The 121,896-nt window shown below is 34.2% G+C and overlaps 8 protein-coding genes, 1 long non-coding RNA gene and 1 other non-coding gene across 14 annotated transcripts; 4 read left to right on the top strand and 6 right to left on the bottom strand.

The window, feature by feature from the left end:
- Window positions 1-309: 309 nt before the first annotated feature.
- Window positions 310-5,396, bottom strand: LOC106674232 (SUMO-conjugating enzyme UBC9-B). Its single transcript, XM_014406847.2, has 6 exons — window positions 5,055-5,396; window positions 4,635-4,707; window positions 4,492-4,575; window positions 910-1,027; window positions 684-828; window positions 310-612 (listed from the first exon to the last, which is right to left on the bottom strand). Exons 2-6 carry the CDS (start codon window positions 4,698-4,700, stop codon window positions 546-548), a joined length of 480 nt encoding a protein of 159 aa, XP_014262333.1. The 5' UTR covers window positions 4,701-4,707; window positions 5,055-5,396; the 3' UTR covers window positions 310-545.
- A 1,529-nt stretch (window positions 5,397-6,925) lies between these two features.
- Window positions 6,926-16,180, top strand: LOC106674253 (HEAT repeat-containing protein 6). Its single transcript, XM_014406871.2, has 17 exons — window positions 6,926-7,362; window positions 7,426-7,674; window positions 7,728-7,934; window positions 9,193-9,411; window positions 9,468-9,707; window positions 9,764-9,927; window positions 13,033-13,256; window positions 13,317-13,465; window positions 13,764-13,968; window positions 14,032-14,177; window positions 14,234-14,356; window positions 14,418-14,536; window positions 14,593-14,671; window positions 14,724-14,867; window positions 15,150-15,227; window positions 15,284-15,499; window positions 15,560-16,180. The coding sequence occupies exons 1-17, from the start codon at window positions 7,222-7,224 to the stop codon at window positions 15,821-15,823; spliced, it is 2,967 nt and encodes a 988-aa protein (XP_014262357.1). The 5' UTR covers window positions 6,926-7,221; the 3' UTR covers window positions 15,824-16,180.
- Window positions 16,181-18,463: 2,283 nt separating this feature from the next.
- On the top strand, window positions 18,464-20,721 carry LOC106674036 (tektin-1). The gene is made up of 8 exons (XM_014406472.2): window positions 18,464-18,594; window positions 18,691-18,985; window positions 19,044-19,141; window positions 19,199-19,471; window positions 19,530-19,752; window positions 19,845-19,981; window positions 20,045-20,126; window positions 20,481-20,721. Exons 1-8 carry the CDS (start codon window positions 18,587-18,589, stop codon window positions 20,616-20,618), a joined length of 1,254 nt encoding a protein of 417 aa, XP_014261958.1. The 5' UTR covers window positions 18,464-18,586; the 3' UTR covers window positions 20,619-20,721.
- Window positions 20,722-21,150: 429 nt separating this feature from the next.
- LOC106674041 (malectin) lies at window positions 21,151-26,316 on the bottom strand. 2 transcript variants are annotated; one of them, XM_014406482.2, is made up of 5 exons: window positions 26,233-26,316; window positions 25,721-26,159; window positions 22,172-22,354; window positions 22,047-22,104; window positions 21,151-21,915 (listed from the first exon to the last, which is right to left on the bottom strand). In XM_014406482.2, exons 2-5 carry the CDS (start codon window positions 26,078-26,080, stop codon window positions 21,710-21,712), a joined length of 807 nt encoding a protein of 268 aa, XP_014261968.1. In that variant the 5' UTR covers window positions 26,081-26,159; window positions 26,233-26,316; the 3' UTR covers window positions 21,151-21,709. The 2 variants fall into 2 exon arrangements, with proteins under 2 accessions (XP_014261968.1, XP_014261967.1); XM_014406481.2 differs by lacking the exon at window positions 26,233-26,316 and having other exon boundaries at window positions 25,721-26,223.
- LOC112127671 lies at window positions 24,075-25,713 on the bottom strand. The gene is made up of 2 exons (XR_002910679.1): window positions 25,514-25,713; window positions 24,075-25,400 (listed from the first exon to the last, which is right to left on the bottom strand). It is a non-coding gene; the product is annotated as an uncharacterized LOC112127671 (long non-coding RNA).
- Window positions 26,317-28,739: 2,423 nt separating the features above from the next.
- LOC106674035 lies at window positions 28,740-35,215 on the bottom strand. Of its 3 annotated transcripts, none has more exons than XM_014406470.2 (12): window positions 35,197-35,215; window positions 33,218-33,452; window positions 32,906-33,136; window positions 32,729-32,823; window positions 32,539-32,608; window positions 32,213-32,380; window positions 31,711-31,961; window positions 31,425-31,642; window positions 31,199-31,309; window positions 29,577-29,905; window positions 29,296-29,519; window positions 28,740-29,240 (listed from the first exon to the last, which is right to left on the bottom strand). In XM_014406470.2, coding segments are annotated over exons 1-12 (2,103 nt in total). In that variant the 5' UTR covers window positions 35,199-35,215; the 3' UTR covers window positions 28,740-29,071. The 3 variants fall into 3 exon arrangements, with proteins under 3 accessions (XP_014261956.1, XP_014261955.1, XP_014261957.1); XM_014406469.2 differs by lacking the exon at window positions 35,197-35,215 and adding an exon at window positions 33,510-33,656; XM_014406471.2 differs by lacking the exons at window positions 31,199-31,309; window positions 35,197-35,215 and adding an exon at window positions 33,510-33,657.
- Window positions 35,216-35,914: 699 nt separating this feature from the next.
- LOC106674043 lies at window positions 35,915-60,701 on the bottom strand. Its single transcript, XM_014406483.2, has 7 exons — window positions 60,613-60,701; window positions 60,431-60,545; window positions 55,124-55,171; window positions 36,917-36,990; window positions 36,569-36,775; window positions 36,233-36,432; window positions 35,915-36,158 (listed from the first exon to the last, which is right to left on the bottom strand). The coding sequence occupies exons 2-7, from the start codon at window positions 60,448-60,450 to the stop codon at window positions 35,991-35,993; spliced, it is 717 nt and encodes a 238-aa protein (XP_014261969.1). The 5' UTR covers window positions 60,451-60,545; window positions 60,613-60,701; the 3' UTR covers window positions 35,915-35,990.
- Trnam-cau lies at window positions 45,490-45,561 on the top strand. The gene has a single exon. It is a non-coding gene; the product is annotated as a tRNA-Met (tRNA).
- On the top strand, window positions 53,753-54,845 carry LOC106674040. 2 transcript variants are annotated; one of them, XM_014406480.2, is made up of 3 exons: window positions 53,758-54,081; window positions 54,150-54,267; window positions 54,337-54,845. In XM_014406480.2, exons 1-3 carry the CDS (start codon window positions 53,833-53,835, stop codon window positions 54,783-54,785), a joined length of 816 nt encoding a protein of 271 aa, XP_014261966.1. In that variant the 5' UTR covers window positions 53,758-53,832; the 3' UTR covers window positions 54,786-54,845. The 2 variants fall into 2 exon arrangements, with proteins under 2 accessions (XP_014261965.1, XP_014261966.1); XM_014406479.2 differs by having other exon boundaries at window positions 53,753-54,081; window positions 54,150-54,845.
- Window positions 60,702-61,007: 306 nt separating the features above from the next.
- Window positions 61,008-68,671, bottom strand: LOC106674034 (protein sax-3-like). The gene is made up of 15 exons (XM_024228973.1): window positions 68,588-68,671; window positions 67,989-68,119; window positions 67,644-67,916; window positions 67,363-67,568; window positions 67,173-67,302; window positions 66,782-66,940; window positions 66,477-66,727; window positions 66,087-66,413; window positions 65,799-66,024; window positions 65,615-65,730; window positions 65,321-65,541; window positions 65,092-65,264; window positions 64,686-64,990; window positions 64,496-64,628; window positions 61,008-63,833 (listed from the first exon to the last, which is right to left on the bottom strand). The coding sequence occupies exons 2-15, from the start codon at window positions 68,116-68,118 to the stop codon at window positions 63,496-63,498; spliced, it is 2,988 nt and encodes a 995-aa protein (XP_024084741.1). The 5' UTR covers window position 68,119; window positions 68,588-68,671; the 3' UTR covers window positions 61,008-63,495.
- Between the last annotated feature and the right edge of the window lie 53,225 nt (window positions 68,672-121,896).

Below are 121,896 nucleotides of genomic sequence, written 5' to 3'. Positions count from 1 at the left end.
AGAGAATTACTAATAGAAAGTTAGTGTTTTGTTATGAAAGAAATTTATTAAATAGCCAAATTTACATGAGCTGTTTTTGTTTTGACTACTCTTCCATTTTTTATTTTCCAGCATCACAAAGAAAACTAAAAACTAGGAAGAAAATACCATAAATCTGTTCCGTGTTAAAAATGCAATGACACTAACATAAAATTAAAACACATTGTAAAAAAAAAAATTATGTACATGTAACATTTCATTTTCTTAACCTTAGCAATACTAATCATAACATCAGCTAAAATAATTATAAAAATGAAAAAGCAATGTAAATAATATTCAAGACAAGCAAAACTGCATGTTTCATTTAATGTATATACAATAAATAACATTATGAATAAGAAAAATCTTGTTGTTTTTTTAATATATTTTTTAATATCTTGCATGGAATCACATGTTTTTTTCCTTTAACGGAACAAAGATCAGAGTTACTTATCAAAATGTTTAATTGTTTCTTTTTTGTTTGTTGTGTGTGTAATACATAAAAAAAATGTTTTTTGTCATTGCTTTTATTCTGTCGAAGCCATCGCTCTCGCTTGAGCTCTCACACGTTTCTCATACTCCATTCTGTTCTGGCTAAAAATACAAAAGAAAAAAAATATTAAACCGATCTATTAAGTTTTAAGTTAAGTCTTTAATAAACCCACCAATAAATTGTGTAGGCTTCTGCTTGTGCTGGATCTTTAATATTTGGTTCGTTAAGTAGATCTTGAATGCCAAGTAGGATCTGTTTGATTGTGATTGCAGGCCGCCAATCCTTTTCTTCATCTAGAAGAGATAAACAGACTGTGCCTGTACAAAAAACAAAAACAAAAAAATCAATTAAAAACAGTCAATTTCCCCTTAAATAATATAAAAACAGACAAAACTGACCTGAAGGGTATACATTTGGATGGAACAGGGGTGGCTCAAATTTACATTTTGGAGGACTCGAAGGGTAATCGTCTTTAAAGATCATCCTCAGTTTGTAACTCCCACCTTCCCACGGTGTCTGTAAGTTATGAGCGAGTGTCAATAATTTTTTAAAAACCCGTAGGTCATTCGATTTAGTAAATTGGGTACTTTTGAACCAATAATAAATCTTGAATTTTGATTTAACACCCCATTTAAACATGTATTTAAATAATTATTCAACATAAAATTTAATCCTTTATTTAAAATTTTTTTTAGATAATATGTATAGGATAATCTTTAGTTGATACAAATAAAATGAATATTTATAAAAAATGAATGTTTAGTCGTGTTGTTATCATGTTTTTCACATGTTCAAAACTGAATGGCATGAAAAACCAGCTTCTCATTGGAAGGCTTGCTGCTTGGCATTGGTGGTGGATTTACAAATCACTCCCACAATTCACGTTGAAAGCCAAGATGATGAGCATTTAATGCTCAAAGTCAGGATAGACACTAGCAACAATTTTGTACAATTAACAACAATCTGTTACAAAAAGTGAAACAGCACCGTTCTTTGTAGCAACTTTTGCTGGAAGGTCCACTATTTCATTTTCACAGATGTCACAATCTCCCAGACTCCAGCAAAAAACAACTTTATAATAAGACTAATTTATCATTTCTGTTAGCAAATATTAGCACTTGGTCTGGTTAAATTGTTCTATTTGATTGATTGAGTGGGGTTATTTTTTATAGTATAAGTCACCTTTTTTTATTAATTTTTATCTCTTTTTCCCCTTGTATCTTAGCATTCAGTAATACCATTGTACACCACTAAATTTTCTCTATTTTCTTAATGGCCTTATGAACTCACATATTTGCCCGAGTACATAGTTTTGTTTCATCATATATGCAGTTGGAGGAAAGAGTAGCATTCCCAAAGCAAAAGAGATTAAAAAAAAAGGACCAGGGGGCAGTGGGAATGACCGCAGGGTCTACGAGCTGAGAGCCCATCATGCTAACCACTCGGCTACTGCAGTCCCCTATTTTCTCCAGTTTAAATGGAAAATAGATAGAGATTACTGAAGGCCTATGACGGCAGTTTTGACTCAAACGTTTACTGAAGAGAAAACCAAATCGGTGGGTCGTTTATTCTAGAGAGAGGGACATGACAGATGGTGCGGTGGGTCGACAAGACCCCCACCAGCGAGTGAGTTTTGAAAACGCATTTCCTGGAATGGTTCCATAGTATTCCATAAGCCGTGCCACACATATCTGTTTTGTACCTAACTACAACGTAAACCATCTGTTTTTAATTTTGTTTTTATCTTGCATTTATTTATTCATTTATTTTCTACATGAACCACAATTGTATTACATGTAATATAGATACATTATTAACTTTTACATTAATTATGTATAATTTTATTATATATATAATAAAATTACATTTAAAATTAATTATTTATTGTTCATTTACCACAAGTTATAATTTTTAGGAATTGTTTAAACGCTGTTATATTATTTTCACAGAGGTTTATTTGAAATCTGTCCAATCCATTGGAACAAGAGATGATCCACATCTTGAACCTTATTGCACGCCAGTGATGTCACTCCAATTCCTTGCAGATATTTCATGTTGGACCCATGTACAGTGAGAGTCTCTGATAGCCTTGTCATTATATTGAGAGTCAATCCAATCCTGTCTTATATCTTTCGAAATTTTCTACTTTTTTTATCTTGATGATTCCACAATTCCAAGCACAAATTATTATAATGCTGTTTCTGTCTTTTTCCTAGTCAGGTGAATGAACCCACATTCAACTGTTTATCTTTCTTCTTTCAATTAGTAATATAGCAGGGACAGTAGAAGTACTTGTTTTTCATCCATTGAGATGAACTCCTTCGAAGTAACTGACATGATACCGCTTGGGAAACTGCAGCGTCTGTCAGTTATGAAAAACCTGTCGTGTTAAACGCTAATTATACAGCTAAAGGATTATTACCCAGAATCACATCTCTAAGTCATGAATTCTTTCACCTAAAAATATCCAAACATACAAACAAATCTTAACTAACAACCACTACCATAAAACATAATCAACAGAATCATAAACAATTATGACCCAGTACTACACAAAACAATATCCTCTCCAGTACTCAGAACATCATCAATTCAATCACACAAAGACAAACAAATATAAATGTCAATTCAATTCGTCCACACATTATCACACAAACTAAGTCAATTTCTCTCCTCAGAACACATTAAAATAGCTTTTAAAAACCACAAATCAGTACATACTTTTTTCCAAAGTCAAAGTCACAACACCAACAGCCTTTAAATCCGAAGTAATTTATAAAATTAATTGTATTAACTGTCCATACATTAGAATTACATCGCAATATCCGGAAAAACAGAAAAAACACATCTATGACTGTAAGACACCAAAAACTAATCCTACAGCATTGGCAACACACCATTTCAAAAAACAACACAACTCTGATTTCAACAAAATACAAACACTAAACACTGAAAAATTCACATGCAACTTTCCAGAAATGGTTCACATTAACAGAAACATACACAGCATTAATTGTAGTTTATTTGTTAATTCCACAGAACAGATAAATGCAAACTTACCGTAGCTACACCTATATCATAAAGCAAGTAAACTATTAAACTTTATTTTATATTTCCCTTTCCTTTGTTATCGTCCTTAATAATTAACCCCGAATCACAAATCCAATCCAGACAATCCACATTCTCGGCTTCCTTCAATTAAATAAAACTGCTTACGATCAAACAAAATTTTCCAAAATGACTGCATCCCCCACTCTGTCACAATCATATAAAAACAGCAGAATATAAATTCGCATTTCACAATACTTTCACACAAAACCAATATGACACCACAAGAATAGCACTACACTTTATGTAAGTATGATATACTTGGTTTAAATCCATATTTACATCTGTACTGTATTTTTTCCATACAAAATATGTTTTGTAATTCACCCAGGCCCTGAAGATGACCCGAACAATACCCGTTATTTCTCCAGTGATGAGGTTATATCTTGCAGTCTTTTTAGCAGTTGGGGTGTCAGTATGTTTGGGTCAAATTGGTGTCATAGGCCTTTAGTACTTAGTAGTTTAAGTAGTAGGCTTCGGCAACGTTACTGTAAAGAGCTTGATTTGACCTTTTGAAATTATTATTAATGTACCATCGGAGAGTCTTTCCAAATTAGAGCGATAACGAATGTGTTAAAGATGTCTACAAATTGACATTATTAAGTTTTTCTTAGACTTTTTAATTTCTTTGAAGACTAACCTAGATTGAATATTGCCAATGACTGTTTCATCAAGACTGTGCCGAGAGCCAGATTATTCATGACTTAACATGTGGTCAATACAACTAATTTTATACAGAAAATTAAAATGATTATCAAATCAAAAGTTGAACAAAACTGAATCAAGTCGCTTTCAACAGTTGAATTGTGAGAATATTTAAGTTTTTGTCTCCCCAGGAAATAGGAAAAGGGTTAAAATAATTGAAAACATACTCCTTTTTTGCCAGGTATGGCGCACTCCCAGTTCATGAGGTTGAGGCTGCCGTCCGGGCTTTTTGAAGGTCTCGCTACAAAACCCTGAAAGCGGATAACAAATTACGATTTACTCATTTCCAACTAAAGCCCTTCGTACTCACAAATGGGTGGTCCTTCCTCCAGCCTTTCCTCTCCTCTGACAGTCTCGAGATGGCAATTCCAGTCATGGCTCACCTGAACGTCATAAATAAAAATGCGAAAAGAGAAAATTGACGAATATTAAAAAATATATTAAGAGTTAAAATCGAATGTGGCTATTTCGACATCGAGCCTATTCAGTTTGAAATAAACACAAATATTTACATTGTTTAAAACAAGCATTGTGGCGAACACTTTTTTGAAGTTTTTGTTTTGTTTTTAATAGTAAAACAGTAAATCATTGTTGGGAATCAGTTAAAAACAGGGTTTGTTTGGAGATAAACATAAATTTTAGGTTAACTGGAGTCGAAACGGGGCCGAAAGAGATTTCGAACACTAGTTGAAAATTCTGGCTTTTCTCATAGAAAACACAATCAACGCACCTTTTCGAAAACACGAACGGCAGATAAAGTTTGTGAAAAGATCTCTTTCCAACTGGGTCTGGAATGGGTCTCCAATAAAACCAACCGCTCTAAACTCCTCGGGCTTAGGGAACTCGGATGGGTCGGTGTCACAAAATGGAGGCAAAGCCGCAAAAGCAAAAGGGCGACTGGCAGGGGAAACGGGTTGCCGACCGGAAATGCTGCGAACCAGTCGCCGCGAGCGGAAGGAAAAGTTTAAAAATTTATTGAACACACAAAAAATTGTAAAAAATACCAAATAAAATATCAAAGTTTGAAAACGTTTGACATGGACAAATCTGACAATTTGAAACAAAATATGTTTACCTGTTGGGAAGGGGGGGAATTGCAAGTTTTGCAATTTAAAAAAAATTAAATTGCAAACCCGAAATTCTCCTCCTGCTAAATAGGTAAACACATTTTGTCATTTATTCCTTATTCCTCTGAGAATAGGAAATTTCCGAAAAATTATAATTTTTTTTTATATAATATTTATCCAAACCAAAATATCTATTCAGAAAAAAATTAAATTGCAAAACCTGCAAATCCCCCCCCAACAGGTAAACATATTTTGTCATGTATTCCTCTGAGGATAGAAAATTTCTAAAAAAATTATAATTTTTTTTCTTATGTAGTACATATCCAAACTAAAATATCTATTTAGAAAAAAAATTAAATTGCAAAACTTGCAATCCTCCCTCTCAAACAGATAAACACATTTTGTCATGTATTCCTTCGAGAATAAGAAATTTCCAAAAAATCATAATTTTCTTATATAATATATATCCAAACTAAAATATCTATTTAGAAAACAATTAAATTGTAAAAACTTCAATCCCTCCCCCAAACAGGTAAATATTTTGTCATGTATTAGAGGGAGAATAGAAAATTTCCAAAAAATTATTTTTTTTCCTTATATAATATTTATCCAAACCAAAACATCTATTCAGAAAAAAATTAAATTGCAAAACCTGCAATTCTTCTCCCCAAACAGGTAAACATATTTTGCCCTGAATTCTTCTGAGAATAGGAAATTCTCCAAAAATTATCATTTTTCCTTACATAATATATATCCAAATCAAAATATCTATTAAAAAAAATCAAATTGAAAAAACCTGCAAATCCTCCCCTCCCAAACAGATAAACACATTTTGCCATTTATTCCACTGAGAATAGGAAATTTCTAAAAAATTACAATTTTTTTCTTATATAATATATATCCAAACCAAAATATCTATGGACAAAAATTTTACCTTCACTATCAAGCAAAAATAGCAAAAAATTAAAAAAACCTTTCAAATTTTCAGTTTGATTACTGACTCATCGATTTTCAGAACCAGGAGTTTTCCTCTTACATAACAAAATGCACTCAGCAAAGAGCCGGTAAAATCTCCAAAATACCCCCTTAAAACAAATAATAATAATTTCGGTGAAAATATTTATACTATTTTCATAATTTCAGCCTACAGCTTTTAAGACAGGTTGTTCTTTTTAACTTGTAAGTTTAAATTCTGGAAGGGGGGAAGAAAAAAATTTCTTTATTGAAATTAAATATTTGACTATAACTAGAAAATAAATGAAAAACAAAATAAAGAAAACCCCTTTTCACTTTTTTTTTCTTAGACAAATAACAAAAAAACTATTTATCCTGTCCTATTATGCGATTGATATATATATATATAATCCCATATCAACTCTTAAGCATAAAAAAGAGACATATTAATTACTACTAAAAACAAGTAGTACAACGAATAAAAGAAAAAAAAAAAAAAAAACAGCAAGAAGAAACCATTTGGTTTTATGATTGAAACACAAATCGATGATAAGCGTTATCAATTTGTCATGGTTTCTGATAAGTTTTTTTAGGAGATGCTGAGTGAGTTGTTTTGGAGAGAATAGTTCTACAAAGGTTTTACTCATGATTCATCATTTTAATTCTATTTATTGAAATTGTTTACAAATGAAATCATTGATGTTTAAACGTTGAATGAATTAATATTTATGTTTCATTCTCATATAGAGTATTTAAAATATGTAATTTTCTGTTTAAGTGGTTTAGAAAGGCAGTACAATACTGTTTATTAATAGGCCAGTTGTTTATTATTATTATTGTTATTATGACATGTACTTAAAATAAGGCTGTTTAATAATGGAAGTGCCGTGTGACTGGGTTTCCAAATTGAACAACATCGTAATCCAGGATGACTATAATTCAAACGAGTTAAACATAGTTCTTGACAAGTTGATTGTAAATCTTCATTACAAGTCGACAACTCTAAATGAGAAAAAGGTACCGAGGGTGATTGAAGGAAAAAACAAAAAGTCCAAGTTTTTTTATTTGTGTATATTTTAGAATATTATTAATACAATTGAAAATTGCTGCAAGCGTATATCATCAGATAACGCCCTGCTTGTCGCTAAGATTTGCAATCTGATTTACAACGTGACGTTTAAGCAGAAGGTGCATTTTGAGAATGAGCAGCTCGCCGTTATCGTACCCTGGCTGTCGAAAGCGATACAGAATTTCGCTGATATCGCCTTCTTGGACATACTTCAGGTGACGGAGGTCTTGATTAAAAACCATCCTGACTACTTCTCCAAGGTAAAAAAACTATCTATAAAATTTAAAAAAACACTAAAATATTTTGTTAACAGGAACCTAGTGACTTGCTTAATGCTTTGTTGCTGAATCTTGAAAATAAAACGACAATTACAGACCCGTTTGATGTTAAACTGGCAAGGTTGTCTAATTTGAAAGCTATGATTCAGCATGCGCCTAAAAACAAGCATAATGAAATCGCAAAGGTGCTTTTGGAAGATTTATATACGTTAAATACTCATAAAGCTGATATTCAAGCCAAGGTAAATCAAAATTGATCTATTAAATTTCATATACACGGTCGTGCAGTTTTCGACGCACTTTAGGTGAAAATTTTTGCTCTCTGCTAAGTTCATTATGTACTCGTTAGGCACAGCATAGGTCAGACACTTCTGATTATTAATGTACTAGTTAAATGTAAGTTACTGATTTACCTGTAGATGACAATAAATAGTTAAATTTTATTATGTTTTGGATAACAACAGAGCAACACAAACTACCAGGTAACCAAAAAAGTTTGTGCGGTTTTTCGTTTGCTATTGTTTTAATACCGTTAATCAACATTAATAGGAGGATTAAGTGTTTACATCACTTAATACAAAGAGGATAATGGGTCAGTTCATGAAGAAAAAGTGTTTCTTTCGTGTGACTTCAAAATGAACAAAAAAATGAATACAAATGATTCATGCATGCTTATTCTATGAATTTTAGCTCAGTATTATAAATATATAAACAATAAGTGAGCACACTGCCCAAAAGCGGTTAAAAAAATTTGCTTCTGGGAATGAGGTTATTAAAGGATGAAGCGTAGTTCGGCAGATTGTCTTTAATGACAACAAATTGATGGAAGTTAATGAACATGACAAACATGTCAGCAGCCAAAGTGTTCGCTCGGGCTTATGTCAACTTGGGAACACTTGGAAGCTGAGCAAATGGTTTCCTAATAAATTGATTATAGTAACAAGCTTTAGTTTCTAAACATTTATCTTTCATTTTTTGACGACAAAGCAGAGACATTTTTTGATTGGACTTTAACTCTAGGCGGTCACCAAATGATCATGCCCCTTTGAGGCGAAAATCAACGAAAAGTAGTGCTTTGAGCTTGGTGAAGTACTTTTTAAAATTTTTAAACCACTTTTGGATGGTGTGCTTATTTATTGTTTCATCACTGAGTGCAGTGCAAGTTTTATAAGCTGCCTCGGCCACCCTAGTTCCAAAATAAAATTCACAAAATAAGAACATATGAATTATGGTTTAAGGAAGAAAATGTTTCATAATTTATGATTTTTATTATAGTTTATAATTGTACAAGACACTTTTTCATTATGAACTTACGTGCTATCCTCTGGTATTATGTGACACAACACCTAATCCTCTTATGTAAATAGAAAGGTTGATTAATGGTATTAAAGTATTGATAAGTATTTTTATATATTCTTTTATATTTTATATTTTTTATTTTATAAGTATTTTATTTTCCCCTCTTAAAAGTTTTTTTGAAAATTATATTGGATTTTTCAGGTTTGGACCTCTATAATTGAATCACTTGATACTTTATGTTCAAAAAGCCAAGACTTTTTGGCAACTTGTATAGATGAAGTGATAGGCTTGATCATTGCAGCAAGTGAATTTGGGTTTGATACGGTTGTATCAGCTCCGCCCAAACCTTCGACGCCTACTGCAGTAATCATCCCTCCTCAGGTTATACTCACATCCGGGGAGGTCAAGGCGAAAGCCAAGGTTGTTAATATGCTTTTTGTATATTTAAAATGACAATTATAAAAATTTATTTTTAGACCACCGTCCAGATAAAGAAATTGTCCAAAGTGAAACAGGTCAATTGGCCCGAACAGCAAAATGAAAATGAGATGGAAGACAGTATCATATCAAGAGCAAGCGTTGACGCTTATCGCACTCTCTGGAATCACAGCGAGTCAGACCAGAGTGATTCTGAAACAGGGCAGGCCTTTCGTATTGCAAAATTACAAGCGAGGACAAGACACGCAGCTTTTAACTTGCTCATTCAAATTATCAAAGTAATATTTATCACTTTTACTCTCAACTGTTTTGCATAAATGAAAAATATTAAAAGGTTGTAGGGTGCCGCCCGCTTTATGGACATTACGCTCTTTTAATTGGAAAACTAACTGGCAATTTAAGAAGAGATGTGCATTACAAACCCAAAATCACAGCTTTGGCAGCTATAACGGCTTTACTTTCAAGTTCCAAAACTTTTCTAGCCCAAGCTCAACACAGGTTAGTTATCGTTATACACTAAAGATAATTAATATAATAAAGTACATATAATTTTTTGTGTGTCTTTTTAGGCCAAAATTTCATAAAGTTCTTCAGTTCTTTTTAAGTACAATTTGTATTTGAGTGTTTTGGTGCACTAGATGCTTCTGAAATTTTGACCTAAAAAAACACGATTATCCAATATAAGGAGAATAACAAATAAATAATAATTTACAATTATTAAATAATTAAATAAAAATATAACTCTTTGGTACAAAATTGAATATAAGAGAAACCACCAAAAAGCTTTTAAAAATTAAATTAAATGTTCAAAATGTCCACCTTTTTGAAGAAAAAAGCCTGATATCATTCCTGATAGATTCTACAGCTCTCAAGAGTTCAACCTGCTTTTCTCTACTCTTATTAAAGCACAGGATTCCTGTATCCTTTGTGAGCTCACCCTTAGTTTTGATAGGTACAGAATAAATTTCATTTTTAAGAGTCGCCATATTTAGAAGTCCATCAGGGTAAATCTTACAAGGGGACAACCAGGTTGTCACTGATTAGGACCAAACTTTTTTTGGTAATTTTGGTGAACGTATATGTCACTTCTTGTGAATAGGCGCTGGTTTTATCAAAAAATTTGTTTAAAAATTGAAATTTTTCATTTTTTTAAATATTTTTATTTTCCCTTTCTTCTTGCTCAAATCAAGTATGTGAAAAAATAATTTTTCATTTTTTAGGTAAATCGCAATAAAAATATTATAAAAGCTATTAAAGTATCAATAACCAAAAAAATTTATTTAGAAATCATGAGATGCGGTCTGGTGTGATGTAGGTTTCTGAAAAACATTTTCTTTATCATGCCAACGTTTCAATCTTTATTGAGATCGAAACGTTGGCACGATAAAGAAAATGTTTTTCTGAAACCTACATCACACCAGACCCCATCTCACGATTTCTAAATAAATATCGATTAACAGTCACTAATCACCACACAAACCAAAAAAATCTAAAAACCAAATATTTTTCAAATAAATTAGGTCATATTTTTTTTCATGAAATTAATATGAAGTTTCGTTTTAGCACCTCTGGAGACCCATAAATATAAATATTTATTTTTATTTAAATTTATTGATTTTTGTATGTACTATTAGTCACCGAAAAGTCAAATTTTTAGCAATCCAACGTTAATTTTACATGGCAAAAAATGTATGTATTTGAAGCTATTAGCAGGGACAACATTTCTATAAGTGTAAGTGTGTTGTCGGTATTTACAAAGCCTAGAAAATCTTACTTAACTACTACTAAACTAGACAAGAACTTTGGAAAATCACTTGAGATGCTTTATGGGAAAAATTTGTGAAATACTTTGTAAGCCGGTCCCTGTGCTAGAATAACAATATATAATTAGTTTGAACTACTACACAAAAAAGGGTATAACTAGGAAGAGGCGAACAGGAACAACGTGACGTCCCTTATCATTCCTGGAAACAACGCTGCAATAATCAAGCAGTTGGTCGAAATTTGTCACAGCACAGATGGAAGTGATGTGGTGTTGCTCACAAACCAGGCAAACCTAGCCCTGCAATGGAACAACACCTTTGGTTATATAAATTAGAATGTTGAAGGGTGTCACCGACCCAGACGGGAGCCATGGGATGTTTCCCATGAATCTGAAAAGCAAAGTTGCAATAGTTGGACAACTGATCAAATGAATAAGTAACGTCGAGTTATTTAGTACTGAAGGATGGTTGTCTCAAGGACAAAAATGGAGCGGACGTAAATCGGGGGTGCGTCAACCAGGTGCAAGACACACGTCTTTGTCTGTCCACCTGCGATGTGCGAACTCCCCCCCCCTGACTTTTGATTTTCTTTTCCACCTCTACTCCAGTTTGGAAATCAAAGTCAGTCAAAATCAAGGGCTCACATCACTGAGTCAGAAGTCAGTGAACATTCGACTCCTGGAGTTGATCCAGAAACGAAGCAGCTATACTCTGTCTGGGCCTTTACAAGGGGACTAATCTGGTCGACGGTTGAGAAAAGATGTTGAGGACGTTGTGGGCGCCAATTGTGGTAAGCGTCATTTGGGGTGTCCCTTTGTTGATAAGTTTAAAAATACAATAAGCCAGAAGGCTGCAGTGCCTAGGGAGCACAAACCCCGCTTCCTAGTATCATCCTCCTTTTGTTAATAGACTCATCCCAGAGTTGTGGCTGACTTTTTAGATTAATTAAGATTTTGTGGTTATTTTTTTACATTTAAAAGACAGAAATGTGTCAAAATAAATGTTGAAGAATATACTCTCTGGTTTATTGAATTCTAGAACCTCACCTTCACAAGAATAAGTAGCGAATTTCTTACACCTACTACTCTCTTATTGCTTAGAGAATTGCAAGCAATAGAGAGATTCAGCTCTCGCACAGCTGCCTGCATACAACTTACTTCAAAGTAATGCAAAAACTGAAATATATTAAATACAATTTAGAATCAGACCAGGAATTATAGGGACTTTTTAGTCCCATTTGACATGTAGAATATCCCCTTGAAGTATTGACGTTCACAGGACATCCTGTATATTGAAAACCTTATGTTTTGTATATAAGGCATTGTTGAAATGAACCATCCTAATTTACCAGGTGTTGTGCTCATCTAGTACATAATACCATTCTGGAACAAAAAATTGTTAATCTCCAAATTGACACATATAGCACACTTACCTTGGTCTATCCAATGTCACAGGAAACAATTGTTGTGATAAAAAGTTGGATTGTGAAAAAGCCATGCTTGATTGTGAAAAACCTGGTTTGTTTGAAGGATATGAGTGGTTTTTTTTTATAGGACTGCAGACTGGTATCGCTGCTTTAGAATTTTTCAAACACTCCTTACATATTCATTTCATATGAATGACTATATGTGTGTTTGATGTTTTATTTTGTTACACTAATAATATAAAACATGCCTTTTTTAATTCTAAAAATTTTTGTTATGCCTGTTGAATGGTTATTTGTTAAAATCCGAACAGAGTAGTTAGGATTATTTCTTCTGAACAAGTATTAATAAGAATTGCCTTTTGACCATCAAATATGTTTTTTGTACTGTTTAATATTTGTTATTTTTACATTTAGGGAAGGAGGCTCATTTACAACATTTTCAGAATCACTGGCACAGCTCGTGTCAAACCTTCACGCGATTTTGGGCCAGTTGCTCAAATCCTGTACACATTTTAATTTGATTCCTCCCCTGCTTCATACGACTGCTGCGTTAATTTCTGTCAGCCCTTACAAAAGGCTCGCACCTTTGCTTCTTACCAACATATTCAGGGTTATTCAAACATACATAAATAGTAAAGGTGAGTAAAGGACATCTGAAGAGAAGGATTTTTTTTTTCAATATAATTTTTGTCTTATAGATCCTGCAATCGCTTCTGGAGTTTTGTTGTGTATTACAGAAATTGTAATACTCAACCCTATTTCCAACGAGCAGAGAGACATTTTGACTTCAGGAGCCACTGATGATGAACCGTGTTGGGTGTTTACTCACTGCATAAATATTTTGAAAGTAAGAACTTGGTGAAATTTGCTAAATTGTAAATTTATTTATCTAATGTACTATTTATTTTTAACTATGTTTGTAGAAATGTGTCTTTGTAATATTACTTTTATCCATCTTTACTCTTGTTACAAATCAAATATTTTGGTTTGCCTATCCTCATTGTTTTGGTCTTGTTATCTTCAGTGTACATAATATATGTTAATAACAAAATTGTCTAATCTTTGTTTCTTTTTTGTTCATGTATTTATGCATCTCTTTTTGTTTCTTTCTATGTAGTATTCTAAGAGATTCTTTTATTTTGTAGAATCCTGAAAGTGAAGAAGTTAAAAAAATCGGAGCATGGCAGTTATTAAGTGGCCTTTGTCAGTGTCATTATGACATGGTGAAATTGCATCTTCCTATACTCGAGGATAACATTTTGAAAAGTCTTGAAAATATCACCGATAACAAACTTCAATATTATGTCGCGAAAACGCTGGATTACATTCTCGTAAAAGTTCTTTATGATGGTATTATTTTTTATTGCTTATATTTTGTAAGATTTTACGGTTTTATTTTTATATGTATTTTAGAAGGAATGTTCCTGTACAGGAAGGAACTTTGGACGAAGTTGATCAAAGGACCTTTCATTCCGATGGCTCAAAGCCCGACTAAAATAGCATCCCTTGCTTGTGACTGCCTTTCAAGTTTGGGGCCGGATATTTATCACACATTGCCTGTAAGGACTTGATTATTAATGGTTTTATTTTAATATTAATTTTTTTATTTTTAAAGGAAGATTTACAAATATTAGTGATAACACTCGTGATTGGTTGCTGCTACAGCGACTTATTCGGTGTGAGGGCAGCTGCGATAAACACTCTTGGCATGTTTCTTTTATTTCCTCAGATGATCAGCGTGAGTTTTAACTGATTTCTGAAATAATAGACCAATTAAAAATAGAAAATTTCAATTTTAGGAACAGTTTGTTCATGATACTAAAGATATACTTATTAAAGCCCTTAAAGATGGTAATGACCTGGTGAGAAGTAGGGCTTCTTGGTCTTTTGGAAATTTAATTGAATTATTGAAAAATAAGTAAGTTATTTATAAATAAACATAATATTTTTTTTATTAATTTTTATTTTCAACAGTGATCGACAGCTTCTTAGAGAAATGTCGCTAATGAAATTATTTGAAGCTGGTATTTCAGTTTTCAACGATATTCAAAAGGTAAAATATGAAAATTAAAAAAAAAAAAAATTGTAATTGGAATATATTTTAGATTAAGGCAAATATTTTAAGGGCCATGGCTAATTTAATGTTGCTAGTCACAGAAGAAGATTTAGAGAATAATGAAATAAAAAGGGTCGTAATCAAGTCCGCAAGTTTTTTTGTGAATTGTGCAACAACAGGAAAGTTAATGAAGGTATTCAGCATACAAATATATTTTCTAAATATTGATTTAAATAGTGAACCGCTTCAACCAATTTGTGGATGCCAATGCATTTATGGGCCAATCTGTCAAAAAACTCTAACTTGTTATTACTCCAACAAGTCCTGCAGAGGGGAGCTAGATTCGCCCAGAAATGTATTGACATCAATAAATAAATTGGTTGAAGCAGTTTGCTATTTATTTGTCTGAATCTCTCATTGAAGAAAACACAAAAAAGGATGAGTAGTAATTTATTGATTTAAAATTTATTTGTAGATGCGGTGGAATGCCTGCTATGCCATTGGTACTATGCTTACCAATGAACTATTATATTCAATATCAAATGATTGGCTGGTAATAATCATTATAGAAAATAAAAAAATAATAATACTAATTAATAATCTCCATAGGGTTCTATCATTCAAAATCTCTGTTTTGTCCTCCTAAAGTGTGGGAATTTTAAAGTAAGGATAAACGCTTGCAATGCCCTCTGCTCAATAAAGAGTCGTGTACATTTCACACCATATTATCATTTTGTTATGACTTCACTCCTCGACGGGCTCGATAATGCGGCAAACATGACTGATTTTCGGGAATTCAAGCACCAAGACGACTTGAAGCAAAAAGTATTGTAATAAAAATCCTTGTTTGTCATTTATTAATTAAAAAAAAACCCTATTTTTCAGCTTTGCTTCGCCATTTGTCACATGATTAGCATAGCGACGAAAGATGATGTCGAGGAGCTAGCGGATCTGATGAATTACCGGTTCGAGAGTCTCAAATCCAACATGGAATACTTTATTAACTGTGCTCCACCAGAAAAGACAAGCATTGTCTTAATGGCCGCTAATAACATTTCAAACCTCAAATCTAAGTCATCGGTGCATAAACAATTTTTAAACTTACTTCAAAAAAACCTTGAAGTAGTTTCGTCACAGTCGACATATTGACTGTGATAACGTCAAAGTTGTAAAAAGTGATATAGAAAGCCTATTTATTTTTTGCAACCAAAAAAATAACAGATATCCATTTTGCATTTTTATATAATTTATTTACTTCTTTTTTTTTTAAAAAAAAAAGAACATTGTATGTATTATAAAAGTATTTATATTTAATAAGCAGTTTCTTTTCTGTTTGTCAGTCCTAATAGATAGATGTATACTCCGGTCGGCGGTCCGAAGTCGTTAAATGTAATGTACAATATGCTGCAAGTGTCTTTAATCAGTCAGTCCTAATATATTTGAACAAAAACAAAGAAATTATTATAATTTATTTTGGAAATTAAAGCAAATAACTTCTAAAACAGATCTTCAAGTTTTTGCACAATGAATGTGCTTTGGTCATTTGTGATCCTGGTGTGCCTATTTTTACCATTTTGGTCGTTCAGATGTGTTTCAGAAGTTTGCCTTTTTTGTGTATGTACAAATCCATGCTGAAGAAACAAACTGAGTCATTGAGGACAAAGGAGGCAAATCAGAGATTATCAAACTCATCAACTACACCTATTTGACCCTAGAAACTAAGTTTATCAATAGATTACTGCAAAAGAAGGTTTCATGTTGATTTTATAGAGAGTACAATTTTTAGAACATCAGCACATAAAGTGCTCTTAATATACTGATGTATATAAGATGTAAATAATCCACAGAAAATTAGAGTTCTTGTTAAATACCTAATAATTCCATTATTCTCTTACTGTAACAATATTTTTTCACTTTCCTTACACCCTGATTCTTCAGATAGTGATTCAACATCAGAACAGCTAGAAAAACCTTTTATATGCAATAAAATTTACAGGGCAAAAAGGATAAAATTTGCTTGAGGGCATGTAGATAAATCTCTGGACTCATGTAAAAATATTATTGCTGATTAACAATTTATATAAATGCATTACAGTTCGTGGTCCGATTGATCAGTTAACATTTTTCAATTAATTAATATTTATCAAAGGTATTGGTCGAGATAAAAAAGTCAGTCCTCAGTCTTATCTGTCCAGGCACTGAGGTTGGGCTCCAGGGGCTATCAAACAGAATTTCAGCCCCCAACGCAATCAATCTCTAAATCTTATTTACATACCATTTACTCAGGGTGGTGGAGTACTGAAATTTGTCTATTATATAACTAACCTAATTAAGGGTCAATGGTGTACTCAATATTTCGCCATCAACCCTCTCAGACTAACCATCATGCTAATAAATTAACAATAAATAATAAATAACATACACTTTCACCCCCAAAAATATCAATACTATATGCAATAAAAGAACCCAGTTTCATCCGAAAATCGCTGCCTTGCATTCCTACACGTTTCTATTAAGGAATTCTAAGGAATTCTTTTCAATTTTATAATGTGAGACATATCGAGCAACCTTTCTCTACATTTTTTGATCTGATGGGCATGTATTCGTTTAGAGGAAACCAAACTGAATATCAAACGTTAAAAATGTATCATCAACTCTGAAGCATGTGGGAGCAGTTAGGTGGTAGTAGCATGCAAAACAGGAATCAGTGAAATAATAGTTCATCAAAAGTATTCTGAACACTGAAAAATATACATACTGGGCCATAATTAAGGAAAAAATCCAAAATATTTACTTGTTCCAACAAGACAACGACCCAAAACGCACAGATAGAATAACAAAATAATACTCATCTCCACAGCTAAGAAACTCCAAAAATTTAAATGTCCTCAAGGAGTGAGCTTACAAGAAAATGAAAAGAAGGCATGGATGGAAATCATACCTTGTATGCAAAAAGGTTACAAGTCTTAACAATGTAAAAAGATTGCATACAAAATGTTTAAAAAATTGGAAAATGTGTTTTTTTCTAGTTCTCTAAGAGTATGAATAATTTTTGGAGCTCAAAAATGTCATTTTTTTATTTTAATGTAAACACATACATTTTTTTTTAAACAATTACATGAAATGTATTGCTGAATTGTCTTATTGTCCAATGAAGGTTTTAGTTACAAAATAATATTAAAGAAAGAAATACACAAAACCATGTGTATGAATAATTTTTTGACCCATTGTACGTAATTTATTTTATGATGACAACCAGAAAAATAAACAAGATGCTAGGAAGTTACGGTAATATAAAATAGATGTAATAATGAAGAAAACAGAATCAGCGACTATTATGAAATGATCACCTAGCGTCATTTTGCTTGAAAAAATATATAAAATAAACAATAGTTGATATAAGTAAAACAATACGCAGGCAAAGAATATTTGCCAGCACAAAAAAACAAATATTATTTTACAATTAATTAAGGTTTTTAGGTTTTAAATGTCACTGGGGTTGAGATGGGGAGTTGATGTCCGAGTGGATCGAGGTCACGATAGCTCAGGTGGTAGAGCAGCTGCGTATCTAGCCGAAGGCCGTGGGTTCGAATCCCTCTCGTGTCATTAACTTTTTTCATCTCAACAAAAAGTCTTAATTAATTGTAAAGTATTAATTGGTCAAGTGGACCACGAAATTAGTGAATTTAATAAATATTATTATTGTGTCTTAAATTTTATTATGCATGCAGTTTATTTGTAACATTGAAACCAATACAAAGTATTGGAATAATAATTCAATAAAATACATATGTTCATTCAGTAACAATGGTAAAGTAGAAAGTATTGCCATAGAAACGTATAAACTACTTAATTGGTACAAAGTTAGATATTAGAGTAGTTTCAACATTTAAATCACAAAGAGAGATTAAAATGCCTAGGTAAATTTTTAAAACTAATTTAATAATTTTTTAATCACACAAATTAATCAAAACAAGAAGGTAAACTGTTATGATTAAATTATATTTAATTTCCAGGGAAGAGATAGATCCTTCAAGGGCTTTAAAAGCTTTAGCCCCACTGCCTAGACGCCCTCCGAGATTCACACTTGAGGAATGGCATTTAACAAATATATCGAGGTTCAAGGATATCCTCGCCCAACAGAAACTCGCGGACAGGATGCTCACTGAAGCCGAACGGGTAATCGACCTTACGACCGACAGTACTGTTAAAAACAAGCTAGAAGTTGAACACCAGCTTACTGTGAAAATCCGCGATATCGAATTTAAAGCTGAGCAGATCCAGAGCCAGAAGAAGAACATAGATATTGAGGTTTTTTCTAGTTTAAATAAACTGATGTACGAAAAAGTTCCAATGAATTTTTTTACAGATTGAAGCTTTAAAAACCTATTCAATAAGGCTTGAAGATGCCCAGGCGAATTTGGGTCACAAAGCTCTTGAGATCTGCAAAAAATGTATTGTTCTCAGGTAAATAAAAATATCAAAATAATAAAAATTAAACATTAAACCTTACGTATGTTGCAGAGAAGGCAGATTGGGTGTGGATCTGTGTATTGATGAAGTCGATCTTGCTCTTGCCAATGAAATGCATGTTATTAAAAATGTCCAGGGGATGATGATGAGACTCAGAGAACAGGTCAAGGAGCAGGTTCGCAGGCTGAGAGCTATGAACTACTCTCTCAGCCGTGACTTAGAAGATAAAAATAATGTAGTAAATATCGACAAGCATAATCTCACGCTCAATGAAAAAAGCATGTGCCTTTCTATTTATCACGGATCAGCCCGTCTGGACCCAGCGTATGTTTATTAAAGAAAGAACCATTAATTTTTGCTATTTAAAATTTGAAATGTCCAGGTCGATCACACAAGATGAATGGGAAGGGCATACGATAGACACTATTGAAAAAGCTGGCAAAGAACTTAACGCTGGACGACCCCTGAGAGCTTACATTGATGTGATCCTTCAGCAGATCATAGAGGATTTGTGGAAGCAATATGACATAGTAAACGCTGCTTTCGCACGGCGTATAAGCGAATACAGAGAGTTGAAAATAAAGCTTGAAAATTTACATTTTGAGGTAATTATATTTTTCGTTTTTTTAGTCAGATAAATTCAGCATTGAAATAATTTTATCATAAAAATACAATTATATTTTTTGTTTGGAAAAAGACGGTGAGACAAGTTAATGAAATGACGATGAAATTAACATCTTTGAAAAAAGCTCTCGCAGAAAAGGAAGGATTCATGGCCTTGGCACACACTCGGCTCGGGAACAGATGTCAACGCGTTAACTTTGAACTTTGCAGGTAAATCTTGAAAAATGATGAGAATTTTTCCACGATATTGAAAAAACCCCAACCTTTTTGTAGAGACGAAGCAGAAACTTATCTTGTCAACGAAGTACATCAACTTAAGGATAATGTTGGGAAACTTCAAATGATGATTGAAGAGGTTTGTTTGATAAATTTTCATTTCCAGTTTAACTTTCATACCACATTCTACTTAATTAGCCTAAAAAGGTCAACTTTCCTGTGCTCAAACCTTAGAACATAAGAGATAATAAAAGAAAAGTTTATTTGTAATTTGATCCTTACTGATCATCTTGGTCTGCTTTGCTTGGTTGGTCTATCAGCATACTGAAGAGGGTGGGAAGGAAAAATTAAACACCCGACAAACTAACCCAGCGAGTACAGGCAGACCAAGATGCTGCAGTATGGATAAGTGTACAGGTTTACCAACATCTTACAACTGGATTTAATTTTCTCTGATTAATACAAGTATTAATATTTTATTATATTTTAACAGACGCAGGCTTCCCTACGTTATCTTTTGAGGGCTCAAGTCCAGTTGGAAGAGGATATCAACGTGAAGACCAATTCATTAAAAATTGATGAAGTTGACTGCATGTCGCTTCGAGCTGGAATGGACTATCATGCGTACTAGGCCTTTACTGTGGAAATTAGTAAAACAACAGCAACAATTTTTTTTTAAACATATGTATTGTTTATTTCATTGGAAACTTTTAAAATATATTCTTAAATTCGTAGGTGTGTTTTTTGGACATGAATTTTATACATATGGACTAAGAAAAAGAAAAATGTTTACAGTATGACATTTTATAAATTTATTTATTTAATTTTTTTGTGATGGTATCACAAATTTTTATGCTATGTAAAATAAGTGGAAGAACTGAATCTGTCTCTTTTGTGTTTGTGTAAACTTTAAGAGCACCACTTTTAAAGAAAAAATATTTTAAACATTTAATACATGAGATTCTTTGTGCTTATTATTATTATTATTATTTTTTTTTTTTGCTGAAGACTGGAAATAAAAATGCAAAAGACTAACCAAAAATAAATATTACATAAAATCACAACAATAATTTTCCCCATTAATAAACAAAATATTGTTTTGTAAAAATAAACAACATACACAATAAAATATAGACAACAAAAAATAAAATCTATTTGATAGATTCGCTTAGAGAATCTGGAAAAAAAACAAGCCACAAATTTTCAACCCATAAAAAAACCCCACCATTTTTACTAGAATCTAAAATAAAACCATTCTCACACTTATTAAGTACTTTTAATGTTTCATGGTTGTTAAGATAAATAGGCCAAACAGTCTTGTTAATACAGATAATTTTGCACCTGTATTATATGACCTCAGTCTTAATTACAGGACTCTTTTTAATTATAATTACAAGTTACAAGGTGGCTCAAAATGAACTTTGTGCATATTGAAATAATATATGCTTGTGTCATGTAATTTTTTTTTAACAAGATATTTCTAAATCACTTGACATTATAAAAAAAGTTTATATTTAAACTGTAACTGTGATTAATACTTTTATCAAAGTTGTAATTTAATATTTACAATATTAAAAAAAAGGGGGAGCAAACGTTATATATTATATACTCACTTTATGTCGTGCAACATAAACTTTTTTTAAATGTAATTTTCTCTAAATTTCTAAAATTTAGAGAGTCCTGAACATTTGTTTGACCAGCAGCTAGAAAAATGGGGATTTATCACAGTTTGCAGAGGCAGAAGAGTAAAGGTAAGAAGGCCCCAAAAGCCACAAACAGTGGTAACATTATAGAAGAGTCATCAATCTGGTACGGATCCGGTGTCTTGGGACCGCTGGGACGCCGCGACTTGGCACCAATTTGCTTCTCCTCACTCTCCTCCCCCTTCCACTCTTCTGTGTCTGGCAATGGAGGCAGCTTTGGCACATCTGTACAAGCACATTTAAAAATAAATAAATAAAAATAAGTAAATTAAAATAAAAATCAATTCACTAGTTTTTGTGGTCCGCTTGTCCAATTATAAAAATCAATAACAATTTTTTTCAATTTATTAAATTACCTTCAATTTTTCCTCTCATTACATAAATTGCATTTACTTTTGGATTATCTCTATAACCCTAAAATAATAATATTAATTATTATTATATTAACAAACTAGTTTAAGAAAATAAATAAAAAACATACCTTTATAAACTCTACCCGGATTTTTCCACCCCTGATATCTGATTCTTCTTCATTGTAATAAAGCTTTCCATTGTTGACGCTGAAGCTTATGTATTCATCATGGGCGACACCCCTGCCAACCCGATCGAATATGTCTAAGTCAGCAACGATCGTATGATCACCGTTTAAAACTATGTCAAAAACCTAAAAAAGTACTTTTGAATGATTACTTGGACAGTACTAAGACAAAATAGATTTAAATATTCAAAATAAAGCACCAGAAGAATGTGTCTAAAGGGAAAAAAATTCACCAAAAAGTACATATAACTGAAAAATAAGTCCTGTCATTACTTAAGTGAACTCTAACACAATCTAAATTCACTCATCATGATTGACCTATTGACATTGAAGTTTAAAAATTCTAAAATATCAAATTGGATCTTTTTGTTAGTTAAATTTTTCTGAAATTTTACCTGAAAAGCAGGTCAGATAACAAATTGATATACCAACCAACTACATAAACTCTCAAAAATCAATTTTGGAAAAAAATCATTAGGTACATACTTTTTACTGATATAATTAGTATTAGTATTTAATATATGAATTTTATATAAAAATAATTATTACTCTCTCTTTTAATGTAACATTATATATACATTTTTCTGTTGAAGTGTAGTTGTAAAATATAGACATTTTTATTGCCGATGTAGCACCAAATGAAGGTAGTTTGTAAAATGAGCTATCAGCATTTACATCTACAAGTTTCTTATTTCCTTGAACTATCAATTATGAGAATATGATGACAAGTTGGTGCTTAAAACAACTGAATTGAATAATAATAATAGTAGTTAATAACAGCAAAGACATATAAAAAATTGTCCACTATCTATTAATAGCCTGATAATGTAAATCTTTTCTAACAATTTAATTTGACTTTCTAATATTGCTTTTTCCCTCAGACTTACCTTTTTTTTTTTCTAAATATTATAGCATGTGGCTAAAACCACATCCACTTGGTGTAAAAAGTTAAGGTAAAGAATGCTATAAATTATGAAACTACATTGGCTAGTATTTTATTGCTGAGAACATTATTTACCGACAAGAATTAAATCATTATATTTTCAGAAGTGTTAAAACTCCTTACAGAGTCAAATGAAATTGTTGATTTCGCAGTAATCAAAGCATTTTTCTGATTTTTTTTTATAATGTTCTATTTCAGTTTAAATAAACTAACTGCATGTGGCAAAAATCAATTATAATGAAATATTTGTTTAAAAAATTTACTTTTTGTTAAAACATAGAGGCTAGAGGTTCTTGGTTTGAACAAACCAATAATACAATTTAATATCAAATTAAATTCAATAACTAAGTAGAATAAAAAAAGCTAAAAAATTAAAAAGCCAAATAGTTACAAATAAAATATAAAAATACAATTCAGAGGAAATATTGTACACAGTCAAATGCCTGATTTTGAACTGTTTAAAAAGTGCAATGGTCTGCTATTGTATGGTATGTACATCGTTAAAAAGCTGCAATACTATTTTTTTTAAATGGTATGTTTAACGTTAAAATCCTCTTAGCTATTTGAATTATAGCCACTTCAATAAGATATTCTGATAAATGACTGCTTAAGAATAGAAAATATTTTAGTGGTCAAAAATCGATAGATTTAAATTTAAACAAAAATTTATATTTAGGGGTTTCTAGCAGTGCTAAAACTAAATTTCATATTTGTTTCACACAAAAATTATGACCTAGTTTGCTTGAAAAATATTTGGTTTTTGAAATTTTTTGGTTATTGATAAACTTTGATAGCTTTTACTATGTTTTTATTGCCATCTACATAAACAATGCTGTAAAATGATATATTCACATAGTTGAGTTGAGCGAAAAATATTAAAAAAACAGAAAATTTCAACTTAAATTTTTTTTTGACAAAACCAGGGCCACAAAGTAGTGGCAGATACGTGTCCAATAGTATGGAGTGTAGAATCACAGAAAAGTTTGGTCCAAATCCGTGATGTCCAACCTGGTTGTCCCCTTGCTAGTTTAAAAAGGATCTTAGAAAACTTAAGGCTAAGTGTAACACCTCAAAAAAAATCCCTGTTGTTAAGCATAGTGATTCCACTTTTAGGGTTTAGGTAATAATAGGAAATAATAATTGCCAAGATCATTTCTTGGCAGAATAAAGTAAAAAGTTACAATGCATATATTTCACCCAGAACTTAAACCCTTTGTCAGATATAAAAATAAATTTTGAAAGAGAAAAATATTAATTGCAACTGAAAAATTATGAAAGTATGCTAGCATAGTAATAAATTTTTGTTCATGTCGTTGCGCAATGTAAGAATTCTTCAGAGTTGAATTTTAATAAAACAAGAGTCCAACGTGAGACTCCATATGAGTTCTGAGTTTGAAGGTAAGAATGACCTTTTTTATCTTGCAAAGCCATGTGATGATATGGAACATGCTTTACTCGGCTCTCAATGTAAAAATAGGAAATAATAATCGCCAAAAAATCATTTATTGGCAGAATAAATCAAAAAAGTAACAAATTAATTATACTTTTTGTCTAGAGTCTTGGTTGAGATAAAAAAAGCCAGTGGCACTAGTGAGATTCGAACCAGACCTTCAGGTCAAGCTGCTGCTCGAACGTCAGGATAGCTCAAGTGGTTATATGGTTGGTATAATTAATTAATATTGTTAAGTGAACATATGGATAAGTAAGAAAGTAACAAAGCAAAATGAATGTATTGTAATAGAATGTAATGTCACTAATGTACCCAATTTTATTAGGATCCATCTGTTGAATTTCTATGAAACAATGGCTAATTAAATACCCTGTGTACGTTCTTCAAAACATATATTGTAGTATTCTTAAAACAGTAGGAATAAAAATGTATGGAATATTAGTAAAATTTCTCCTGAAAGTATATCAAAGTACAAATAAAAGCTACTGTTTCCAGGTTAATGCTTTGGAATAATAAAGGATGTTGTTTTTGCTTTTCCATGACAGAATCGACATCGTTGAGGTGGTAATTAAATTGACCAGTATAAACGTACAACAAAGGATACATATAAAGATCTTTTTTAATATATACAATATAAATGTATAAATTAACGAGAGTTTCCTAAGTCTCATTATTTTTCTATTGTGTGTGCTACATTGTAGCTTAATGTCAATGAAACTCAGATTGTAGGATTTTCTGGTTAGTATTTAACATGATCGTGCAATGCAATGGGTTCTGAGCTGAAAAAATGAAAGACATCTTGGATGATAGATCACAATTTTTCCAAGTCGCAACCTTTTTCCTTCCTGACCTAATTGCCTATGAATTTGTGAAATTTTTAAGTGTAACATACCTGGGAATGAAAATGTATGGAATATTAGTATTAGTAAATGATTGTATGTACAGTTTGTCCTGAAAGTATAGAAAATGTACAAATAAAAGTTGATTTTGATATGGATTTTTTTTTCCTACTGAGATAAGATAAATTAAGAGGTGTAGAAGGGGCAAGATTCGAGAGATAAGATACCTAAAGACAGACGAGACGATGACCGATACTCACTTTCATGTTTGGAGCATTGAAGTAAACCTCGCAGAACTTGAGTACCATGACATAGTCACCATCGTGATTGATGGGTATATCGTAGCCAAATGTGCTGTGGTGGTACCTTTCTGTCTGGTAGAGTATCTGGTCGTTGGGTGGGACCCTGGCTATGAGCAACTGCTTCCCGTAGTCGGAGGGTATGCCGACTTTTCCGTAGAGCGGATCCCTTTCGAACCGGATGCCGAAGATGTCCGTGTGCGTGTCCCCGCCGGCGTTTATGGCGTAGATGATCTCTCCGAAGCTGACGACGTCGCTCACAGTCGCCAGCAGCGTCGTCAGAAGGAAAAGGAAAGACTTTGCTATCACTTTGAGGAACATCACCGCTCCCGAATCGGGCCGATCCGTCCTTTCCACCGTTTATCCTAAAACTCAGGGACGTCTCAGGTTCAAAACTTCCCTGGAACGACAAATCAGCATGTAAACATAACCAGAGAACCTACAAGTACGGCCTTATCAATAACACGAGTTACCTCCTACTTGATTCTTCTCCAACTTTCTCTTTCCAACCTCGATTAAAAAAAAAAAAAAAAAAATTGCCTTCCAACGCTAAACCGACATTGAAATTTAAAAAATTGTAAAAAAAAAAATCCCTAAGGCTAAAATAGCGGCGACTTTTTACTACCCCGACAGCACCCTTACAACAGGTAATTTCTTGTAATTCCCTATTTAAAAAGAACGTTTAACATAAAAAATACTTTCTTCAATTACTAACAATTCCTATACATTAGAAATACTGCACAATTAACAAAATAACTTAATTATAATCATAACAGTAAAATGAACTTAGTCTAATTAATTATTTTTAAAGCACAAAGCTAATAAAAAACACGTGGATTTCTAGCATACACAAAAAACATTATGTTATGTAATGAAGGTTCCGGTCAAAAATATATCAGTGGTGACGGGTGTGTCACAAGGATGTTTCCTAAGGCCCTTCTTTTTATTCGACAATCAAGCCTGTAGTTCAGATTTACAATATTAATTACCGATCTTGCTTTGAGTATGTAATAAATAAAATCAAACTAGCCTTAATTGAAGGTTAACTAAGTCCCTTTTCAATTAATTATCTCGCTTTGAACATTTAATAAATAATAATAAAATTTGCTTTAATTGAGGGTTTCCTGAGTCGCTTCTCGTTTTTATCCAGCATGCCCAACCTGTATTTCAGATACAATTTTAATTAATGTATGTATTTTCTATTTTAAACCACTGGTCTTTTGGTCAATATTAATAAAGTTGAGAAACCACAATATCTGTGGTAATTATTCGGAAATCGTGAGATGTGGTCTGGTGTGATGTAGATTTCAGAAAAACATTTTCTTTATCGTGCCACTTATAATAATCATCGACTAATGTCACTAATCACCACACATCTGTGGTAGTGTTGAAAAAGGTTTATTTAAATCCTTTAGTATGTTGTATGTTTTGGAGTTATTTCCAAACTTCAGATTTATTAAAATTATTTAATCTTACTAGTAAACAAGTTTATTTTTAGTCATTTAGGCTATGTATAGGCACTACTAAACTTAGTACTACGTACACTAGGTACTACTAAAACTGTTAATAATAGGATTTAAAACCACTGATGTTATTTTCCAACATTACTAACATTAATTTTGAGAATTTACAAACAATAATTCAAACTAGCTTATTGTTAACTAATTAATTTTTCCTGAGTTGTTTCTCATTTTTATTCAGCATGCAAAACTTATATTTCAGATTTACAATTTTAATTAATGCATGTGATTTCTATTGTAAATCACTGGTTTTTTGGTCATTAAGATTAACCATAGCTAATATTAATAAGGTTGAAAAAATCACAATCTTGTTTTTCAGTTTTACTAACATTAATTTTTTATAAATAAAATAAAACTAGCTTTAATTAAGAGTTACCTAAGCCCCTTTTCAGTTTTATTTACCAACATTAATTACTGATCTTGCTTTGAGCAGTTAATTAATAATAATAAAACTACCTTTAATTAATAGTTTCCTGTGTCCCATCTCCTTTTTATTCAACAAATCAAGTCCGTATGCATTTTTCCGAATGATGAATCAGTATTTAAGCTACTTTATTTGGCGTCACATAATATATCTGTAAAATGGACTATGCCTATCAAAAACTGCAATTTATGTTAATGTACAGTAATAGAATTCTAACAGAGGAGCCGTTTACACAAATTTTTTTACAGATTCAGTTAAAGATTAATTATTGATCTTGCTTTGAGTATTGTAATTATAATAAAAAGAGCACTCTTTAATGTTGCCTTTCCAAAGGGCGACGTTTTCTGGGCTAATGCTTCATAAAGGATGTTGTTTTTGTTTTTCCATGACAGAATCAACATCGAGGTAATTAAATAAATTGACCAGTATAAATGTTACATGGTTCGTTGTAGCTTATTATCAATGAAACTCAGATTGTAGGCTTTTCCTGTTAGTATTTAATATGATCGAGCAATGTAATGGGTTCTAAGGTGAAAAAATTACAGACAGGCTGATCACAAGATTTCCCAACTCTCATTCTTTTCCTTCCTGACCAATTGGCCTATGAATATTGTGAAGTTTTTAAGTGTAACATCGGAAACAATGTGGGCAAATAAATTATTGATACTAACTTTCTGACATAATTGAATCTTGATTAAACGTAGGAAATACTTTTAACTTCTAAACACCACAAGAAACAGTCAAGAAAGTTTGCAAGTCTCATACATTTTTGTATACGTTACTTACTAAGGTATACTAGGTAGGTGTTGGTAAATAAGATTAAAAAACACACCTGAAAATATATATTTATTAAATCAATATTTTTTAGAATAAATAAGTTTTTTAAATCACTCTTCAATTCTCTCATTTTTATTGAGATATGTGAAAAAGTACGTTTAAATTTCTTTATGAAAGCACTAGTTTATGAAGCTTTTAATTAATAGGGTTTGCCTTTCAATTGCGACATTGTTTGGATGGAATGTAATAGAGCAAAACATTACGCAAAAGCATAAAAATTGATCATATTTGACATGCATAAAACAATTTGGCAAAAAGCATACAATAAGGAGGAATGGAGTATTTTTTTCTAAATTTCCAAATGGACAGTTAATAGAATTTAAGATGGCCTGCTTCTACAACATTAAATAATCTAAATTCATTACTATAGAAAAAAATAAAAAATAAGAATTAATTACAATAACACTTAGCTTTAAAAAATTATGTAATGGTTTGAAAAACTTAGCACATAAGATATTTTATATAAAAAAACAAATAGACAACGATGAATGACTAGCATTTTGGCACAGAAACAGATTTGGCACATTTAAATTATAAAAGTACAATCCCGTGGTCTCTTTCCAAAGTTCTTTTTGCCTTGGTGGGTAATATTCCCATAGGATCAGCTGGAGTAGGAACGCCAGAAATTGTATTACAATTTTGTTGGTAGAATACTTGAGTTTGCCCACATTGGTAACCATAAGAGACTGTGTCTTCACCTCTAATTTAAAAATATGAGTATACATTTTAATTAATAAATTATTATAATGACTAACCTCACGAGTATATTAGTTATATTGGGATGCTGACTGAGGGTAAAGTGAAGAGTTGTTAACAACTCAAGCTGGTGTGGTTGGTAAGCGCCGCCTCTTTCAATTGGACCCCAGCTTGGATCCACAACTGCATAACTGTACTCACCTGATGAACTGATCGGCAAATGGTCCAAACATTTATGTAGTCTTTCTTCCACTTTTTTCAAGTTGTGGATACTTTTCTCCCACTGTAAGACAGAAAATGTGAATTATAAATATGAGAATTAAATTTAGTCTATAGGTACCAAGGTATGGATGTGCTCTGGATTTGTTGCAACTTCGTTATCTATAAGGAGAAGAACAGATGTGTTGTTGTGTCCGAAAACGTATAGGATCATCTGTACCAACTCATCATCTCCTTCAGATGGTTTGTCTTCATTTTTATCTTGACCCGATGCCAGAGAACTGCTCGCCAGTTCAAAAGCGGGCGTCTTCACCATACTCGGTGTTTTCAACATCTTCGGCTTAGACGAAATGGGCGTTTCTAAATTAATCTCTTCTTGAGCCAGAAGTGACAACTTAGCCATCAATGGTGTTAAAGGAACCCCTTGTGGCGCTATTAGTGGGTTGGAATCTAAAAGTCAGGTACAATTTTAATACACAAGGACGATTTATTCCATTTCATCTAAACAAAGGAATTCATTCAAATTAGTTTTTCTACTTTCATTAATACAAGTTCATACATTCACACCATGCAATCTCAATTAATACACTTATTACATTTATATATGGATTAGATAAGTACATTTATGCGATTTCACATTTTCTTATCTCATCTCACAAATAAATAACAATTTTATTTATATGTGAATGCACAAATAATATGCATACTGGTTTACCAAAATTTCACAAAAATCTAGATCTTGGTATGGTCTGGCTAAAAAACAATTCAATTGTTATCTGCCAAGCTTTTGAACAATTTCACGGTCATCTTCAGGGCAAAACAATCTTAAAGATAAAAAGTGACACAATTAAATGTTTTAAGTTTTGAGATGATGCCAGAGGAATTTTTTTTTAATGAAAAGAATTGTCTCTCCCATAGGAAGCCTAGCAATCTTTCTGATGTAACTTCTGGGACTTGATTTCCACTCGTATTTACCTCCTCCACACATGGTGGAGAGAAGTGCATGCCACATCAAAAGCAGGTGGTTTCACCATACTAAATTTTTTGAACATATTCAGCTTAGATGAAATAGGTGTTTTTAAATTAATCTCTTCTTGGGCTAGAAGTGACAACTTAGCCATCAATGGTGTTAAGGAACTCCTTGTGGTGACCACTAGTGAATTGGAAAAATTACTATTAAAATTACTTAATTATGTCAATTTGTAGACATCTGTAAGATTGTTTTGCCTGATGATGACCTTAAAATAGGTCGAGAGCTTTGCAGATAACAAATGAATTTGTATTTTCATCCAGACCATACTGAGATCCAGATTATTTGTGAGTAAAACAGTTGTCGATTCATCTAATGCTTTAAACAATTACCTGAATTTATGACATTTACCATTTCATTTATAATTAATTAAAAATTAATCTAATAAAAAACAGTGTATATTATTTTGTTATCGTTTTCTAGAAAAAACTCAAGTTTTGATAACTGTCACCTTATTTTGACATACGTAAATATTTTTGTCAAAGTCCAACATAAATTTACCATTTAGGCAAGACAGAACAGAGAGAACATGTTTCACATTACAATTACAAAGGGAATTCTAATGTTTACTAACATGCTGAAGGTTCGAGAAGCTCAGACATTGACATAGTTGTGTCCAGGCTTGAACAAGTCAACCAATAAATAGCAACATGATAATGTAAAAAAAAAATTCCAAAAGATTATCATGCTTTCTGGATTGTCACGATATTCACCTGTATTGGTTTTAAGTGGTAAAGAGAAAAGCCTTTTTGCTTTTTGAGTAGGCTTTGGGGGTTTGTCATTGGGTTCTGCAGTCTTCAACGCTATACTTCGAGGTCTAGCTCCTTCAAACAATCACATATTTTGAAGGAAAAAATGAATATAACAATTAAAAGCCTACTTGTTATTTAAAACAATAAAAAAAATTGTTAAGATAAAAGTAAAATTTTATAAACTCACTATTCTTTTTGACGCTTTCGGACTCTTTGAGGTTTTCATAATGGTGAGTAATTCTCGAGTTACGAAAGGGATATGAGACGGGAAGGCCGTTCGACTTGAACAGCGGGTAGTTTGGGTCGCAAATGGTGTTATAGTAAGGACGCATGTTCGTCATTTTACTTTCAACAGGTGAATCACACCACTTAGGTTTTAACGACGGGAGGCCAAAGCTATAGTACCTGAAATTCACCAATAATTGACAATGCTGCCAAATAGAAGGTAGAAAAAAAAAAGTGTGAATATTTACCTTACTGACAAAGCTATATTTTTTACAATATCATCAGTGGTTTGGGAATGTTTTTCTGGAGGTGGATTTGTTATTATAAAGTTGGAAGGTCTTATTGCTTCCATTCTAGCCAACTGTCTTGCCTTTACAGCATCTTTGACCAACTCCGGAATTTCGCTAGAATCAGATTCGTATGGTTCTTCAGGTACGGATGTGAATATTCTTGACATGTCTCTTTTCATGCCGATCCCATCTTTTGTTACTTTCCCAGACTGAAATATAAAAATTGTTTTAATCTTTTTAAAAAAATAGGGGGGTTCACATTGGCCGAGGACATATCAACCTCTAGGGTTCTAATATCTTTTTGATTGAAAAAGCCCATTTGGAAGTACTTTGGGTTCAAAACAGTTCCCTGTGCTGCTGAAATTTGAACTTCCAGTGATTCGCCACTGTATCAATGCCTTAACCATTGTGGCCACCAGTGCCCCCAAATATTTTTAAGACGTATTTTATTTTACTGTACTTTGCTATTCCCGTTTTCTTTCCTCCAGTTCTTGATCTCTTTAAGGCCAGTATGAAATTCTCTGACTTCCTCTCTGAGCCTCCTGACTTCAGACGCCTCAACGTAAATGACAAGAAGCTGAACACCGAGTGGAAGGTGGAACGGCGTCTCCAGATTTTGAGCTGGAAGCTGAAATATATATATTTTTTTAATTTAAATTATAAAGAATCAAGAGAAGCCTTGTCAAAAAAGGAGAAAACAATGAGCAAGACAAAACGATGAATATCAGAAGCTTTGAGAATAGGATTAAAAAGAAAGAATGAGGGTTTTTTCCATTTAAATGTTACCTTTATCCTGTAAGGGTCAGTAACAACAAGCTGTTTTGTTAAACTGTGGTTCAATTGCGTGGCGACGACTCTACAATAAAATTATAAATTTGTATTGTGCAGTAAAAATGGCATATTTGTGGTTATGTGTGGATGTGACGTATTTGTAACAGAACAAAAATATGTATTAATAAGAATTTCTCTTATTTACTTATTCTGATAAAGCAAAGTGCCACCAAGGACGCCTTCGATACTCTGGAATGACTGCAGTGCTTGGCAAGCCTCAAGGTATAAGGTGGTTGCACTCTAAAACATTATTCAAACGTAAATTAATAAAAAAATAAGATTAAAAAAAAACAACTTTATAATAATTTTTAAACCTGTTTACCTTGGGAATCTTAAGAGTAGGAATGTTGCCAAATGTGTTTGTCGCGAATTGCAATATTGGAAGGTAGACTTGTAGCAATTGAGAAAAACGATCTGTCAGACAATCATCCTCCTCCGAGAGCGTTGCTTGCAAAGCATCTATGTCGTAGTGGAATAGTCTTAACAATTTATACAGTATATCAGATCGTGTCTTAAGAACCATGTCTGGTATGTTTCTGTCAGTGCCAACACACTAATAATAATTACAAAAAAATTAAACTATTTATACTGACCATTCTCATTCAGAAATGACAATTTAATGTTTAAATCTTACTAATGCATAGTGGCCCATTTTCCGCACGGTGAATTTCCCGCTCTGCAATGATATGATGCTCGGGACTGAGAAGACTTCTGAGAAAAATTGTGTGACCCCCATAAGCTGACTGCACAGATAATGCCTTTGCTCGGAGTTAACCCAAGTCGGATAGAAGTACACGATGGCGTCCAATGGGTCATCGCTTTCCGTTTTGCACAGTTCAAAGTCATAGAGAAATATCAGTAACAGTTCCCTGTGAGATAAACAAACAAATAAATAAAATAAAATAAAACAAATATATCTTGCTTACTTGGTCATTATGTTTGTTTCAATTGTTTTCAAGAGAGGAAAGAGTGGGTGATGTTTTTTTTTTTATGGATGATTACATAACATAATTTGTGTCCAAGCCTGTCTGGTGAACCAGGTTCAAACTTCAGAGTTCAGAGATAAAACCCATGAGCAGAGAAACCTCTTTCCAACCCCTCGCCACACCCCCCACAATGCAATCATTCCAACTCAATACTGATTTACCCCCATTTGCCCATTTAAAACATAATATTGCAACATGAACGATTTATGCTAAAAATTCATAAATTTATAATATGTTTTTTAATTTTTACCAACTTTCCAAGAATAAATTTATAAATTTGTAGGTTTAGTAATTTAAAATTGAAAAAAAAATATACTATTATATCAACCCAATAGTGCTTTAAATGGCCCCTAACTATTGTTGAAACTTTGTATGATTTTATTACATATATTTTTTAATTTAAGTATTTCTTCACATTGTTGTATTCAGTTGGTTCCAGGGCATTATTGCTCCTTTTTCATCTAAGTATTAAATATAAGAAGCATTTTATCGTAAAATATACATTAAAAATAAAATAGTTTAGGAGGAAAAAAAACACCAGGCATTACACAAAAAAATGAAGGTGTTATACACAACATTAGTTGCAGATACATGAGTTCAATAAGTAAATAGGACAATAAGAAGTATGTACTACACACAACAAATCAACTGACATACAAATATTTAACATCTATTTATGCATTTTTTATTACAGCAGGTTAAATTGGTACATTGGCAGACAGATTTTTTTAATATAATTTTTCCGCTAAACTATTTCATTTTTAATGCATATTTTAAGATAAAATGCTTCTTATATTTAGTACTGACTAGATGAAAAAGGTGCAATAATGCCCTGGAATGAACCAACTGAAGACAACTATAATATATAATAACTTTAATATAATAATATAAGTAACCAATAATATAAAACTAATATAATAATAATACAAAACTATAATATAAAACTAATAATATATATAAAAAGAGAATAACCTGACTATAAAACTTGAAACATACAAGAATTAATAATATCAATAACTAATAACTATAATATATAATATAAACAAATACTGTAAATTAAAAATTATATGCAATAAAATTCATACAAAGTTTTTTTTTATCACAGCAGGTTAAATTGTTTTTTTTATAAAATTTTTCCCCTAACAATTTAATTTTTAATGTATATTTTAACATAAAATGCTTCTTATATTTAATACTGACTAGATGAAAAAGGTGCAATAATGCCCTGGAACCAACTGAATACAGCTATGTAAACAAATCCTGAAAATTAAAAATTATGTATCATAAAATTCATACAAATTTTTTTTTATCACAGGAGGTTAAATTAGGTACATTAATTTTTTTATACAATTTTTCCCTTAAACTATTTTATTTTTAATAAATATTTTAAGATAAAATGCTTCTTACATTTAATACTGACTAGATGAAAAAGGTGCAATAATGCCCTGGAACCAACTGAATACAGCTATGTAAACAAATCCTGAAAATTAAAAATTATGTATCATAAAATTCATACAAATTTTTTTTTATCACAGGAGGTTAAATTAGGTACATTAATTTTTTTATACAATTTTTCCCTTAAACTATTTTATTTTTAATATATATTTTAAGATAAAATGCTTCTTACATTTAATACTGACTCGATGAAAAAGGTACAATAATGCCCTGGAACCAATTGGATACAACTATGTAAACAAATACTGTAAATTAAAAATGATATGCAATAAAATTCATACAAAGCTTTTTTATTACAGCAGGTTAAATTAGGTACATTGGCAGACACATTTTCTTTTAACACATGTTCATTATTTTTCAAACAATTTGCTTAAGTCTTTTACGCTTGTATTTCTCTGTCTTTAAATAAAATAATAAATAAATAAATAAAAAGATTTTTGATATGTACAAATGGGCTATTTATCCATGAATTATAAAAATTTACAATGGCTCTATAGATGTGGGTTGTCAAGCTAGGCGTGCTTAGGGTTACATGCATGTAGTCTACCAAAATCCAACCATCCAATAATTCTTAGAGCAGTGTTTTCGACTACCTTGAGCTTAGCCAAATTGGATGTAGACATATTTCCCAAAATGGAACAGTGTAACTTTTTAATGGTCGTATGTGTGGTTCATAAATAAGTTTTTTATTTTTACCGCCCATAATACTTATTAAAGTCAGGTTAAAGGCTTCTTAAGATGGTACATTCTTTTGAACATTTTTTTTTCAATGTGGTAACTAAAATTAAGTCTGGAATCCAGATATTATGTTTATTTACACTATCTCTCTGTAATCAAAAGTGGGAACAGAAAAAACACACAGTTAATGCTATTTGAAAATCAAATTAAAATACAGTTCACAAAGCCAATTTAATCATAGAAATACAATGAAAAAAAATCTTGGTAGAAATATTGAAGGTGCCATTATTAATGTGCTACAATTCTTTGTCTTAGAAGGTTGATGTATGAGTGGTAGCCTATGGGAGCATCTGAGTTATAAAGATAGTGTTTCTTCTGCCTGCTCCACTCCGGCGCTTTGATTATCAACTCGTGGAACCTCGTTGCAACTTGGCGCCATTTCTGACCCCAGGGTTGCTAAAAAAATATTTTTAAAAAATTGTTCACATGAATAATGACTCGATGTTTAATTGTGTAGTTGATATACTTACCTTTATATTGAAAAACGTTGGCAAGAGAGTGATTGGCAGGCTGACGCACGTGAACTCGTTCCTGTGGTAGTTACTGCATATCAAGTAAATAAGTTCAAACAAGGAAAGTAGTAATTCCAAGTGAGGCCCAGAAAGGTCTTGTTGAAGAAGCCCTAGAGCATCTGATGCCACTAGGTTTTCAGGGATTCCAGGGTTGTCAGCTGTTCTGAAAAAAAGTCTAGAAAAGCTTTTTGATCTCTTGGCACCTGACTAGTTGGTCAAACCCACAAACGTTCTCACAAATAGTGCACTACAATGAAATAAAAAAGCAAAGGAAGAGAACAAAATTTGTTTTACCTAAAACGAGTTGTTGCACCCGAACTGGTATAATCGGCTGTTTCAAATATCTTATGAATGTTTGAAGAGCTGAGGCACATTCTATGATAGTGCTCCTTTGCAGTAGAGGCTTGATTGACACTTTGTCACCTTTAATCATGCACGTTAATATTTTCTGCCTTGTATCACATCTTCCAGAGTACCTAAATAATCCTTCTTCTCTAAAATCTAAGCAAAGAAAATCCAAATAATGTGTTTATACAAGTCTTGATTTGGATTAATTAATTATATGGGTACATTATTTTTAAGATGAAAATGGGTTCGGTGGCTAAAATATAAATTCATAATATTTAAAATGAATGTACTTACTTTCTTTCAAGAATTCAACAACTTCCAAGGCCACAGCCAATGATTTGTCAGTAGCATTCATTTCGTTTTGCAAACTGAAATAAAAAGAATTAAACAATTGTTATATTGTTAAAGTAATGTTTGATTTAATGTTTAAGAAAATGAAACATTTATTTAGAGTTTTTTTGTAGGTAAATCCTAGTATAAACTATTTTAGATTGTAGATTATAGAGTGTAGTCATTCATGCTGTTTAGAAGCTAGTTTTTCTAATTCATATTACTATTTTGCCAAATAATAGTACTATTTCTTTAGCTATTTTGTTGTAGGCCTTGAAATATGTTATTCTAAATAATAAATAAAGTTGCTGCTGATTTGTTGTGTGGTCTTCTATCTGCAGGTTTGCAGATTTTTATTTTTATTAATGCCATTTTTTTCATATGATCTGGAGTCAGAATTGTTTTGCCAAGCCACAGCTTGACTTTAATGCAACCTGAGACCTCTATTATCCAAAGTCTGCAAGAAGATTCTTGGATTCTTATGCATAGTGCTGATTTCCTTGTTTTCTGATCTACAATTGTCTCTGTTAGTCTTACTATCTTGTAGAAGGATTCAAGTCCTGCCAGGTTTTTTAAATAAAAAAAAGTGTCTTATATAATTTGGTTTATTGTCAAATTAGAAGTTACATGAAGGATATGGAAGAAGTCCTTTGACAGTGATTTGTCTTTTGGTGGCATTTTTCACCAGCTCAAAAACCTTAAGTAGTGGATCTGTATAGAATAATGTGCAAAGTGTTCTGTCTAAAAAAAAAAAAAGATTCTGCCAGCATGGTGTGGTATGTCAGCAGAGGGCACCATTGTCTTGTGCAACTCCCAAAACTGCATTTGACTCAGAAGCAGAATTGTCTATGAGAGAGATTTTAGAGTACTACATATCTAAACTTCTCTGGAAATCACATGAAAGGCGAATGCTTTGTGTTGAGATGACAGTGATGATTGACATTGCAGAACATTCAAGTAGTGAATCTCTACGAAGAAAGACCACATGGAAAGATTTATATGAAGATGGGAGCAGTAGACTTAACACGCGCGAACTGCATTTGGTCCACAAGTATGAATCCAACAGTTTAATTGGGCGTTTTAATTTCCTGCATGTTCTCTTATATACAGTTCAATTCAGTGACATGCTTAAGGGTGAAAATTATATCATAGGTTGATATTGATACAGAGATCGATTTCAATGTCAAATAAATAATTTATTACTTTTCCCAACTTGCTTACTAATTGTTTAATATTGGTTTGAAAGATTAGGACAATGGTGGAGCATTTAGAACTTTTAACTGTTGCTTGATCAAAACTCTTGAGCAATGTTGACTTATAGATGTATAAATATCACTGGTAAATCTTTTGGTAAGTTAGTTTAAACAATTCTCAAGGAGGAAATAAGAAAATAAAATTGAGTTTTTGTTTTAAATTAATTTATTACAACTAAATCATTAGTGCTATATGTGCATATATAAATATTTAGAAGTTAAATAATATAAACAAGTCTTTAACAATATGTGGTATGTGAGAAAGGATCAGACTGTCCCAAATGAACGGTGGGGGATGATTGCTGAAGGGGCAAAAAACTGCTGGTAAGGGAAGGAGAAGATGGAAGAAGTGGGCTGCTGCTGTACTTGACTGTCTTGGGCACTCTCAGTGACGCTGAGTTCTGGAATGGCAAGTAGCTCGAAGAGAAGAGGTCGTGTGCGGCTGTAGATCCAAAAAGCTGAGACGTTTCCAGAGGGAGAGGCAGTCCGGAACAAGGAGGGCTGAGTGGAGAATGAAGAGGCAGATAGGGCGTCCTGAGCCTCCTGAGGCCGGGAAGCCTCCAGTCACCGCAGACGGCGGAAAAACACGCAACGACGCACAGAAGAACTAAACTGGTCGACTTCATTTTCGATTATGATTCAAAGCCAAAGGGGTTGGGCTTTTTATATACTTTATTTTTTGAAGAAATCACGTTCTAGAGGGAAAACAAATAACACGGCTGCAACGACTAAATAACACCTTGAGGGATAATCACATTTTTTTACTACACCGCGTCGGTTCCCACGTAATTATTTATTCATTTTATAAAACTGAGATTTTTCGTTTTATAGGAAATTTATCCAACTTTAGCAGGTTTTAATTTTACCTTGTAAATTTTCATTTATAGGAAGCACCCTTGGAATGTGCTTAACTACTAATGTACTTTCTTGAGTATGGAAATAAAGAAGGGTCAAGCCACAATAGATCACAGTGGAAGAAAGGGGCCAGGGATTTTCAAACTTTTTAGCTCTTTCACAGAACAAAATCCATGGCGGACCTCTCTCATTATTTAAAAATAGATATTTATACTATGTAGTAAATTAAAGTTTTATAAATTAGCCAGTCCATTACTAATGAAATGGCTATTTCTTATACTTTGCAAAAATTGTCTGTTAATTTCATTTATTCTATGTAAATCAATTTTCTTTTTTGCTTATTTGTGTCTTCATCGGTTTTATTTGTAACCTATGTTGACTTTATATCTTCTTTTTTCTGTTTTTTCTTTACTGTTTTATTATTCTTATTAATCCATTATATTTCGTGGTCCGATTGAAGAACTTTCAATTAATTAATCTTTTTATGTAATGTATTGGTTGAAATGGAAAAGTCAGTGTCACGAGCGGGATTCGAACCCACGACCTTCGGCTGTCCGAATCCCGCTCGTATCACTGACTTTTCATTTCAACCAATACCTTACATAAAAAGATTAACTAATTGAAAATCTTATTAATTTTAATTTTATCCTCGAGTATAAGTTAATTTTCATATTCAGTTTATGCTTTCTTAATTTTAGTTCTTTTTTATTGTTATAATTTGTAGAAGTGATAAATGTTAAGACAATTTAGACGTAGTGAGTAATTGTACTACTGTAATTAATAGTACAATTAAGACGCCATTGTACATATATTCTTGTTTCTTTTTGCAACGACCTCCGACAGACGGACTTAGTCCATTTGTATAATTTTTCTATTGTTGTAAATATTATTACTGCAAATAAAAGTCTCTCTCTCTCACTCGCTCTCTCTCACTCGCTTTCTCTCTCTCTCTCACTCGCTCTCTCTCTCTTTCTCTCTCTCTCTCACTCACTCACTCACTCACCCACTCACTCTCTCTCTCTCTCTCTCTCTCTCTCTCTCTCTCTCTCTCTCTCCCTCAGTCCATTACTAATTAGGTGATCACTGTGAAAACAAATGTTAGATTAATATACTCAATTTTGTTTATAAAATCCGGAACGCAAAAATCAAATTGGACAGTGGACAGAACGGAATCAACATGTAGGTCAAAATCGAGCCAAATTCAAAAGTAATAATTTTAAAATTAATGATTAATGAATTAACGGGAAGAGTGAGGTTGTTTTAGCCTGCACAATTTGGATATCTTGGGTTAATTTTTTAAAGTTGGATACGGATGTCGGGTTCAGCATCTAGACAGCTTATTTTGTTTTGGTGGCTGTACAGGTGGAAAATCCGGATTCGTATAACTTGTGGCAAATGAAAGAATACGTTTTGCTTTTTCAATGCGGAGCCAAAGATGGGGGTATCGGATTCGAAAGTAGATTTCAAGGTGGAGTCTGAAGTAATGTACATCAAATATTCGTATACACTTGAAGATAGACTGATTGGCTTTGTCAAAACTGAAAACTGTGACCACCATTCATGGTCTTCTAGCATTCTATATCGAGCTGTTTGGGAAGTAGTGCACAAAAGACGTCTCCAAATTTCGAAGGTGTTCATACATTTCATCAACCAACCTATCGTTTAACGCAGGAAAAACACTCCACCTCTTCCTTCTCAACAAATTCAACCCACACTGGATTTTACTTTTGAAGGCGCGAACTTTGTCATTTGTATCGAAAGTTGATACACTTCCCACGAAAAGAAAAACACATTTAATTCATTTTCATGAAAGTATCTGATAAATACGACAGTACACCTTGCCAATTCTTATATTTGAAATCGTTGGCCAATTTGAAATTGTGGTCCATCAACGGAGATAAGACTTCAGAATGTAATTACTGAACTGTAGCCACCTCAGTTCTATATGGAGAAGCAGGGAATGCTGAAGACTTCCCTTCGTCACACAGTATTGTGAAAAGTCGTGATTTCAATGGCCACGACTTGATGTAGTTAGTAATTTAAACCGTCTCATCCAAAACCTTCTTAAAATAGGATGGCATTATTGCATAACTTCATATCTGAGTACACTATGACTGCTGCTGCAATTTTTCGATTTATCTTTTATTTTAGTAATCACTCATGCAATTAGACCAAGGAATTTCGTTAGTTGTAAAAAAATCGTCCAACAAACTGAATATTCGGCACCTGTCGCATTGGCAGGAATGGTTTGTGTTAAGAAAAGATCCTCCTCGAACATCCCGAGTATTCACAACGGACAAAAGCTAATAAAATAGCCAACGCGACGACGTCAGTTGATCCATCGATTTAGAGAGAAAATAAATTGTGTAGGCTTCGAGAAATCTGCGATTCTTTCACATCATTTGATGATTTAAGTATCCGTCTTTTGACAGTATTGCATGATAATGGCACCAAACATAAATTTTACTGCTTTTTCGTCAAGTATGCAAGATACAATATCGTTAACACACGGTTTTATGAGGGTTTCAGCGGCACTACATTCCTGTGCCACTCGATAACTTATCAAGTAAGACCTTTTTGTGAGTTTCATTAACAGTTATGAGACTTAACGAAGGTTTGAGAAGCAGCCAGTTCAGTACGCTTCTTAATGAAAAAATCAGTCTGTTTCTCCGTGCGTTCTGGGTGTATCTCCTCAAAATGACGAAGAACCATTGAACTGTTTTGGACTTTCGGGCAAATAACACATTGGGCTTTACCCTCATTAGCCTCTACAAATCCCAAATCTAAGTAGATGTCGTGGTATTTACGCTTTTTAGATATTCCACTTTAACTGGTCGTTTGACCTGCACTTATTCGGAGGCTTAGAATTTGAGCGTGCTGGATCCTTCTGAGGTGCTCCATCCAAAGGCTGTTCTTCACTTGGCTTGACGTCAGTAATGTTCACGTCAGTGTAGGTGATGGCACCGAACCAAAACAGCCACTGAAGACGGCGAGAAGCTGAACGTGCCTGATAAACCAAATAAGCGAGGATAGGCAGACCGATCGGAAACGACCAAACTACAAGTCATCACCTCAAAGACCCCCATATCTTTTCTAATTTCTGGTACTCTTGATAATTCAAGCAAATAATAATATTGCAGAACTTGCACAGTTCTTAAGTTCAATTGGTAACGTTGAAAAAAGTTATATATCAGGGGAGACAAACTTAACCAAATCTTTATTGAAAAACATTGTTATTTTTTCCTTTTAAAAATTTTTGCCTTGATTCTTGAACTAAAAAGGCGAAATTCTTTTTATCAGTTGAAGAAAAATACGTCCTTTTTTTTTGCTAAAATGCTTTTGTATAGTCCAATTTTAAGAAAATACAAGGATTTAGATAATTAGATTTGTATTGATTAATTTAATTCCATTTAAATTTATCAATTAATTACTTAACAAAGGAGTAGAAAAAATTATTATTTAAATCTTGTTAATATTCTTTCTTCGAAATTTCTTGTTAAATTTAAATCTTCCTTAAATATCTAGAGGAAGATTTTATTTAATTTCAGTCATAACTGAAATATTCAGTTTACAAGGAACAACTGTCCATTTCGTAATTTAAGGTTGCTCCAGTGTCCTAGTTAAATTGCATATATGACAAAATTATTAAAAATTAAACAACAAGAGATTAAAAAATTAATGTTTCATATATATTATTAAAAAAGTTTTGAAGATGTAATTTACTTGTGAACTTCGACGTTTTCTCATAAACTCTTTTTCTTCTTATTTTAAATTTATTTTTTCATAGCAGACTGAATTTGTTTAATTATTTGAAATAATATTTATCTTTTTGCCTAGGCGAAGAGCTGTAATTGCTCGTCACTTGTAATAAATTATTTATACCATGAATTGTAATTTTTTCATCTAATTTTTTTAAAATCGAATGTTAACTTATTTTATTGATCTAGTAAGTACATATATTTTATTTAAAGCACACATCTACTATTAAAAAAAATATATCTGTTAAAGTATATAGGATTATTCGAAACGTTAAATGGGCACTGTAGCAAATAACGTTCACTTTTGTTTTATTTGACGATGGTCGATACTTATATTTTAATAATAAACGTGTCTTTTTGAAAAATACATATTTATATTTTTTTCCAAGGGTTCGTGGTTCAGCAATGTTTTTGAACGTTGTTTCTCTAACATTTTTCAACGGATCGTCTGAGGCGTACGACAACAAATTTTCCAAATGTGCCAAATATTAGAAATTTTCTTATAATATTATTATAAAATTATTTCAACAATTTTAACTTTCTAAGCATGTTGAAATAATATTTTGATTTTTTTTTCAGAAGCTTTTTTTGTAACAATTTCTTTTAACATTTAGTTTCCGTTCAATTAGTTGCAGAATCTTTGAATAGCCCTACACAGAATTTACGCACTTATAAAACTAAGGCACTAAATATGTACGTGAATACAAAAATAAATGAGTAGCTAAAGGCCAAAAAAATTTGTTGGCTCAAATAAAATAACAAATAAACCAACAAATACACAAAAATATGAATATATATCATCATCATGATCGAAACAAATCAATACATAAGCGCAAAAAAATAAAAATAAATATAAAAATAAAACATAGACAAACAACCAAGTAGGCAAATTATATAAAAAAAGTGCAAATAGCAAAACAGGGAACTATCCAAATAAGAAAACAAGTGATAAATATTTTGCATAAATAAAAGAAACATGCAGAAAAAATAATAATCAGATGAACAAAAGAACAATCAAATAAATTAAGTTTTCAATACATAGACGACAATCACAAGCAAGTCCAAATCTAATTAAAATAAAAAATAAAATAAATAAAATAAACCAAACAGCCAAACAAACAATAAGAAAAACACATTTATAAATAGATGGTACAACAATTAAACAAAACAGAATAATCACTAAATTAGTAGATAATAAAAAACCAACAAACCACTAAATAATTAGAAAAATCAAACAAACAAATAAACAATAAGACGTATACATTTATAAATAGACGGTCATGCAATCAAACAAACAGTAAGAAAAACACTAAATTAATAGATAATGGAAAACCTAAACAAACAACTAAATAAACAGATAATCAAGCAACAAAACAAACGACTAAATAGGCGTCAAACTAATAAATTATTAATAATTTATAAACCACTGAATAAATAGACGGTCAAACAAGAAAAAGGAACTAAAACAAATAAACAAACAAACAACGGTACATGGAATTGAAACAAATAACTAAATAAATATGAAATAAGACAACAACTAAACGGTGACACTACTAAATTAAAAATTAGACAAACAACTAAATAAATAAAAAATTAACAATCCAACAAACAGAAAAAAAAACGCATACAAATGGACGCTCAACTGGTTAAACAAACTACAAAGAACAACTAATATACAGTCAAACAAACAATTAGAAAATAAAGAAATACTGGGAAAATGAAGAAAGTACATGGATGAATGAAACCATCAATAAGACAAACTACTAAATAAGTAGGCAAACAACCAACAAAATAAACAATTGAAACAAGTAATTAAGAAATCAAGCACCCTAACAAACAATTAAACGAACAACTAAACAGTATCAGTACTAAATTAAAAATTCGGCAAAAAATATATAAATAGACAATCAAACAACAAAACACAATTAGAAAATAAAAAAGTACATTTACAGTGAAACCAACAATAAGGTAAACAACTAAATAAATAGGCAATTTAGAAACCAAACGTACATTTAGGCAAACAACTAAATGAATAGGCGGTAAAACAATGAATTAAACAAATAAATAAACAGAAAATCTAACAATCATAAATGTCATTTAGACATGTAAGTAAATAATTAAAAAATGAAACAGTCAAACATAAAATTAGACAAAAAATAAATAAATAGGCGGTCAAGCAATCAAACACTCAAAAAGACAAATAAATTGCAGGTCAAAAAATCAATCAAACAATTAGAAAACGGCTAAAATAGTTTGTTAAAAATAGGCTAATATAGGTTGTACTTAAAACAACCAAACAAACAATAAAAGAAGTAACTAAATAATATAAAATCAAATAAAAAAACAACAAAGAATTGGATAAAAAGGTTGCACAAAAAAAGGAAGATAGATATAAAACAAATATATAAAAATTAACTATCGATGAATACCAATATGACCTTAAATGATTGTATATCAAGGGAAATAGTTTCTCGAAGTATTTTTAAATTTAAAGGTTTCAATACACTTTCACACATATTGTTGCTGATAGTGATTGACTTTTGAGAAGTAAAATAACTATTGTGAACGACGAATAAAGTAAAAACTTTTAAAATTTATTCAAACTTCGCGTGAAGTTGTACTTAAAACTTCGTACAAAGTTTTGGCCCTTAAATGGGGCAAACGAACTCGTAGCAGAGTGGCGCAGTGGAAGCGTGCTGGGCCCATAACCCAGAGGTCCGTGGATCGAAACCACGCTCTGCTATCTTATTTTTATATAAAGTTTTTTTTTATTCTGAAGGTAAACGACTTCGTTTCGTTTTTATATATAAGGGCCTAAATTTCTTTTGACGTAAAATAGAATGTTATAAATTTCAACACGTTAAAAAAATATATTTGGTTGAATAAATGTTATTTTTATATATCGAAACCACGCTCTGCTATTTTATTTTTATATAAAGTTTTTTTTATGCTGAAGGTAAATGACTTCGTTTCGTTTTTTTATATAAGGGCCTAAATTTCTTTTGACGTAAAATATAATGTTATAAATTATAACATGTTAAAAAAAATATATTTGGTTCAAAAAATGATATTTGTTAACAATCTCTCACCACCGTGGCTAGTTGACGTTTATCAAAAAATGAAATTTCATCGCGACAATATTTTGAATTACAACTTTTGTTTGTTGTCCGTCCGAGGGGAGAAAACAGAAACAGCGAATAACCATGTTCTATTACATATTTGTTTTTACATTGACCTTATTAATCCTAGCAAAACAACCGACACTACACGTTTACATCAAATGTGTAAAAAAGGTTGCTAAATTTGGTAATGTTTTTTGGAATGTTAAGAAAGAAAATACCGAAAGAGAACAATAAAAATTAGTTCCACGCTAGAAGTTAGAAACAAAATTATAGTAAATTAATAGCGTACAAAACCTGGAATTTTTAAAATGAAATGATCGACGTAAAATTAAATTTAAAAAAAAGTTATTGTCACGAATGACCTCTATGGGAGATGAATCGAAGAGAAAATCGGAAGAAAAAAAAACCTGTTTACATGTTAATTCCACATCTAAGTTTTAGTTTTCAAGGTGTCATAATTTCAAAAATTGTTATCGCAATTTTGGGATATAAGCAGGGAGAAACGAAAATGTCCTGCATGCACGGTGACTTGCTTCATCATTTCTTTAAACGACTTGTATTTGACCGATATCGCAAATCTTAATTTTAACTTCTGGTTGATGCTCTTAATGTTGAAAGAGATAGAGCTTAGGACAGGAAAAAAATAAATTTCAATTTCATCTATAAAAAGAAAAATCAAATTCTTTAAGTTAGACAAACCGCGAATTTTGGCAAACTTAAGAGTGGTAAAGTCGTCTTTTTACGGTTGACAATTTTTCAAAAATGTTCCCTTCCGAATATTCTTTCATCCGAATTGGCAAAATATTTCGGATGGCACGACGTTAGGGTTATAACCAACGTTAGGCAAGAACGTTCTCCATCCATTTATCCAAACTTCGCCTGTTTCAAATAAAAGTGAGTACAAGTGTACAAGTGGATTGTTTTACATAATCCAGTTGATTAAGGCTTGACAACCGGGAAAAGATCAAATTTCCAAGTTCGAAGAACAGCAAATCTTGCTAGTTGATGGACATAAATCTTGGAGATTAAGTATAAGATTTTTCTAAAAATACTCTTTTCAGACTATTAGAAAATATTAATTTCAAACAATCGAAGTTTTTCTAGTGTGTCATTGGCAGGACGTTAGGGTTATAAACAGGGTAAGGCTGAACGCTGGCTTTCCATTTCTTTAAATTTTTCCTGTTTCAAACGAGAGCGATGTACAAGAGCAGTGTTTGATCATTGATGTTTGATCATGTTTGACCATCACATCCAGTTGATTTAAAGGCTTGCCAAGTGAAAAAAGATTAAATTTCTAAGTTTGACGACCCGCAGTTCCTTGAGGAACTGATTATTGACATCTTTAAATTATGGAAAGTAGGAGGATTGTTCCAAAAATGACTTCTTCAGATTATTCTGTACTCTTCATTTCATACCCTCTAAGTTTTCAGAGTATCATCCTTTTGAAAAGTGTGCCATCATATTGCCAATTGACAAGAAGTCAGGGAATTTTTAAGAAAAATGTGAGGTAGAACGCTGTCTCCTGTTTCAGCGAGAACGATGTGCAAGTAGATTTATTTATTCCAGCGAATTAAAGGTTTGCCATTTGGGAAAAAATTAAATTTCAAAGTTAAACGAACCGCAAATACTTCGCGAACTACTTGTTGATGTAGGTACTTAAAAATCTTGGAGTTTAAGGATAAGATTCACAAATGTCCTTTTAAGTCTGTTCGAAACTGTTTATTTCACACCATCTGAGTTTTCAGGGTATCATCCTTTTGAAAAGGGTGCCGTATGTCCTAACGACGTTAGGATTATAAGTTGGGTGAGGCAAGAACGCGTCTCCTTCCATTTCTTCAAATTTTGCCTTTTTCAAACGAATATGATGGGCAAGTGCTTTGTTTTAATCCAGTTGATTAAAGACTTGCCAATTTGGAAAAGTTCAAATTTCAAAGTACGACAAATCGCAAATCTTAGCTAACTGATGGTTGACGTATTAAAATCTTCGTGGTTAAAGTTAGGAATATGTCCTCTATAGAGGCTTCGAAACTGTTTATTTCACACCATCTGAGTTTTCAGGGTATCAACCCCTTGAAAAGTGTGCATTTGGGAAAGTGGCCACGACGTTAGGGTGCCCTATGATCAGGCCCTAACGACGTTAGGATTATAAGTTGGGTGAGGTAAGGCCGCTTTCTCCTTCCATTTCTTCAAATTTTACCCATTTAAACGAGAACGATGTGCTATGTGCTGATCCAGTTAATTAAAGGCTTGCCATGTGGTAATAGATCAAATTTCCATTTTCGACGAATCACACTTCTTTAGCGAACTGCTTGTTGATGTATTTAAATAAGTTTGGAATAGGATAATTCCAAAAATGTCTTCTTCAGAATATCCAAAACTTCATTTCACACCCTCTTAGTTTTCTGCCACATCATCCTCTTAAACAGCGTGTTAGTTAGGCGGCACGACGTTAGGTTATAAGCAGAGTAAGGTAAGACTTTTTCACTTTCCTGATGCCCACGAGCTTCTTGGTTGCATTGTTGCCTTGTATATATCCAATTAGCCTTGCCAACTGGAAAAGCAAATTTAACTCCCCTTCCCCATTCCCGATGAATTTATGCAAACAACTTAAGAAACCCCTGGGTAACATTTTTTCGGTATTTTCGTTGCATTTTATACAGAGAGATATTGTTACTAGTAATTTATGAGTTAGGAAAGGGCAATATTTAGCATGAACTGATCGCTGGAGCTCATCTGGCCGCTGATTCTGGTGCAACTTAGCGTAAAAAAGCAAAACAAATCTGTTCTCCGGTTCTAACTTCAATGTGATTGATATGACTTCTTCCCAAGACTGACTGTCTATAGGTACTTCGCAATTGTGACACATCCATCTTCAAGATGTGTCAAGAAGTCAACCCTTCGATAACAACAAACCTACGCATTTCCTCTTTCGTACTCTGTTGACACAAGGAAAACGAATCGTTTCTACGTGACAAATCCACGTCGTTAGGGCGTTTCCGGAAAAGTGGTATTCTTGGAATCGTGGAGGTGTATTGTCAATCCTTATCTAATACAAATATTTTTACCAGTGTTTCATGTGATTTTTAACAATTATAATGTTTCAGTATTACTCTGGCAAGGCATGACGAACGGATTGTATTCAGCACAATTTAAATTTCCATATTGATTAAATTTCCATAAGTTTACGATGCCAAGTATTACCAAAATCGAATTTATTAATTTACATTAGACATGTAAGATCTTACATTTTTACTGTAATTGCAAAATTTTGTATAAAAGGACATATTTGGTAATTGAAACGCCAGACAATATGATTGGAAGGTTTTTGCTCCTTTTTATGTCGTTGTTTCGCAGTGGAAAAATCGCGTGTTTCAATCATGTTTCACAAACACTTAGTGCAAACAAATAAAATTGCGCAGTTGTTTTATTACCCGTCGATGTTCACATTCTGTCCGTTCAACGACTTTGACAGCTGAATTATCAATTTTCAATTGACATCACGGGTGAGCCGATAATTATTGCGTGGAAAAAGTTTGTTTGTAATAAATTATGGTTGAATTTCAACTTTTTTGCTTTGTACAAATAAAGTTGGATTGCTTATTTTTGGGATTTTTTTTAAATCTTAACCCACGTTACTGCCAAAAGTTGAAAAGTACCCTCTTGTTCAAAGGCAAGAAATGCCATCGCGAGGTCACACATTGTTAACAATTATTATTTAGTTAAATAAATACATGAAAAAAATCACGTCATAAGTTATATCTTACTGGAGATATCAATTTATCTAACCTTAATTGCGATTCGATATAAAAAAAGGTGATTTTTTTGTCCCAATCAATTAAAGTGTTATGATAACCTAATGAACATGTAGAGCAAGACGATTAAAAATTGAAATCTCATATAATGCTTATAAAATGATTTTTGGTCATTAAAATACAAAATTGTACAAATATATAAGATACATGGATTCATTTGGGAAAGTTAGACAAAATTTTAAAGAGAGAATAAAGTGATTAAACAGTGTGATACAATATCAGCTTAATTTTAATAAAATATTTAAAAAAATATTACCAATCCTTCTACAAATAATTTGCCAGATTGGGTCAAAAACCTTAACAAGTACAAAAAGCAACAAAACTGTTTCTGCAGTTCTATCACAGACTATTTATATGTTTCCATATATAATTCTTGATATTTCTATTTATTATATGCACATAAAGCAAGAGAGAGAATATGATTGATTCTTAAAAGCTCAATTCGCACATATACAGTCAGATCTCGGTCTATCCGTCCTACCACCGAACTGAGGCTCACGTTTGACGTCAACTAGGTAATTTCAGCCCAAACGCATAAAACTTTTAAACTGTATGCCAATTACAGAGTCAAATCATTCTTCAATTAGGGTGGTGGAGTAATAGATACTTCTCCATACTGTATAACTGATTTAATTGAAGATCGCCGAGGTATTCAATATTCCAACGTAGGCCTTCTTGCACTACACATTCACTCTGATAAATATATTCATTCTGAATCGAAACTACTATCAGTACAATACGCAATATACAGTCTGTTTCCTCCAAAAAAATCTATATACTAGCTGCCATGCTCAAGCGATATTCTCATATCGGGTGGCATTCTTTATATGGAATCAAGGAATGCAGCCCATAAAATAAGAGGAACATATCGAGCGAACTTTCCATGCATGCCGGACACATCAGCGGACTTTTCCCCAAAAGTAATGGCTTATTCTTAATCGGGTGAGATGATACACTTTTCTACGATTTGAGACACCTATCGACTGTACGATAGATATAGAGGGAGATGGGGGAGATGGGGGAGAGAGAGCGAGAGAGAGGGAGAGAGAGAGAGAGAGAGAGAGAGAGAGAGAGAGAGAGAGAGAGAGAGATCATTTACTTTTCCGTATACTCGGTCTTCCTTAAAAGGACAATGAAGATCTTTAACATCCGCACCTAGTCTATTCGGCCTTATCGAACGTTTTGATTCTCAAGATGAGAGCTGACGTACCTCCGCATACGACAGAAGTGTGTTACTGTCGCAGCCTTGGAGTAGAGGCAGCCAGCTCCGAGAGGCCAAGACAACCTCGCTCCCCGCTTGATCATTCCGAGTGTCGTGGGCATTAGCATCGAATCGTATGCCGCGCGCAAAGGGCTACCTAAGCCGAAATACATCAGCCTGGTCTCCCGCACACTCCTTAGATAGAGAAGGCCTCTCTATCTCCCAGAGTATTGGGGCTTCCCCAGCGTAGAAAATACCGGATCCGCTCCGGTCGCGATTTGTTTAAAAAGGAATTGCTAACCACCCCCTAGAGGAGACTGTCTTCGGTAAAAGCCGCCAATCGAGCTCAGCCTACACCTGTGTGCAAAGCTACTCGAATAGGCGCAACCGATTCACTACCCATTTCCATCCGCCCCCTTCACTACCCACGCATTCGAGGGACCCTGTCAGCGTAATCATAGCGTCCTCAACGCTTATACGCTTCGGTCCGTATCCCGTGAGGCCGGGTGTATAACGATGGTCATAAGCAAGTCTCGTGCGAAGGTCACTGATAGAAGACAGCCTCTTCTCAAAGTTCCCGCCAGGGGCGTCACCACGAACCACTACGAGTCCATTCCCAGTGTAACAGGGACTGAACCTTGGATTATTTCTGTTACCCCGTAGTACAGATGGTTATGCACCCTCCCCCGTCTGGGCAGACAGAATCTGGTACCCTAACCCATGTGTGCCTCTGATAAGGCATCCGCCGCCTCATGCCGACACGAGTACAGCTTGTGCTTTAGAGAAGTTGCCACGCTCTCAGGGCTGCACCGTTATTTTGCGCCCGGACCAAGGGTTGGGAAGAGTGAAGGATCCTGGATTGAGAGAGGGACGTGGATGAGGGCACGAGGTGCACCTTTTCAGGGCCCCGAGCCTTAACCACATATTTTAAAAATTATCTTTTATCTTAAGGTGACCTGTCATACATTTATCGTAAACTGTACCCTCAGAAAAGTACATATAATATTTTAAAGTTGACCTCGAGCTAATATTTTTATCAACTGATTGAGTGTTAAACAAACAATTAGGTTGATTTCTTAATCCAATATTTATTATTTAAAAAAAAAAAAAAATTGGTCGTATGAGTGTCTTCTCTAATAAACATCTCAAGTTAAAATTAAGATCTCGAAGGGTCAAGTGGTCGCCCGATTTCTTAACTTATATTCTTCTGCTTGTTCTGCAAATGGATCAATATCGTTCCTCCAAAAAAGAAATTTTGACGATTTTGCGTGTCGTTGCAAAATGTAAAGTCAATGTAAAATTCCGAGAAGATTTTCCTGTTGATCAATTGACCAATTTTGGACGTATCAACTCAAGGATTAGGGAGTATAGGCAATCTCGGTCAGGTTGGATTTCCATCAATGATATGTGTAGGCCGGGGATCTGGATGGTTTATGTATTAAAAAAAAGTGTATGTAATGTCTCAAAATGTACCGTTTTACTGTGGTATTTCCAGCCCGAACTAAGATGCGATCATTTGCTATATTTTTGGCTGTGAACAACTCAATTGGAGCCCCAAGTTTGCATTTTCTTACGCATTTCTGCAGCAAAATGGTTCCACATTAAATGTACTATACTAATAAATCCACATTATATAATAAATTATATTGGATTCGGTGAGTGTCATAATTAGCCCATAGATTTAGGGGGATAATCGGTAATTCCTGTTTACCTGATTCCATCGAACTTTCACATCATAAAATTTTTGGAAGGCATAAAATGCTTTATGCCAGTTTTAGGGGATTGAAAAATAATAAATAAATAAATAAAATAGATTCTGCGCAAAGGCATAAGAGACCCCAACACTCGAAAGACTATGGTATAATAAAATCATAAAACTTCTGGGAAATGCCGATAATCCTCTAATTAGATGTGGATTTGGTACGATGGCGTGAAATAAACTTAGATTTCGACCAAATTATTTAAATTCAACAAAAAAATATTATAAGAAAAAAAAAAGCTTGGAAGCTATTAGCTTATCATTGCCGTAGTTGTCATTACCGTATCATCAATAATCTGCTAAGAGTGAAAATTCTGTATTTCTTCGACATCTACAAAGCAATGTAGGTCATAAATGATTTAGGAATAGAAGGGAAACGAAGGCATAACATTTTTATTCAGTTTTAGTGGATTTAACAATAATAAACATTTTTTTATTAGGTAAATTCTGTGATTCTTCAACATCAGGTCATATTTAACAAATCTAACAAGCAGTATCGGAAAAATATAGTATTTACAAGAGAGGGCCAATAAATCAAAAACCTACTTGCGAGGCGTGGAAAGACTCCGAATCCCAACAGGATTGCAGACTAAATGGGCATTTGAGAAAGAATGGTATTAAACAGCACGGTACATGTACATTCTGCGAAAAGGCAGAAGAGACCCCAACACTCGAAAGACTGTGGTATCACTATCAAAACAGGACTTTGGGAAGTACAATACAAACGTGGATATAACTGGGCCTCACAGCTTGCTATAGGTGCAGAACAGGGTAAACAATAGTTTTTAAAGGGTTAAGTAACCATCTTGTATATACATCTGCAATTAAATATTGGGGATGATTGTAAAAATGGCCATGACTTACGAAAGTTTTCATTAATTGTTAAGTTTGAGGGGGCTTTCGATGGAAAACTCTTTTGTAAAAGGATTTATTGAGATGTAGCGGATTTAACAATAGTAAACATTGTTATTCAACAATTGTTTTGTTATTAGGAAATAAAAAGTAAAAGGCATTAGGTCAGCAGTTGTGAAATCAAAACGAACGAATCGGCTTTAAATCAGAGAAGGAAGAAAAGGCGGTTTTCAGTCTGGCGGTCAATTCGAAACGTTAACCATCCAAAATGAAAATTGCAATTGTCCTCTTTTCTCTTATCGGTCTGGCCCTGTCGGGGGAAATCGGCCAAAGGATCTACCGGGAGAGCCAAGGCGGGACGGACACCGTCTGCCTCGAGTTCAAATCAGCGAACAGGCCACCTTCCAGGATATGCGGAACGCCGCAAAGCGTCAACCGCGAGACGCTCTCTTCTGCCCAGGTGGAGGCAGGTCACAACGGAAGATCCGTAGCTGAAAAGTTGACGCACACACCCACGGTACAGGAAAACCAGTTCAAATGAGCACAAAATATAAATTATTTTCATATGATTTTCTTTTTCCCCAGATCAACTTCGAATCGCCGAACGGCATCCCGATGGGTTTAACAGGCTTGGCATCTTTCAACGGTCAGATGGCGTCCATTCCAGCCCAGTTCACAGGAAGAAGCATCTCGAGGGAAGACGGTAGGACGATATTTATTCCTCCGTACGGATTAAGACCGCAAAATCCATCTATCCAAAGGTCTTCTGCAGGCGTTCCGAGGATGAACAGCAACTGTAACGAAAACAGCGAAAACTCTCCTATCGACGCGACGGCCAACAAAGAACAGAGGATGTCAGAACAGATGCCCCTTCAACTCGGCGACCCTTCGGCACAGAATCTCCAGATCGGAAATGCTTACGGATCTTTGTCCAGGGGAATATCGCCTTTCACAGCGGGCCTCACAGCACTTCACTTTCCCAACTTGTTTTACTCCAACTTGAACGAGATGATTATGCGTCTTCACGAAGACACGAAGAAAATGACGCAAGAGAGCAATAGGAAAATTCAACAACTCGAAGAAATCATACAAAACCATTTGAGAACGGAAACCCCGACTGGAAGGGCGCCACTATCCAAAGAAACCGTTTCCGAACAGAATTTAAACAGAACTTTGTCAACAATGCCAAAGAAAATAATTCGGACAGATAACAAGCAGTGAACTGTTTTATTTTGTGAACCGGTGACGCAGTAAACATTTTTTATACTTTTTGTAAAAAAAATAAAACTTTAATAAAAATATGACTTTTTCTCAATATTTAATTTGATTTGAATATTACAGCTGTATTACGGTAGTAATCAAAATAGTTCTCAATCTTGAAACAGCTTGAGAAAAATTGGCCAACGCTTACAAACAAATAAATTATGCAATATCTTATCTAAATAACAGTAATTTTCCATTTATAACACATAAATGATATTTTCTTTAACAATACTAGATATTTAAGTTACGACTTACATAGCCAATTTTATTGCATTATCAAGTTATAAAGTACTCACAATTTCCTCCACTTAGAATATTCGTAGAGTCGACGTGCTTTTTCACTCCTGTTAACATAAATGACCATAAGCTTAATATCTAAATTTTCTTTAATTAAATTATTTTAATAAAATCAACTGAGAAAGAGAGAGAAAGAGAGAGAGAGAGAGAGAGAGAGAGAGAGAGAGAAAGAGAGAGTGTTCCCAAGGTGTTTTACTGAAAATATCTGTCTAGGCAGAGTAAATTTTCCAAAAATCTGCATAGAAAAATTTGTGATTTTATCCATTATTATAATGCTAAAGTAATATTCAGTGGAATTAAGTATGGCTAGAGTATGGATTTGTTTGAATATCTGGAAAAGAAAAGACAAGGCTTTCCAATCGTGGCTCCAGTTTCTAAAGGGAGGAGTGTTTTTCAACCTTTGAGGGAATGTTTTCAAAAATAGTGAAAATATAATAAACATTACGTGATCGCAATTGTTTTTTTCAAGGCGATTGTTTCTCTTTTTCAAGAAAAGGGAGGACACGGCGGAAGCTATTATGTTGTTATTGGTCCTCTTTCTTTAAAAAACCGCTCTATCAGCTCTGAATTTATTTTGAAATATTTCGTAATTGTATTATTTTAAACTGGCCTCCTGTCCGGGTCGGATGAAGGATGGTGGCAAAAATAATTTTACTTTTTGGTTTTTTGTGTTCGGCCCTTGGACGCCCAATGTACGACCCGTCGTTGTCAGTATTGACGCCTACATGTCATAAAGTCCATATGAGCCCATTAGTAACGAAGCCGCAGCTTCAGCACGTACCGGGTTACTTTCCACCGACGGAGAACGTCCATTATTTTGCCAATTTCATCAGAGAAAGAGAGGGCCTGCCGAGGATATCGCCGACTGACATCGTACACCTCCAATTTGACCCTCATCCGATACTCGGCTGGTGAACATTTAACAACGTTAAACAATTTATTTCAACAATTTAAATATAAATATTTTTAACGGCCATATAAACTCGCAAATAAAGACAAAATGTCATGTAGTTATTTTTCTTCCCAAATACTTTGTAATAACAATAAAGTTTCAGAAGAGTACTGCCAAGAAATCAACAATTTTACACCTATTCAAGAAATTTTTAAAATATTATTTTTCACAACTTTTTTGTTAAAATTTGAAACAATACGTTCTACTATATGCTATTTATGTTGCAATTGATCGACTGTTGTATAGCAAGTGTGAAGTTCTTATTTTAAGGACTTTAAAATAAAAACGGTCGCTGTACTTATCTCCAAAAGACTACCTAACCTATTTTTTCCATAACCTAAAAATGCAGGCTGGTCATATTAGAAGATTGTTCGCTACTTTGGTTTGAACATTGATAAGCACCTGAACTGGAAACTTCGTCTAAAAAACAATCCTGTCAATTACAAACTGCTGGGTAGCTGAGAGAAGTAGATTGTTGAGTCTACACAACTCTTATCCAATCTAGAATTGAATACGGATCAATTGCATGTGGATAGCAGAGAAAAACACTATAAATCGTCAATCCTATTCAAAAGTAAAAATATTAAATAATTTCGTACAAGTCTTGTGAATTATATTCAGCTCGACGCAGGTAAACTCCAATAGACAACATAGACGTCGCCTGTCAGATCTGTTATTTTGTCAAAATCTAATCGACCCACATCATTCTATAACTTCTCGCAGTTCGCCGGCAGTTCCAGCTTCTGTGTAATTTACAGTAAATTGCCGGCAGGCCTCGAGCTTGTCCTTTGACCTTTATACATTTAGGTCTGAACTCACCACCAAACCCCCAAAGATTCACTCAACAATAATAATTCGACGTTAATAAACAAAATTTTCAACTTCTTAACTGACATCCACCTTATAGATAAAATGTAATTTCATATCCCCTCAATTTTTGTTTCCTATGCAGCCGCCCCATTTTAGCGGTCTTGAGAGCGGGGCTCGGTCGGTCGTGGGCTTTTTTGAGACTCAAGAATCACTTTTTGAGTTAAAATATCTCCGGTAAGTTAGGCCTCGATGGTGAATGGCCAAGGACCCTTCCTTGTGGGCCTACGCAAATTCCGACCATCAACCCTGGTGTCTGGGAGTAACCAGTATGGAGGCAAATTTCCCCCCTTGCTTTACCATACCCGTCCTTTCCTAATTTTCCTTTCGTTTCCTTACCCCCTCTGCTTTAGGAGAGGCTTCCTGGGTTACTGAAACCACACCCCTCAGGCAACGGGTGCATCAGTAGGGGGTTCGTACAAATCCCGGGTGGGCGATCAGTCCCACCTTAAAAATAATTCACTAATTTCGTGGTCCGCTTGACCAATTAATACATTACAATTAATTAAGGTTTTTAGTTGAGATGAAAAAAAGTCAATGGCACGAGCGGGATTCGAAATATTCTTAAAAATAATACTGAACCACGGGAGTAGAGTATCTAAGCGGCTCTACTAATTGAGGTTGGGCTCGTGGTGGTCTTGGTTTGTAAACAAATTGTACCTTAGCTGGAGGGTACCGGCCAACCGGAGCCGGAGATAGAGTGCCTTCTCTATCTCTCCAGGGGTGAAAGGCCGTACCGGAAACCACAAAACTGCCTTTTTAGGGCACTTCTGAACATGGTTAGCCTTAGCATTGCACTACTTCGCTAGCCAAGGGATGTGACAAATCCATGCATGTAAAATCTTCCTGGTGTTCTATTTGAGAACACTTGGCGCCTATCTCCCCGGGGATAAGTCCGAACGTCCCAACACCCATGAGTAAAGATGGGAAGTATGACCACGGATCCTGTCTGGAAAGCTGTGCTCGCATTGTAATGTTTACAAGCTTTAGTCGCAAGAGATCTCTGAGGTCCTTCTGGGCCTGGGATATAATTCCCAGGTACTGATGGGGACAACACCTCGCTCTTAGCAGGCTGGAATTAAGGATAATAATAGACTTTATACTGTCCATTGCACATTTACTTATCACCTTAAATAATGACAAAAAGCGAGACAGAAACTTGCTGTGCCGCCATGAAACAGCAGAAACATCAGAACATGACCTATGTGTCTGCAAAGTCGTAGTGAAAAGTTGGACTGGCTATTAGAAAGGTAGACTGACTATACTCACTGGTGGCCCCAAGAAAAAAAAGCCTGTTTATTTTCTGTTTAGAAGGGAAAGACATTTATTATATTTTAGGTCTGCAGTTAGAATAATTTTCTTATGTAGAAATGTGTGGTGTTTAGTGACCGTTACTTAATTATTTGGAGGTGGTGATATGCGGTCTGGTGTGACGTAGTTTTAGAAAAACATTTTCTTTATTGTGCCAACGTTTCGATCTTTATTGAGATCATTTTCAGGGCTCAAAGTGTTTGTTTTCCGTGTAGATGTGTCATTGTCTGTCGTGTTGAGAGAGTCCAAAATTTTTATTTGTCATGTAGTTAAAGAAAAACCAGGCTGTGGTCAGAGGGGGTTGTGGACAGACTTTAAGGGCTTACTATGTTTCTCTGAATGGCTGTCGGTCTGATTTACGTTGGTCAACATTTTTGTTTGAATTTTGAATAATTTTCCCCATTTTCTGTACTTTCTTATAGAAGCCTTTTATATATTTTTATGGTACATACGTCGTTCAAAAGCTACGTTTCTTTACTTTCAAATGGTACGTTTGACATTAAAATCCTTTTAGCCGTTTTTTGAATTACAACCGTTTAAATCAGATATTCCGATAACGACAAAAATTTATATTTAGGGGTCTCTCGAGGTGCTAAAACAAAATATCATATTAGTTTCAGGAAAAAATTTTGACCTTGTTTACTTGGTTTTTAGAAATTTTTTAGTTATTGATAAACTTTGATAGCTTTCACTATATTTTTATTGCCTTCTACATAAAAAATTATGTGAAATGATATATTCATATAGTTGATTTGGCCAAGTAGAACAGCGAAATAATAATATTAAAAAACGTAAAATTTCAACTTTCAATACATTTGTTTGGCGAAACCAGGGCCTATTCATAAGAATTGGCGGATACGTGTCCAATATTTTGGAGTGTAGAATCACCAAAAAAAAGTTTGATCCTAATCCGTGTCACAACCAACCTGGTCGTCCCTTTGTAAAAATAAGAAAATAAAACGCCAAATCGTACGAAATAAGGTTAGATATATGAAACCAAAAGACGTTACTAATAAAGTAGGTAAACAAATTTATCTTTTGTTAAAAACAATTCAGATTAGTTTTAAGCACCCTTAATTTTCATAACAATAAAAAATACTCATTATTCTTATTATGGTCATTAGATTCGCCGGACGCAATTTTTTTGCCAATTCCACTTTTTGTGGAAGTCTTCTCCATTTTATCCAAATTGAACGTTACAACTGTTGAAAAGCGTAATTCTTCTTTCAGGCTTTGTCATTTGTATATTATGTCATTATAAGTAAGAGAAAGAAGGATGAAATAACAAAGAGCTGTTCAAACTTTTTATTTCATTTTTCTGGGTCTAATTTGTGTCCAGTTTGTGCCATTACGTGCAGCCTATAAGGTTCTAAACCTCTGAGAAGTTTCCGATAGTCGATGGTGTTTCAAAGTTATGACCATTTTTGATGATTTTCTATCGGTGGGCGAAAATTTCGTGGCAAATTTTTTATTCTTTTTAAAAAGATAATTCCTACTCATTCCTACTCACAGTAAGTACTTCATACACAGTAAGTACGCTTACTGTGATTAGGAACTATCTTTTTAAAAAGGATTGAACACCGCACTCACTCCACCATTCATCTTTTCTATAAATTGTTTATTTTTCCAATAATTTGTATTTGGGGTTTTTAGAATGCAAAAAAGAATACCAACTTTGATTCTTGCTAAAAAAAATATGTCTAATATCTTTCGTCCTATAACTTCATGTAAAGTTTAATTAAAATTGGTGATCCCACGTCCATAGCCTCTGCTTTTTAGTTTAAATCGTGTGTATGTCTGTCTGCCGTCTATGAATGGATTTTTGACTGTTTATCTAGGTAGGTTGTTTTAGGGATAGTTTACAATAAACATGTACATTTGACTTCTGGGTCTGCATATATATTCCATTATTTTTAAGGTTTCTCTGGCTAATTTTGATCGACTGGCCGTTTGTTTTTCAGCCGTTTTGTTTGTATTACTGCCTGTCTGACTGACTTTCTATTGCTTTTAAGTCTACCTATGTATTATTTTATTATTGCGTTTCAAACTGCCAAAACTTATTTTCTTAACACATGTTTTGCTGACGGACGAAAAGTTTTCAGTGTCGAAAACGGGAACCGGTTGAAAATTGTACAACACCTCGGGATAATAGGACGTCAAATAAAATGACGCTTACCTTGTAATTATTTGACCCATTTTTTCGACAGAATTATCCTTGAACCTGAACTCGTTTGTTTAACTTCCGTGTTTTCTAATCTTCTCCGCATATTTCGGTAACAACGAATATTCGCCTTTAGCAAATGAATTGCATGTCAAATGGGTGTAGATTGTTAATTAATAAGCGTTTTGAAGGATTACATTTTTGTTTAAGATAATTTCTCCTTGAAAACTCAAAGGTGGAAACAGTTGTTTAATTTAATATTGAACAAAATTGGTTTTGCCATATGGTTAATAAAGAAAAATCTCATTAATATTAAAATGTTTCTAATTCAGTGTAATATTTTAAGAGAGTTAATAAATAAAATGTCTGTTTAATTTTGTGGTCAATTTTTTTCAATTAAGAGGCAGAAAAACTTGTCAGCTGCTTTGATTAAACAAATAAAAAAAAAAGATAAGATAAATTCGTTAAGGCTTGAACACATACACATAAAAGAAACCCCTTCTCCTCATATGTATACATATAATAAAAATCTTGTGAAATTTTATCAGTGTTATTGATTATTACCTTGGTGCAAAGATGAAGCGTTTTCTCATTTTTATTTTTTTAACTGGACATTTATTTATAATACAGTGCAATCCCATAAACAGGATGGAAATGGATGAATCCTTAGAGACCACAGGCAGCGAAAAGATTTTGGTCAGACACCCAAGACATCTCATCAGTTTGACATATCCGACTAAGATGAATACAAAGCCGAAAACCATTCACCACAATCACCACAGCAACACTGCTCACCACCACAACCAGGAACCGCACAACCCCATTAGACACTTCAACCAATTTTTAGCTGTACCTGCAGTAAAACCGTCTGTCTTTGTACACCAAATGAAAGGCATGGGGGTCAATCATCATCACAAATTGCGTCACTATATGAAAAAGTACGGTGCGTCTAAGTGTCAGCCGGGACAGCGGAAAGATTGGAAAGGCAGATGCAGGACACCGTGGACGGTGAGCCAACAAAAATAATAAAAATTAAAAATTGTAAATTTTTTTAACTGTAAATTTGTACAAAATTGTATATAGATGTTTGTTCAGTTAATGAATTTTTTTATTTTTATTGTTCCTATTAAAGGTTATAAACATATGCTAAACCATTATTTTTATTTCAAATTGAAACAAATATTTGTTTCATTTAATGATCTCATTTTAATTAATATGTACAATATAACAAAATATTTTTAAAAACTTCTTTGTCGTTTATATACATAATCCCATAATCAAACTGTTTAAGCAGATTTTATCAAGAACATTTAGCAAATCATTAGGTAAATGACAACATTTGAAATGTGTTAGATTATCGCGTGCACCGCCAGTCAATATGACAAATCACCATTTAAAAAATATGTTGTTGACTTGTATTTATTTTGCACGAGGAGTTGGTTTAAAAAGTTGCCTTAGGATTTATTCACAACTTTTATTTTATACTACCACAAACATACAAATACATACACAGTTCGAGAGTAATACGACTTGGTAACTTATCAACATTATTTACATTGATACAGAAGTAAACATATGCTTATGTATATATACCTTTTTTAAATAGAAAAATAGAAAAAGTGTATGATGCACTGTCTTCACGCTTACAAGTTGGTAAAGACGTTTAGGAACATCATCACTCTTTTTTTCATGGATGATTTTTTTTTAGCAAGCAATAATGTATGAACAACATGTATGAAGTTGAGGGGAAAAACATTATTAATTGATTTTTTGTTTTTAAACAAAGCTTTTTTAAAGTTGTATAAGTTTTTCAACTAAACAAATTGAATAATTATTTAATACTATATCGTCAAGATTAACTTTATGTTTAGTCATCGATTTTATTTTGTAAATAACACAGCAAGTAAAATGTTGAATCAGTCTTAGTACAACATTAGTCAATTCGATGTACTAGTCTTCAAAATTTACTTGATTTAATTGATAATTACACAGATATTCTATCAAACTTTACAAAATCCAAAGTCAATTGAAAAAAAAAGAAAGAAAAAAAAGACAATCTAAAGAAGAAATTAATTTCAACAGTGGACGCGAATTATGTACAATCGTGTAAATAAAATATATCCACTTTTGTATAAAATATTATAAATATTCAAAGAATTACAAACATTCTTTTATTTAAAATTTCGTTTTTCTTATATTTTACACAATTATTGCGTGTATTAACCATAGTCTTGATATGTACATTATTTCACAATATTTATACTTATATAAACAAATTTCTTTAACATCTAAGTGCTTGAGTTTCATCAGAAATGCTAAGGAGCTTGAGATTTTATTGTTTTCCCATATTAATAATTAAAAATATCTTTATACAAAATTATACATTTTGTTATTAAAATGAAGTAATTAACATTAAATTGGAGAACACAGTGGAAGATACCTGCCGCATACCTAAAAAATCTGAAACATTACACTTTTACAAAGTAGGGTTACTATGTAAAATATTCATGTGTTAAAATTTTAGATGAATGAGAAAAGAAAACCAATTTTGCTCAATTAACAACTTTTCAGTATTAAAATACAAACTTAAAAAAAGAAAAGGCAATGTCAGTAAATTAAATTGATGATTGCCAAATTTGAATTTATATCTTTCCAATCATCTAAAATTTTTGGAACAATAATATTAATGCTTGTTATGGCACAATAAACATTAAGGTATGCTATAAATATAATAACATGTATATTATGTACTTAATTTCTATTTTTAGCTTTCACTTACTTAAACTACGATAGTGTAGGCCAACTAACTACTTTATTTACAAAGTATAAATAAACAGAATCATAAAATAAGTTAAAACTTTGGCGAAAACGGCAATTTGTCCTTATCATTTTGCTCTAGGACCTGTACAAACTGCTTGCTTTTATTAATGTGATATGATTTACATATTATTGATATGAGTCACTAGCAGGCGAAAAAGCAAAAGTCCCCGCTTTTACTTTCATCGACAAGAAAATCACGGTTTTTAATTTTAAATAACTATTAGATAATCAGTCTTTGAGACGGTGGCGTTACTGCTAGATCACGAGGAAGGTTCGCTCCTTGATGAATTGTGGTAAAGCGGTTGGTATTGAGTGTAGGCCGGAGGCGGAGGCGTGAAGGTGGACAGAGTGTGGACAGGGTTTGTCGTCATTCTCCAACCTCTTGGGTCTGGCCTTTGTTGCTGCTGCTGTTGCTGCTGTGGATGTTGCTGGCCTGCATGGCCATTAGACAATCCATGGCTGCTCTTGTGGAACCCCGACGGTCTTCGTAATGTAGATGTAAATTGATTTTGATCACCCCTGGATCCTAGCTCTGATACTGCTTTTCGCCCACATTGAGATACAACTAATGAAGAAGGCTTTCCAATGTTATTTAAACCTAAAACAACGCAATTTTATTAATTTGATTATTATTACAAATATTACACACTTTGTGTGACATCTGTTTGATTACATAATCAGGTTTTAAGTAAAAAATGTCTCATTAAATAATATTTTTTTAAATTTGAATTAGAGAAATTTATATTGTGTTGAATCAATACTATTATTTCAAGAGGCTTTTTATTCTATGAATAATTTGATGAAATAATCCGTTTAAATTTTATTTTAAATAATTAATTTCATTTTTCGCTTTTATACTTAGCTGTAACTGATTATATATTTGAGGTTTGTACATCATCATACATATAAATTTGCTCTGCCAAAAGTATTTGTTACATGATTGTAGAAATTAGTCTTGGAAGGAATGAAAAACAAATGTTAAAGAGTTAATACCAATCTTAATTGTCTAAGTATTAAGACTGAAGGAAATTTAAGCCCACTGAAAAGTAATTGGACATTTTCACACCACTCAAGTCGAATTAAAAGCAGTGATGTTAATTGGAAGAGGCTCGAGCTTTTTGCAAACTTGAACTTACTGAATTTTTTTTATTTCCAGAAATTTCACCATCGTCAATTTTTGCAACATGATTTCCTAAACTCAACACATTTGTAAAACAAATATATAAATATTTTAAAAACCTGATTCGTTAAACTGCTCACCTTTCTGTGGAGGGTAATCATTCTTTTCGAACAAATATGTGTCTGAGTAAATGTTGGAGTTGTAGAAAGAGTTCTGTGGAGCATACGGAGGTTCATCTTCTTTTTCATTTGGAGGACGAATCTGAACCCAACCCTAGAAATAAAAATGTTAATCATCCCTTAATAATAAGTAATAGTAACTAAAATTTACTGGTGGAAGTCTTTCATTTGTGTTCTGCCTTGAATTGTACTTGGGGACCAAAGTAGTCGTGGCGTATGGTGCTGGACTAGTTGCCCCATCGCCTTTCCCATGAAAGCTCGAAACTGGATCGACTTCTGCATAATCCGCCGGTTCTAATTCACTATGATGTGTCCACGAAGAGCCTCGATTTGGCTCAATCCAAAGAGTGGAATCATGAGGGTGAGGAACCATTGCAGTCGACATGGGGTGAGGTAGGCCAACCGCAGCTTTGAGACTCAACGGGGTTGCCAAAATACCTCCGTTTGAACGTGAATCTATTAAAAAAAAAAAAAAAAAAAATATATATATATATATTCTTAAAATGCCTTATAAAATGTTATCAAAATTGGTTAAATGTCGTTTTCAAGCATACAACTACCAGGTAGAGTTGTCTTCTTGGTGAGGAGCTGCCTTCGCCTTACAAGCAGCATTGCGGCAAAAAGGAGTAGCATAACTGCTACCATGCTTCCCAACAAAGCCATAAACCATGTTTCTGTTAAGAAATCATTTGGACCTGGACCAATGCCTGGTTTCTGCCCGATAGGTTGCCTGGAATATATTGGTTTTATTATTTTGTAGATAAATGTCGCTATTTTTATTCATACCGTTGATGTTGATCTCGATAAACTTTTCTTAACGAAGGATCAAGTCGTAAGTTTGCAGGTACAGTAAATGGGCCGAGACCTGCTCTGGTTGCCGCAGCAACTTCTACAGTATAAACTATACCCGATGATAGATTTGTTAACAGTAGTGAAGGTGTTCCAGCATTTACAGTGACATTATTTAAAAGTGTCATATTTGATGAAGCTCCTCCTCTAACTACAACCTGTAAATATATTGCTTATTAAAAATTATTTCATTTTTAGTATATAAACATTTCAATGAAATTGACAATCCACCTGATAAGTTCGTAGTATACCATTGTGAGCTGATTGAGGAGGTGCTTTCCATTTTAAATAAACAGCACTACTATTTAATAGCACTGGTTCAAGGCCAGTAGGTGGTTCAGAGGGAACTAAAAAGTAATCAATTATTAATAATATGTTTAAGAAAAAAATTAATTAGAGGAATATTGATAAAAACCATCTTCTAATGTTCTCGCTGTGCGGGAATTAGAAGGCCTTCCATCCAGTGTTTTGTAAAAAGGTACAAGAAAAAATTGATATCTTGTAAATTTTGCCAGTCCTGTAACGACAAAACCTGACGCTTCTCCGGCATGAAGTACAGTCAACATGTTAGTAGATCTTGCAGGTGCATCCAAACCCCTTGAGTAAATATAAAATCCTTCCACATAATCGGAATTTAATATCTAAAAATAAAAGAAATATTATAAATAGTGTAAAGAGTCAATTATGAAATGTATATATTTACCTCCCAGACTATTTTTATTGTTGTTGAAGAAAGTGGCTGAATATGAGCAAGCTCAACAACATGCCCATTCCATAATGCGTTTCTTGCTTCTTTCATAACTGGATCAAGTTCTTCTTCAGCGCTCGCCCCAAGAGGTGGAACAAGCGTTGCTTCTGATCTGAAAGATGGGGGTGAAAATCCATGGGCGTTTTCAGCCCTGACGATGAACACGTATGTGGAGCCAGGACGAAGGTGGTTTTGAGTGTACACAGGGCCGGGAACCCTTTTTGCGACAACAACCCATCCTGGTGATCCGCCTTCGTTCGTCTCTCTACTGAACATCTCAATCTAAAATCAAATTGCAAGATAAGCATATATTATGAAACTCCAAATTAAATTTTAATTTCTAACCTGGTAACCGATCAAAGAAGATGATCCAATTTTATTGTTTCTCGACCAAGAAATTGTGATGCTATTGTGTGTTTTGTTCACAATATTCGGCCTAGTCGGAGGCCCAGGGAATGTCGTTGGCTCTGGGGCTCGAAAAAAGGCAATGTTAGGATTTGTTGGAGATTCAAGCCTTAAAAATGCACTCCAAGTGGCTTTTCCTGATCTCGATGATGCCACACACGTATACTGACCACTATCTGTTTTTACCAAATCTAAAAAGGATTGTTATTAGGCATTTCCTAAATTATTTTAAATAAAAAAAGTACCATTTATTTTGAGATTTCCACTTTCTGAGATATTAATCCTTTCCGTTGTTAATACTGGGGTACCATCCTTATACCATGTAATTACTGGCGTTGGTGAACCCGTTGCTTTACAAGCCATTGCAGCGACTGATTTCAAAGGCAGAGTTTGGTTGGAGGGGCCTAAAATTGATTTTCTTAGTTTAAGTGTTTTGTCAAAGAAAACAAATTATAATTAATAATTTATGAAAACTATTATGAGATCCACATGTAATTAATGTAACAAGTTTCTATTAAGAATTTTATTTAATACTTAAAGACAGATAAAATTAGAATTGAGAGCTGGTTTCAAGATTGTTTAATAATTAATAACATTTAAATTAGTAATTTTTAATTTTTATTAGCATTATTTTACCAAGAACAATGATAGGAGGTGGATTTTCTTCAGGCGTGGTTACAGAGAGCCTAGCTCTCCAAGTGTCTGATCCGGCCTGATTTACTGCAGAACAGATCACAACTATTCCAGAATCATTCCTGATTACATCCTAGAAAAATGACAAAAACAACATGAGAGGGGTTAAAAACAAAAATGTTCAAAAACATACTTGTAATGTCAAGACAGCTTGACCATCTGGTGTAAGAGTGGCATGGAACCTGTCCATGATTTCACCAGGATATAAAAGCGTTCGATTTCCTTCAATAGACCAGAAAATCGAAGGTCTTGGATTGCCCTCGATGCCGCAAGTGAATACAGCATCATCTCCAATTTCTGCAACTTGATCTGTCGGTTTCGACATGACGACAGGCGGGGCTGTTGAAAAGTAAAGTCAATCATATCGTTTCTTCTACCATACAGTTGAAGACAATCATATAGTTGTATACATACAGTGAACAGTCAAGGTTGCTGATGCTGAAACGGTCCCTACTCCATTGTCAGCTTCACAGCTGTACTCCCCTTCATCTTCGGTTGTAACTGCTTCCAGGCGCAGGCTTTTGTCATCTTGGGTCCTTGCTCGAGAAAGCGGCATCGGACCTCCTCCAGCTATTCTCTTCCACATCACATCCGGCACTGGATCTCCTTCGACTAAACATTCAAAAACTATTGTCCCTCCTGCCAGGGTGACAGCATCTTCTGGTCCACGGACAATGTAGGGTTTGACTAAACATTTAAATAAAAATTAATACTATGTTCTTGAAACGAAATTAATTGAATATGCTAATTTTATTTTACCATGAACTCTAAGAAGGGCCACTGAAGATTCCCTGACACCGACTGTATTTTTTGCGATGCATTGGTATTTTCCGTCGTCCGACTGCCTCACATCTTGAATAGCCAAATTTCCACCATCAACTAATCTCATTCTATAAATAATTAGTAGCAATTAGAAGATAAATTAATTAATTAAAAATAATAGGAAAGACAGTCCTGGTTATTTATGAACCGTAGTCATGTTCTGATGTTACACACATACACACAATCACACAAGAAATACAACTAAACGCACACATCAAGTAACAAGTGAAAACCAAATATACACTCACTCACTCACTCTCTCTCTCTCTCTCTCTCTCTCTCTCTCTCTCTCTCTCTCTCNCCCTCTCCCTCTCCCTCTCCCTCGCACGCACGCACGCACGCACGCACACGCACACACACACGCACACGCACACGCGCGCACACACACACACGCACACACACACACACACTGGCGCGCGCACGCACGTACATACATTTATCTTAAGTACCATCTTCATTTATACAGAAAATAATATATACCTACATAAAACCTACAAAGTAAAATCGTTAAATAAAGACATAAAGATAAAACGAACCTCTTATTATTGTCTAAATCGATGAGGTGGCCATTTCGTTTCCACAGAACGATGGGTTCAGGATGGCCTCTCGGTGGTCCGCATTCAAGGAGGGCAGTCTCCCCTTGCGCCACCCTCAAGTTCTGTGGCTCTATTCTGAACTCCTCCTTTAAAACTGAAACAATAAAAATTAATAATAATTATCTATGTAAATTTATTCATATAAACACATTAAAACACTTTTAAAAGGGCGGTATTAAAACAGAAAATTACTCGTAGCGTTAGCGCTTTAAATTAATGCTAACTGGGTGAGGGGGTTTGGGAACAATACGAAAACTGGGAAATTAAGTTTTAAACAAGTGATCACCTTAACGATCGGATATCCATTTATATTTCCCCAAGTCATATCATTTTTATTGTAAAATGCAACTGAGACGGGTAAATCTGGCCGTCCGCCCGGACCCCTTTTACCTCAGTTAGACATTGCAATTACGTGCAACTGGAATAAAATTAATGAAGTGCAAATCGTGACGGGGTTTTTACAGAGGGCCTTTTCGCCCCTAAAACAGGGATCCAGTTACAGTTAGGGTTAATTAAAATTGATTGCGTTAGTGCAGGGGAAGCGTGGGAATTCTCCCGAATGGTAATTCTGTTTTTCCTTTGTTTTTGAGGATGACAAACAAGTTTCGGCAGTCACGATGCCACCGTAAAGGCCGAGTAGACAAACGCGACTGCAGTTAACAGCACGCTATTACAAAACGAACAGTTAAAATATAATATTTCCGACTTATCCCTCTGAATTCATGTCAATTTATTTTACGAGATTTACTTTTAATCTGACACTGAAGATCTTGCCTTACTAACAATAGAATTAATGAAAAATTAAAGTTTACACCTGAACTGTAAACACGACAATAATTATCTTAAATTAAACTCACGTGGATCGTGTGCGTGTTCTTCGTTGATCACGCAATCTTTGCCGGTAAAAAAAATCCGCTTTTCACATTCATACATCAAACTTGAATTTTTTGGGGATTTTCAGTCAAAAAGTGGCACCACTCGTTTCACTTATATTTATTTCACCGACATTTCGGATTTGTATGAAACTACTTCGAGGTAACATTGGTATATCACTCACCTACATTATACAAAAATTAAATATATGAAAAATCACAGGTGGAAGAAGTGTTGCACAAAACGGTCGAGGTGTGAGGCGAAATATAATTTTAATTTTTAAGTGTGAACCTGGAAAAGACTCCACTCACAGTGATTTATCCCAAGTAAAGGAATCTAAAGGTGTTTGTAATATAAAATAAAAAAACTAAATGTATTTATCTGTTGAAGGCGTTTCGCTTGTATACCTTGAGAAAGGAGGTATATCCTTCGAAACGTCGGTGAAATAAATGTAAGTGAAACGAGTGGAGTCACATTTTGACTGAAAATCCCAAAAAACCCCAACAGAGACATTATAATTGAACAGTCATCAAACTTGAACTTAACATTTATCGAACATGGTAATAATATTAGAAGAAGTCAGATTTATAAGAGAATTATATCTAAGGGTAGGTCTTAATAAATGTATAACTTTAATTTGCATCTTTGATTTATAACTGTTATATCCAACTTGGGTTGTGGGATGTGCAGCCATATAGAAAACAGCGTAGTGCACAATTCTTTAATTTGCCAACGTTTCGAATGGTTTTTCATTCTTTTTCAAGGCAACGCCTGTAAAATGATTTTTTACATTATTTTACATATATTTAATTTGATTTTACATTATTTTTATAGATTTGAATTTCTTAATACTAATTTTTAATGCTATGTGAGCAATGTGAAATGGAATTTACAAGTTTATTAAATTTTCGACTAGATAATGGACTAGATATTTTTTGTTCTTTAATATTGAAAGACATTTTTTAGAGTAGTGCCGGTATGAAAAAGAAATCGAAGAACTACCACTTCGAAACAAATTACAGCTACGGTTTTAACGCTAACACCGAAGAAAAAAAAGTTGGACAAAAGCGGCTCTACCTTTATTCCAGTAAGAAAAAAAATGTCTTTCAATATTAAAGAACTAAAGAAAATATCTACTCCATTGTCTAGTCGAAAATTTAAAATTTAATAAACTTGTCAATTCAATTTCACATTGTTCACATTGTATTAAAAATAGTATTAAGAAAGTAAAATCTATAAAAATAATGTAAAAATAAATGTAATATATGTAAAAAATCATATTCCTGGCGTTGACTTGAAAAAGAATGAAAAACCATTTGAAACGTTGACAAATTAAAGATTTGAGCACTACGCTGTTTTCTGTATGACTGCACATCCCACAACCTAACATCGTTTAATTTGCATGTTCAATAACTGATAATTCAAAAATTGAAATATTATCCATACACTGTACATTTATTTTCACAACTTTACCCCTATCTTACAATGTGTTTTGTTGTACCTTGCACTATCTGCCTGGCACCAGCTATTATGGCTGAACACCTTTAGAAGGATTTTTTTAAATTTCATATCAAATTGTAAACTTAAATAATTACAGTATGAAAACTGATAAACCAAATTACAAATAGAATTCATTCTATATCCATCAACTGCAAAAAGGCAAAATTATGTCTGCAGTTTGGCCACTTCCGGCACAGTACAGGTGGAAAAAGAAGTAATTACTGTTATACAGGAGTACTTAACGTCCAATTACTCGTTGGGTGTAACGGGCGAGGGATCAAACAACTTTAAAATATCTTTTACATATTATTACCCAATAAAATGCCATGAGCTCTGCCGGGATTCGAACCCAGACCCTCGGCCACCGCGTTCTAATTTTGTCTAGATAGAAAACATAAATGGTGGAGTGAATGTGTTGTTCAATTTTTTTTAAAAAAGACAGTTGTTAATCACAGAAAGTTGTTTTCAACGTCCGGAATTCGAGCCTACAGCTACATCATCAGGTTGATGGAGCTGTAGGCTCGAAATCCGGATCGTCGAAAACAACTTACTGTGAGTAGGAACTATCTTTTTAAAAAGATTTTGTTTAGATTTTTTCCAATTCCCGATAAAACGAGCCAAATTTAATGACTTAAAAAACTGATATTATAATTTGTATTTGTTTATTGGCCAAACAACAAAAACCAGTCGTTCAGTCCTTCCGACGCATCCTCGTTAAAATGCTCTTTAAGGAATAGCTACCCCAAAACAGTGGATTAATTATAATTGTTTACTTTCGATAAGCGTATACGATTGGCGTAGTGATGGTATTTTCTTTAAAAAAAAATCTTTTTGTTTACAGCCTATTTTATTTTCGTTTTTGGAACCTTTCTCATATTCATCTTTCATTTCTTTTAGACCGAACGGCAAACACATGTTCTCGATAATAACTTGAATTAATTATAATTTTGATGAGTTCTAATTCGATAAATTTTCACATATTGTACAGTTTTCTTATAAAACAATAGTCGAACCGTAAAAGGACGACGATATCAAATTAAATCATTATGGGCCGAAAACGAAATCCCAACCTTTTGTCGATGAAAAGGTTTTATTTTCCTGCTTGCCGACCAAAGCTTTGAAATGCCAGGAATTACAGATAGGATTAATTAATTAATTTATAATTTATAAAGAAAGCCAGTTAAAAAAGGAGAGCAGTGGAATATTAGCGTTCAATTATCATTGTAATTTTTATTTATTACCTCCAAGTATGTTGTAATAATTGAAAAATGGTAGTTAATATGGCACAAATGCCAATACCTAGCTTTGATGATGATGATCGTAAGGGGAAACGGGGGGTTGGCATTAACCAAGCCCTACAGCCTTTTGGATTATTGTACTTTTCCTTGTTTCTAAGTTCTGTTCAATTTACTCGGTCATTCTTTTAAGTTGTAGTAGGTCATCGTGGTACCCTAGGTTAATCTCTATTGAGCGGTTGCTTCCATTCAATGTGAGTGGCAGACCTACATTTTGTTTTCTCACATGACAGTGACCCCTATATAGCCTATTCCTCCCCTGCGTTTTACCCCGTCTAACAACTATAGTTTCGGTTAAGCGTCATTAATCATGAGTTTATTGCATCTGGCACCTCTGGAATTTTTATTTATTATATTTATTAATAATTAATAATTTAATAATAATTTTATTTATTAATTTCTTTTTTTGTAGACTCTTTCGGAGATGGAGTCTGTTCTAGTTAACGGTTCTGTACCTATTGACATTGTAACTCCTATGGGTATGTCTTTTTCATTAATCTAAATGTATTTGTGCTCTGGCAGCTAAAATATTGTCAATTGTTATGTTTTTCCAAGTTTTGGATGCTATTTTGGATGTGACCTTTTTACGCGCTAAAGCTGCTTGGCTGTCGGATCGAATGAGGATGTTTTTTGCCAGTGTAACTTCTTTTACGGTTTTCTATGATTATGATTATTTCTATGATTCAGCAATGATAGCATGTTTTCAACATGACTTCCTAATGAGATTTAATGCTCATATTTGAGGTTCCGTAGAATATACCTGTTCCGGTTGACAGGTTTCGGAGCCATTTGCGCAACCTAGTCTTACAAAGAGAATTTCGATAATATCTTCTAAACAAGCCAATTGTAAAAGATAAATAACTTTCCAAATATGAAAACGAAGAAGGAATGAGGGAAATGTAATTCCACATTAGTAATAACTTCATGTAAGGTCTTGGATAAGATAAAAAAGTTAGTGTCACTAGCGGGATTCGAACCCACGACCTTCGGCTAAATACGCCGCTACTCTACCACTTGAGCTATCGTGACTTCGATCCTCTTGTACACCAACTCTCCATTTCAACCTACAACCGTTCGAACCTTCCCTCTTTTTCCCACTTTCATGTAAATGAATAACAACAATTTTTGTCAACTTTAACAAGGCTAAAATTAATGTTTCCCTTAATGATCTGCATGATAATAGCAGAGGATTTTAGGATGTTGAAATTTGCATTGTCTATTATATTAAAAGTATTTGGGTGGAAAAAGTGTTATTTACGTTCATGTATGTACCAGATTACGTAATGTGCAAAACCATGTCAAAAAATACAAAACGCAGGGTTGCTTTCGGGCTTTGGTGGTCTAATTGAGCCGTGGTCTAAGCTCGAAGCATTGGGCAATCGCCATATCCTAAGGTCAATTTCCCAAAGGAGGTACTGTCCGTCCGCCCGGCTGTAAGAATTGCCTCCATTTCACGTTCCCCTCGGCCCGTATAAACTTTCTTTCCCGTATACCCGCCAACCTTAAAAGCCCGACAAAGAAATAAATCTGATGGAACTACAGGATCAAAACTACCTCGGGAGCGTGACATTCGGCAAGGGGATAAGCCGAACGATAAGTAGTGACGGAAAGGGTGATGTATAGAGGAAAAAAGGGTAAAAACGCAAACAACAACTCGCATAAACCAAAAGGTGGCCTCTCAAGACTCGAGTCGGCCAAGATAAAGTCAAACTCCACCTGAGGGATTTACCTTCCTCTCCCTATCCGCAGCAATTCGCTCACTGATTCCCCTCTCAATAACGTTTACATCACTAATGCATTTTCTTTTATAAGAGATTCTTCTGACTTATTGCTCAAGAAAAGAGAAAGGTTTCATTATTATGTAAGTTGTTTTAAAGCTTTTTAACACCCACATTTAAAGGAAAGAAGTGGGAAATAAGAAAGTCTGAATTTTTTCTATTGTGAACAAAATTACGGACAATAATAAAATTAAGAATTGGGTAAAAGTTACACAAGATTTAAACATAATATAAACATTCTTTGAAAAACAAAACATATTATGCCTGTATAAATTGAGTTTTATTTGTTTATTTATTCTAGATTGTGACTCTAATCCACCGACCTCGCCGAAAATATAAGATTCCTCTGTCGCAGAGCCGAGACATTTTAAAGATTTAACAACAGTGTTTGTTTTACCGTTGGATGAAATGTTTTAAAGGGGTTTCTTTCTCTTGTTAGGTATCAACGAGATAACAGACTCTGCAGGATTAAAATTCCCTTCTTGCAGAATAAATAACGCCCAGACGTCTGAAATAAGAGACCCATTCGGAAGATAACGGGATTGTACGATACAATTCTTCCTTTGGGAGGAAAAAAGGGATACAGAACACAATACAGTGATTATACACTGTAGAGATTCATGCTTATCTATTAAACTAATTTAAATTTATATGCGGTAGTTCGGAACTAAACAAAAATAAAATTGTTTCTAAGAATTTGTATTTCGTATATTGATACGTCTGATTGTTCTAAAATCGGTTCATACAATTGGACTGAATGTCAAGACTGATCCAATCGTGTTAAGTGTGTAAAGTCGAGCATTTTTGTTACGGAAGTGTGGTTTTAGGTAGATTATAGCAAATTCGACGTTGATTCGAATTTGTCGTGTATCATCTTACGAGGTTGGTTATGTTGTAGTTGGGAGAAAACAAAATGATGATAAAATGACAAAACTGATGGCTCCAAATCAAATGAAGGAACCGAATCTGTGCAAATTAAAATACGGGCATCACACGCATTAAGGAAGTCACCTCAGTTTTTCAATCTGAAATACATACTATCAATGCTTGTAAAAAAATCTTCAAAAGAGTTTACACTGACAAAAAACCTCATACGATCAGACAGTCAAGCAGCTCTAAAAGCATTAACACGTAAAAATGTCACACCCAAAATATTTAATAAATTGATCTAAAATCTCTAAAAGCTGGGCAAAACATAACAACCTGATAATACCTTGGGTGCCAGGGCCAGGAATTCTGGGTATAACAGACAAACTCGCGAGAGGATGATCTGCAGGCATAGAACCTATATTTGAAATAAAAACGCCAAACACAGATTCCGCCATCTCAGAATGGGCCCACAAAAAACAAAAGGATAAGTGGTTGAACTGCAGAGGTGTCAGATACAGTAAAATGTATGATTAACCAACCTTCATATTCCTATAGTTAAAAGGGGTAAAATTAACGGTCAGTGGCATCTGAGAAAACACCTACATACATGGGTATATTCAATGGTGAACCAATTTGTAGGTTATGTAATCGGGAGGATGAAACATATTACCTTCGAATGTGAAACAACGGGTCAATAGAGACATAACCTAGGTCTCTAGGATATCAAGAGAACCTAATATTTCATAAGAGAAGAATCGAGTTAATGAACTGAACTAAGGAACTAGGAAAATTTCAATAAGCAGAAGGCTCCAGTGCTTGGAGAATGCACAACCCCAACATCCTTGAATTCCATTAGCATCATCTGCGCTGCGTAAACCATCAAGCAGTTTTACATCACCATATTTGTTCCTATTCAACCATTATTTGATTCATATTCTTTTTTGCGCTGCTTTTCATTTTTATTCTTCAATACTCATCTCAAGCGAAATACTCATATTGAAAAATATGCAATGAATTCAATTTGGGCTAAATTCATTTCCAATAATCTTGTCCCGGTGTGCAGTAAATACAAGCTGCTTTTGGCTGTTTGCCGCTCGATTGTGTCCTACGTTTTCCAGGCTTGGAGTTTCCAGCGCTATGAAACAATTGAATCCCTACAACGCTTTATTCGTAAAATTTATCACCTTCGTTCTTTCACCCCTAACTACATGATCTACCTCGAGACCTCAACTGAACTTTTATTTCAATTTACATTAAATTAATACTTCCTATATCTGCAGGGTCTTAAACATTCCTAACTGTCCCCTTCCCAAAAATACTGCCCTGGAAATCATAAGGTCCAAAATATCACGATTCTCTTTCTGGAATACCTTGGCTCAACAATTTCAGCTGAATGACAATTTTAAAGATTTTTTTTACACTTAAAATTGATCAACCATATCCGCACTTCTCACACAATGAAATGTCTCCTTCATGCTCAAAATTCCTCTAGTTTTTCGTTGTATAAGGACCTTAAATATCAATCAACCTTTCTTGAACATAGCGCAAATTTTTAAAATTCCATGTATTCCGCTAGCTCGCTGGTTTTTCAAAGTTAAGTGCGAGTGACTTTGTCTTGATTATAATCCAACAAGAGTCAATAGTTCCGATAAGTACTACTCTCTGCGACAAGCAGCCTCGAGAAGATTGTTTTCACTTTTTAGCAGAATGCCCAGTTTTAGCGGGATTCCGAGCCGGCATATGGCTTGCCCACGTTGACAAGAGAACACCTAATCTCTTTATTAAATAAACCCGAGTCCTTAAAATAAAAGTTTGCGATGGAGCCTGGAAATACAGGAAAATACTAGTTTTTTATTTCGATTATTAAATGTTTATTGCATATATCAGAGACACCCTGGTTATTTATATGTACATAATTGTATATAAATATACATAGATATGTTGTTATTTTAGTTTACTTATATAGGTTTTTTTTCTCTCTTTTGAGAGAAGAAACGTGTTGTTTGTTTAGTAAAAATTCATAGTCCGATTCGGGCAGACGGTTGATAACCATTGCCGTTATGTGCTTTTTAGTCATGTACAATTTTTTCCCCTCTTTTTTATCTAATAAAGTACTTTTTTCATTCATTCATTAATTTTTCTTCTTCTCCAGAGTAGAACTACCATTTCTTTTTCATCGGCCAACCCTCCATCAGCTAAAACTGTCATAGCTGGAGAAAATCTGATGTTTGGCTACACATAATTAAGCCTATTTTTCTGGTAAGATTAACTGATAGATAAAATGAGCGTGCTTTGACCCTTAAGCCGGGAACACACTTACCCGATGCTACTCGACGCCTTGCTACGTTTTGGTACGGTGTGCACATCTATGCGACGTCAAACGCACGCATGTACAGTCACCCAGCATGTATCACAAATCAGTATCACAATCGCAACGCCTCTTTTGTTCTTTATATTCACTAATTTCGTGGTCCGCTTGACCAATTAATATATTACAATTAATTTATCTCAACTAAAAACCTTAATTAATTGTAATTTATGCATTATTTTGAGCAAAACCATGTAATAAATTCCTGTTCTGACGCTACTCGATGAAAATGGTGTAATTATTTCAGCAAAACCGTAAAATAAATTGTTAGTTAAATTTTATGAAATTGTTAGATAATTCCTTATATCAAAAAATGGTATTCCGGTGTTTTGATCAATTTTCTACCAAACCATTAAAATTAATTTTTTAAAATAAAAACTAACAAATTTTTGATCTCGGTTAATTTGGTTTATATTAAAATAAGTATGTTGTAATTAATATAACAGCAATAATACATGTAGTTTGAATAAAAATATGATTGTCAGGTACTTTTGTCTTCGACTGTACTCGACGAAAATCTGGACAGTGGGGATCGCATAGAGTTGGGTAGTGTTGCATGGCATCGGGCAGATGTGCACGGGGGTAATACAATCTTATGGAAAAATGGACTTTGGATTTGCGTCGGGTAGCATCGGGTAGCGTCGCATAGCGTGCATCGGGCAAGTGTGTTCCCGGCTTTAAAGTCGTAGGTCTGCCATTTTACGTATTTCGTCTTAAGTAGTTTGATTAATACACAATTGATCCACTTTATATTTCCTGATCTAATCAGCTAGTCTATGTAATATTGAACTAGTTTTGAAGTAATTATATTGCTGACAGGACTGACATGACTAACAAGTACTCTGCTTTTCAAATGAGTGAACATGAAGTTCAGGTTAATGATCCAGGGTTTATTGTAACTTGGGCTTTACATGCTTTTCCAAGGTTAAATGAGCCAAGGGCGTTCCTCAACGTAGCGGCACACTCTAGGGAATAGAAGGAAATATGCAAAAGAGGCCGAGGAGAGAAGGTGGCCGCCGTTGCACGGTAAATTGTCCGTGGAAAAGGGTGTCGGTTTGTGTTTCGGGGGGCGGCTGGTGGCAAAGCGATGTTCTACTATTAGCATTAAATCCCTATAAATATCCCGTGTGTTATGTAAGAGATGAATACCGTTTTAATATTCATAGGAGCCGAGGGCCGGGGCCGCGGGGATTAAAAGACCCTTCGTTGTGTCGGAGGCACCTCCGCCGGGGCCCTTTTATATCCCTCTTCTCCTTCCTAGAGATAGTAGCCCCGACCTGCTCCGGGTAATTAATTCACTTTTTGCACATTCCGTTCTTGTTCTTAAACGGTGGAATTTTTTCCCCCTTCATACCGCTCAACAGGGAGATTTAAATATTATGATAATGAGACGTTTAATTAGCTTTTTTCCTTTTCAGCTTTCTTTTAACAAAATTTCTTCTTTTTTTATTATTTTTTTATTCGTACTCTCTGGATAATTAGAAATATGCAGAAACTGGAGGCGTGGCAAAAGGGGAAGGCACGTGTCGGACGAGATAAAATTTTTATAACTCCCTGTTTTAATGAACCGTGTACGCCTCTCAATTACACTCTCATATTTGCATTAATTAATCTCTCACGAAATGCTAATAATACCTCAATAATGAATTATCCTTATCGTTTTCAATTATAATCAATCACATAAATGTTTACTATCTAATAATTATTGATTACAAAAACCTTTATTACCTGAGAAAAAATTCACACGTCTATTTTAATTCATTCGATCTGTTATACACTTTAATTAAGGTTGATTGATTTAAAAACAAACATTGTCTTTAGAGTTGATTCAACCAAGGATGAAATATTGGGGAAGGTATTTCGTTATTATGACAAGAAATAAAAACGTTTTATCATAGCAATAATTCATTATAAGGATAATTTAAATTTATTACCAGCATTATATTTCCTTGATGCTCGAATGTAAATGTCAAGTATTCTATAATTTAATGTTGATTTTTTTCCAGTAATTGCTGGTGAACAAATTCATTTTAGTTTTATTATTTAAAAAAATCATTTTTCGGAGATCGTAACTGGTGTGTCGTAGGTTTTAGAAAAACATTTTCTTTATCGCGCCAACGTTTCGATCTTTATTGAGATCATCTTCGAATAATCATTAACTAACGTACACTAACTACCACACATATAAAAAAATGGTTATTTTGTGTTATAACAAATATTTCTTTTAAAAACAAGGTAGATTGTCATAAATAATAATCACTAATGCTCCTACTAAAGCAGGGAAAAAGAGTTCTTTTTATTTGGATTCCTGATCACTCCAACATAAAGTGAAACATGTTTGCTGGCTTGACAGAGAGGCATTATTGTAGTCAGCCGACATTAGCAATTAGCATTTTTCAAAGCAAAAAAATTAGTCATATAGGAAAAGTAGAAGAGTGGAGGTTATATTAACAGGATTGAAAATAGGGTATTAATGACCCTCCAAGGGTTAGCCGTATCCAAAGGGGCAGTGTCAAAAGGTCCCAACATTAGTAATTACTTAGAAAGTTGCAGCTTTTTCCACTCAAAAATATGGTAATAGTGGCAATAAAATTAGTCGAGTGTTAAAGAAAATAAGTTACGTGGGGTAAAGTCGAATATCCGTGCTTGGTCTTCTTCATAAAAGAAAAGCAGAAGAGAGGAGGTTACATTAGCAAATTGAGAATAGGGCATTGTTGATCCACCAAGGGTACCTAATGGCACGTGAACCGCCCACCTTATGTGAATCTTAAAACATTTGTTTCTCTCTTGCTAAAAATATATAGAATCAATACTTGTCTAACACTTTACATGTGATACTGGCGAAAACGAGGACACTTTGAATGAATTGTTTGGGTCGTAAGGACAATCGATTTAATAGACAAACGTTAAAAATATCGTAGAGAGCAGGGGGCTTACATACACATCCCTTCGAAACATGGGAAAGAACTGAAGAAGATAAACCACCAGAACTGCCGCCTCCCGCCTTGTATACCCAGTTTAAACATTTTGGGGCTAAAATTAGACATAGATTTGAATTGATTTGGGTTCGAATCCCGCTCGTGACACTGACTTTTTCATTTCAACCAATACCTCACATAAAGATTAATTTATTGAAAGAAGTTATTTGGTCAATCGGACCACGAAATATAAACAATTTACTAAGTAAAACGAATTATATCTTCACTAAAAGCTCTCCATGGCCATTTCAATTGTCGCCGAGAATCGAATCCCGATTACACATTTGAAAAATGGCAAAAAGAGGGCAAAAATTCGAAAAGTTGTAGGTTATGATGAGAAGTAGGTGTCCGAGTGGATCGAGGTCACGATAGCTCAAGTTATTAGAGCAACGGTGTATCGTCGTGTGTTCGAATCTCGCTCGTGACACTGACTTTTTCATTTTAACCAATACCTCACATAAAGATTAATTAATTGAAAGAAGTTATTTGGTCAATCGGACCACGAAATATAATGGATTTAATTAGCCATTCATAATGTTTTGGTGAGGGGGGGGTCAGAAAATTCCCAGGGTGACCGTTGGAATCGAACTCACAACCGCGAGCTCTACGAAGCCAAAGTCTGACGCCCTAAACTCGGCTACGCTGTCCCCCAGACAAGACTACTTCTGTAAAAAATATGCCGTTTTTAAAAACTACAATAGTTAAACCAGTTCGCGATTGATTAATATTTCCGAAAAATGTATGTTTGGTATGTACTCACAACCACTTTTATTAATTAACAAAGAGAACTAGGTGCATTAATTTTTTATGTAGTTATATCAAACTTTTCTTTTAAAAACAAGGTTTCTCTTTTGTACTTAATAAAAAAAAGTTACTTAAATACTGCACTCTTTGTTTCATATTGTAAGATAATTTTTGGGGTCTTCGAGATTGATCAATTATGAAATAAGAGATCCTATGTCCGAAATCAAATTTATTATTTATCAAAATGTTTTCATTACAGATGGAATATTTTTAAATGACAAAAGAGTATTACGATTAAAAATTAACTTACATCAGCAGTTATAATCGTCTTACCATTTACAAGGCGTTGACGGTGTACTAAAATCGTCAAATATTTTTTTAATTTTCTAAAGACAGAAATATTATAAACGGGATAGCAATTAAGAACTGAACATGACAAGAATCACCTGGATTAGAAACGAGCCCAGAAGAAATTCCCCTTGAAAATAAACTTGGATATTTGCACAATGGACTAGTCCGTTATTGCAAATGACAGGTGAAAGGAAAATATATTATAAACGAGCAGAAAATTATTTCAACGGTTCATAATTGGTATAAACGTAGGTATTTTTAATTTAAAAAAACACAGATGTTTTTGCTATATTAAAAATAATTAAAAAATCACTAGTAAAGAAGTGAAGGAGAATTTAAAGACGATCTATTTGCCATAAAATGTTGTATTAATTAAACACTGCCATACTATCTTTATAAGTAATCAGTTCGGAGGGTCGAGCCAAGTAACCATTTTAAGCTTCCCCGAGGGCATTTTCAATAATTTTATTTCACCTAGTACCTCGACAGGACGTGATTGCTTCACAATACGCCTCGTAATCAAATTCGAACTGGTAAATGACTCATCTATCCTTCACGGTTTCTAACTTGTAAAAGGGTTCAGATCCTGTTTAGGTGTGAGGGGGATGTAAAACGAGAGGGATGACGAGGAGGGCGGTTAAACCGATTTGTAGCTTTCCTTCGTCGATGGGAATTCGTTTTCCGTATGATAGCACCCTCCAATGCCCGAGAAACCCCTTCGAAAGGGATATCGTTTTTCTGAGGTCCAACAGTAATGAACTTTACTGCATACGAAGCCCTCAATTACTGTTTATGTGCCTTTCAAAATTTGAAGGATATCTGTGCAACTTTTTAAAGGAAAAGTTTATTACTCTGACAATTCTGACAATAAAAATTAATGTTATTTTAATATAAATAAATTTTACTATGATTAATATTAATAAACAATAATAATATAGATATGAAGTATTTTAACAGATGTCAGATTAATATTAATTAACTAAAGCAATTAATTTATAATAATAGAACAAACCATAAAACACTAACACAGTCAACATTATTTTGTTTATTAAACAATTTTTAAAAACCAATGTAAGTCCCGAAACGTAAACATTATGTTGTAGTTCATAACATACACTTGTTGGTACGAAAAATTTCTTCTACGCTCGTTACATAAAAATGAATTAATTAAATCATCGTTTTAGTCAAATTAAAAACATAAATTTAACAGTTGTTGAAGCAAATAATTACAAAATTGCTTCCGTATAAAATCCATAACTGATTGGTATGTTGATATTATTAAATTAATGCTTAGATTGACTAAATAATGACTTCAAACATTTTTTTAAAAGGGTGTTTACAACCAAAAGGATCATATAAACCCCCCGGAGTTCAGGTGTTTTAGAAAAAAGTCAATTTGAAGAACTTCGAAATCAGGGCTGCTGAGATTCGAACTCGGGACCTTTAAAGTCGCCGTGACAACGCTCTAACCGTTGCCCCCAACGTATTTATACACTGAGGGTGGGGTTTTCTGGATATTTAAAAAAAATAAAATATAGCTAAATAAAAAAATAAATAAAAAATTAAACTCAGTAAAACAATTTTACTACAAATGTTGCTATGGAAACAAGAAGAAAATATCCAATTCAGTACGGAATATTTCCTCTTGCGTTGAACACCGTTTTCATTCGACTTAGATCAATTTTATGAGGTTTTGATTGTAGTGCTGTGGAATTTTGTCATACTCCTCCAACAGCATCATTCTTACTTCCTGCAAAATCTGTCTTTTTACCATCTTTGACAACCCTTCCCAAAGGTGTTCGATAGGGTTTAAGTGAACTTTGAACTTTGAATTTAAGCTCGTTTCCAGTAGTCACCAACGATCGTAGCAGTGTGGGGTTTTGTACTATCATGCATCAAATTAAAACTGGCGCGATTATGGCATATAAAGAAAACATCTTCTCATTACACATCCTCAATGTATCGCGCAGCTGTGAGGGAACCCTCGATGAAGAACAAGTTTGTGCGACCTTCCATTGAAATGCCTGCCCAACCACCACCTCCATAGCTTCCCTGGAGTGAAAATGTTGCGGGGATATATCGCTCTCCTACCTTCTCCAAACCTTTTCTCGGCTGTAGGAAGACCTCAAACAAAACGTGTGGTGATTAGTGACCGTTAATCGATAATTATTCAGAAATCGTGAGATGCGGTCACGATTTCTGAATAATTCTCAAACAAAACCTTGACTCATCTGAACGCAAGATTTTAGTCCAATCGTGCTCAGACCTATTGCTTGCGATTTCTTGCGAAACTTAGCCGAGCTGTTCTGTGCGTTGTTAGAAGTTCTGGCCCAGTGGCAGGCCTTATCGCAAGTAATTCAGCTTCTGAAAGACTTTGCCTTACAGTACATTGTAACGTGTTGAAGTTGTTGCTTGAAACAGCGATAGAATATGAATTACGGTGTACATTCGAAACCATAAAACTATCGTCGCCCCGAGACGTGAAACGATGGCGAATGATCCATGGCTTCTTGAGTAACCTTGCTTCGATCCTGGTGCTTCGTACTGGAAATCCAGTACCTTGCTTCGATTGAAGACCTTCGGATAGTTAATACCCTTAGCTTCTTCCATCTTCCGACAATGCTATGATTCTTACCGAATCTTGGTCACTTAAAACCACCACTCAAACAAATTTGAAACTTAAAAATGGTCCAACTTAAAAAAAAAAAATCAAAACACCGGAAAGTTGTTCATTTTATTTTACATAATCCAATTGTAAACATAAGTGGGAGATTTTACCCATATTGAAGGATCAATGGAGGATTATAATTAAAAATACTGTATTAAGGGTGGCCAATTTTTCTGCCTCTTAGTATAATGTACAAAGTGCAACGAATATATACGTAGGGAATCGTACCCACAGCCGCGTGGTGCTATCAGTTTTGCCACTCCCTGCTTATAACCCTTACGTAACGCCTTGAACCATTGAATACCAGAAACACGCTCAGTACCAGAAATGTATGTAATTAAAGACGTTGAGTTAATCATGGTTGTCGTCTGGCTGGTCTGAAGAAATTTGGAACAATGCGTTTAATTAAACGTCAATACAATATAATTAAATTTAAACTATTGCATTTACAGTCGTGGTAGACTTTAGGACATAATGACTCTAGGTTCTTTGAGTTTTAAACGACAATTAATTTTTTATGTGTCAGACGTGAAAGAGCCATGTCTTTATGAAACAAGAAAAGGACCATTAGCCAAATTCTTCTTTCTGAAAAACGAGACACCTTTTCTAAGAAAAGTGATTAATCCTCGGGAAGAAGTACGGCCAATAGTCGAGCACGTGGATTGATGATCTTACCTGCACAATAAGGTAGAAAAATCACGTCGGCCCCTTTCCTTCCACCCTTCATCGAGGCTCATTAGCAGCTCTAATGCCCCCTTTCCCCCGTACCGCAAAGAAAAAGGCTTGCAGCACGCTATTATTGTATTAGTCTGCACTCTGCACAGAATCGCTCATTAATTTCCTTTCAATTTCACCAAGTTTCTCGGCGGCGTGAAAGAAAGCTGGGGGTTGCATTTATCGAATCCAGTTGTGCGTGATGAACGGAATCAATTGTTTTTCCATTTCCACCCCCTGTTTCATACCGGGCTCATCTGTTCAGCATTTACACCAAATTTAGCCGTAGATTGAACAAACGATTTTCAAAGAGTTATCAGTGTCATCGAATTAATCGGACAATGATACGATGCCATCTGTTCTCAGACCCCATCTCCCTTTTTAAGGTATGTTAGGAGATAATCAATATTTTAGACGGTTTTACTTATTTTATTCCGTACTGAAATAAAACGAATGTGATGTGGATTCGTATACACAAGAATTCTTATGTTACTTTTCCACCAATTGAATAATATTTTAAATTTTTTTTATAGCACCAAAGTACAAGTTGATACTGATAGCTTCATCTTTTTCACAGCTATTGCTCTATAAAATATGGGTTTGTTATAAAAAGTTCATTTTTTACTATGGGAATATTTACTGATGTTATATACGTAAGCATTTCCCTAAAAAAATTAAAAATTACATAAAAATAAAATCGAAAATAGACTAAAAATAAAAAACCCGATCTCTTTTTCCCGTTTAAAAAAGGTAAAAAGCTGGCAGCAGATGGATCATTTTTATAGAACATATTGGCAGGTTTTAATACCATCCATCTCACTTCACGACTTTGTCCTCGATAAACAAATTATAATTTCCATCCTCTCTCTTGTAAAAAGTTCCGTCGGATGAAGATAAAGTGGGTTACAAATTTAATTAAATTTTTGTAGATTTTGTTTTGTTTTTTAAATTAGCGGAAAAGATTCGATATTATCTCAAATTTGAAGACCCATTAAACAAATCTAAGGTATTTTCTTAATTGAATTCTCTTTTCAATTTTTGAACTTCTTATCATTTGATAAAGAAAATTTAAAACGCAATAAAAATATATTGCATTATATAATATGTTTTAACAAATGTCTCAAAATAATCAGATTTTTAAGTTTTTAATGGACCATTTTGTAATGTTAGTTAGAAAGTATCTCAAATTTGAAAACTCATTAAACAAAACTAGGATATTTTTTAATTGAATTCTCTTCTCAATCTCATAAAGACAACTTAAAACACAATTAAAATTAATAAGAAATATGTTGCATTTTATAAATATGGTTTAACAAATGTCTATCTCGAAATAATCAAATTGTTAAGTTTTTAATGGGCCATTTTGCAATGTTAGTTAGAAAGTATCTCAAATTTGAAGACTCATTAAACAAAACTAGGATATTTTCTTAATTCAATTCTCTTCTCAATTTCATAAAGAAAATTTAAAACACAATAAAAATATATTGCATTTTATAAATATTTTCTAAAAAATGTATATTTCGAAATAATCAGATTTTTAAGGTTTTAGTGTGCCAGTTTGAAATATTACGGGTGGCCACTTTTTCTGCTTCTCAGTGTATTTTTCAATGTGCAACGAATAATATACGTTGGGAATACTATCCACAACCGCGTGATGCCATCCAGTTTTGCCTCTCCCTGCTTATAACCTTTACGCCTTCTGACGCATAACCTGCCCAAACCGTTGAACATCAGAACAACTCCTATTGGCCTATTTAACTTCATTTTACAGTTTTAAAAACTTTAGATAAAAAATATAATTAACTGAAATGATAAAATAGGTCAATTATCACATCTAAACATATAAGGATTAATATATTAAAAATTACGTAAAAAACATTTTTAACTTAAAAAAATGAAAGAAAATGACGTTTTAAATTATAAATCCTTTGTTAATAGTGAGGATTTAGGATGGGTAGTGGATCAGGGTGGTCCATCAACTATGAGATCTATCAAGTGCTAAGATTTTGGCTTATATTTCCTTCTAATCTTAACTCATGGCTAAGATATAACGTTGATATATATGTGATCACAGAGACTATCATGACTTATCCATTGACCAATGATTGTTTATGTTGTAATTTATATTATGTTATAATAACCTTTAGGAAGGTCAAACATAGGCCGAAAGTTGGGCACTTGATAAATATTTTTTAGTTGACAACCTTGATAAACTACCCATCCTAAAATAAAAGTTTGCTTGTCAGTAACGTCGACGTTATAGCGAGAATGGCGTTAAAAAGTGTAAGGTCTACTTTTCACACTTTAAAGTTTAAACTATAGATGTTTCAGTACAGAAATTTAGGTTATACATACATGTTTGATAAATTTAAGGTCAAAATTTATTGCTAAAAATAAATTATAAACTATTTCATTTCGATAAATGTAATGATAAATAATGAACCGTCTAGTTGATCTATATTTTAAGTTTGTTAATAGCATTTTTGATAACTAGTAGATAAAACTTATAGGAGTTGGACATGGACAGATCACATTTTCAAACAAAGCCCCCAGATATTGGCTAATGGGGTCAAACCATTAATTGATGGTTTTCCACTCGAACGGGATTCAGATAGATGTGGCGATTTAAATCGGCGTTTCGACTTTCTATTTCAGGAAACAAGGAGTTGTGAATTATTTCCGTTCCGCCAGACTCCGGAAGTCCTTTCCCGATAAAGTGGGCGGTATCTCGTGGGGGCGGCACAATATAATTTCCTCTCCCATCCTCTTACCTCGCCCCCTCATAGATGAGAGGGTGTCTACTTTTCGAGTACTCGGCCCCCCCTTTCACAATTTATTTCAAGTACTTTTTCATTTCATCATTCATCGTTCCGTTTAAGAAAATTTCCCTTTTACTTCCTTTTGAAAATTTTCTATTAATTTCAGATTGAAGGAAGGAATGGATTCCCAGCTTTTTTTCTTCATCGCTGCATTTGTGGATTGTAAAATTCACTTTTTAATTTTTTTATAAAAGCATTTCTTGCTTTCGTAAGAATCGGGATGAAATCATACGTTATGGTGTTCTTGGTGCTTTTTTTACCATTGTCATGAATTTTGTGAAGATTGCAAATTGTAAAAATTTTGATAATAATCTGATCGATGCTATCTTATTTTTGGTTTTTATTTATATTTACAACTTGATAAAAGATAAAGAAAATGAGTGTTACTATATTTATGCTAAAAGAGATTTCGTAGCGTGCATGGATGAAACGACGATCCCCTAGTGGAAACCATAGTAATGCAAGGACAAGTTGGGATGGATTATGTATTAAGATTAAAAGGAGCCTCTTTACGACCTTATATACCACGACTAGCATTCTTTATTGTAAAATTTCCATTATTATCTTAAACTTAAGGTTTTTTATCAGATCCCAAAGACTCCCTTGTGTATACTTCAGGGCTGAGCTTTTTCTCTCCCAGGAGTTGGAATTTCAGCCTGTTAACTATAATATATAGCAAAGATTTGTTTCTGCCGCTTCGAGTCTATCCGAGTCTTCTCCGGCCAGCAGTCCATTGACTGACTATCATACTCGTCCTACCACATTCTAAGATGTTCTGCTGTTTCTGCGAAGGCCTTTTTATGAACTTTTCTCGCATGCCTCAGCTTTGGAATATATTACCGTTGAACCCAGGACTTATTCTTAGCCCATTGTCAGATGTACCGAAGTCGGCAGTTTGATATGTCCCAAAATAAGTTCAGGGCCAATAAGTGTTCTCATCGAACTTTCTCTGGCCAGTGAATCGGGCACGTACCTCTGCCCAACAAGGTCAAGGATAATTTTGTTGTTATCCCCAAAGTCTGACGGGTATCTTTGGCAAGGTTAAGGAAGAAGGTAATGTTTGGGCCCAGGGATAGGTTGATTCTTTGCATAGGAGAACAGTAACTTTATGGCTGGAGAATTTATTCTGCCCATTTCTATAATATGACTGCAACACTACGCTTCACGTATTTATAACTACCACGACCAACATAAACAATTATATAAAACATACTTACATTAATAAAAAATCAAAGCAACAGTATGAAGTTACGATCACCAAAACTAGTCAACGCGATCGCCAAGCCCTGTAGGCCATTTTCACATTTCCAATCCGTTTATACAACTCAGGCCCAAAGGAAATTGGATTAAAGGACTGGATACAACAAAACTTGAAGTTCTTTGCTTATCCGCAAATTTCTAGGCCAAGTCTATACGGGCGGGACGGTTTCTAAATAAATGTATGAAGGTGGAACATCAGCCTCTGAAGACAATATCCCGCCAGTTTCCGCAATACAGGACTACAGGCAACTTTTACCCGTGTTTACAGCAGATCACTACAACCGAGCGTAAACGATACAAAAAGTAGCAACAGCAACATTTAATAACTAATCACGGCAGCTCAACGTTCGTATTGTTTATCCTTTATAAAACTAGTCAACAAGAACGCCAAATTCTCTACTCCAAATTTATTACTTCCTGACTTTTCAAATCAGCTTCTCCCACTCAGGTTCGAAGTACTTTCGATCAGAAGGCTCAATTTGGCAAAAGTTAGGGTTTTTGTTGATCAGTAAAGTACAGTCCGTAAGTTCATATAAGGGCAAGTAGTGCTGTGTAATGTCTTTTCTGTTTCTTAACAATAGTTTCATATTCTGTCTAGTAGACTATTATCTGGGTATCCAAGGTTTACTCAATCGAATGTGAAGGATATGATATTTGATTAATAAATAGGAGGAACCCTTCTGTTGATGGAACCTACGTGCCATATTATTCGAATAACATATTTTGTATAGAAGGAGAATTAAATTTGTGTCGACTCGATGAAGTCTTCGTACACACAACTTTGCAATAATGACTTTAAAATTACGCATAAAAATATCATAAAAAATGTTTAAATATCCATTTTTAGAGATGTGAATAAAAAATGATCCCTGTATACAGGTAAAAAATGAAAAATAAGATTTTGAAAATTGCTCCTTTTTACTTATCACGTTTGTACAGTTTGTATTTGTTATTTGCTCTTTTGTCAAAGTGATGAAAAACACCAAGTAGAAGGAAATTGAATGGGCACGTTACACAAGAGTATTTTATGTCAATTATTTGCTGAACAAAGCGTTCTCGCGGCCCCGACACCTGTTGCTCTTTTTCCCGGTTGCATTTCATTTATGCTAGTTCATCTTTTAGACACGAGCTTGTAATAATTCTTTTACCGTGGGATGATAAATCGTTCGCGATTATGCTCCAAGGCGAGTTTTCAACGGATGAGAATAAACGGCGCACTTGCGAATATAACTGTCACTTAGGAAACAAATAATAGCGTTGTTGAGTTATAAGTTAAACAAATTGTTTAAGTACATATTGCAAAAAACATCCTTCTAACATTATAAGTATTATTAAACATATAAATATTTCTTATAATTACATCTATAATAAACAAGAAAAAATCAGGAATCTGAACAAGAATGTTGAATTGATCGTTAATGATCACTTTGCCGGTACCAGAGTCGTAAGTTCAACTGTAATTTGGTCGTTACTGATCATTTAATCCTCCCTATCATGGCGGGATTGGTCTGTTAGACTCGTTTTGGCATTTCGACATCTTCAGTGTGTCTCTGTGACTCTTTATGTGTGTGTGTGTGTGTGTGTGTGTTCGCGCGCGCGTGTGTGGAGAGAGAGAGAGAGAGAGAGAGAGAGAGAGAGAGAGTGAATAAAGCAGGAACTAAAGTGTCTTGCTCAGAGAGAAATATGAAATACGCCTCATATTGTTTTGTTCAAACAATAATAATAAATTATTCTCGTGAATTGACTAAAAGTTATAATAACTCAGTAAGTAATAAGTAAATAAATTTTATTATTTAGAAACCTGGATACATCTATGACAATTAAAAATAACGCTCAAGGATCTTGAAGAAGAAAGCAAATTTAGGTGATACTGCCAAGATTTCGACCTATTTTAAGGTCATCATCAGTGTAAAACCTGGTACAGTCCATGGCAATGTTAGGACTGAGTCAATTTGTAGACATATTTGAGATTGGTGCCCTGATGGTGTCCTTAAAACACACACACAAACACACACGCACGCACGCACGCACACACACACACACACACACACACACACACACACACACACACACACACACNTTATTAATTTTTGTATTTATTCAATTACTTTTTTATAAATTTAAATGTTGATTGATAAATTAAATTGTTAATTAGACTTTTGTTATTATATAATATATTATTTTTAATTGAATTTAGTATTACAATATTGACCCCTTTTTCACTTACGAATACTCTGGATCAAGGGTATGGTCTTGAAGAAAGCAAATTTAGTTGCTACTGCCAAACTTTCCATATATTTCAAGGTCACCATCAGGGCAAAACAACCTTAAATATGTCTACAAATTGACATATTTAAGTTTTTTCAGGCGAATCAAATTTCCTTGAAGACCGACTCAGTCCCAACATTGCCAAGGAATGTGCCAAGTTGTTTGCCTTATATGCTAATAAAAAATATAATAAAAAAAATCAGATTAAATAAGATCCAATCATACTGCAAAAATACCCTGAAAATTTGATAGATCTGAAAATTCTATAGAGGTCATAATTTTATGAAAGAATTTATTGCAGAACGTAACTTCGCCTGATATTTCAGTTGTTCTTTTATTTTTCGAAATGGTAATTTGACTCGGAAACATCCGGAACTCATTACATTCACCGCTTACAGGATATTTTAAAGCCGAGAAATGCAAGTTTATATCAAAGGTAAATAAGAGTGTACAGAAAATAAAGAGAGAAAATATATTGGACTGTAATATTTTAGGCATATGATGCGAAATTAATTTACATTTAGTAGGTTATTCCCCTTAACATTTCATCTTTCCAAAGCGTCGTAATTTATTTGCCGTTAGGGCTATATAATTTTCCTTAATTTGATTGCCAAAAGCTAACTTTAAAAGAGGCCAACAAGATATTACTTTAAATTAAATTGAAAAGACAAAAGAAGTATATTAAGAAGTATTAATATTTTGGAAAGTACCGGTTAAAATGCTTTACTATTTTTTTTTCTTTTTTAGGGGGAAACAATGCAATTTCATTAAAGAGAATTTCATTTATAATAATGAAATATCGCGTTTCAGCTTAGTTTAATACTATTAAGTTTCGGACAAAGAGAATTCACACAAAGGGTATTTCTCCCTTTTCCACATTTCCATATTTGAAAGATTGGTGAGGGCGGGTGGAGTGTGAAGGGCCTGGTGACATCCTAATCTCTACTTCCCCCGTTGTCCCGGGCCATTTTTGTTTACAGGATTTTCTCCATAAATTAATAAAAACCGCACTCATCATCGGAGGAAGGGATAAAAGCCTGTGACAGGACTTTCGAGGGTAGACGGAGGACATAATTAACACGCAAAAAGTTCGTTCGGGCCGTTATTTTACGACTTGAAGATTTATCAGACGTCGGTTATTAAAATGTGAACAGGACGTCGGCCAAGTCTCGAAAGGGGTAAATCGTAAATTACGAGGTGCTACTGCTTTTTTTCCGCCTTCAAACCCCGTTTTGAACTTTACGACTGGCAGAATTTACAGTCGGATTTTGTTCTTCAGAAGTGACTCACAACCATTTCACAGCTTTGGTCTTCTTAATTAACAAACCTTTCCTTTATTTTACCTTTAGATGTAGTTTTTATACTTTGGCTAGTATCCGAGTAAACTATCTGAATCCTGTATAGTATCTCTCTTACATATTATTTTACGGCCACTGGTATCTGAGAACACCCGACATAACCATATTCAACGATGACTCCATTTATAGGTTATGCAATGAGGAGGCGGAAACTACCATATCATATTCAAATGCAGAGTAACTGTTCAATGAAGAGGTAACCTAGAGTACCAAAAGACTTCGAAAATAGCAACAATGACAGTCAGTGAACTACTTCATAAAATATATAATAAATTGAAATTAATCAAAGAGAAGGTAAACAAGTTATATCCAAAATAGCTGATGAATTCAGCCAAAATCTGTGAACCTGTTAGGTTCCAGGGCACAAAGGAATTCTGCCCAGCAGACATACTAGCCGGAGGCTTTGAACCTTTGCTTGGGAAAACAAAAAAAAACATAAACTCCTCAGAAAGAGTCTACAAAAACAAAATCAAAAGTGGACAAATTCCAGAGATATCAGACCACTAAACTCATGATTAAAAAAACGATGACCCAAACTGAGAAGCATATTGCTACTCCTAGACCGGATGAAATTCAGGGGAATGATATGGCTATATTCCGGTCACTGTCATTCGAGAAAACACCTACATTTGTATATACAATGATGACCCCATTTGAAGGTTGGGATGACCACGGTCAGGATGATACGATGGATGACTTGATTCCCTGAAGAACACAGAAAAAAAAAAAGAAAAAAAGAACTGCAGCAATGACAGCCAATGACCTATTATAACTTTAAAGGAGGATTGAATCAATTAAACTAAATTAAATAATTAGGAAAACGAGTCAGCTGCAGTGATTAAGGAAAATACGAAACCCCAGCTTTCTAGTAGGTATCATCTTCATCATACATTTTAACAACGACATCTAACCTTATCTAAATGATAGTTAAAATAAAAATTTGAAATAAATCTTAGCAATAATTATATCTTTCATATAAACTCGGCCCAGTCCCTCAATATCTTTTGTTTTGGCTACCAAGCCCTATTAGTAAATTGTTTTTGTTTATTTCATTTCTAAAGAGGTCAACGCGAAATTCGATTAGCCCGTTCAAAAATTATAAACACCCACAATAAAACAACATCTATTTAGTAGGATTAACACGATGAGAATAGAGTAGGCTGAGAACAATTAGAATAGTAAAGTATGTTTAATCGGGTTTTGCTTCCTCGCGCGCCATCTCCTCACCCACAGATTGAAATTTCATCAAGTTCTCAATCTTTACACAAACATTATTCGACACATTATCACATTTGATCACAGTTAAAGTTATAATGCTTTCTCTAATAGGTGTTCTTGGAAAATGGGGTGGAATCAATTAAAATGAAGGATGGAATTATCAAAATTATCAAGTTCATCAGCTCGCTCATTCAACCCAATTAGCAGTTTCCACAAATATTTTTGGTAAATCGGAGCACTTGCTTGCTTTTATAAAATGAGAGAGAGAGGTATAGAGAGAGAGAGAGAGAGAGAGAGAGAGAGAGAGAGAGAGAGAGAGAGAGAGAGAGAGAAAGAGGGAGAATAAAGCAGGAACTTAAGTGCCCATGCTCAATTTGATCATTCGTTCAATAGTGCGTTCAAAATATATATCAGCGATGCCGTGTTAGGTACAATATATTAAAAAAGTACCTTTTATATCAAGGAAACCTGTCAATTCATTTGTGGTGCCCTGCACCGTTCTGAGATATATACATATTTTTTAACGTCGACCACGTGCTAATATTTTGGTCAACCGACTGAGTGTTAAACAAACAATTAAATTAAATTTCATTCCATATTTAAAATAAGAAAAAAACAAAATTGATCAAAAGTGTCTTATCTAATAACTATCTTAAGTTAAAATTAAGAACTCGAAGGGTCAAGAGTTTCTTAATTTTACCACGTTTCTTAAATAAACAATTTTTACGATTTTGCGTTCGTTTTAAATTATGAAAATCGATGTAAAGTTTCGCGTAAAAATTTGCTGTTAAAACAATTATTTGGCAAATTTGGGCGTATCATATCAACTCAAGTGTTGGGGTAGCAATCTCTGATAGAGTTGATTTCTATCAATGAAATAATATGTGTGTGTGTGGCCGGGTGATCTTGATGGACTTTATGTTGTTTAAAAACAAGTGCATTGTAGGTTTCAAAAGTGTACCGTTTTACTGGGGAATTTCCAGCACGAATAAAGATACCATCATTTGCTAGATTTGTAGCTATGCACAACTCAATTATAGTCCCAAGTTCCATGCAATTTCTTAAGCATTTCTGCAGCACAATGGGTTCAAAGATACCGGGTATCGTGTAATATAATAAATATTCTTTGATTAGGTGTCTGTCATAGAACAGGCTATAGATTTTGAGGATAAGCTATTCCTGTGTTTACCTTATCCCATTGAGCACAAGTTTGATAGATAGATAAATAGTGAGTGAGGCGAGGGGAGAAAGAGAAAGAGAAAGAGAAAGAGAAAGAGAGAGAGAAAGAGAGAGAGAGAGAAAGATGATATCTTATATTAAGTATTTCAAGATATCTAATGGGAAATAAAACATTAAGTTTTAAAAAAATTTCAAAAACCGAGGTAGTTAGGTAGTTTTGTTTTCTTTTTTAGTGAGGCGAAACAAAAAGATATCTGATTAACACCAACTTTTAGTATTTTTATCAAGTTATTCTTAATTATACATATAAGCAATTAATTATACACAATTTTTTCGAAATAAAAAATTGGGTCATTGGCACGAAGTATTTAGCCGAAAGTCGTGGGTTCGAATCCCGCCTGTGACACAGATTTTTCATTTCGAAACAGTTGAGTATTTTTGATTTAGTTGCAAGCAACTAGAAAAGAACTGCATTTCCTGGTCTCACAGTAAAAATATTTTTCAACCGCGCCACACACCAGACCATAAAAGGGTTCATATAAACTAATTCTAAGAATTGTTATAAATAGGCCAAATTTGTTATAAATAGCTTTTTTCGTGGGGTTTCACGAAGACTTTGTAAAACAAATTTTTTCGAGAAAAAAAGCAGGTAAATGATTGAGTCAAAAGTTCAATAAAGGGTTGTGAGTGTCCCCCTTGAGAAGTAATCCAGGTGTGCTTCACAGTTAATTAAACGTTTGTGTTCCTCTTCTTCCCGAACAATAGTTTTCATGCAGATACGAAACGAGAGACACTAATGACGCGCCTTATTCCAACAAAGCCTATTGTGGATTTCATCTTGAGACTGAAAGGGAATTTATCTAGGGGGGCCCAAGAGACGAGCTTTTTACCAATTAAGTATCTGTATTGTGTTCCAGGTGATGGGACCGAATGAATGGAGAGAAGTTTATTAGTAACGGATAGAGTGGGCTTTTCTCGAGGAGATAAGGATGTGTATTATAGTCCAAATAAATCCCTCGCGTACGCGTTTTCTTTCCATCTTCTTCCTTTCATTGTTTTCTCGTATAGATATAAACTTTTTAGGAGAATGTCAGCAATAAGTAAAACATTATGTTTGATCCATTATGTTTAGTGGTATGATTGCCCAAATTACTTCTTTCAATTAATTATTGTTTTTATGTAAGGGCTTGGTTGAAATGAAAGACTTAGTGTCACGAGCGGGATTCGGACATCCGAAGGTCGTGGGTTCGAATCCCGCTCGGGACACTAACTTTTTCATTTCAACCTAGGCCTTACATAAAAAGAATAATTAATTGAAATTATGTTTGATCCATATTCTTAAAACAGTTCGTGAAGTAAAAGTTGATTTGGCATTGAATCATAAAATTCAGATAAGACAAAATCTAAACCCCCAAATATGTATGAGTGTTTACCCAAATTATATGAAACACTCCTCGATTTTTGGAATTCCAAACAATTACGATATTAAACTCAATTTTTTGTGTAAAATGAAATAAATTGTTTAATCTTTAAAAAAACTAATTTTTATCAATAAAATCCTGTGTTGAGTATGTGAAATAATAAAAAAAAGTTTACGTTTTTAGTAGCCCTACAGAAGATATGCAACAAATTGAGAGAGAGAGAGAGAGTGAGAGAGAGAGAGAGAAAGAGAGAGAGAGAGAGAGAGAGAGAGAGAAAGAGAGAGAAAGAGATGATATCTTATATTAAGTATTTCAAGATATCTAATGGGAAATAAAACATTAAGTTTTTTGCACGTTTTTCGTATTACCCTCTATATCCTTTGAATTAATTGCCAGGAACGCCATTAACATTTATGTAAACAACTTTCTATCAAAGTGCAAATTAATAAAAAAAGAGTCTGTATTATTTAAAATTGATGGACTTTTAATCCAAAAATGTACAAAGCAGAATTACAATATTCGTGTAAAACCTAAATTGAAAAGAATTTTTATTAGCTGGTACTTTTTATTATTATGCATTTTTAATTTGTATCATCGTTGTGATTTAAATAAATTTAATACAAACGATGGTTGAAAGTGGGTGGATAGAATACAAGTGGCTAACTCACCCTCCAATATATCAATTGGTTTGACTTTTATTGTCGATTTAAACAATATTATCAATGTATGGTGATTAGTAACCGTTAATCTATAATTATTCAGAAATCGTGAGATACGGTCTGGTGTGATGTAGGATTCAGAAAAACATTTTTTTTATCGTGCCAACGTTTCGATCTTTATTGAGATCATCTTCAGGGCCTGGGATTTACAAACATTGTTTACATTTAACAAATACATTTAGGATGAGGAAAAGTGAATTTATACAATGCAAAATATATTTTTTTATATTCAATCAAAGTATTTCTACTCACTCAAAGTACTTATATATATAATATAATATTTATAGATAAATTATGTAGTGAACAATTAACATATCCAGTTTTGCAAAAATAAATAGCTAATTTTTTTCCTCATTGCTCAATAAATTGCGATTAAATTATTTGCAGTTAAAATATTTGTAATATCTGAACAGAGGTCAGTAGAAAACTGTAACCACTTAGTATACAACAATGGTTAGACTTCACATAGGTCACATATGGAGCCCTAATATGGTGGCAAAAAACCTTGATAACAAAACCAATTACAAAGATTGGCATGTTTTAACATTACAGGGAAAACATAATTATCCAAATTTAGCAAAGTAAGTGGCAGAGAACGTTTTTATGAAGGTATTTCAACTACGAGATTATATGAACCCTAGGGGTGCCGGTGTTTAAAAAAAAGCCCATTTGTAAGTAAGTTGGATACAATTGACTTATCCGTTGCGGCCGCCGACGCCGCCGCCATGAAACTTTACGCGTATGAAAGTGCAAACACGATCTTAGAACAAAACGAAATAAAACCTGACCCAAGAAAAAGCCACCATAAAATAGTAAAAAGGATACAAATAAATGATATGTCTACAGCAATTTCTAAAAAGAATGAAATTAAAAGAAGGTTTGTCAGACCATTCCAAATTAAAATAACAAAAGACATTTGGCAGAATTCAATTCTTGAAACTAATAAAGAGGCTTTATTACGGTGCACAGATGGATCCAGACTGAAACGTGAAATGGGGGCAGGAGAAAAGGCCAATTCTAACTTAGCGATATTGTACCCCAAATTGTAGTAAAGCCCCTGTAGTAGTAAACCCTCCAAGCCACACTATCAGCTCTAAGCTGAGATCCTTGCAATAGACCTCTGCGCGCAAGAAATACTTAAAAAAGAATCAAAAGGTGCATAGCTATACGTATTATCAGCCAAGCAGCACTGAAAGCACTTCTCTCCCAGCTAGTTTGGGAATAACTAACGTATCCAAATTTTGATAAAACGAAAAAACTCTTATATGGGCGGGCGGAAACAAGTGGAATTAAGGCATCGGACAGGCTGACCAACTAGCACAAGTTTTCACGCTCTTTGGACCAGACCCAAAAGCGTACTAAAAAATTCACGAGGTGCAAAAACCAACATCCTGCTATCTTTCAGCAAGAAAGAATAGTAAACTCATCATCACCAGTAAAATAATACATCTTTGTTTGCTATCGCCCATTTAGTTCGATAAAAAATGGGAATAACTATGTAACTCTGCTATGAAACAGCAAACTGCAAAGCATTCTTTCGGAAACTATTGTCCAGGAACACCGGAAACTGCTTGTAGTATACTTTCTTGGGTATAAATTTAAAAAAGATTCAATTCCACAATATCTTTTAGGTCGGACTGAAAGATAATCACCCATTTAATTATTACCGTTTCATTATTAAAATAAATAAATAGTGATTTTTTATGAGAGAAAAGACCCAGGAGACTGTGTTTAATTTTTTTTCCTCAAGATTATTCATGAACAAGATTATATCACTTAGAAGAAGTGCAGTTTCAAATCAACAAGAGTAATGCAAAGTGCCCAAAATAGTGCGAAGCGGTGATAAAGTTTTGTAGGTATAATTTATGGTTAAAAAGGAGCATTTAAGTAGAGCTATGCGAAACGAGGGGTCCTTAGGGGGGACATTTAAGGTGCTCTCATATATCCTCACGGGGTGACTCAGGAGAAATAATTAACCCCTATAATTCCAGCTGAGGGCGACAAGTACAGAGGGACAACATATAATCCAGCCCTTTATCAGGATCCTAGAGTTTATTGCTCGGACAATTACTTAGATTAGAAATGGTTAAACAAATTTTCCGCCAGGATTCTTTTTCTCCTTCGCGAGAACGATTTCTCCCAAATAATTCAGTTTAAAAATGAGGTTGTTTGCGAGTTTCCCGGAGAAGCGTTATGAATCAGCATTTTAAATTAGGACGTTTTCTATAATTTGCTGACCTTTTTATCTTCGCTAAAGAGCTCACTAAGAGTAAACATTTCTTTCTTTAAGAAACAGTTTTTTTTAAATAATAAATATATCTGGTATTTTCCCGTTTTGTCAGATTTGATCACGAGTGTGAAGTAATATCTTTAAGCAAGCAAAAAAAAAGATATCATTTAAAATTCATAAATCATGGATTTACGTCTGTAGTAATATTTGAGCGAGTCGTTTTGGGTAAGGAGAGGATTTTAACCTGGGACAGCCACGGAAATAGGGGCTCACGGAGAGAAAACCATGATGACGCCAAATGCCCTGGAATTTGAATAAATCCAAAAGAGGGTTGTAAAGTGGTGCGAGTGTGACAAACGACATGACATTAATCTTTGCTCTGCGCACCGACGGAGGGTTCGTGGATACTTGACATCGCAGGGCGACAACCAACCCGTCCCCGACCACCGACCAACAACCCCCTTTACCACCGGTGCCAGAATCCATCCCAGCGACCGACTCGCTCGTTTTTTCCAGTAGGTAAATACATTGAAGTTAATTATTTCTAAAAAATAATTATAGTGACAAAATTCCGTGTTCTTCGTTATTAATGTATTTAATTAACAGACGTTATAGAATTTAATTTAATTTCAGAGTGTGGGAAAGGCTTTCCAACCCCCTCGCACGGCGGTCCCCTCTTTCCGGCGGGCGCATGCATATTCTACCCGTCCCGCCTCAAAAGGCCTTTCAGCCGAAAATGTTACACGTGGAAGGAACAGTTAATCCCTGAGCAGTAATCCTAGTATTTATCGGATTAGAGGGCCACCTGACTTATGGAACCGCCTAATTGAATTTATCTAGGGGGCGGACTCGCTAAGTGACCCCTTGGGCTCGTCCCCAAACACACACGTTGTTTATCACGGGACAGACCCGGGGAAACGACCCCTTCCATCATTTTGAGCCCCAATCCCTTATAATCGGATTCCTGTTATGAGCTATCGTAAAATACCATTTTATGCCACTTTTCTTGGAAGTTGGGCAATTTTGTGAAAACATTTCAACCTTAGATGAAACGATATTTGAATTAAATTAGACTCGGGGCCGAGGCACAAAGTTAATGAATTATTATAAACCGGCTTTCATTTGGAAGGCTAATTGTAAAGCCGTGTAATGGATATGCGACGGCTTTCCTTTGGTTGACCAGAACAGGGAAATTCCACAGTAATTTATTATTTAATTTTTTCATATGGTTGCCAGTAGCTCGCGACCTTTGACCCACACGACTAAACAAACTTTGAATATCGGACATATTAATATCATGCAATACCCCATAGTTTCTCTTCTTTCACAAAAAAATAACAGCGGCTTTGATAAAAGTAATTTCAATTTTTGTATATAGTATACAACCACAAAAGTTTAAATAAATTTCCTAAATTTCCTTGTTAAGAAATACAATATAAGAATGAAATCAAATTAGTTTGAGAATTTTATTTGATCATTACGTACAATTTTTAAATTTTATGGTTGTTTAGTTTCTGATGATGTCAGTTTTTTCCTAATACAAGAATATCGGAGCTAAACACTGTTACTAACATGTCATGTTAGGTTTTAATTCAAGTACAATCTGCTGGCAGGCTCTAAGCTGAATAGTAATGTCAGGGAGTACAAAACAAGAAATTGAAGATGTAAATAATTCTTGAAATTGTTAACTTTTACGATCTCTGGAGAAGATAGCATATAGTAGAAACTCATAAATTTACTATAATGTATAGTAAGTCAATAAACATCTCGTTGTTGTTTAATGATTAAAATGATTAAGTAATTTTCATTCTTAAACATCTTGCAAATTTAGATTACGTGTATTCATAGCGTGGCCCCTCAGCTTTCCCTCAGATCCTACTCACAGATGTTTTGTTTTCATTTGTACAATAAATATACAAAGGGGCCTGGAAATCTATTTAGCGTCATAATTATACCCCCAGGGGGATCGGGCTGGGTTATTAAATCTCAAGTGTCTCGCAAAAATTACCCCGAAACGTCAAAACCGAGCTATAAAAAGAATCGGTTCTCGCTCCTTAATTCCAGTCAGTTTTTCCTGTGTTCTCTTTGTTCATTAGCCATCCCATACAGGAAGCCACAAAGACTCGAAGGGGGGCTTTATACTGTCGGGGAAAACAAAGGTAGCCTACTTTAACAGAGTCTGTCGCTCTTACAGAAACATCTATAGAACGGCTTTTACATTCAAATAGCAATTAGGTTCACTTTATCAACAACAAAAGTAACACAATGCATTTGTCTAACATATTATGCCTTTTATTATAAAAAAGTTGGATGTTTATTGTAGTACAAACAGACGATCATGTTGGTTTTATGAATCATCCTGATTTCCGTCGGGTCTAACCTATTTTCAGCTTAAAAATTGAACATTTAAAATATCGACCATTTAAGGCAAAAGTAATGTACAACTTCATTTTATTTTATGAAGTAGTATTAAATTTAGCAAGTAACCACGTTGGTCGAGTGTTTAGGGCGTCCGAGTAGTATTTACCGCGCTATCGGTTCTGGGTTCGAATCCCGACACAGCTCATAAAATATTATTTGAGATTGTTTTGGGAAATGTAACGCAAAGTAGTTCTGACCCTCTGTACGCGACATCCAATAGGTGGTTGGACGTTAACCCCTCTTGTACGAACCTAATTGTTTTACTTTACTTATGTTTATCAGATTCATTTCCCCTTTTTAATACTATATACTACTAGTAGTCAATAATCATTATATGCATTTATAATAAAATGAATATTAAAAAAACAATAAAGTTAATTGTTTTTGTTGAAAGGTTTGTACAGATTTTAGGGGATAGGAATAAAAGAGGCGACCACAAGGCCTTATGCACCTCGACCTGAGTAGATCTATTGTCCTCCCCTGTTTTTTACAACTCACTGGTCAGCTTTAGGTTAAAAATCAACCTCCATGGCCTTGCCAGCGGTCTTGGTTGTGGCTTTTCCTGACCTAGTCGTAAGAACCTGCACCTACATAGACCTTCACAGAAACATAAAATGTGTTCTGGGGTCTCCTCCTCTCTCTGGCAGTGTGTGCACAGCATGTTTTCTGTCCGTACTCCTATCCGTTGTTTGTGCTTTCTTAAGTGGCAGTGCCCTGTACAGGTGTAGGCTGAGCTCGACAAGAGATTTTACCGTAGGCGGTGCTCATCTAGGGGGTGGTTAGCAATTTCACTTAAAACAAAACCTCGGCCGGGGCGGATCCGGTAGTTTCTACGCTATGGGAAGCCCCAATACTCTGGGAGGTAGATTCGCTTTCTCTATCTAGGGAGTGCGCGGGAGAACAGGCTGCTGTTGCTATGCTAAGCCACAGTAGGGTACAGGACCCAGAGAGACCGACTCCCTCTTTGACCAACCTGTCAACCTTTTCGTTGCCTCTATGCCCGAGTGCCAAAGGTGTACAGATCTTTGATAATCTTTCATTGTTTTTAATTCAATATCTGTAACTTTTATGTCTGTTTTAAGACGAATATGTGTTTAAAAGCAAAATAAAGTTTTTGCAGAACGTTGTGTCAGTCTGGATAATAATTCCATGTCAGACACTAATTGACTGAAATGTTGGCTGTTAACGATTAAAATGTTTCGATATTGTGTTATTTAAAAAAAATAAATATACAATTTTTCACAACCAAGTAAGTTTTAAACATTTCATTTGTTTAGAGCCCACCATGAACAGCAGTCAGGGGAGCACAGGGAATTTTGAGAACGGATTGAACACCCCTTGTAAATGAACTTTCGAGAATAAACAAATAATGTGAACTAAAAATATTAGATTCCATCGTCCTATGTTTTTTTGCTAGGGGCCTCAATAGTTTTCAGTTTTGTCTGGAATGGAAAAAATAGATTCGTTGTTCTATGGAATCAACCAAACTGTTGTTTTATTGTTTATAAAAATAAATAATAATCACTGAAACAGTAAGTTTTAAACTTTACTTGATTTTGTCTGGTGCCTGAAAAATAAATTCTACAGTCCCCTCACGGCGTCGCTGTGCAGCGGGTTTAGCATAACTCAACGCCTTGGTCTCTTGTCTTTTTTAGCTTAAATAAATAAAGAGCCGTTTATTTATGACTCGTAATAATCGAGGAGTTTTTCAACTTGAAGAATAAAAAAGCCAGCGAACACGGGGGGGGGAGAACACCTGGCTTCTTTGCCGTAAATATAAAAGCCTGCCTTCCCGTTTTTATTCGCGAGTTCTTTACCTTCGCTGCTCCTTTCTTTCATCCGTATTTGGGGAATTTAGCAATATTTTTGCTAATATCTGACCTTTTAGCGATTATTACCCTAACCCTAAGATTCAAAATGAGATTAGTCGAACAGTTGTTGATTTTCATGAAACTCCTTTCTATGGATTCTATGTTTCAACGCAGTATTTAAACTTTTTTTTAAGTACGTAGTATTTAAATTTAACATTAAATTGCCAAGGTTTTTTCCGGGTAAATCGGATTTATTTCCTCTTTTTAACCGATTATTTCCACCCCACCTCAAAAAGGGATCCGGCGATAACGCATTTATGAGCGATCATCCCAACGGCTGCCCAAGCTAGTATCGATTTTATGAGATAAAGCGTAAAAACTTGCGCTGCTCCAATCGATGCCCACTTCAGATCCACTTCCTCTAATAGTCTGATCCTTCCTTTTCCTTCTTCCCGATTACGATCTCGCCGACGGCTAAAAAAATACAGCTTCTCCAACTTTCTCAATACGATTTGATTTTCAACATTTGAGGGAAAGTTAATTTAAGATTATTTATACAAGAATAAATATTGTGAATCATGAAGTGAAGTAATCAACACTTTATTCTAAAAAAATCATAGCTTGATAAACAATATATATTTTTAAAGACTTGTGGGCAGGAGATCCCGCGACCGCCGGCTCTAGTTGTCGAGGAAGGTTTGAGGGAAATCGTTGGGATGAGAGTTTCTGGATTTGAGGATCATGGATGGTTGAGATCATCTTATGAAGCTTAAACTCGGGCCGGATTACATCTTTTACAAAAGAAATATTCAGGTTTGTATGGTTGTTAGACACATAAAATGGCACATGAGGGATTTTTCTGAGAATTATGGATTGGGCAGTTTCGATGCAGATATTAAGGCTCCACCTCCCATGGCCTTATAAAAGAGACGACTTATCAAAATCTTACAGACACACTGAAGCCGGCGTAACGCCGAAGAGCGCCTGTCAGATCAAACCAGCGCGCACAGGTCGACAAAATCGGTAAAGTCAACAGATTCATCAACCAAAAGACTATAGGAGGAAATCTAACGGGATATTGGAATGTTTGGTTGAACTCAATACTTCCAATAATGGCTTCACTAAAGTGTCATAAAACAGTATTTTATTTGTGAGAGGTAAGTAAGAGCGATTATCAAGAAGCCATGAAAAACCCATTTGTCGTGTCATTACTTCTTGAGGTTTTAATCTCTTGTGGGGATTCAATGTGAAACGTTTCGTAGAGTTCTAGGTACATACAGTTCTAGGTACGACACCTTGTCCGCACAGAAGAATATTAGAGAAGTAAAAAAACTCAGGGGATCTTTCTGTAAAAAGTGAAGGTATGTTGTATTTGTATTATATTAGTTGAAGGAAGTATATAAATAGTATAAATAGGCACTCTCAACACGACACGCAAGAATGGCACAGTTACACAGAAGACAAACACTTTGAGCCCTGAAGATGATCTCAATAAAGATCGAAACGTTGGCACGATAAAGAAAATGTTTTTCTGAAACCTACATCACACCAGACCGCATCTCAAGATTTCGGAATAATTATATAAATAGTTTTGTGTTAAATATTATTATTGTATTTTCACACAAAGGCTTCTGTAGGGTGTGAGGCTTGGAAGGTTTCTAGTAGAAACGACAGGTTCAGATTTATGGTCTGCAAAGTTGAGGGTGGAGGTTTGAGAATGAGATAGGATGTCAACTGTGTATACCTGGTAAAGTGTCGGGGCTAGAACGCTACCCCGAGAAACACCAGCATGGATTTGATGAATAAGAAATAGTTTTATTACTCGTGTCATACGAGCTGTGGGATGTTTTTGTCCATTGTGTCCGTCTGACTTTTAGCTTGCACTTTTTGAAATTATAGTGTATTTTGTCAAGTAGTATTGTGTTTAGCAAGGGACCGCGGTGGTCGAGTGTTTAAGGCCTCCAACTCGTGTCTGCCATGCTAGCAGTTCTGGGTTCGAATCCCGTCACAGTACTTGGAATTTTATTTTTACTTGTAAAATCCATTGGAAATTGGTTCGGACCCCTCTTCCGCGTTATTCAACGGGTAGTCGGACGTTACGCCCTCCTGTATGACAGCAATTAATTTTTTATTTGATTAAAAAGTACAATAAATTATAAATTATATGTAAAAAATGCGCTTTTTTGTTTGATTTACAGAATTTTTAAATAAAAACAATTTCGATGAAATTAAATTTTTTTGAAATATTTCAATTGATGTATTTAGAATACCAATAGTGGATCCGGCCTAAACAATAAATGCAATATGAAGTTCTTTATGCAATGCAAATATGGAAATTTTCCGCTCTTGCCAATATATGAGGTTCTTTTTTAATTAAAACCAGTCTGGTTCATTTGTGCTCGTCCGAGTAGAATTCAAAAGCGGGGAAATAAATGAAGCCCCCTCCCGACCATCGGAAGCTGCGCCAGTAATAAGGAAATGATTCTCCGAGATTAGTTTTAGATGGGCACACCTGGGCGGAGAGGACGTGCAGGATATTGGTCATTTCTCTGTCCATCGAGCTCCAAGAGAAAAAAAAAGTTAATCGACTGTCTCAATCTGGTTTTATCCACACTGTTTTCCCCGGGAAAAGACAATCGCGCTAGAAAAAAAAAATCGAGACACGTAGATTTCATTTGTACCCGCGTAATCCAGCATAATTTCTACAACGCTTGTAAATAAAATCAAGAGATTACTGTCGCCTGGAAAAATCATATCTCGTTTCAGCTGTTGAGCTGTACTCCGGGTCACGCGATACTTGTGGCACGAGCCTATTGAATTCTCATTATACTCAATGAAATTTATCATCGGGGAATAATCAAAGTTGTTGAAATCTAAGGTTGTTCGCGTGTATTATAAACCACCACGAGAACTGTTGATACTTAATCATTTAATCAAATTAATATATGTCTATTGATAAAGTTTTTTTAATACATTCATATGTTCTTTCTCACTCTCTCTCTCTCTCTCTCTCTCTCTCTCTCTCTGTCTCTCTCTGTCTCTCTGTCTGTCTGTCTGTCTGTCTCTCTTTCTCTCTCTCTCTCTCTCTAAATATATACAGGGTGAATTGCTACTCGTGCTACAAACTTCTCCAGTAGATTCTTCACCCTAAAATGAACAAAAAAGTTCATATTGTCCATGGTCCGATTCTCAACCATTTCAGAGTAATTTCGCTTTTTATCGATTTTGAAAGATATCACGTCCTGGCGTCGGAAAATCGTGATATCTTTTAATCTAAACATTTCTCTTAAAATCTATAAGCACCGTTGAAATCCCCGTTAATTTTTAGAGAGTTGTTTAACCCCGTCATTCATGTTGAGGGGTTGAATAACACATCGGCTTAAGTAAAAAATACGTTCCTAATGATAAATTTCCGTTATGACGTCCCTTTTTTTACAGGGTTCGCAATAGCAGACTATCAACCCTCGTGGTGCCAGTGTTTTCGGAAAAAAAACCATTTGTAAGTGTATGATATTTATTGTTTCCATGAAAATTATATCTATAGTGTCCTTTTTTTAAATGGCCCGGTTAAATTTCTCTTGAACCAATGACGCTAACAAAAAACAAATAATACATGTTGAATATTTTTTAATCTAGCTTCAAATTTTACCTTTTTACGGAAAATTATACAGGGTATCTCAAGCCCAGTTCAACTTCAAAATTTCAAATATGATCCTGTAAATCCTGACATAACATTTTAAAGGAATTTTTACGCTAAAAATCACGGTGCAATTGGATTTTAAATTGGTCAAAAAATGACAAAGGTATGGCAAATCGAAACCTGCAGCTGTATATTTTACTGTATGTTTGCGAAAATCCGAATTCCTCTCTTCGAAATGTTGGAAGGGTTTTAGGTTGTTCAAAAAATAAAATTGGAGTATTCTGACTTAGAATTTTAAGCCGTATCGCCCTCATCTTGTCCACGGACTTTGGAATTGTGAGGCTGAATCACGTTCTTCCATAAATCCTATGGACTGTTGAATCCAAGTTCACTCTAATGGCATACTAAACCGTCGGAATTTTCGAACATGGGCAGAGTAATTCGTACTGCTGTCATCATGAGGTTCACCGTATAAACGTTTGGTGTGGACTTCTCAGAAATAAATTAATTGGGTCTTATTTCTACGAAAATAATTTAAATGGTGCTCACTTTACAATTTTTTGGTGGAGGTTTTACCAACACTGTTAGATGATGTTTCTCTGTAACAACGACAAAGAACGATTCTCCAGAGCAGCTAGATGGATGCCCCGCTCACAATTTTTTGCAGGAGAGACGTAATTTGAATCGTCACTTTCGGGATAGGTGAATAGGACACCATGGCTCGATTTAACTCCATTTGACTATTTGCTGTGGGGCCATTTAAAAAACGTGTCTATGCCAATCAAAACCCAGCAATCTCAGCTGATGAACTGCGGCAAAGCATACAAAATGATTGTCAATCCATATCCCTCTAAGCACCAGTGAAGAGTGGTTAAAAAGAGCAAATCTTTGCATCTTTACGCAAGGCAGACAGTCCGAACATAAAATGTGATTAATAAATAGCAAACCATATTTAAAAATGTTTTTTCAAACATTTTCCCACATCTTTGTCATTTTTAGATCAATTTAAAATTCGATTGCACCATTGTTTAAGCATAAAACAACCTTTAAGATGATGTATCAGGATGTGTAGGGTCCCTTGAGATTTTGAAGTTAAACTGGGACTGAAATACCCTATATAATTTTGGCCAAAAAGGTACAAATTTGAATCTGCATTAAAAAATATTACACGCGTATTTTATTGTTTTTTGATAGCGTCGTTGGTTCAATATAAATTTAGCCGGGCCATCTAAAAAGGACACTCTGTATACCAAAGTAACACTACTATTCTTATTAATAACTATAAAACGTTTTATAAAGTACATTCTTAAGAAAAAAAAATTCCATCCATATCGTTTAAATTATTTTTTAAAGCAGTAGACATTAAATATAAGTATGACTATTAATATTAAAGAATGTGTCTTCTTCCGAAATATCAGTTTTAATGTAACGCAAATTAATATTTCAAGACGGATTGGAAGAAAGAATTGCGATAAAAAGCATGTCTTGGAAAATATGAAAGATCGAGACAGCTATATAACACACTGTCACTCTTTCCTGTCTTTACATTATAAATCGTTTTGTGATCCCTCTCCCTTTCAATGTGTATCCTTTGGGAATCCAAATCTTCTTTGGCCGAATTCAATAAGATATATATTATTTTCTTGACAGCAAAGGGACCTCTTTTGTGTTTTTAAAAAAGAAACTCATTTTTTAAACGTCCTTCTTTGGATTTCCGTTATTGTTCCAAACGATGGAATTCGACATCAAAGGGAAGAAACAAGACCAGATTCTTGTGTTTAATCCCACTCAAGGGCGTTTTCATCAGGTGCGTACTAGTGCTCGGAGAGTATAATTACAAGCACCATCGCGGGCGAGAAAGACGAACCGACAAAAGGTAAAATGATACGTCCTGGAGGCTTGAATGTTGATTTTCGAAAAGGAAAAGTGAAGAGGAAGCGTTTGTAAGCAAGTGAGATATGTAGAAAGCCGTGGGCGAGTCGCTGAGAAATGAAAACCCGACAGGATTCCATTGTTCCTCGCAGGGCTTAATTATTATCCTCACCCCCTCTGGGCCAATTCATCGGAGTCGTTTTTACACTTTTTTTTTTGTCCGGGATGGTTAATTTGGAGCGGACGTTAATGGCTCGCGCTGAGATAACCTTATCGTTTCCGGGGGAAAAACCTCGGTAAAAGGCTGAACGAAAATGAAGAAAAATTGGCGTTGTGAGGAGCAACTGGCTTCAACAATAAAAAATTTATGAACTCCAAACATACAACTTGTACAAGTAAAAAACAGTTTTTGAGGTCAATCGTTCATTACATTTAAAAAAAGTTGTGTGAGCTACTTAATGTGTACTTAAAAAGCACCTTATTTTCTTTTTCCAAAATGTGTAATTTTTTACAGGGTGTAAGTAAAATGATTATGAAAATGAAACGTGAAATGTTTTTCAACATGATATTAACATTTCCTTAACATAAAATAAAATGATTACTCAAAATGTAGCAAGTTATCATTAAAATAACGCAGAATAATTATTTTTCGTTATGTAGAGAGTTAAATTTTACGTTAGAAAATAATTGTTACTTTCAACATACAACTTTGTCATTAAAAATTTTTAGATGTGTATTAATATTTATAATATAATGTTGTCATCTTTTATTTTTGCCACATCGAAACTATACAGAGAAAATTGTAATAAGACTGTTTGGACTAAGCGACCTTGATGACTATCTGTAACTACGTATATTTCAAAAAAAGGCCTAGGGAATACCTTGCCGGCGGTTGAGGGTTTTTAATTGCTAGATATCCCACCGTGGGCATTACCTACTGCCACAATTATCCAAGATCTGGCCTTATTGAACAAAAGAGAAACACTCTTCTCTGATGATCAAGGCAGAATTCTTGCGAATTTTAAATAACTATCCCAATTATAAAGTTTTTTATACCGATGGGTCTAAAAATGAAATTGGTGTAGGGTGTGGGATATTTGCTGATGAGTATAACCTCAGCTGGTCTCTATCGAATGAGGCTAGCGTATACATTCATGCAATCGGAAGATCATTGAGCATTATCGCCAGGAATTTGTAATGCCATTATTTGCTCTGATTCGAAAAGTGGTCTCGAAGCAATCAAAAATAATTTCTCGGTTGACCCTTACATCTTAGAAATTCACAAATATCTCTATGAAATCAGGACAGTCAACAAACATGTGGTATTTGTTTGGGTTTCTAGTCATGTCGGCATTTCTGGAAATGAAAAAGCTGATCAACAGGCAAGGAATGCCGCAAACCATCCACAAAGAACAGATCAATTTCCTCTCTGTCCAGATGATATAGTCGTTTATGTTAAAAACATTATCAAACGAAAGAGGGCGGCAAGATGGAATGTCTGTAGAGATAGTAGGAAAGAAATTAAGCCAGTTGTAGATAAATGGCCAACTGAGGAACTTCAGAGAAAAGAACTACCATCCTCGGCCAGTTGATCGAATCTACACCCATACCACTACTTTGGATAGCTGTTGACAACTCTTCAACTGTCAATTCAATTTCTGCAAAATATTAAAAATCTTCGTTTTTTGTACAAATTAGGTGAAGGGTATAAACGACTTATAACATGCAATGAAGTCTAAGGTCTGCACTTTTAGTTAAAAGCATTTCTTGGTCGGAAAGTGTACGGACAGGAGAACTCTTGCTGGAATAAGACTAATTTACAAATTATGCTGTTTGTGGACTTTACTATTCACAAAATGGTAGACAACAGAATTCAAAGCAAATTTCTCTCAGAGAATCCACCAAAAATCAAAATACACAAATAACTTTTTACGGTTTTCGGACTTTTTGCACACGATCTTTCTGACTGTTCAGAAGAGTTTAGAGTTTCTAGAATCTAGATCAGGAACAAATTCGTGATGACTACAGAAAAGACGATGACCACAATCTAGTCACTGTACACAGCTAACTTAGAGTTCATCCAGAAAAAAAAAAAAACTTTTCATCACAAATGACAAGTTTTGGTAAAATCTCATTATTTCGCTTTTTAAAGAAAAGCATTTTTAAAAATAAACTTTGTTAATTATTGGTATCGCCAGTGTATTAGTTTCCTTAGAACCCTTCTGTGTGATTTGAAAAAGTAAGAGTGAAATAATTTTTGTCATAAATGAGGACAATTTTTAATTACCCGTTGCGTATCCCAGACGAGGGGTAAATCATGTTTACAATATTTCTCCACATTAATTGCATTTAAAAATCCATGGGTTTTGCCGGGAATCGGACCCAGGACGGCTAGCGTTGCCTCCCACGTCCATAAGATCTTAATCTAAGCAATTTGTAATGCAGATGAGTATGCTTTTGTACAAATAATAAACGAAATTTATTTTATTCAATACCAAATCACGAGATACTTGAACTTTTCCTCAAAACGCACCCGATAGGTTTTTATAGATTAAAACAAATCATTTACACCAAATATTGAAGTTTTTTGAGACTAAAGAGGCAAAAGCTGAGAAATCTTTCAGAAGCAAAAGATAAACGAAATACTCTGACTCGAAAGAGGCAAACGAGGAGCAATCTTCAGTTTGCAGTAAAGAGGACATGGTTGATAACTACTCTAAATAAAATAGGCCAAAGAATGTTCCATGAAGTACAACGTAAATGTGTTTTCAGTGTTGACATGTAATGGTGAAGATTTTAGGAATATTATTTATAACGATTAATTATTTATAAATCAAGAAGTTTTCCATTATAAAATATTAAGTTAAAGTGTGAGTTTTGTTCGAGTTTGTGCAAAATGAGATCAATTCATATCGTGATTTCTTTTAATTATTTTTTTTCAGCCGTGGCGAAATGAGTTTTGTTTGCTATGTGTAAAAAGCAATTTCGACCACATAAATTTCTGAACTGTACGTTAGAAAACCGCAGACAGTAATTCAGAAACTCGAAGGGAAAACCGTTGTTTTCTTCCAGTTATCCTCCCAATCACTTCCAGATCGGCATTTGAGAAAGGTTTTGTTTATGCGTGTTCCGACCGTTTAAAAAATAACCCTGGACCCTTTTACAACCGGGAAGTTACTAGGAAGTGGAAAGTTGTTTTTGAAACGAGAGGGCCCCTGGATGTTTCATTATAAGTTGTGGACTCTTCTCTTGTCAAGTGTTGTTACAAAACAGGACTCTCTCTCCCCAGAATCCACACCTTATTAATTTCTGCTACCCCTCGGCCGAGTGTACCATCTCTTATCCTTCGTCTGACAGTTTTTCCGAACTTGTGTTATTACCGTTCCCGGGAGGATTCATTTGTCATTTGTTCATGTGTTTACTTCGCTTTCAACTTGAAATAACCCAGGGCGGTTGACGGCGGAAAGATGAAACCAAAAACTATACGGAATTTTTAAACGAATTTATAATCAAAATTAAAAACAAACAAGGTTTATAATTATGGTTTTTTTAAAGGGGCAGCCGACAGTCATTTCAGCACCGAGCGCATGCGAAATACAATACTTACTCAATACGCACTCACCCAAATAAATACATTCACACCTATATACATTGTATTAATTCAATTTAGTAGATGGAGTACTCAATATTCCTCCATCAACCTGCATACAATAACAATCTATTCTAATTGGATTCATGGGGTACAATTGCTATTATTATAAAGTCCATTATATTACGTGATATAATTGACCAAATAACTTTTTTCAATCAATTAATCTTTATGTAATGTATTGGTTGATGAAAAAGTTAGTGTCACGAGCGGGATTCGAACCCACGACCTTCGGCTAAATACGCCTCTGCTCTACCACTTGAGAGTGCCATTCTTTTTGTCCTCATTTGTCGCCCAGAATCGACTCCTGATTGCACGACATTTGAACAATGTCAAAAAGGAGGGAAAACTCGAAAGGTAGGTTGAGATGGGAAGTTGGTGTCCGAGTGGATCGAAGTCACAATAGCTCAAGTGGTAGAGCAGCGGTATTTAGCAGAAAGTCGTGGGTTCGAATCCCGCTCGTGACACTAACTTTTTCATTTCAACCAATACCTTACATAAAAGTTAATCTTTATGTAAGATTGAATTTAAAGATTATTATAAAGGTTTATTATTGCAAATCCTGAAGGGGTAGTTATTTTAAATTCTGTAATTTACCGTCACAATGACTTATTTTTTCTTAATATAAATAAAATTTACAAACACACAATTTTGTCTGAAGGACGCGTTTTGCTCATTGTGGAAACCAAAGGGCATCTGCGGCTTTTGCCGCCCGGTTGAAGTTCATAACTGGCGAAAAGGCTCAGCTAGGCTACCACCTCGCCTGTTATTAAAACGGGCTTTTGTTCCCCGCACGCCGAAGCCCGACGGCCGGTTTATACCGTTTTAAGTACTCAGGGGTGAAAAAAGGTTAATGTCCTAAAATAAACCGATGCCTGGGGGTGACTGAGTAATCCTCCGGCCGGCTGCCGGTATCAGCTACCTCCCTTTTTTTAACCCCGAACGCAGGGGTGCAAATCAAAAACTAATCTATTGCCCTATTTCCTGATTAGCTTTCAATGGCGCCTCTTGAAAAAATTGGAAGTATTTGAATTGAACTTCCTTTTCATAGGCGATCGTAAATTGGGATTTACGGAAGTTTAAATCGCCGGACGAGGACAAAACATGAAACTTTTTCAAAAGTTTAACTTTTGCTCAATACATATAATCATATGTACATGATCATATGTTTTGGACATGAAGTTTCTTATAATTTTAAGCCAGTTTGTTTTAAAAAAATCGATCAAACTTCGACATTTTCTGTGCACATTAAAAAAATTATAATTATATGGCTTAGTAATTTTACATTGCCCCAGCGTATGAAAAAGAGTCTTTCTTTCCTTCTCGAATTTTTCGCAGTACCTTACGATATGTTCCGCCTTTTGTATTTTATTGCATTTGGTACACAGATCATTGTCTTTCTGATCAATCATGCGTAGGTCCTTTTACAGATAGTATGGTTTGAAAAGCAACCTATTGTGACAATGCTGTACCGTTCATGGGTCAACCAAGGTTGGCTTTTGAGCGACTTTAGGAATGATATATATATATNACCACTCTCTAGTACTTGAAGAATTATGTTATTCTGCCTTGTTCCGATTGATCTTTTTTAAATAACGTTGGTGATATCACAATAGGATACTTTAACCTCTTTTACCATTACGTTTTTATTTTTGTATTTTATTTTATTTTTATTTTTTGTAGCGCCTTGTACTGAATAACGGGGTGAGGTTTGGTGCTGAGACGTTGGCTAATGCATTCCTGCAGTCAGAACAAATCAACACCAGATTGTCGTCGATAGATTTTGCCTATTCAACAGTCAAAAGCATTGCGTACATTTCAAAATTAAAAGAAGAAGACTCATCAAGGAAACGTACGAACAAGATTTATTGTCGGAGGAGTCATAGTAATTACCACCCGACTTTCTATCCAACTTAGGACCGTCTGTCAAAATAGGAATCGCATCAGGCCATTTTTGGTGGATCAGATCGCGGGGGTTTTTCGCAATGAGGAAAAGAATTGGAGCTAAAAAGAGGAAGTTTAACGTTTATGAATTGAATGAAGTAATCGAGAGAAGCTGTTTTTTTGTGTCCATAGGAAGATCTTAAAACTTTAATAATCAGATTGTGAATTTTGAAGTACAGCTGAATAGTTCATCTAATGATTATTTATCTGAAAAAACAAGGTATTATCACTTAAATATGCATAGTCTGTTCAACTTAGTCAAACTTGAAGTAAAAATAGTGCTTATTTGATCGTTATAAAGGACTTACTATCAAATATAGGATTCAAAAACTATGGTACAAGCAAACATCAATTCATATCACGGTGTACAGTGAACAGACGACAATACTTTAAAAGTTTATCCTACATGTTCAATTGGATTAAAAAGTCTATTGTAAAAAGCTTGAATCTTACTATAAATTCACTAATTTCGTTGTCCGCTTGACCAATTAATATATTACAATTAATTAAGGTTTTTAGTTGAGATAAAAAAGTCAATGGCACGAAAGGGATTCGAACCCACGATCTTCGGCTATATACGCCGCTGCTCTACCACTTGAGTTATCGTGATCTCGATCCACTCGGACATCAACTTCCCATCTCAACCACACCTTTTGAATTTTCTCTCCTTTTTACCATTTTTCAAATGTCGTTTTATCTATTTGATTCTCGGCTACAAATGAAATGGCCACGGAGAGCTTTAGTGAAGGTATACTTCATTTTAAACTTATTAAATTCACTAATTTCGTGGTCCGCTTGACCAATTAATATATTACAATTAATTAAGGTTTTTAGGTGCTATAAAAAACTCAATGGCACGAGCGGAATTCGAACCGACGATCTTCGGCTACATACGCTGCTTGAGCTATCGTGACCTCAATCCACTCGGAGGACCGTCCGAAAGCAGATAAAAATTATATGCTGACGGTGCACCATTTTTGGAAGGACTGGAAATAGTTTAGTTTTTTTATTGACAAATAAAAGGTAAAATACAGACAATATCATCGTTATTTGAATGGCAATTATTGTGCAAAAGATTGAGCTCAATGGAATAAACCTGCACGTTGCATTTTGTGATTTTGTGAGATCGACAAGAAGTTTATTGTGGATAGTAGATTATGCAACTGAGCGGATTCGGTTAAATAATTGTTGGCTTTTTGTGTTGCATTGTATGTAACTTCATCGACGGAGATAAAATTTTTGTTCGGAAATTTGATTTTCGGTATGTTATATCTGTATTTGGAAAATAATGGTGTTATTGTTAATATTGATAGTTAAGATGTAACGACGTGCTATTTTAATTTGAAGTATTTACAAATTTCTCGCTATATTTTGGCTTATGCAATTTTAAAATGACAATGATTTTTGAATATTTATTAAAACATTGTATGTTGTAGTTCTGTATGAATGAAAACATAACATTGCATTTCGTTTACGAAACAGGAAAATAATTTTTTCATATGACGAGTGGTTTTATAAGTATTTTATCTTAAGTGTAACATGTCCACTTCTTACTTATTCACGCGTTTCCGGTCCCCAGAGGACAAATTGATAAATATTTCCGAGCTGTCGTCTTAAAAGGCTTTCTTCTCGGGTAACTTCCGAAGATGGGGCGTCTCCGTAAAACTCAAGTTTTGAGCGATACATCACATAAAGCCCCGTGGGATCTTCGCGGGACACCCTCATATGACGTTCGAAAGACGTTAACGGCAATAACAGAATTGTCCGGACGTTCGATAAGGAGTTACGTCGGTCCAATTTTTATTTTACGGCATGGGGTCTAATTCCCCGACCTCCATTTACGGCACAAGCAGCATTTACACTCTGACAAGTGTGTTTTTCACTTAGTAAATTGAGTTAGGAAGAGCACTTATTAACGTCATCCTAGAAATAATTTCGCATTAAAATCTCCGACCCTCTCCGGGCGGGCGTACGAAACGGCTTTTCCTTTAATATAAACAGCTTGGAAATATCGAGCCCCAAACTTTGTTAACTTGACGATTTTACAGTAATTACAATGAGGGGCTTCGGCTTAAATCGCTGTTTATAATTTACAACTTTACAACGCGAAACGGTTAAGGGATGAGTCTAATAATAACAATGGATTACCATTCGACGGGAAAATTAGAGGTAGGCGTTTCGTTCAGAAAATAAAACCTACTCAACCGTAAAAACAATAGTATAATTCAAAGCTTGAATCAAGATGTTTTCTATTCATCCACAACTCAAGTGGATCTAACAAGATTAATAAACCATTGATATTTTGTTTCCATATACACTTTATACAAAAGAACAAATTGTTAAAGATTTAACGTACATACAAAAAACAATAATTAAAATAGCGGCATTTAATGTCAATATTAGAAGAACAACTGTCTGTAGGAAATCTAGTTATTTTGTGTGGTGTTTAGTGACCTTTAGCCAATGATTATTTGGAGATCGTGAGATGCGGTCTGGTTTGTCGTAGATTTCAAAAAAACATTTTCTTTATCGTGCCAACGTTTCGATCTTTATTGAGATCATTTTCAGGGCCTGGGATTTATAAACATTGTTTAAATTTTACAAATAAATGTAGGATGTGAAAAAAAAGAAAAAAGAAAAAGATGATGATCTCAATAAAGATCAAAACGTTGGCACGACAAAGAAAATGTTTTTGTAAAACCTACGTCCTACCAGTCCGCATCTCACGAACTACAAATAATCTACTTATTTTATTGAAATATTTCTTATTATTGAGCCAATTACAGACCGGCATTGTAATAAAATAAAAAAAATTGAAATACTTTTGTCCAAATTTTCTCCTGTAAATAATAAATAAACGGAAACGAACAACTACCAAAAAGAGATATTTCAATCAAACTGACTGGTAAAAAACAACCAATAAAACCTAAGGCTTAATTCGTCCATCAAAAATAAATAACCCGTAGTAGATCAAATATAGAAAATGGGATTTATTAATGGAATAGCTGATTTCTCAAACAAACGACAGACCCGTTTCGCAGAAACCCTCGGTCCGAAATTTATCCAGTAATGAATGAATAATAAATGAACGGTGATGTATATCGAGTTGAGGATATGTCAATCTGACAAAAACAAAATGTATGTATTATATATGGTTTATAGTTCATCCGAGAAAAGAACAATTAAAAATAATCGATATTGAAAATCTAGAGAATCAACAGTACAAACATCCTGATTTGTAGATTGAAATATAGAAAGTGAATTTTATCCTGGTTCAGAAGTTAAAAAAATGGATGAAATGTGAAAACCCAAAAAACCTAACTCATTGAAAAATTTGACGAGGTATTTCAGGAAAATTTTTGGTAAATTTGCTGTGCTAAAAGAAATTAAATAGCAAACAAATAGACAAATAACCCCCTGATAGGCAAACTACACACAAAGCACTAGCCTCACCAGAAGTAATATTATATTTGGTAAAGACTGAGTGAGTTCATGGGGGTTAACAGGAACAGATAATAAACTCTTATTGAGCAAATAAGGCGGAACAGGCTAATAAGGTTTGCAAAGAGGAAATCTTGCAGTATGGCCATAACCCCTCTGTAAAATATTAATAAAAACAACCATATATATATATATATATATATATATATAAAACAATTCTCGAAAGGATCTAGATTCAAGGTTCAAGAGCAGGTAGAATAACATCTTAGAACAAAATTTCTAATTTTGCTATCAAAGTTTCGTCTGTGCATACTACTGACCTGCTGCTGCATAGCCAACAAAATACAACAATCCAAATATGCCATCGGAGAAAAATCCCGTTGAAATCGATTAGGGCGGAACGGGAGGTCTCGTTCCAATTATGAGTAATGAAGTTACAATAAGTAAATATATTATTTTCTTACATGAGGGCCCACTGTTGATGCTTAGTTAGAAAAGAGCGGATTGGAATTTGAGATATCTGGTTCTTGCCAGGTCAGAGACGAAAAGAATGTTGAGAACGGTGTTGAAAATGATTGGATATATAGAAAGCAACATGTCATTTTGGATGGTTGAATCTGGATTCAATTGTCATTAGATCGTTTTGTTGAACCCATAAAGTTCTAGTCTGTAAATCCTGTAAATCCTTATTGGATTCATGACAGCATTGTTTGAGTCTTTTGTTAGTCAGTATTAGTTCAGACTACCTGTAAAGTAGTCAGCTTTTCAGTTCTAGTGTTTTTTTTGGGTGTGTAGGGGTTCCATGCCAGCTGCATGTACAGAAGTCCAAGGTAACGTATAATATGGTTATAGCGAAGAAGAATGTTGTTCATATAGAGAGGAGGTAGTATGATTCATGTAAGTAAAGGTTAAATATTTACTTTTAGCCTCGTTTATTTTTATGTTCTGCTTTTTATACTCTTCAAGCAAGGAAATGCGGGTTGGAGGCTTCTTTGGAAGATAGTAGGTGTATCGTCAACATATGAAGATATAACTGTTGGAGGAGATGGTGGAATATTGTGGGTGAAAATTGTGTAGAGGATAGCACCTAGGTACTACCTTGGGGGAAACCAGCGATAGCTGGCAAAATGGGAGGCGATGGCCCCGCAACTTGAAAATATCTATTAGAAAGATAGGATCGGAGGATAAGACTTAGGTAATTTGAAAAACAACCTTGAGCTAAAAGTTCATCTTTTGTCGAACGTTTGCGCGTCTGTTAAGTAGAGATAACAGACCCAATTTGAAAATATTACGAGCGGTAGAAGGTATGATATTAAGGTATGGAACCCCACACAATACCTAAGAGACAATAACTTATCAGAGGATTTAGACAACTATGAAGAATGAAAAAAACCTTCTCGGACCGAAATCAGACTCTGTACAGATCAAACTAACACTGTACCAAACACTACTATTCATGTTTATAACAATTGTATCTTTTCCTTATCTCTTATCATCTTAGCATATGCAGATACCGCAATTTTGTCTTCTACCCCAAATCCTGTTCATGAAACATCCAATATCCAAGACACCTTGAGCTTATCAAAGAATATGCGAAAAGTGGACAAGACTGAATGAGAAAAATGTACGACTTTCACTGAAGTCAGGCTTAGAACTATCGCTGAACAGCAGACATAGAACCGCCACACAAGAGAAACGAGCAGAAGACTTGGATAACTTCGAAGATTTTTACGACCGAAATCTGTTTGACTGTCAAATGCTTGGTTCTAGCAAGAAGAGAAGGAAATCGCAGTATATATATATGTTAAGGTGAGGTTTTTTACTTTTGGCAAGTTAAAGCTAAATCTAGTAAATATAACTGAGGTGCCAATATCAGTCTTTGGAGGCTAATAAAAAGCTGAAGCTATGTAGTGAGCTATAGACTTACTCAATGTGACGCGTTTTAGCTACTTCAGACAAATCTGAACTTAACCGTCAGTAACATCAATCCCAAAACAACAATCATTGCAAATAAGGATGTGCAGTCCAGGAGAAACAAATTAAATGTTAATGGTTCATTATTGTATTACATTTATTTATTCAATAGACAAACGTGTGCTTTGGGCAGCAAAAGGGATGGAGACAAAGTGGCCTCCCCTTCCCAAAGGAGTAGGCCCAGTTTGCACAGGTATTGTCATGGACATGGGACCTTTGGGGAGGGACGGTGCCCTCCCGAGCCGGTGTCAGCCACAAAGGCATGTCCTTTCATGCCGTCTCTACATTAGTTAGAAGGTCTGTCTTGGTTATTTAATGCTCCCCTACCTTCATGACGGTCGACCGGATCTGAATACAAATATGCCATCGGAGAAAAAGCCCCTTGAAATCGATTCGGCCCTAATCGAACGGGAGGTGTCGTTCCAATTATGAGCCGATGAATAAAATATGGCCATGGCGCATCCCGGACGGAATTACACGTGCGGCCTCCCCTCAAGCGAAACTCACTTTGAAATTAGTTAACCGTCCCACAATCCCTTTATCAAACGTAGTTAATTATTTAAACGCAAAATAAAAACATACGGTGAATTTATAAACAAACGGATACATCGAAAAATGAAAATTGCAAAACAAACACTTTAACATCAATAGAATTTCAAAGTGTTCGCATAAGTGTTAATTATGTATTACCCAACACCCTTGGTTTATTTACACGATTCTTGACTTGATCTTAATTGATGCGAAACAGACTTGACTGAGCCCGGCGCACATATACAAATTACTGTTTAATGGCTTCCCGCGGTAATTGTGTTCAACTTACAAGCTTAATTTGACAGAAAGATTTATGGCCTGGCAATCAAATGTAACTCTGGGGAAGGTGTAGTTTTTTGGCCACTGGTACTTGGGATAAGTACGACTATTAACGAAATTAAGCGAGAATTTAATTTATAATAGTGTTTTTGTAAGGAATAAAGTAAAATTAAGTCATTTATAACAACGCGTAAGAGTATTAGAGGAAATTCTGATCAACCATCTGATTTCTATTTTAGGTGGTTTGTTCAAATTGCTATACAGGGGGAATTTAACTTCTGTCAAACATTAATTTCTTTGAATTTGAATTGGTGAACCGAAATTTGCACCAGGCTGAATCGACCTTTAATAAGCTACATCCAAAGAGCTTTGTTAATGAATATTATTTGAGAAAATGGTTCGGAAATTTTTCTTTCTGTACCACAAGTATGAAATTTACTATTAATTAAAATAGTCGCGATCGAAGTCACGATAGCTTAAGTGGTAGAGCAGCGGCGTATTTAGCCGAAGGTCGTGGGTTCGAACCCCCCTCGTGACACAACCTTTTCATTTCAGCCAATACCTTACATAAAGATTAATTAATTTAAATAAGTTATTTGCTCAATCGTACCACGAAATCTAATGGATTTAATAAATAAAATGATGTATATCTTCACTAAAGCTTTCCGTGGCCATTCTATTTGTCGCCGAGAAACGAATAGATTACACGACATTTGAAAAATGGCAAAAAGGAGGGAAAATTCGAAAGGTGGGTTGAGATGGGAAGTTGGTGTTCGAGTGGATCGAAGTCACGATAGCTCAAGTGGTAGAGCAGCGGCGTATCTAGCCGAAGGTCGTGGGTTCGAATCCCGCTCGTGACACTGACTTTTTTATCCCAACCAATTCTTTACATAAAGATTAATTAATTGAAATAAGTTATTTGGTCAATCGAACCACGAAATCTAATGGATTTAATTAATTAAAATGATAAATAAATAAATTGGTCCATGGTTACCAGTTGTACAAGGTTTCCGAAAAACAATATTTTAAAACGTTTTTTTTTGCGCATAACTTGAGAACCGTTGCTTCGAATTCAA

This window comes from Cimex lectularius, unplaced genomic scaffold (assembly GCF_000648675.2).
Source record: "Cimex lectularius strain Harlan isolate CLEC.00 unplaced genomic scaffold, Clec_2.1 scaffold128, whole genome shotgun sequence".
Taxonomy (NCBI): domain Eukaryota; kingdom Metazoa; phylum Arthropoda; class Insecta; order Hemiptera; family Cimicidae; genus Cimex; species Cimex lectularius.
Note: the sequence above shows the minus strand (reverse complement) of the source record. Positions and strands in the feature narration are given on the sequence as shown.

Coding starts and splice junctions, on each gene's coding strand:
- LOC106674040 (XM_014406479.2), top strand. CDS start 53,833: ATGAAAATTGCAATTGTCCTCTTTTCTCTTATCGGTCTGGCCCTGTCG. Junction 54,082..54,149: donor AGTTGACGCACACACCCACG/GTACAGGAAAAC, acceptor CTTTTTCCCCAG/ATCAACTTCGAATCGCCGAA.
- LOC106674043 (XM_014406483.2), bottom strand. CDS start 60,450: ATGGGTCAAATAATTACAAG. Junction 55,172..60,430: donor ATGGGTCAAATAATTACAAG/GTAAGCGTCATT, acceptor TTATGTTAACAG/GAGTGAAAAAGCACGTCGAC. Junction 36,159..36,232: donor CAACGTTTTTCAATATAAAG/GTAAGTATATCA, acceptor ATATTTTTTTAG/CAACCCTGGGGTCAGAAATG.
- LOC106674232 (XM_014406847.2), bottom strand. CDS start 4,700: ATGACTGGAATTGCCATCTCGAGACTGTCAGAGGAGAGGAAAGGCTGG. Junction 1,028..4,491: donor CCATACCTGGCAAAAAAGGA/GTATGTTTTCAA, acceptor CATAACTTACAG/ACACCGTGGGAAGGTGGGAG. Junction 613..683: donor GAAGCCTACACAATTTATTG/GTGGGTTTATTA, acceptor TTGTATTTTTAG/CCAGAACAGAATGGAGTATG.
- LOC106674253 (XM_014406871.2), top strand. CDS start 7,222: ATGGAAGTGCCGTGTGACTGGGTTTCCAAATTGAACAACATCGTAATC. Junction 13,969..14,031: donor CGTAAAAGTTCTTTATGATG/GTATTATTTTTT, acceptor TATGTATTTTAG/AAGGAATGTTCCTGTACAGG. Junction 15,500..15,559: donor AAGACGACTTGAAGCAAAAA/GTATTGTAATAA, acceptor CCTATTTTTCAG/CTTTGCTTCGCCATTTGTCA.
- LOC106674041 (XM_014406482.2), bottom strand. CDS start 26,080: ATGTTCCTCAAAGTGATAGCAAAGTCTTTCCTTTTCCTTCTGACGACG. Junction 22,355..25,720: donor TCAATGCTCCAAACATGAAA/GTGAGTATCGGT, acceptor GTACTTTTTTAG/GTTTTTGACATAGTTTTAAA. Junction 22,105..22,171: donor TCCGGGTAGAGTTTATAAAG/GTATGTTTTTTA, acceptor TTATTATTTTAG/GGTTATAGAGATAATCCAAA.
- LOC106674036 (XM_014406472.2), top strand. Junction 19,142..19,198: donor AAAAAATGTATTGTTCTCAG/GTAAATAAAAAT, acceptor CGTATGTTGCAG/AGAAGGCAGATTGGGTGTGG. Junction 19,982..20,044: donor GTTAACTTTGAACTTTGCAG/GTAAATCTTGAA, acceptor ACCTTTTTGTAG/AGACGAAGCAGAAACTTATC.
- LOC106674035 (XM_014406469.2), bottom strand. Junction 33,137..33,217: donor AAATGGGCCACTATGCATTA/GTAAGATTTAAA, acceptor AATTATTATTAG/TGTGTTGGCACTGACAGAAA. Junction 32,609..32,728: donor ACTTTGCTTTATCAGAATAA/GTAAATAAGAGA, acceptor ATTTTATTGTAG/AGTCGTCGCCACGCAATTGA.
- LOC106674034 (XM_024228973.1), bottom strand. CDS start 68,118: ATGAGATTAGTTGATGGTGGAAATTTGGCTATTCAAGATGTGAGGCAG. Junction 66,414..66,476: donor CTTCTTTGATCGGTTACCAG/GTTAGAAATTAA, acceptor ATTTGATTTTAG/ATTGAGATGTTCAGTAGAGA. Junction 65,542..65,614: donor GTATACTACGAACTTATCAG/GTGGATTGTCAA, acceptor ATATATTTACAG/GTTGTAGTTAGAGGAGGAGC.